The following is a 144,179-nucleotide window of genomic DNA, read 5'->3' on the forward strand; positions in this document are numbered from 1 at the left end:
AGTATTCCACAGAGCTCCCCACTGGGTTTATCCTGATATTCCTGCTAAGGTAAGAAAACTTCAAGGTTTAGAAATACGTCCTTAGGTTCACATCAGTACTGATCCCTGAACCGAATTCCTGGCGGTTATCTGCACTCCGGGTGACATCAGCTTGCTTTGAAAGGGGTAATGGAGAGCTTCAGCCTTAGCCTGGGCTCCGGGGGCCATCCGTCATCTTCTTAAAGGACAGCTCTGGAGCTTTAAGATCACGAGATTGATAACAAAGGTCCGTTTTCACAACTGGAGCCAGTTGGATTTTCTTACTGAATGTAGTGAAGCAACCCCAAGTGTCTCAGCTGCTTTCGGATAACAAGGTTAGCGCTAGGGGTGGAGGGGTCTGGACTGTGACCCCACCCCAACCCCCCACCACTGCATTGCTACCTCTTTCCAGAATGAAACCAATGGCATGCTATGTGTGTCACAGATCAATGACAGTCTGTAAACGTCAAGGAGCCTTGGAAGGCTGATGGAAAGCAGGCTTGCCTTTCTGTGAGATAACTGGTCAACAGGAGTCCTTGTATGCTAAACACAAGAAGCCTCAGCAGGGGAGAGTGGAGAAGCTGTTTCTGTGGTTAGAGAAAAGGCTCAGCAGGTAAAGTGCTGTCTTGCACTGTCAAGGACCTGACTATGATCCCCAGAACCTATGTTAAAAGAAAAAAAAAGGTGGGCCTTGCACTTCTATAAGCCCAGCATTAGGGGGGCAAGCAGACAGGCACCGCCTGGGTAGCCTACTTGTTGAGTTTCAGGCTCAAGACAGTGGCTGACAGCTTCCTCTGACCTCCACATGTACACACACACACACACACACACACACACACACACGCATATGTACCCCCGCTCACTCATGAGCCCGTTCACGCGTGTATATTTTTTTAGGTTGTTTCTGTAAGAGGGAATTGATAGGCCTAGGAGTTTTAATGCAAATTCACACAAGGGCCAGAGGTTATACGGGGCAGAAACTATCTCCTCAGCACACGTTCCAAGTTTTCCAGGATGGAGTCACCGGACAGCCTGCACAGATGGTTTTACAATTAGGGGCAAAGCTGAACTGTTTATTTTTTTAAGGCTCACTTATGCAATGGATTTTGGTTTTGAGTGTGGTAAGGGAGGGGGGTGTGAGAACTGCTTTAGGGCTCTCGTTTTGGGGCTGAGATCTGGATGGCGGTTTCCTTCTTCATGACCCCATGGCTGGGAGGCTTTGCCAGCTATCTGACAAAGCATCAGAACTCGGAGAGGCTGAGCGATGTGCTGGCTGTGGGGGCTGGACATGGAGCTGTTGACTGGAGCCATTGGACAGGAATGCTGAGGTCACCAGATGTGTAATTCCCGAGGCTCACTTGGAGGGCAATGGTCCTGGTTTCAGAGGCATTGTTTGGGGGTGAAACTGTTAGGTTCACCTTGCTTCTTGTTTGCTCCCCTCCCCCTGAGAGGCCCTCTTGTCATCATTAGCATCTGAGAGTCTTTCACTCCAGCTCTCTCCCGTTTTAGAAGGTCCCCTTGGGCATCCTGGCCTACCTGGTTCTGCGGCTCATTCTTGCTCCTCCAAGGAATGGCTAGCCAGCCTTGGGCTCCTTTCTCCTTGCAGGCATCTCTTCTAATTGTTTCAGTATGAACATGGGTCATCTCTGCAACCTTGCTGTGCCTCTGAGGAAGTAGACACTCGATTGAGTTGTGTAGGATGGCTCTGTTCCCTTCTCTAATGCACACGTTTCTTGACAGGAGGTCAAAGAAGGAGGTTACTAAAGGCAGTGTGAATTCTTTGTATGTTGAGACATCTTTGTTAGCTTGTTATTTATGTACACAGACCGCCGCCGCCACCACCACCGTGTTTACTGTGGCATACTAAAAAAAAAAAAAAAAATTCTTTTTTTCTGAGACACTGTTTTTCTGTGTGGTCCTGGCTATCCTGGAATTTGCTCTGTAAACTTGGCTGGCCTTGAACTTTGCCTGCCTCTGCCTCCTGAGTGCAGGAATTAAAGGCTTTTGCTACCACCACCTGGCTACTAAAACACCTTTTTAAAGTGTGTCTGTAGGGGGCTGGAGAGATGGTTTAGTGGATAAGAGGACTTGCTGCTCTGCCAGAGGACCCAAGCTGAGTTCCCAGCACCCGTGCTGTCTAGCTCACAACTGTGTGTAACCGCAGCTCTAGGGGATCTGATGCCCTCTTCTGGCTTCCTTGTGCTTCTGCGTACATGGACATATACACCTACATGTGACTAAAAATCTTTTTTTTTCTAAAGTGTGTTGTCCTTTCTGTTCACATATATTTCTCAAAAGAAAAAAATAAAAGCAAAACCTAAAACTGACTTCTGCAGATACAGTATGGTAAGACAAAAAACTTATTTAAGTGTTCTCTGAAGAGATTAAAATAATTTTCGTAAAGTGAGAATAATGAACCAAATCAAAGCCAGCCTGGCTAAATGCAGCTTGATGGCTGGACTTCACACACGGTGCTTCTGGATCAACACAGAAAGCTGCCCTTGCACATTCAGCGCGGCGCTCTTTACTTAGTTTCTCTCAGATGAGAGTGAGCAGACGTCAGTTATCAAGTTTCTAGACTGGAAAAATCCAAAAAGGCCACTGGACATAGACACACGGGACGTCATGCAGACAGTTCATAAAAATAACTTGCCCAACATTTTTGGAGCGTGATGCAAACTATTCTTGTGGCTGTGTCTGTTTCCTTTGCTTTACCCAGTAGCAAGTAAAAAGAAGCTAGCCACCCAGACTACACCAGCAGAGAGTAAGGCCACAATTAACATGACAGTTAATTATGCAGGGGAGACAGGCTACACGCATAAGGTCCAGGCAGGGGACCAGAATGCAGGGGGCAGGGTGCTCAAGACCCTAGCATAGGTGTTGAATATTTGAGTGGCAACGCAGCCCCCAGTCTATTCCACCTGTGTCCACAGCTGACAGAGTCCCGATTAAATGGCACCTGGAGACTCAGAAAGAACAACCGTGATTCACTCCAATAAGCACAAACAACAGATCAATCCATCCAGAAGTATTTATTAAATATCCATCATATCAGCATTCCAGGACACCCAAACATCTGGCTGCTGGGGCTGGGGAAAAGACTCAGTGAGTAAAGCACCCATGTAGGAGGCCAGACAGGCTGTGAGCTGTGATCCCAGCTCTGGGAGGTGGGGATGGGCAGACTCCCAGAGTCTGCTAGTGTGGCTGAATCACTGAGCCTCAGGTTCAGTGAGAGACCCTTCCTCAAGAAAAATAACACCTGATGCTGACCTCTGGCCTCCAAACAGTGCACACCCCTGCCACCCATGATGTGCACACAACAATCCATACTAAAAACGATGTTGTTCTCTTATGTTAAGGAATGAAGTTTGACAGCAGTGACATCTGAGAGTCAGTGACTGTGCAGAAGGGTGGGGTCAGCGGAGGGGTGGACTGCTTCTACTTGAGCAATCGGGGAAGCTATGGTCAGAGGAACACACTTGGGAAGGAGTCCTGCTTGATTTTTTAAAGTCACCTTTTAATTGAAGCCTAGCCCAACCAGCTGGGTGTGGTGGAGCATCACGTCTGTAATCCCAGCACTTGGGAGACAGAGGCAGGAGGATGGTGAGCTCCTGGTCAGTCTGGCCCGCATATCAAGCTGGCCTCAAAAGAAGCAAGCAGGCAAGCAAACACACAAAGAAGCTAAGAAACTAACACGCAAGAGTGCACAGGTCTCTGAATTGTGACACATGGAATATACTGGTTGTGTGACCAGCACCTACATAATGGGGTCCAGCCCTTCAGGGTGCTCCTGTCCCTTGTAGTCCTTTCCAACCACTCTTGAGGACAGAATGTTGTCAGGCAAATACAGGCAGGCTCTTCAGAAGACTACTTAGTCTCTGTAAAGATGTGGACACTGCCTGAAGAATGGGCCCAGGCTAGTTGGCTTCCAGTGCCGGGTAAAGGAAAGGCTTAGTCCGTGCTGTAGAGCATTGGATGCCAAGTAGTCAGATTCTAATCACAAGCTACCAAAGGGTTCCTGTCTGGGTTTCCATTTAGTCTTTCTTTCGTTTCTTCTCCTTCTCCTCTTCTTTCTAATCCCCTCTTCTCCTGCCTCCACTACCCTTTCTTTAGCAGTGTCTTGCCATGTGCCTGGCTTTGAGCTCACAATTCTCCAGCCTTAGTTGTCTGTGGCAGTTTGAGTGAGATGCCACTTGTAAGTAGCAGACATTTGAAAATGTGGTCTGGATTTGGTGGCATTTTGGGGAGGATTAAGAGGTGTGGCCTTCTTGGAGGAAACATGTCACTGGGGGTATGATTTGAGGTTTCAAAAGACGCTAGGCATTTGAATTAGCTCTTTGCTTCCTGCTTGTGGTTCAAGATGTGAGCTCTCAGTTGCTGCCCTGGACTTTCATGTCTGCCTGCTACCTGCTACCTCTGCTACCCCATCACGGACTCCAGCCCTCTGGAACCATAAGCCCCTCATACTTTTTATAGCTGCCTTGGCTATGATGTTTTATCAGCAATAAAGAAGTAACCATCCTGAATGCTGGGCTACAAGCACACATTAGCCCTGCGATAGTCCACCTGAGGAGTTTCGGGCCAAGGTTCCTGTGGAAGACTTTTTTGTTGATGGTTACTTTTACAGTTTGTTTTCTGTGTAAAACACGTTGGGGAAGAAAGGGTTTATTTGGCTTCCAGGTTACAGTCCATCATTGAGGGAGGTCAAGGCAGGAACTAAAGGCGAAAATCTGGAGGCAGAAATTTGAAGCAGGGGCCATGGAGGAATTCCTCCAGGTTCATATAGTCTACCTTTCTTATACAGCTCAGGCCCACCTGCCTAGCTGTGACACCGCCCACCTGAGGCCAGGCCCTCCTAAGTCAACTAGGAATCAAGACAATGCCCTACAGACACGCTCACGTGCTAATATGATGGGGGCAATCCCTCAGCTAAGGCTGCCTCTTTCCAGGTGTGTCAGGCTGACATCCAGGATGAGACATCAATTAGTCACTCGCTGTGATGGACAAGGTGAGAAGTGGGAACTGGGACAAGGGCTGGGACAGCTTCTCCAGAGTCCAGCATGAGATAATGCTGGCTTTCTTTGCAGCAGTGAAGACAGGAACCTGCCACCCACAGATGGTTGGGTCACTGTCGGCTAAGTCAAAACAGCTGTGGATCTTTACAGGGGGAAGAGTCAAGATTCCCTAAGCCTAACCAAGGGAAAACTGATCGTTTTCTTGAGTGCTTGGTATTGACTTTACTGAGGACTACAGGCTGAGTACTGTGTCTTCAGGAGAGTGCTGAAGATTTTCTCACACATTTGGAACAAAACCTAGAGTCATTCTGAGGGAAAGCCGAAGAAACTCCCCTTGGAGACAAAAAGAGCCTTTGTGAGAATGGCAGGTTGTTTGTCTTTTCATGTGGTTGTATGGGAGAATTAACATTTTGCTGGGGGAAATTTCACTCCAAGGAAAACTCTCGAAGCGATCCTATTAACAGGACATTATTGGGTGTTGGTCACCAGACAGTGTCTTCATTCCACCCTTAGATGGTTTTCATTAACTCAGGCTTCGGAGTCGGATGAGCTAATGCCTTGTATATTTACATCTGTGCGTCTACAAAAGGGACATGGCACTCTTAAAATGATATTTTACATTTATTCTTTGAGAGTTTCATATCCAATGCATTTCAGTTACATTTACTTCCTCCTGCAACTCCTCTTGGACAATGTCTTTTACCACTTGAGCTACATGTGAAGCCTTACTGAAGACACCTATTTCCATCTTTCCCTCCACACCAGCACATTAACAGGTGCCTTGAATTATACTATGAAGTCTAAGTGTGCACCACCCACGGAGGCTAGAAGAGAGGAGAGTATCAGGTCCCCTGGGACTGGGGCTGAGACTGGATGGAACCCAGCTCGTCAGTAAGAGCAGTCAGTGCTCTGAACCTCAAAGCCGTCTCTCCAAGTCCACTGCATCCACTGATCCAGCTGTTAACTGTCCATCTGCTAAATAGCTCCTTTTTCTTACAAGCTTGTTTGTCCCAGAGATTCCCGTGTGGCCGTTGAGATTTGTGGTCCTGGGGTTCTTGTCCTTATGAAGATCCTGAATGGGAAGTTGCTTGAGGCTGGTTTGTGTGTAGGTAAGCTGGGACTTGATGGAAGAAAAATTTTACCCGCTAAAAAGAAGAGGGATTCTGGGGAGATAAGAACCGGTCTAGGCTGGATTTCTTTAACCTTAGACCACCCAAGTGTGCAGGCACTACAGGCCAAAACCGGCGCTGCGCCTCCGCCCACCCAGCAGTCCAACTTCACGCGCTTCAGAGCTGAAGTTCCCTAACTTTTCCTCCAGAGGGGAGAGGAAGGGTGATATGAAGTTTAAAAGGGAAGTCCCGCCCCCTTCCCGGTTTCCAATTGGTCGAGACCGACCCCACCCTAGCCAGGCATCGGGCCCGATTGGCTGCCGAAACGACCGTGTTGAGCGAGGCCCCCGGGCCCCAGGTGGCAGGTGGGGCGGGCCCGGCGCGCTTCAGGGTGTCCGCTGCTCCGGCCGTAGCGCTCGCAACCAGCTGCCGGGTGGGGACCGGGACCCTTGAGAACCGCGGCCATGAAGAGCCTCAAGTCCCGGCTGTGGAGGCAGGACGCGCCCGGCCCCACATCGCCCTCATCGCCCACCGCGGTGGCCAGCACGGTGAGCAGCGCTTGCGGCGGGGACCCTGGGGACCCTTCCTGTTGCGTCCCTCACTGAGGATCTGAGCTTCTCGGAGGAGCCCCAGGTCTAATCCTCACTTTGGCCTTTGCGGGGTCCACCATTCCCATCTTCCCACAAGGGACCCCCCTCTCTGCCCTCCCGTGGTGTCCCCCAGTTCTTCGCGTGTCCCCATCGCGCTCTGTACACTCGGTGCCGGGGTCCAGGTGGCCCCGGTCTTCCAAACCCGGTGCCGCCCCGCGCGGACTCCGGACCCGCCTGGCTCCGCGGCTTCCAGCCCTGCCAGAGTTGGGAGAGACGTAGTGTGTCCTCCGCTGTCAGAGGGAAGTCTGGTTCTCAGCCAGGCTGGGAGAGAATAGGGATCTCAAACGCAGACAAAGCCCCGCTTGTGTGTTTAACCCTCGGGATGGCGAAGTCGGGAAGGTGATTGTCCTGTTGTTGGCAGAGTAAATCCCACCTGTGAGGCAGGTGGGTGCCGGATGTGGGTGCCGAACTGAAGCCTGGCCTCCGTGTGCGGCCGGAGAGAAGTGGAGCTAGCTGTGAGTTGGCAGAGAAAACAGCAATCTTGGGAAACATCCTGCCTGCAGATGTTGGAACTTGGATAATTTGGCAGGTTAGAATGGCCGGATCATCAAAATTCTGTCATTAAGGACGTTCTATTTAAAAAGTTTTACAGAGTCAGAGGAGGTGTAGTGTGCAAACTGCCTGCTTACCTGGTGGTCATAATTAAAATAGACCTCTATAATTTTATACAGAGTTCACCGAGGGGATTGTATGCTTTTTGTGAGAATACAAATTAATTTGTGGCCGGTTTCGAACTAATTCATATCAGTGTCTTCCTGAAGGGCTTCCTTTAGTAGTAGTTCAGTTGGTCTTAAAGGAAACAGGAGAAACGAGATTAAAAAAAAAATAGGAAAAATTATTTGGAGTCTGGGTGTGGTGCTGCCTGTCTGTAATTCCAGCTTGTGAATTTCAACTTGTGAGGCAGAGGCAGGAAAATCACGAGTTCAAGGCCAGTCTGGGCTAAACGGGGAGTTGGAGTCCAGCCTGGATTATGAGAACCTGACTCAAAAACAAACCAACAAAATGGGTAGGGTGGGGAGAGAAAGAAATAATTGATTCAGACGGCTTAGTCTTTGATGTTGGATGATATGTTTTGTAAACTCACAGGAAAATTCTTTTGTTTGTTTGACTTAAATACATTTGACAGAAAAAACCGTATTGGAGGTAACCATGGTTACAAATCAGCTTCTTCCCCGCTAGCAAAAGATCCTGTATTTCTCCCAAGTTGATTAGCACCAAGGATTTATGTTCCCACGTAGAGGTTATGTCCCTTTTCTTCACTCCCATTTTTCTAGACGCCTGGAGGTCGTAGCTGCTGCTGATGTCTCAGTATGCATGCTGGCTCAAACACTTGGACTGTGAGGCTCTCGAGTTTGCCTTTAGCATGCACTAAACTGAGCATTCTGCCGTTTCTTAGCATCATAAAAGTTAAATGCAGCCGGGCGGTGGTGGCGCACGCCTTTAATCCCAGCACTCGGGAGGCAGAGGCAGGCGGATCTCTGTGAGTTCGAGGCCAGCCTGGTCTACAAGAGCTAGGTCCAGGACAGGCTCTAAAAAAGCTGCAGAGAAACCTTGTCTTGAAAAACCAAAAAAAAAAAAAAAAAAAAAAAAAAAAAAAAAAAAAAAGTTAAATGCATGGTGCGAAAACTGTCCTCTCTGAAGCGGCACACACATCTCAGTTTGTTAAGGGACAGGATATATTGTGTGGGAGTTTTAAAATGAAAGAGTTGGATGTGGTGCCTGGTAGAAGCCTGCCAAAGCATCGGTAAGGACAGGCCTTAGAGCTTTTCAGTCTACACAACCCAGAATCTGCTTTGGTCATGTGTGTGCGTGTTGTTCCGACCGGGTCCCTCTCTTCAGCTCCGCTTTTGGCCATAAACCTTTTTGATAGATCCAGCACCTGATTTAATGCCTACCAGGACAAAAATATTTTCAAAAGATTGTCAGTCTCTCATCTTTGTCCTTCAGCCCCACCTTCCTCAGAATCCCCTGGGGTTATTATTTGCCTTCATGCTCCCCCAGAGAAAGCGCATCCCAGCAGGCACACGCGTGCATGCATGCACACACTTTATAGAAATAACAGCACAATGTGTCTGATAGATAAGATAGTGTCTCAGGGTACTTTAATTTTTTTAATCCCACATTATTTATTTGCGTGTGTGTTTGCTTGTGTATGGGCATGTGTGCCAGAGTGTGTGTGTAGAGGTCAAAGGACAACTATCAGGAGTCAGTTCTTTTCTTCCATGTGGGTCCTGGGGACTAAACTCAGGTCAGTCTTGGTGGCGCGTCCCTTTACCCACCAAGGGTCTCACAGACCCTCAGGATACTTTAGATCTGTATTTTCCTGGTGGGTAAACTTACCCCTGTTTTTGTGTCCTTCTGAGCCCTCTGCAGCCTTGCTAGGAACCGGTCGTCCGTTCTACCTTTCTGTGCATTGTTGATTTTTGTATGTACTTCCTGTCTAGGAAGCCCAGATTTTTCACACAAACTGCTCTTTACTATGATTTGATGGCTGTGCATTTCCTATGCAGAAAGTGGTTGTTTTCATACAATTTAACCTTTGCTGTTGTGGTTTTATGTTACACGTTGGTCTTCTCAAGGGGCAACAGAGCCCTCCCAAATTTGGTTTAGTGTGCATTTTTATTACTTAGTTTGGTTACATTTATCTCTTTAGGCAAGGTGTCACATATGCAGCCCTGGGACTCAACTAGGCAGACCAGGATGTCTGCACAGACCCACCTGCCTCTGTCTTTTCCGAATGCTGGGATTAGAGGCATGGGCCTCTCTTCCTGGCTCAGTTTCAATTTTAAACATTTATTCCCTGTAATGTAAGAGGGTGTACAGCTTGGCTTCCTTTTTCTCCCTCCTTTTCCAAGTTTCGAATATCCTAATGCAAGTCTTGAAATGTTCATTTAATTTTCATGGAAATGATCATAATTTACTCTGAACAACTTTGGTATGTTTATACCGTAGCTGTCTTTGCTTACGTCTTAGCTTGACCAGCTGAGCCACAGACTGAGGGTGTAGCCGTGTGAGTATTTTATGACGGCGTGTGCAGCACACTGTGCCGTCCCCTGCCAAGCTATGGTTGCATGTAGGAGAAGTAAGCTTCAACATTCTCCACGGCAGCAGCGTTAGTTAGAGCAAGGTCAAGGGCTTTAGAGTTCAGTGAATGAGGATGTGTTCATACACATACGAGTAAGTGCACTTCACAGTGGTCAATATTGCTAAATATATGATTTGATTTGTTTTATCTTGTCTTGTCTTATCTCCCTCCCCCTCCCCACATGAGACAGGGTTTCTCTGTTTAGTCCTGGCTGTCATGGAACTCACTCTGCAGACCAAGCTGGTCTTAAACTCAGGGATCTGCCTGTCTCTGCCTCCCAACTGCTGGCATTAAAGGCATTTGCCACTGCACTGGCTGGTGGTGTGTATCTGAAGGTTGATCTTCTCCTGTTCAGATTTGGAGATAGCTGCATTTATTAACCACAGACTTGGAAATGTTTGTGTTGTGTTCGCTTGTTTCGAGATGAGGTCTCATTTGCTATCCCAGGCTGACTGGTAACTTACTGTCTAGTCCAGGCTAGCCTTAAACTCATGGAGGTCCCCCTGCTTCAGCTTCCTAATGTTGAATTAACAGGTGTGAGCTGCCACACCTGACATACATTTATTCTTAATTGCTAAATTGGAGCTTCCGATTCCCAACGGGATCATTAAATGGCTGGATGTACTCCATCAGACCTATGTCAGTTATATGATGCGTGGTAATAGTAGGCTTACTCATTTTTGTGGAGTTCGGGTTAGGACATTTGAGCAATAAAACGAAGGGGCCTGTATTTCAAGATGGAGCAGAGGATGCTACAAACAAATATTGGAAGCAGTTCTTGTCAGGGCTCTTCCCTTTAAATGGCACCTATCCTGACTGTTGTAACTTATTAAGCTCCTTTAAAAAAAGTGTGTGTGTGTGTGTGTGTGTGTGTGTGTGTGTGTGTGTTGCCTGTAGAGGCCAGAATAGGGTGTCATCAGATCTGGAGTTATGAGCATCTGATATAGGTGCTGGATTCCGAACTTGGAACCCCTGCAAGAGCATCAAGCTGTCTTAATTGTTGAGCTGCAGCCTGGTTTATTAAGTCTTTGATTGTAATTGTCATTTTGCTGTCCTTTCTCTACTTGTTACATAGAGCAGTGGATTTTCTAAGTTAAGGAAACTCTTCTGAAACATCTTCCTGGTCTCTGTCCCTGATAAAAATATTGCTGTTTCTAAAGGATTAAGGTTTCAAGTAGAGCAGTTGGGGAAAAAAAAAAACCCACAAAACCCCAAACCCGCTTTTTGTTCCCACCAGGGATATTAGGCCCTACATATTAGAAAGCATAAAGGTTTAAACATGAGTTTGTTTAGGTTATGGTTCTGAGAACGAAGGCTTCAGGTTTTAGACTCCAGGATTTGTGTGTGTGCTAGGATGCTAAGTTATCACTGCAGTGACTTGGGGGTCATGTGAATAATTAAGAGCACAAATTGTTACACTTATCCTAAACTCGGGATAAGTTACTAAGCACAGTTTACTTGTTGTCATTGAAGAACCCAACCTTTAATTAAAAACATTTATCTTAATTAATGCTTTGTTTAGATAGCTTCTTATTGTTATCCTGTGTTATTTCCTTGTGGCCCAGGGAGGAAGGTTACAAACGAAGAGGGTTTTTGAAGTTATAACGATGGCTCAGTTGGGCAAATGCTTGCTTTACAGGCGCCCCAGCACCCAGGCGGGAGATGCTGGTGTGGTGCCATGTGCTTAGAACCCCGTGCAGGGAGTGGAGGCGGGAAGATCCTGGGCAGTGCTGACTTGCCCTGCTAGCCTACTTAGGAGCTCTAGGCCAGTGAGAGCCCCTGTCTGAGAACAAGGGGACTGTTGCTCCTGAGGAATGACATACCAGGCTGTCCTCTGACTTTCACACGTGATGCTGGGTGCACACATGTGCATGCACGCGCCCACAGAGTTCCCTTTTTGTACTTCAGCTTCAGCCTTAATGCCTCATCAGGCTCACCTGGAAATGGATATATATCTAAACTGCAAACTTACTGTCATTTCCCCACAGTGTTCAAGCTCTTTTATGTTATTTTAAGATTTGTTTTTAGTTATATGTGTGCCTGTGTGTGTTGCACATGTGAGGGCAGGTGCTCGCAGACGCCAGAAGAGGGCGTCAGACCCAATGGAACTGGAGTTATAGGAAGTTGTGAGCCACCTGACATGAATGTTGGGAACCAAATTTATATTCTCTGCCAGACCAGCAAGTGCTTTCAACCACTCTCTCCATCTATCAAGTGCTCTCTCTCCCTGTTTTTCTCTATATTATCATAATATATTATACATATATTATATTTACATATATAATGTTAATATATATATATACACATTTTGTAAAACTTTCATGCATGTATACAATGTATCTCAGTCACATCCACGCCCACTCATCCCTTCAACTCTGTCCACATCTTCCCAATATGTCTCCCTCCCCACTTCATGTCTTTTTCTCACATAGTCCAGACTTGAGTGATAGTTTAGGATTTTAATTACCTTATTATGCATAATAGACAACTCCCCATATCAGGTTAGAAACTGGAATAGTCAGCATATTTATTTTATTTTTAAATTTTTGCATGCTTGTGTGTTCATATATGTGAGGATGCATGTGTGAGTGTGTTAGTCATGTATGTGGAGGACAGAGGACAACATCAGATGTCATCTTTAGGAGCACATATTTGAGACAAGGACTCATATTAGCTGAAGCTCATCAGTTAAGCTAGCTCTGCTAGCCAGCAAGTCCCAGAAATCCTCCTGCCTCCAGTTTCCAGGACTGGGATTACAAGCACGTGCTATCCTGCCTTTCTGTATAGATTTGGGAGCTCAAATTTATGCCCTCAGGCTTGCAAGCTGAGCACCTAACCACTGATCCATCTCTCCAGCCTCACAGATGTCTTATCTAGTTTTGAAACTATGGAAAACATAAATTGGGCTCAATAATGGGAGACCTAGACAATTCCAAGGCAAGGGCAGCAAAGCCTGTAATCACTTTCCTTAGTGGATGGAAGAATGCTATCAAAGATTGGACTTTGAAACCACAGTCAAGAGGCCCTCCTCCCCAGCAGAGATGGGACCTTTTAAGCATCAATAAAGATAATGTCAGTGGATTGCACTCTAATTAGTCACCTTTGGAAGATGCGTGGGCACAGATGCATTCTTTTAAGTTCAGGGAAAATAAAGACTTCTTTCCCTGCGTGAATTGTATCTCAGCAAAACAGAATCTCTGAAAGAGAAATCTCTTACAATAGACGGAAACGGGCTGAACTAGTACATCACATGTTCTATTCTAGCTAATGAATGGGGTTCATACCTTAGGGTTTTACAGTCATGAATGAGTTACTGGATTTAGAGTCTGGACCAAGTGACCATTAGAGGCTGCCAGTATCTCAAGAAAGACATACATAATTTATTCCTAGTCCTTACCATGTTAGAGTTCTTATAAGAAGAGCCACACCCAAACACAGAAGCCTTTCACGTACATAGCCAGTGCTTTTAGAAATACAGGAGCGGAATGTGGGAAGTAGCCTCCCAAGTTCTGGTTGTGGGAAACTGTAAGATGAACCAGTTTCTTTAGAAGCGGGAAGAGATGGAGAAGGAACCTAGAGGTCCCAAGAGAGTTAAGGGTTTAGAAGCCCTTAACCAATCGAAATGGTGGACTCTTTTGAGCCCCTGGCTAAAAAGCTGTAAAATAATCAAGCTTCTGAGACAATCGTGGAAACGGGACCAGCAGTTATAAACTCGACATGGAGTCATCCAACAGACTTCACTGTGATGGTGGTGACGGGACTGTGTTTATGAAGACTATCTATCTCTCAGTGGACTATTTAGCAAAGCACCAACAGATGAACTGATAGGGAGCCTGCGGCTTGCTTCAGAATATCCTGTGGGGGGGGGAATGAGAGGGGATATAGTTGAAATAGGATTGGTCGTGAGTTCATAACTATAGCTGGGGACTCACAATGCATTTGCTTTAATGGGCTTATTGAATTTAGTCAATGCCCTAAGTGTTAGTTCTCAAAGAAACCCAGGAAAAGCCTCATTCAGTTCCTGTGGCTTCTCCCAGCACCCCCCACTCCACCCCCATCCTAAACCTCCTCCTCCTCCTCCCAGGGCCTGGGCTTCTGCGTCCCTTCCTCCAGCTTCTCTTTCCTGTAACTCAACCATTTTGGCTCTGTACTCTCTTGGCCTCTTGACCTCTTGGTCTGTTTGCCCCCATCTCTCCAGTCTTGATATGGCCTAGTTCAGTCCAGTGGCCATGTTCAATCTGTTTAATCTTTGGCTAAATTCTCCCTCATAGCTACAATAAACCTCATCTTTATGTTGGAGTGATCTCATCCTCATTTTTTCTTCACTAAGGTTTCTATAATAAAGATCTGGTCACAGCCTCTAAGGATTTGAAGGGAGTTAGACATAAAACCCTAACAAGCAGTAGTATGAACACAGAGCACCATGGTAGCAGTCTGTGTAAAGCCGGAGCTGAGGAGGCGGCTCGCCAGTAGGGGCCCTGCAAGCGTGAAGACTTGAGTATGATCTCCAAACCCTGGTGTTGTAGTTTATGCCTATAATTCCAGCACTAGGGAGGTGGAGTCCAGGGGAGCTCTGGGGCTAGCTGACCAGCCAGCACAGCCTGCTTGGTGAGTCCAAGGCCTCTGAGAGCTTCTAGCAACTAGGTGGAAGGCCCCTGAGGAAGGTCTGCTGAGGTTGTCATCTGTTTTACACACTCACGCACACGCACACACACACACACACACACTGCACATACACTATGCACAAGAGATCCATATAGATTGCTGTAGGAGCGTAGATGTGTAGGGTGGGGTCAGAAGAAAGATTGGAAGCTTAAAAATTAGAATAGTCTTCAAGGCAGAAGAACAGTGTGTGTGTGTGTGTGTGTGTGTGTGTGTGTGTGTGTATACATGTGTAATTAAACAGCCCACTGAGGGGCAGCAGGTTTGGGGACAAACTTTGGTCTTACAGTGTAGATGAAACAAACCATTAGCACTTAAGAATTTGGGAGACAGTAGGGTGGCTGGAAGCTGCAGCATGGGGCTCATAGGAGACTTTTTTCTTCCTTTAAAATTAGAATTACTCGGGGCTGGAGAGATGGCTCAGAGGTTAAGAGAATTGCCTGCTCTTCCAAAGGTCCTGAGTTCAATTCCAGGAAACCACATGGTGGCTCACAACCATCTGTAATGATATCTGATGCCGTCTTCTGGTGTGCAGGAAAACATGCTGTATATAACAAATAAATAAATATTTTTTTAAAAAAAATTAGAATTACTTGACAAATTTCAACTGTTGTTTGGAGAAGTGGCAGGGCCATGAAACCGTTATCCTCAGAAGTTCTCCTCACACTTGGAACTTGTCAGCTTATCTCTTTCTCTCTCCTTTCCTGACAGACCTAAGGGTGAGCAGATTTAAGTTCTTCCCAGCCATGCGGACCTTACAGAAGACTGGATTAACACGCTACACCATGGGTGCACTGTCTCTGCCTCTTCCCCACGCCTGGACATTACTTCTCCCTGTCAGAGTTAGGCAAGCATCTGCCCTGCCACCTAAGGGTGCTAGAGTTCCCCCAGGCCTGAACAGTCATAGGAGATAGGCCCAACGATTCCTCAGGACAGATGGCTGAAGTGTGTTTCTGAAATCATAAGCAGGAGGGTGGGATGGTTGACTCATGTTGCCTTACGCCCCCGCAATGGTAACACAATGAAAAGTTTCTTTAGCTGTATATAGCTAAACAATGTAGGTATCTCTTAGAGCTAAGAATATAGGAAAACAGTCAGCCAAACAACCTAACCCCAAACCAACCACCACAAATAAACTGGATAGTTTGTAATCACAACGAGTTTTGTTGATACTTAAATTCTGACATCGTGGGCATCTTCAAGTGATGGCATCTCCAACACAGTGTACCTACGAGGACCTATGTGTTCGAGTGACCAAAGACCCTGGCAAAGCGAGTGGGACGACAAGTGATTGTTTAATCCAGTCTGGCATGGCACAGACCTTTCAGAGAAAGCAAGCCTCAGACTACACCTGTCAGGGTAAAAGGTTGTGTGGTCTTAAACCTTTCAGGGCTGGGGATGCGACTCTCTGGCAGAGCTCTTGCCGAGCCTGTGTGAGGCCCTAGACTCTTCAACATCAGGAACCTTCTGTGTGGAAAGCAGACGTTCCTCCCTACAAAACTGTGCATGTTTATTGTAGAAAACAAAATACAGTTGAGGATAAACAGCCAAATAGGAGTCCATTCACAGCACCGTTAATAGTGGTTCTGACTGTTTGAAAGATGCCGAACCACCTTTTCGTTATCCAGTTAACGTAGAACCCCCTCGATCCTACAGTAATGACTTCTGAATCCTGTGTTATTCAAATTAACTTTGTACTTGAAAGCTGTACATGGGACTGGCAAATTGGCTAAGGGATAAAAATTCTTTCCCCTACGCTTGACAACCTGACTTCCATCCCCCACACCCACATAAGTAGAAGGAGAGATCTGGGTCTCCAGATTGTCCTCTGACCTTCACACATTAGCTGTAGTGTGCACACATGAACACATTTGCACACATACAAGGCAAACAGGTAGAATATTTTTAAAAAGCTGTTAGTAACTTGAAAGGACCTGAGCAAACATTAAGAGCCCTGTGACCGCTCGTGAATTGTTTGCACAGATATTGCTTATGAGTAAGGAATTTTAGCAATAGTCCCCGTAACTGATAATTACTGAATGTGTTGCCTGGCCTGTGTTCTAAGTGATCTGTGTTCAGTCCGTGCTCGCAGCAATACTCACAAATGGCCCTGTTGCCTTCATTTTAGATGGTGTTAAATAATTTACCTGCTCATGATTTATAGCTAGTAGCTAATAGCAAGCTTGGCAGCGTGGCTCAGAAACTCAGCCCCTTACCATTGCAAATGGATATAATTTAAAATTTAGTACTGGGTGTACTAAAATTTAGCACACACCTTTAACCCAGCCCTCGAAAGCAGGGGCAGGCCAATCTCTGTGAGTTCCAGACTAGCCTGGTCTACATAGTGAGTCTAGGACAGCCAGGGCTACACAGAAAGACCCTGTCTCAAAAAGGCAAGAACAAAACTTTAAAGCTAGGGAGTTGTACCATGAACTGTGTGGAAATGGGGAGAAGAGGGGCCATTTAAGGGCAAGGAAGGACTTCTTATGGGCTGTCTCAGAACCAGCTCGTGTTTGTCAGTGATCTACACTCCCACACCCTGCTGCTGCTGAAGAACTTAAGGGTCCCCGCCAACTTGATAGGAGAAACTTATTTTAAATTGTTTTCATTAATGGATGTACACGCCTGTTCTGTTGTTTGTGGCTCATTGATGTTTAGTACTCCTTTGTTTGAACTCTTCGACTTCCTTCTCTGAGGTCTCATTTGCATCAATGGTAAGGGTGTTGCATCTTTGTTTTTGCTGCTTGTACAGTCACAGTCTTGAGAGGGGCTCAAAGTCATGTCTCTCACTTCAGCTGGGCCTCTGTCCCCTTCCCTTCTGTTTCTTAGCATTTTTGTCTTGGGTATTTACTTTTGTGACAGTTGTTACATTAAGACTTGGCAAAGAGTATAACCTACGGTGTACCAGTCTCTAGTGTGTAACCCACGGTATACCAGTCTCTAGTGTGGAACCCACGGTATACCAGTCTCTAGTGTGTAACCCACGGTATACCAGTCTCTAGTGTGGAACCCACGGTATACCAGTCTCTAGTGTGGAACCCACGGTATACCAGTCTCTAGTGTGTAACCCACAGTATACCAGTCTCTAGTGTGTAACCCACGGTATACCATTCTCTAGTGTGTAACCCACGGTATACCAGTCTCTAGTGTGTAACCCACGGTATACCAGTCTCTAGTGTGGAACCCACGGTATACCAGTCTCTAGTGTGGAACCCACGGTATACCAGTCTCTAGTGTGTAGCCCGTAGTGTCCCAGACTCTAATGTGTCCCATTAGAGCTGCCATCTCCAGTTCCACACTGATATTATACTTTCACTATGCTCCATCTGTACTTATGCTTTTGCGTATATGTGTGTTCATCTGGCATATTATCCCAATTGATATTTAAGAAAGTATAAGTCATGAGGACCTAATCAAACTAAGATTGCCGGGCTTGTTTGGAAGGTTGTATGCATGTGCGGGTGTGTGTTTGAAAAAGGCACACAGTTTTTGGTTTGGGTTTTTTTTTTTTTTTTTGGAGATGATATATTTTGATTGTATTTATCAATTTTGTTAAGACTGACTCTTTCTAGCCAGGCATCCTTTTCATATACACGTGGTGGGTAGTCATCATTGTCTGAGTGGTTGGGTTAGAATCACTCAGGAGATTGGTGAGGCATTTCAGAGAGGAGTGGGGAAGACCGTGTGAGTGTGGATGACACCCTCCCATGGCTGGGGTCTGGACAGAGTAAAGGGGAAGCCAGCAGAGAATCCTCTGTGTGTACTGCTTCATTTCTGTCAGCTTGGCACAGGCTAAAGTCACCTAAGATGAGGGAACCTCAGTTGAGAAACACCTCCCTGAGAGTGGCCTGTGGGCAAGACTGGGGGGGGGGCATTTTCTTGATTAGTAATTCATGCAGGAGCACCCAGCCTACTGTGGGCAGGGCCACCCGCGGTGGTTTGGGCTTATATCTGGGGATCAGGGCAGTAAGTAACATTCCTCTGGGGTCCCTGCTTCAGCGTCTATCTTCAGGTTCCTCCACTAGGTTCCGGCCTGAGTTACTGGCCTGACTTCCTCCAGGATGGGTGTAATCTGGAAGTATAAACTGAATGAACCCTTTTCTTCCTGAAGTTGCCAATAGTCATGGAGTTCATCACTGCAGTAAAATCCAACTACGATGCTGTGCTTCCTGGTGGGGCCTCCTCGTCCTCCTTCCCCCACCCCTTCTCCACACATTCTAGGCAGATGCTCTAGCCACTGAGCTACAGTTAGCCCCTACAGGAATGCTTTGTAAACTAGTAAAAGTACATAATTCTTCCTTCTTTACTTGGTTTTCTCATTTGCAGCAGGCTCCTCAGTAGAGGGTGGGGTGTTTTGAAAGCGACTCTTTAGTGGGGGACCTCTAAGGGTGGCAGCTTACTGAGGTTAAGAGGGGTTGTAAAGAAATGCTGCTGCCTTATAGAGGGTTTTGACTGAGACTTTTCTAGGTAACCCTGGTTAAACTACATAGTGGAGGCTGGTTCTGAACTCTGATCCTTCTGTCCCCACCTCCCACGTGCTGGAATTATAGGCAGGGATCACCACTCCCAGCAAGATGTCTTATCACTATGATAGCTTTCAGAATTCATTTCTCTCTTTTTGAGAGATTTTTAGAAAAGATTTTAATTTTTATCAGTTCTAACTATGTGTGTCTATGGGTGTGTGCGTGTGAGCTTAGGTGGCTGAGGAGGCCAGAAGTACTGCGTACCTGGAGCTGGAGTTATTATGAGCCGCCATTGTGGGTGCTGGGTACTGCACTTGGTCCTTTGCAAGAGCAGGAAGTGCTTTTCAAAACGTTTAAAAAACTAACCAACCAACCAGCCAACCAGCTAATCAGCCTGCCAACCAACCAACCAACCAACCAACCAACCAACCAACCAACCAACCAACCAACTCACTGCAAAAGATAAACAATCATGGTAATGAATAAGTAGGTAAGGAGGGAAAGGAAGGCACTTTTCATTCTTAGCAAAGGTCTGTTGTGGGCCACAGAACGCCTGTCCACAGCTTCTGAGAGCCCTGGACAATGGGAAGTGGCGGCACACACACGGGTGCTCCAGGAGCGGGTGCTGAAGCCTGCGTGCCTTGAGCTCAGTCTTGTCACTCCTGGTAGTTGGTTTCATGACTTTTGACAAACGACTTAAATGTATTTGTTTCTGTATTTGGGAAATGGAGGCTAATGCCTGTGTTTTGCCAGGTAGTTGGGAGGATGAAGTGAGATAAGGTACTTGACCGTGTGCCGGCACCTGTCCTGTGGTTGCCTCCTTAAGAGACCTTGGCACAGTCATCAACTGCTCCAACTTGGCTCTGTTGCCTAGATGTCTAAAAGTCATCCGCATCTGCCTCTGGTAGCTGCCCTGAGGGTGAAGAATGCAGTCTCTGTTTATCAATGACAGAACAGTAATATTTCTTGAGCTCCTATGCTAAGCACTGGGACATGAGAGGCTCTCCGCTTTGTGGAGGAGCTCTGTCAGTATAAAGTAGCAAGTGTGATATGAAACTACCTGCTCAGGGAGTGTGCAGTACAGTGCAAGCTACTGGCCCAGTGGGGAGTGTGCGATACAGTGCAAGCTACTGGTCCAGGGTGGAGCTGAGGCATGGGGAGTGTGGAGTCAGCCAGTTGTCTATTTCGAAGTGAACTCTTCACTGACTCTCAATGCGCTTACAGTGCTATCAAAGCCACCTTTATCTACTTAGTTATATCCCTCTCTCCAGAAGGAAGCCACACACCCATCAAACAGTTCTTCCCACTTTCTCTTCCCCTGTCCCCTGACAACCACCCGTCTGCTGAGTGGGCTTTAAACTGAAGCTTAATGGAGGTGGGTGGAAGCCATCCAGGAAAGGGCAAAAACCATTTGGAGGGAGAGGCAGAGGCGTAGAGAAGAGACGTAGAGTAGAGGAGGAAACTGGTTCCTAGATCGGCGGCTCAGCATTGTTGAATCCTAGAATCATATCCAGGAGGGTGGGTGGGAAGGAGGCATGAAGAGGAAGTCATAGTGTCTTAAAAATGTCATCTTTAAGAGTGCTGCACTTGGGGCTGGAGAGATGGATCAGTTGTTGAGAGCACTGGCTGCTCTTCCTAAAGATCCGAGTTCAGTGCCCATCACTCACATGACACCTCACAAGTGTCTATAACTCCAAACCCAGGAGATCCAATGGCTTCGTCTGACGCCATGGGCATCTTTCCTGCTATGCATGTGGTGTTCAGGCAACCATTGCATTGCATACTGTAGGTGCATAGGTGGAAGTCCCATGTTGAAGTGTGGTTTCTGTGGAAGCTCCAGCGGGAACTGATTTGAAAAGGTCATCTTGAAGCAGTTCCTAGCTGCTGCAGTGGTGCAGGCTGGAGCTGCCAAGGGCCCAGGGCATGCAGTGCTGGAGAGACGGGTCCCCAGGACCCACACGAGTGACCATTCAAGAGACAGATCGTCAGAATCCCCCTCTCTCCTAGCCTGAGAGAATCCCACAAATCCCCGTGTTAAAGCTAGTCTGTGACTACCTGGTGATTATGCTCTTAGTGGGGTAGAGACCTCTGCTTCCATATCTCCAAGCATTAGCAGCCCGGGTGGTTGTTTAAATATTCTTATCTGTAGTCAGTTGGGATGAATGGCTCTGTGTGCTGTTGGAGTCTGGAAAATGCACAGCATTCTAGCAGATAGGTGGTTGAGTTCTCTCATTGTTTTGTGGTGGGAAATTGAAACACAATTCAAGAGACTAGCAGAGTGAACTAGGGTGAGGCTGGCCATTGGATTCAGAAGCTGATGTTTGACTGCATTTTCTCTTAAGATTATTTTTTTGTAGTGTGTGTGTGTGTGTGTGTGTGTGTGTGAACTTGAAGGAGGTAGCTCTCTCCTTCCACATAGGTTCAAGGGATTAAACTTAAGTCATCAGGCATGCACCAAGTGCCCTTACACGCTCAGCCATCTCACAGCCCTGGCTGTATTTTCTCTACATTTGACTATGTATACAAAATAGAGTTTATATGCTGACATCTTTCACTGAGCCAGTGGAAGGTAAGCTGTAGATTATATTTCATCTTAAATACTATATATAGCACATGCCACTGAAGAATAGGATGGCTTTAGTTAGAGAGATGGCTCATCAGCTAAGAGCGCTGTCTATGCTTCCAGTGGGCCTGGGTTCCATTCCCAGCATCCACATGGTAGGTAGTTCGGAGTGCTTGAAACTTCAGTTTCAGAGAATCTGATACCCTCTTCAGGCCTCTGTGAGCATTGCACACATGAAGTATGCAGGTGTACAGACAGACAGAACACCCATATACGTAAAACAAAAATCTTTCAGAAAAAATAGAACAGGGCATCCTAAATATCCCCAGTATAATGTGTTGTGTGGTATAAAGAAGAATGCAAAGACATAGTGAGTTTTGTTCTCTCAGGCTAACCTTTAGTCTGGCCGTGTTAAGACATTATGTGGGTGATTTCTGTCATACCTGTGAAACACTCCTGCTAATTAATAATATGTTTTTATATTGTTTTATATATATATGTATATATATACACGTATATATATGCATATATATATACATATATATATATATGTATATATAGCAATATAAATATCAGGATGGCCATTTAGACAGGAACCTGTGTCAGCCATCAGGTGAAAGGGTGGTGGTCCCCCAAGCTCCAGGGATTCTGTAGAGAGCAGTCAGGATTGCTGATGTGGACTGGTGAGAGGAGGGGGCTGGTGTCAAGCATGTGGCCTCAGGCTGTGTGTGAGCTTGGAACTGGTTTCTGTTGGGCTCCAGACCCCATTCCTGCTCACAGTGACTGACCTGAAACTTCAAACGCAATCCCCAGGAGACTGTTTTCTGAGAGCCACATAAATACCACACTCAGAGGCTCTGTTCCTTCACTCCATAAGTAAATGCTTCCTGGTGTGCGGGCTGACTGTGTTGTGTATGTCTCTGTGTGGTGCATGAGTACATTCTCGTGCATGTGCGTATGTGCATCCCAGTGATGTTGGGTGTCTTTCCGTGAGGTTACACACCTTGTGTTTTGGTTCAGGGTCCTCACTGAACTTGAACTCACTGATCCAAGCAGACTTCCTGCCCTCCCCCAGCACTGGGGTTAGAGATGGACATGGCACTACCTGGCTTTTTTGTTTTCAAGTTTCATTTACTTTTGTTCGTGTGTGTGTGTGTGTGTGTGTGTGTGTGTGTTGCCCAGGGGATATAAACAACAACAACAACAACAACAACAACAAAACCCTTCAGTGTATGTTTCTAAATAGTGTCTAAATCTTATTTTTTTTGAGTCTCTTTTTCTTTAAAATTAATCATTCAGGCTTACTTTTAAGGATATAATGTTACTTTTAAATAGCTACATAAACTACTAAAATATTTAGAATAGCTCACATAATTCTGGAAATTAGAGTATTGGATCTCATATTTTGACCATTAAAATACACTTTCTAGTTTATAATTTTAGCCAACGGCAGCTCATTTTTTGTTGATTTAAGTAGGATTTTTATAAAAATAAAATTTTTTGATATAAATTATTCTATTATTCTGCTCTTTTTATAATTCACTTCATATGTATGAATGTGTACCCCACGAGTGCCTGGGAGAGATAGGGTGATGGAATTTGAGCCCAGGTTCTCTGCAAAACCAACAAGTGCTCTCAATTGCTGAGCCATCTCCCAGCCCCCTACTTTGCTATTTTGGTTTGTTTGTGAAAAAGACCAGAGACACCAAGATGGCAGAAATTTGCCTTGAGTCCCAGAAGTGTGTCTGAGATTCTTGCATCTGGGACAAAGCACTTTACCTTGGTGAGCTGCACATGTTTATCTTGTGCCTGACCAGAAATTTTAAGGTCTACAGAAGAAGCTGTGCAACACTTGTGGAGAGATTTAGGCACTGGCCGCTCATCTGTCAACTATTTGTTTTTTGTCAGGTATGACTGAGGCCCCGATTAGCTCGGTTTTGGAAGTAGAAAACGATGCTCTCACATCCTGAGGTAAAGGGTGAAGTTCACTGCCTAGACCCACAAGGAAAAGGTCTTCCGGATTTCAGTTCAAATCATCTTTCGTGTAGGTTCCATGAGTTGAGATAGTGTAATTTTTGTTTCTCTGCAGAGTAGGTTTGAGTGGTCAGCCGAACAAAGCTCGCTTGATATGGAACAATCTTCACAAAGGTGACAAAGAGCACATTTTTCCCTCAGCTAACTTTCAGCACAGAATGGAGCACTGTGTTTGATGAAGGGTGTTATGCTTTGGACCGTCTGAGTGTCGCATTCCAGTGGTGTCATGCACAGTTGTCAATGTGCTCTTTCAACTGGTTGACACTGGTGGTCACAGTCCAGGCTCCATTACTGAGACTGAGTCATTGGAACAACTTGCAGATTCACCAGTGTTCAAGTTATAGTTACTTTGAGAATAGTAATTCCAGCCAAGCATGTTGGGTCCCCAGCACCCAGGTGAAAAAACTGAACAGTGTGTCTGGAACCGAGTTAGAGATGGCGGGATCCCTGAGGCTCACTGGCCAGCCAGCCTAGCCGAATCAATGCGCTTCGGGCTCAGCAAGGGACTTCCATCTCAAAAAATACAGATGGAGGGCTGTGGAGTAGAGACATCCAATGTACTGTAGTCTCCACCGGCATGTGCACGTATGCATAGGCACCCACACGTGCATACACCCACACTAAAGCCACATACACAGCATGCACACCACACAGCAACACACATGAAACAGTCAACAAAGTTAAGTTCCACTCGTACTTGGAGCTTCTTGTTTCTTTGTAAGACTGGGTTCTTATTGCCTACCCCAGTTCTCCCGTTCCTGGGGACTGTTACTCAGCCCCCTTGTAGACTGCCTGTCTCTGGATCTGGAGCCAGCACAGCTCGGTATTGGTAGAGTTTCTTTTCTTGTTTTGCTCACAGGCAACTCTGTCTAGTGGTGAAACTCCTCACAGTTCATGCTATTCCTGGTCTACTGTGTACTGTCTCCAGCAGCATCTATTTCCCACCCACTGTATGCCAGGTGTTTGTGATGGCTCGACTAGGAGTGGCCCCCATAAGCTCAGACATTTGAGTGTTAGGAAGTGGGGCTACTTGACAGGGATTAGGAGGTGTGGCCTTGCTGGAGAAATCCTGTCACTGGAGGTGGGCTTTAGGGTTTCAAATGCTCAAGCTGGGCCCAGTCTCTCTTTCTGTCTTCTTGCTGTCTGCTGATCCAGATATAGAGCTCTTGGTTCCTCCTCTAACACCGTGTGTAATCCCGGTGCTGGGGTACACACCTGTAACCCCAGCATCAGAAACTCTTAAATCATTCTTGTCTGCATAGTACCTTTAAGGCTGGCCCCGGGTTACATGCCGTAAAGAAAGAAACGAATGAATAAATAAATGCATGTATGTATGTTCCTGCTTGCCCCAGCATCCTTTTAAATTGGTGTCAATCTGTGCCTTTCCAGTTTTTAAAGCAGCCTTACGTTTTATTGTATTTGTTAAATGTTTGCAGTCTTAGGACTTAAAGGACCTCACTGTTTTCTAGAGCTGTGGCTCGGCGGCGACCTTTGTGCTTTCTGACTGTAGCCTCCAGGGTGTGATCCAGAGGTGATGGGCAGAATTCCAGACTTTCATCCCTAACGCCCAGGGCCTGGAGTGCACTGAGGAAATGTGCCGATGGCCTTGCAGGGTGTAGGACAACTCTTCTGCAGCCTGTGAGAAGGAAGTGAGTCCAGTGAGGCTCAGGTCTCAGCTCTACTCAGATGAAGGTTTATGGACTGGGCCGACAGACTCTGAGGCTGGTAGTTTCAAGCCTTGAAACTACAGACTTAAGCTCACGGCTCTGGGTGCTGGGTTCAAGGCTTACTGCTTCACGTGACAAATGCCAGCGGCTGACACTTGCAGACTCCTGAAATCGCTGTGTGCAGCAACTATCAACGGCAGTAGTCTGTGCCAGCTCGCATTTCGGCTCTTAGCTTTGGATGTTGGAACCCTTAGGGAACGCCCTCCCCCCCATCCCAGCTGCCAATGCAGAATCTTTGGCAGCTGCTTTGAACCTTCTAGTGGCTGCGGCCTACAGTTGCTCCTAGCCTCTGCCTCTGGCCGTCTTAACTCTGGGCACTGCCTTTTTGTGTTCTACGGACCTTATTGTATCTGCCATCTTTGCCCAGGCAGATCCCTGTCTCAGCCACTGTCACAGCTGCTCATCTGCATGGTGTTACTGACTAGGCAGGCACTATTGAGGACAACTATCACAAGCAGGCAAGGATAAACATTCCACAGAAACCTTTTTTGGGGTGGAATGTTGAAATATCTAGGGCCGCACAGGAGGGTGTCTCCCTGCTGACTCAAAAAAAAGTGAAATGGGAGGCGCAGCATGGGTGGGGCATGCAAATGACGTGCAAAGGGTACCAATCACTGGCCTCTTGCTGAGTAAGTCAGGAAATGCTCTCCCTCAGCCTGAGGGAGAATCCAGGGTTATCTGTAGTTCACCAAGGCTTGCTTTGCTTTGCCTGGTGTTACCTTTCCCAGGCTTCCGGGTGGTCTGGACTGGTTGTGACTTGGGTGTGGTCTCCTGGAGGAGGAGTCAAGACTTCATTTGCTGTGGTCCTCGCGGCAGGAATGTGGTGACAGCAGTGTCCTGATCAGCCAGGCCACCTTGAGGGTTTCCGGCTGACAGGTGAGAGGGAAGAGTGAGGCTGGTGCTCCCTAAAATCATGTTTGGCAATTTCACTCATTCACAGAAACCGAAAAAATAGAGGAGGAAAAAAAAAGCCATTGTAGGTGGCTCAGGTGGCTGAGAGAGTTTCCTAGATCACAGCTAGTAAAGAAGCAAAGACCTCAGTTCTGTAGCTGCAGGGACTCTGTTCTGCCAGCAACCAAGTGAGCCCCTGTGGATTCTTCTAGATAGGAGCTCTTCCTCACTGTGCCTTTTTAGCCTTAGGGAGATCAGACCTAAGATCAGTCCCACCCAGACTTCTGACCTATAGCACTGTGAACATACATATTTGTAGTGATTTGTTATTCAGCATGGAAATCAATATGGGGAGCTTTTATGCAAGTATATAGAGAGATCTATAAGGAAATAGAAATCTTTGAAGTGAGAAAACCGGGGTAGAAGGTACAGTCATAGCTCAGAGTCAGGAAAGTATTTTATGTAGGCAAAGGCCTGAACAGACCCAGAGATGATCAGACAGTGTGTGGTGGTATTAGAGAAATGTAAAGATTTTTCTACTTCTTTTTTTATAATGCATTTATAATTAAAATAGATTTCTATTTAGTGTAATAAACAATGGCAGGAATTTTATTTGGAGATTTATTACTAGGAAAATACATGTTCATAGGCACGAGAAACACTTGCTAGGGGTACATATGAAGACACTATGGATGACTTAATTTTGTTTAATTATCAATAAGATAACTGGTGTCAAAATCTGTAGGTAATAAAAACCTTCTAGAACATGGGTCAGTTCATTAGTCAATGAACAAGATATCATTAAACACATTTTAGTATATTTAGTATATTAAAAATTATTTTATGTGTATGTATGTGCCTGCATGCATATTGGTCCTTGTGACCCATGTCTGAAGGCAATTTTCACAAGTTGGTTCTCTCTTTCCACCATGTGGGTCCTGGAGATTGAACTCAGGCCCTCAGGCTTGGCTGCAAGTGTATTCCTCCACTGAGCCATCATCTCTCCAGCCCCTGCTGAGATGGCTTTTACTGTCCAACATTGGTAAGGGGGACACACAGGCCTGTACCTATTCTAAAAAGAGGCCATATAGGGGTATAAGTGGCAGCTGGAAAGGATCATTTCATGGCAGGGTTCAAGGATCTGTATTTTTGTCAGTGTAGCTTCAGGTCAGCTCCATTGATCATGACGCTTTCCTTGTGTGGAGTGGAAGGCTTGCTCTGCATCCATTGCCTTCTAGCTGCACTTCATGGGTGAGGCTGAGTCAGGAAGAGGAAGGAACTGCACTTAGGGCCTATTACTGACACTTCAGGGTGTGGTAGTTGTACGCCCAAGAAAACTCATTGTCTCATTTAAGCACTGAGGCTGCCCTGTATTTTTGTTTGGTTATATTGGCTCTAACCCTGGAGATATACTTTCTTGTGGTTGCTTCTAACTGCTTAGATTCGAGGATGTTCCTTGAGAGGACCATGCTTAGAGGAGGAAAGCTATTGTACTCTGAAGAGGGGAACCCTAATCTGTCCTCATTTTTGCCTGAAACTTACTAATTAAAACTAACACTCCTTGGGCAGGAAAGATGGCTTAGTGGTTAAGAGCACTTGCTGATCATCCAGAGAACTAGCGTTCATTTCTAGTTACCATACCACAACCCCCGTCACACCAGGGGATCAAATACCCTCTTCTGGTATCCCTAGGCACCATACACACACACACACACACACACACACACACACACACACACGGGGGGGGGGAGGGGGCTTAAATAAAGCAGTCTACAATTTGAGTTTGTATAATTCTTAAATTATGAGATTTAGGTAAATATTAGTGACAAGAATATTAGCTACCAGAGGGTTTTAAACAAGAAATGGTATGATTTGGGTTAGGTTTAAGAAAACATTTTACAAGGCTGGAGAGATGGCTTAGCTTTTGCTCTTGCAGAGGACTGGGTTCTATTCCTAGCACACACATGTGGTTTACAGAAATCCACAACCCTAGTTTCAGCAGATGCTTCATCTGTACCAGGCACACATAGGCACATACATGCAGGCAAAAATAATACATTAAAAATTTTATAAAAAGAAAAGAAAACATTTGACAGTATACAGAATTTACCTGTGGAGCCAAGGGAGAAGCAGGGTCGGGGAAATCAGTTAACCATTAGTGTAGTCCAGGGATCCAAAACTGGAAGATGATATGAGCCACTACCATCCTTACTGCCGTTTGATAATATGTTGGTTTTATTCTAGGTTATTTTTAAAATGTTCATCTGCATATTTTCATATATTTTCACTTGAAGTTATGAAAACTGTTGAGATGGTGATTAAAAATAATATACATATGAGTTTATTTCAAAACTCATATTTCCCACCATTGGTATGAAGTCTAAAGGAACAGCAACCATCTCTAATTTAATGCATGTTATATATTAATATAAATACATTACAGCACTGCTTTCCGAGTCTTTAGGACACTGAGCCCTTGTGGCTACCTAGTTATGGATCTTCTGGTTCAGAATGATAACAGTATAAAGATACACAACTGTCTAGAATTTAGATTTGTTCATTATTAAAAGTTTTCCTTAAACTTGAAATAAAAAAAAAGTCTGGGCATGACAGCTCATACTAATAATCACCTAGAGGCAGAGGCAGAGGCAGGAAGATGTTTGTGAGTTGGAGGACAGCCTGGTCTATGTAGTGAGTTCCAGGCATTAGTGAGACTCACACACACACACACACACACACACAAAATAAAACACTAAATAACAAAAAAATAACATGACGGATGGGAAAACTGTCCACACCTCTGGACAACACTGGAATGTTGGCCAGCGTGTGATAATGAGTGAGCTAAAACTCCTGTTACACCGAGCATCCGGTGCCCCACAGTCAGCCGTGATCACGGCACTTGGCACCACCACACAAAAGGTTGTCAATATCTTGTGCACTACAGTCATGATATTCGGATCAATATAAGTAACTGCAGTCTCACACTAAAAGAACAAAGACATTGAACTTGATAAGCTTCATAAGTTTTCAGGTGCAGAATATAATAAATCGAAAGTAGGTTGACTTTCTTGGCATTCTCTGCTCCTCAGATTATTTTATTCTATTTAAATAGTAAAATACAGGGTGGTTTGATAGAGTGAGAAGCTGACCAGGATGCTTTATCCCGGACTCAAGCTCTTCAGTTTTGTTCCCAGATTCCCATTCAGGATGTTGGTCACTTTCCACAACTGCGTCCTAAAACACGAAAAGGAAGGTTTCAGGTGTGAACCGCTCACTGCGTCCACTTACATGTTGGGGAATATGATTTTAAGCTGTGTGGGTTTTGTTTACACTGCATTTGTTTAACTCTGTGAAGCTGTGATTCTTTGCCTGTCTAACACACCTGACGGGCTAATAAAGAGCTGAACATCCAATAGTGAGGCAGGAGCAAGGATAGGTGGGGCTGGCAGGCAAACAGAATAAATAGAAGGAGAAACGAGGAGGAGGAAGAGCAGATAGAATGAGGAGAGGAGGATGTCAGGGGCAGCCACCCAGCCAGCCGTGGAGTAAGCGTGAAAGTAAGATACACAGAACTAAAAAAAGGGAAAAGCCCAGAGGCAAAAGGTAGTCGGGGATAATTTAAGAAAAGCTGTCAAGGGCTGGAGAGATGGCTCAGAGGTTAAGAGCATTGCCTGCTCTTCCAAAGGTCCTGAGTTCAATTCCCAGCAACCACATGGTGGCTCACAACCATCTGTAATGGGGTCTGGTGCCCTCTTCTGGCCTGCAGGCATACACACAGAATATTGTATACAAAATAAATAAATATTTTTTTTAAAAAAAGAAAAGCTGTCAAGAAACAAGCCAAGCTCCAAGGCCAGGCATTCATAACTAAGAATAAGCCTCTGTGTGTGATTTATTTGGGAGCTGGGTGGTGATGCTCCCCCTATCAAAAAAGCCAGAATGAGTAAACCATCACACTACACTAGCGCATCTCTGAGAAGTGTGAGGGAGTGTGTGCTGGCAGCTCCGAGCCGCCTGAGGGGACCAGGAGGCGCTACCCGACAGCTATATTTCTGTCCACTAAGCTCACTCCTTGTTTTATTGCTTGTTTTATTGAGGCAGGCGCTCTCTGTTGCACAGGTGCTCCTGGGCCTCGCCCTCTCGCCTAGGCTGGCCTTGCACTAGTGACGGGTCTGCCTCAGTCTCCTAAGTCATGGTGTCACAGGTGTGTGTCGTCGTGTCTATGCAGAGCTAAGCAGGACAGAGACAGGGTGAGGGTGTTCACAGTAAGAGTGGAGGACCACACGTGGCTTCAAGATGAGCAGGGAGCGTGACAGGGGCTGGTGACAGCCCTACATGGCCTCTTCCAAGCCGCCCAGCCTCAGTGCTCTGGCCTCCCTGTAGCTCCAGACTTAGGCTCAGTGCCATGGTGGCTCCTACCATTCGCTTCCTGCAAGATTGTCTGTGTGGCACTTTGTGTCTAAGATGAATCCTGTTTTTCTTATGTCAACTGAATAGTTATTTATTCCTTCCTGGTTAAGAAGTCTGGACAGAGCCTTGCTCCCTGTAGAAAATGTGGAAAACCCCGAGAACCCAAGGAAAGCAGACCTCTTGTCCCACGCCCACAGCTGTGAACTGGATGCTGAGGTCCTAACTGCCCTTCCAGTGTGCCAAGCTCTATGTTCCAGTTCCTAGTCCAGATGAAAGGAAACCGAAGCCGATTGAAAGGGAAGCAATTGGAGAAACTACTTAGTGAGTCTGTATTTTTAAGATCTGAATTTTGGAGAGATTTGGTTGATAAAAGAACAGCAACGAATCTGCTTCTAAGATGTTGAGAAAAATCAGTCCTGCTTATAGTTTTCAGTTTTCTCTGCTTCTTGTACATTTGAAAAAGTTTTAATATTTTTATTAGGTGACACCCAGTGATAGGCCTTTTGCCTCCTTAATAAATTCATCTTAGTCTTGTTTAATCAGAGACTAGTCCTGGCTGTGTTTTGAAGTGCAGCGTCTTGCTGAATTTGCTGTGTTAAACTTCACCTTATTAATATATAATGCGAACTGAATACCTGGCTGGCGGGTGGTACTTCTGTCTAGAGTCTCCCGGTGGAGAAGCAAGTCCCGCAGTGAGGTGGAATCAGGACCGTGGCAACAAGTTGAAGTCAGGCCTGACTGATGGCCCTGGTCCTGTGTCGGAAGTGTGGTCTCTCCTCCGTGTGGTCTCTCCTCCACCGTCCTTTCTCTGTCTCTACGTGGCTGGTGCCAGAGTCCCTGAAATTGTCCTGACTGTCCCTCTCTTCTTGTCCAGGTGCATTTAATTGTGCCCCTGCCCTTGGTCTTCATTTCTTGATTCAGTGATAATTCAGGAAGTCCACTGTCAATGTCAGGTCAGAGTCCATCTGTCTGCGTGGAGGCCGCTGACTTAGCTCTATCACAGAGGCGCTGGTTCAGGTTGGAATAACGCCGTGAAAAGTGATAGATTTCTTCCCGTCATTTGTTGGCTGCTTCCTCACACAGTTGTCAACAGCATGTGCTCCCGGGCGACAATTTAAGTGTCGCTGTGTTTCTTATATTACTGACACTTTTGCCAAGTCTTCAGGAGCCAGGGAGGTCTTAGTTAGAGGAATCAGTGCTAAGATTACATTATCTGTTTTTCCATGGGAGAGGCCCACACATTTACCACAGGCCAGTTCTTATGGCTGGACAAAATGATTCCCTGGGGAAGCTCAATTCTATCATAAATAAATATGAGCTATATTTAAAAATCTAATGTCCTTTATGTAAACAGAGGAAATTTCTTAGATAGTCTGTACATCACTGTGTAGCTTGTGGGAAAAAATAATTACTGTTTTGAAGTCATTAAATTTGCCAAAAATCTATCAGATAAAAATATGTTTTCCTAGCAACACTTTAATATAAGATCTATAAGCGAGGATTTTAGGTCTCCTTTCTCAAACACATTTTTTTGCATGTGCATATGGCATGAATGCATGTATGTGTCTGGGTACATGTGCATAGTGGGGTGCACATGTATGTGTATGCATGTGGAGAACCAAAGTTGACCGGGGTATGCTTTTTGATCACTCCCCACTTTATTTACTGAGTCAGGGTCTCTCCATGAACCTGGAAGATACCAATCCTAGTCAGCTTGTGTTGAGGCCAATCCCCTCCTGCCTCCCAAGTGCTGAAATTACAGGTAGAAGCCACACCTCTTGGGTTTTTAACTTGGGTTCTGAGGATTTGAACCCTGGTCCTCATTCTTGCATATCAAGTGCTTTTGTCCATCTCCCTTTCTCAGAAGTCGTACATAAACATTCAGAAGAAATGTTACCTGGGGCCACATTCTCCCATCTGCTTGGGATGTTTACTGTATAGAGAAAATGTTAAACATGCGGGAATTACACTTTGAGGCAGCCCTGGGTATGCCTCCCTTTAGTGCAGGCCACACATCTTTCCTGCAGCTCCGAAGCAGAGCATTCATTCAGCCAGGCTTCGATACCAGCACTGACCCACTGCAGAGCAGCTGTAAACCGCTGTTCTCAGCTGAATATTGATCACGAGATGCACATGTGTGTGCACCACTCGCAAAGGTAGCGTGGGGCTGTTAAAGGACATGTGTTTAGATTTCTGTGCTCTGATTCATCCCTGCAGGACGTAGAGGCTATGGGCCAACTGGACTTTAGCCTGAGTGCTATTTTCTACCAGCCTTCATGGGCACTGGCTAGCCTGAGAAGACATGCAAAGGGTAGCACTTGGAATTCTCTAGGTTCGGTGCTTGTGGATTTCAGTTTACTCAGCGATTCGACAAATATTTAAATTCCTAATATAGGTTGAGAAGTGCTAGGTTCTGGGGCCGAGGGTGGTGAGCAGAACGTGTCCCCTCGTAGTATGTTCGCTCCTGTTCTCCTAACTAACAAGGTGTCTGGTGTTAGCTCCATTTTACAGACAAGGACACTGGTGCCCCCAGGATTCAGTGATTTCAATAACAGAGGCTAAGCTGGTCCTGGTATTCGTGCTGCCAAATTTGTGTTGGAAAATAAGAATATTAACCAAAAAGTATCTATTGCACACATCCTGCCTGACTAAGTTATGAGCCTCGGTGATTGATGCAGATGTCCGTTAGTAGCTGGTCTCTTCTTGGCTGGGTCATTATGATTTCCTCTAAAGGAGAGAAGTCTCTCTTCGTGGTCACCAGAGGGAGCCAGAGAGATTGATATTTCAATAAAAGCTTTGATATTTTCCCATGTAGGTAGTATTTATCTATCAGCAATTCTGTTGAAGTCATATTAAGAATAATTACTTAAGTGAAATAGTTTCCATTTTGAGTTAAAGGTTTAACATGTATCTAGGTATTGGAAAGTCTGGAAAGGTCGGTAACAAAATATCACATGAATATGATCTTTAAGAAAGGATTTATTTTTAATTATGCATGTTATCTAAATGAGGGTGTGTACATGTGAGCATAGTACTCATAGAGGCAAGAGGCCTCAGGTCCCCCAGGATCTGGACTTGCAGGCAGCTGTGAGCTGCCTGATGTGGGTGCTGGGAGCTGAACTCAGCTTCTCTGTAAAAGCTTCCGTGTTCTTAACCACAGAGACAACTCTCCAGCCCCTAATATTATGCTTTTCATGGAAATTTTCTTTTTTCCCCTTTCCCTTTATTTTCTGATTTGGAATATATATATATATATATATATATATATATATATATATATATATATATATGCTAGTATTTTTTTTTCCTACTGTGAACACACTGCTGTATAACAAAATAACCTGTATATGTAGTTTAGAAAGGGAATTTGAAGGTTTCCAAATGATTTATGGGGTATTTAAAATACCTGACATGCATTACCCATTGTTTTGATTCATCATTAATTCACCTCAATTTTTTTTTCATTTTGAAAAGTTAATACTGAGGATGTCACTTGTATGAATTTGCAGATCCTAAAGCACTGTGGCATAAACTTCAGATTTATTGAGTAGAGAACAAAGGTATATTGTTTTAGATTCTTGGCTGTTGCATCTATAAGAACAATCAGAGTATAAAATAAGTCTCTGATGGGGCTGGAGAGATGACTCAGCAGTTAAGAGTGCCAGAGGTCCTGAGTTCAGTTCCCAGTAAACACACAGAGGGGCATAACCATCTATAGCAGGATCCGATGCCCTCTTCTGGAATAAAGGTGTACATGCAGATAGAGCAGTCATGCATAAAATAAATAAATACATCTTTAAAAAAATCTTGATGAATAATATGTTTATTCAACAGAATTCAGCCCTAGAACTGAGTTTTAGGTATAAACATTCTCTTGTATTTATCATTATTATGCATGCTAAATGCCATAAACACAAGTAACTACTTTATGTGTGTACCCATGGTGTGCTTGTATGTGCCTGGGGAGGAGGCACATGTGTGAATGGAGAGGCTAAAGACTGACTTGGGTGTCTTCCCCAGTCCCTCTTCATTTGCTGAGGCAAGGTCTTTTGCCAAAGCTTTCCCATCAGCTAGACTGGCTAGCCGGCTTGCCCTGGGATCTGTAGTCTCTAGGCAGGCCACTGACCCACCTGACTGGGTCCTGGCACGTATGTAGCAAGCGCTTTATACCCTGAGCCATCTCTCCAGCCCCCAAGTAGCCACTTTTATGGACCAATTAGTAAATCTTTACCCTTTTTTGAGCGCATGGCGTAGGATGAAGGAACTTCAGGGCTTGCCCTGGTTGGAGTTGTAACTGGCACTTGGCAGCTGTGCAGTGCTGAAAGTCACTGAGCTGCCGTGGGTTCTTTCCATGTGCGGAATGAGACGGTGATAAAATTGTCTTGGTTATAGTTGAGAACTATGTGAGCTGCTGCCTTGGTAAATTCAGATAGCTTTAGTTTCCTCTCCTGCCTCTGTGATAAAATACACTGACTAGAGCAGCTTGAGGGAGAAGAGGCTTACTTTTCACTCACAATCCATGGATACAGCCCTTCCTGGTGAGAGGGTCAAGACAGGCAGGCATCAGGAGCTGGAGGAGCTAGTTGTGTCACGTCTGCAGTCAGAAGAGAGGGAGGAGTGCCCGCATGCTTGCGCTCGGCCGCTTTCTCCATCCTTACCGGCTAGGATCCTGCCAGGGGAATGGCGCCACCCAAAGCTCCAGGTGGGTGTGGAGAAAGCCCATCACCAAGGGGCTGGGGGCTTTGAGGTTAGACATCAACAGCGGGAGTGTGTAAGGCTCTTCCAGTGATGAGGGCAGTAGTGGACAATAGTTGCTGGTCTCTCTGGATCACGGTTACTAACATTCTTGCTCTCTGCATTCAGAATGTGCCTATTCCTTCCTACAGGAAGCCCTTCAAGGCTTTCATTCACAAAAGTCTTGACGTTTAAACCTCATTAACGTTTTTATATCCAGGTGCTGGAGAGATGAAGCACTTGCTGCTCTTTCAGAGGATCGGAGTTCAGTTTCTGCCTCCTATGCTGGGTGGCTTGCAATCACCCATAACTCCAAATCCTCAATATCCCCTCTTCTGGCCTCTATGGGTATTGCACACATATGCACATACCTACTCATAAACATAGACACACACAGATGCACAAATTAAAAAAATCTCTATAGAATATCTTGTAGATAGATTTAGATCTCCTGGAGTCAAAAAGCAGGGAACTAAAAGACTGAGTGTAGCTGTAGCGAGTCTGCTCCCAGTCTCCTCCAACATGCTCTGGGCAGGGAGGGGGGGATACTCACTGTAAACATTCTTGTTGAGCAAGGGGTGATAGTACAGGGGCAGTGGTAGTACACGCCTTTAATCCCCAGGACTCTGGAGGCAGAGGCAGGCAGATCTCTGTGAGTTCAAGGCCATCCTGGTCTACAGAGTGAATTCCAGGACAACCAAGCTACACCCATACACACACACACAAAAAAAAAGGAAGGAAGAAAGAAAGAAAGAAGAGATGGGCAGCACTTGTCAACAGAGGTCGTGTTGGGCACAGGTTGTTGTGATGTGTTTTATTTAGGGCTGTCATCCTTGGCCACACCAGAGGATCGGGAGATATATCTGATATATCTTTCCTGGGCAATGAATTAAGGTTTGGGTTGATTTCTCAGGCTGCTTCCTGCTGGGGAACTCAGAGACCCCAGCAAGAGTAGCACCCCCTGCCTCCAGCCAGGGTTGTTTGGTGGCTACTATTCTCTTTTATCTATTTGGTTGCAGCCATATCTATGTGCCAGGAGCTACGTCTTCTAGAATTGAAACATATGTTTTTCTTTCTTTTTTTAAGATTTATTTATTTTATATGCATTGGTGTTTTGCCTGTATATATGTCTGTGTGAGGGGGTCAGATCCCCTGGAACTGGCATTGCAGAATGTTGTGAGCTGCCATGTGGCATGTAGGTACTGGGAATTAAGCCTGAGTCCTCTGGAAGAGTAGCTAGTGCTCTTAACCGCTGGATCTTTTCTTTCTCTCTCTCTCTCTCTTTTTTTGAGACAGGGTTTCTCTAGCTTTGGAGCCTGTCCTAGAACTACCTCTTGTAGACCAGGCTGGTCTCAAACTCACAGAGATCCGCCTGCCTCTTATTTGTTTTTATTACATTATTTAGAGTGTGTGTGTGTGTAGGTCAGAGGACAATCTTCAGGAGTTGGTTCTCTCTTTCTGCCCTGTGGATCCCAGGGATTGAACTTAGGTCGTAGGCATAGTGGCAAGCGGTCTTCATCCCCAGCCATCTCAAAGGCACCTTCTTGGTTTCTTCCCATTTGCATAAGTCCTCTTCTAAGCCATTTTTTTTTTCCACTGAGAGGGTATGCTGGAGCAATCTCAATTCAGAAATCTTGGTGTGATCAATCTGTGGGTCTGATTTGGTCTCAGCCTTGAGCCTGTGTTGTCTGGCTTTCCTGTGGAGTGGGTGATAGATCCTCATGAAGAGCTTGCACATGAATTGATATGATCCAAGCTAATCTAAATGCTGAAGACAATGCATTGGGTACCTAAACCAGGGATGCAAACTATGATCTACTGCCTACTTGATATGTACTCTGTTAGTAGAGCTCGGGAAGTAATGTACTGTATTAGTTACTGCGATAAAACACCATAAGCAACGCAGCTTAGAGGAAGAGTTTATTTGGGCTTATGGTTCCAGAGGGCTAAGTCCATTGTGGCAGAACAGAGTCATGGCAAGAAGCAGCAGGCATGATGGTAGGAGCAGGGAGCTGAGCGTTCCCATGGTGGACTGCAAGCGCAAAGCAGAAAGAGGGAACTGGAAACGGGCAAGGCTTTTAATCTCCAAGCCCACCTCTAGTGTGGTGCTCCTCCCAAACAGTGCATTAACTGGGAACCAAGTGTTCAAATACCCTAGACTACGGGGGACATCCAAATGGCTGCACATCAGTCTGTGGCTGTTTTCATTCCGTAATGGCAGAGCAGAGAAGCTGCAGCAGAGACTGTGCTGTCAACCACAGGACATTACTCAGCCTTTCAGCACAAAAGTGTGACAACCCTTTTATCCCCAAGTTGTTTTAGTCATGGTGTTTTATCATAGCAACAGTAACCCTGCCTAACATAGACACCTTCGAGTCTTGATTGGTCTCCCCTCCAATCTCTTTGTTTTGAACCAAGGGCCTCACACACCCTAATTAAGTACTCTGCTTTGCCTTCATCCTTCTTTCTGCATTTCGTTTTAGAGTATAGTCTAAGTAAGCTGCCGTGACTAGCCTTAAATTCACTCTAATTTACGCTGGCCTTGAACTTGTGATCCTCCTGGCTCAGCCTCCAAGGAGCTATGGTTACAGGCCTGTGCACCAGTCTGGCTGTTGTATATTTTTAATAAACTTTCTTGAAGGCCCAGACAGTGCTAATAAAGGAGCCCACGTCTGCCTTAGGGCTGGACAGTCTGGTATTTAAGCAGTAGCTTAGAATAGAATCGAGCTGGGAGGCCAGGAACTCTTGGCAGAGTGTTGCTTTCCTTTGATTCTAGTTCTTTAAAAAAGTTTTCTTCCAGATTTCGCGGCCACTTGAGATCCCAAAGAAGTCAAGCTTGTTATTTAAATCATCATCATTTTTACCTGTGACATTTTTTTGTCTGTATTTCTGTGTACATGTGCAAATGTGGGTAGGTGTGCATGTACACATGCGCCCCACATGCATGCCCATTGGTTTTGTGTGGGGGCCCAAGGTTGATGTCGAATGTCTTTCAGTTGCCCTCTGTGTAGGCTAGTTTTATGTCAACTTCTCAGAGAAGAGGGCATCACCATTGAGAAAATGCCTCCATAATATGATTGATTGGTAGGCAAGTCTGTCGGGGTATTATCTTGATTGATTATTGATGTGCCCAGGGGATGGTGCACCTCCCGGGCAGGTGGTCCTAGATGCTGTTAGAAAGCTGGCTGAGCAAGCCGCAAGGAGCAGGCCAGTAAGCAGTTCTCCTCCATGGCCTCTGCACCAGCTACCTCCCTCCTGCCGTGTTTGAGTTCCTGCATTGACTTTCCTCAGCGATGGACTGTGATGTGAAACTCTAAGCCGAAATAAACCCTTTCTCTCCAAGTTGCTTTTGGTCACAGTGTTTTGTCACAGCAGTAGAAATCTCAACTGGAATGCAGCCATCCACCTCATTGTTGGAGGCAGTCTCTCACTGAAGCTGGGGCTCCCTGATTGGCTGATTGGCCTGTGGTGCAGGACCTGAAGGAAGATCCTCATGATTGCATGCCAGCACTTACCCCACAGAGCCATCTCCTAGCCTGTCCTTGTCAGTAAATAGAGAAGTCAATCAAGTAGGGTGAAATCTCCTATGCCTTCATCAGGAAGAAGGTGGAGTACACGCTCCCTCCCCTCCGTTTGTCCATTGAGACCTAATACCACGCTTTCTGGGCATGCAGTGGTAGGGTAGATAGCGAGGCATAGGGCATCAGGTAGGCGAGCAGGGACAGGGAGAGACTCATGGAGAAGAAGATTCGGTCTAGGCCGGGCGGTGGTGGCGCACGCCTTTAATCCCAGCACTCGGGAGGCAGAGGCAGGCGGATCTCTGTGAGTTCGAGGCCAGCCTGGTCTACAAGAGCTAGGTCCAGGACAGGCTCTAAAAAAGCTGCAGAGAAACACTGTCTTGAAAAACCAAAAAAAAAAAAAAAAAAAAAAAAACCCAAAGAAGAGTCGGTCTGAGGCACAGAGGCTGGCTGTACAGCGTTTGTTTTCTTAGCTCATTCTTTTCCCTTCCTCTTCTGTTATATAAGAGGGGGTCTAAATGACCTCTGGACTAACCAGAACCCAGGAAATCTTTGTAACCACCCCAGCCCAGTGAGCTGCAGAGCAGGTCTTGGTGTGCAGCCTAATCTGTGAGGAATGTGGAAGCCTGGGAGCTTTGCTCTCCGGTTGCTTGGTTCTGAACAGGGCTGGAACCTGCCTTGGGTTTTATTAATGAGGTGTACTGGTAATGACAGGGTACTATAGAAGCCGGTTGGGCTGCATTTCAGGCTGACACTTGGAATTCATTGTTTAGCATGCTCATATATTTTCTACTAGGGAAGGTTTTATTTAGTTGTCTTTATAGTCCCCCCCACCCCCGAAAGGCTTTTATCTTGAGATTATGAGCTGCTGGTTTTAATTAAAAATATTTATTTCTTTATAGACAGGGTCTTACTATGTAGTTCAAGGGGCCCAGAACTCAGAGATTTGCTTTCTTCTGCCCCTGAGCTCTAGGACTTAAAGGCATGTGCCACCATGCTGCACATTTATTTGTATATTTGCATGGTGGAAGGAGAGGGCGTGCATGTCCCATGGTGCATGTGGAGGGCAGAGGATACCTTGCAGGATCCTGGGGAGCAATGTCACATTGCTGGGCTTGGCACTCTCTTTACCTGTTGAACCACCTCACTGGCCCAAACTTCTATTTTTTTTAAAGTATAGTTGAAAATTTTGCTTATATTTTTAGATTTGGAATGGGTGAGGTAGATTATGATATCTGGTGGTTTCTAGTAATTACTTGGCCTTATAAACATTTCAAATGGTTATTCGATATAAAATCTTGGAAGTGTAAAAAACTTTGGTGTGAGTATGTGTGTATAGTATATGCATACATGTACGGCATATGCACATGCTTGTGTATATATATGCATGATGTATATGTATGTGTGGGGTGTTTGTGCATATGTTGTGTGTGATGTTTATGCATGTGTGTGTGGTGTGTGTGCATGTGTGTGGTTTATGTGATGTGCATGTGTGTGTGGTGCATGTGCATGTGGTATATATGCATGTGTGCATGGTGTATGCACTGAACCTGAAGCTGGGATAGCAATAGCAAGCCTCACTTCGCACAGTGTTTGATTATAGGCACATAAGGCCACACCTTTCTTTTATGTGGTGCTGGAGATTCAAATTCAGGTTCTCACACCCTCAATATTACCCTCTAAGCTCCCTCCTCAGCCAGAGGTGGTTTCAACATGTCCACAAGAGTCTCCTGAAGGCAGTCACACGGGCCTCTGAGGAAGTTCCTTTGGAAACAAATGTGTTTATGCTGAAACTAGGAATTCATGTTTTTGGTCTGGGCCATTTGCCTTGCCCTCCGGCGTGTATCTCCCCTGGAATTCCTTCATCTTTCTTGGAATATACCAGGCTCCTTTCAGCAGCGGGTCCCTACTGGGATGGAAATCCTTGTGGCTGGTCCCCATCACTCAGAGCTGGCTCTTTGCTCTCCTGCAGGCCTCAGAGCAGCCTTTCCTGATTGCCATGCTTGGCTGCTCCCAGCTCATCCACCTCATCTTCCCCAGCTTCCTTGACAGCGCCTCTTTCCCCTGGTTTTCACGGTCTACTTAGAGGGAGGTGTGGGCTTAGCATTCCCAGGGCCACCCCACGAACAGTACGTATTTCAGGCAGGACATATTGCTTATGCAAATGTTAATGGTTTTCTTCTTTTGCTGTGAAGGATATCATATCTGAGTTGTTTATCATTATTATTATTGTTGTTGTTTTTTGAGACAGGATCTCACTATGTTGCCTGGCTAGCATGGAACTCACTATGTAGATCATTTGGGCCTCAAACTCACAAAGAGTTGTCTCGTTTTTCCTCCGGAGTGCTGGAATTATTAAAGACATGTGCCCTCATGAGGCTTAAAGTTATAAGAGATATTTGTATTTCTACATTGGGATTTTTTTTCATTTGCTCAGAGAAGAAGAAATAGTTTAGTTAGTAGAAAGAATACCAGCCAAGAAGTCTTAAAGGCATCTAAGTGTTCTGTAGCCTTAGACAGATGGCATCCTCTGGGAAGGACAGAGGGCCTGCAGGATGGTTGACAGTCTCCATGGAAACTGGGAAGAACAGGACTGGGAGAGCTTCCTGGAGGGTACACCCCAGGAGATGAGCCTGCTCTGTACATCTTTTTATTCTGAGTCTTTAGCTGTAGCCCTGGCAATTCTGTAGTAAATGAGTTAGTCTCTCCAAAGGGTGGCCACTTTTTGGGCTACTCTGGCAGATTAATCAAGTAGAAGAGGGGATTGTGGGAACATGATTGGTAGCCAGCCTGACAGGAAGACAGGCCACATCCTGGGGATGACAATTGGAATGCCTTAGTATGTTTTCCTGTGGCCATAGCAGAATCCCCGAGACATGGTGGTTTCTAAAAGAAGAGAAGTTTCTTTTGACTCAGCTCTAGAGGCTAGGGAGTTCAAGATCATAGAATTGGGATCTTTTTCCTGGGGAGGGCATCCTAACATGGAAGACGAGCAAGGCCCGGTGCCCTCACCTCTCAGCACTGCTGTTCTGATAACTAGCCCAGGCCTTCAAGAAAAGCTCAGTCCCTGTCAGCGACTGATCACCAGACACCCCGAAGACCAAATTCAGCGTGAACAGTTTAGTCTGTTTAAATCATAGCGTCTGTAATCTGGGGGCTGTGGGCTCTCTACCTGGAAGAGCAGGAACTACCTCCAAGTAAGAGTTCAGCTATGGGACACCCAGGTGTCACCTGTTTGGCATGTGGAAAACTCTGCCTGCATCTGGTCATAGAAGTGTTCTGTGGGGTTGACAGTCGTGGAGGAGGTGAGCTCTGCAGGTCTCGCAGAATGCGACTTTAGAGTGAGGGCCTTTTGTTTTCATGTGATTGTTAAAAGGGATCCTTGGTACTAAAATTGTCTTTTGTGAGCGTTCATGAGGATGCTGTGGCATGCATGGGGAGTGGGGCAGTCATACTGGGGAGCAAACTCAGGCTGCCAGCCTTGACAGATGGTCTCTTCACCAGCTGAGCCCTCTCATTGGCCCCAGTTTGCCCATATTTTAAGACCTTCCTATTTCTTTACATCTATAACTTTTTCCTTCAGGACTTTCTATCCTGAATACTAAGTGAATTTATACCAAGTGTTGAAATCACACAGATTTTTTTTTAAAAAAATATACACCATCACTCCTGATGGTGGGTATGCCAGTTAGTTCCTTTCTCTGTGACAAAGTGCCTGAGCTGTCAACTCGTAAATACACAATAACCAGCCACCTGAGGGTGGAGGGCTCCCCACAGGCCAAAGAATTTTCCAGCAACTGTTAGTCGTATATCCTGTAATTTAACTTAGTTGACACTATTTGCCTAGAGACAGTATCAGATCGTGTGGCTGAGACAATCGGCTTAGGTGTTTGGGCTCAGTTTTGGGGTTTTATGTCCATGGCTGGCCCTGCCACTTTCACGTGGTGATGAGGCAGGCATTGTATTGTCAGGAGGGAGTGCTAGAGGCGGGAGTCCAGAAATGAGAGGGGTGTGGGGGGAAAAGGGGGCTAGAGGACAGGATTATCAGTGCCTTTAAAGAGGCCACCCTCAGTGATCCATTCCCTCCATTTCCCTGTAGTCCACTGCTTCCAGAAAGCCCAGTATATTCATTAACGGACAAATCAGATCATGAAGCCAGAGCCCTTGGGATGCAGTCACCTCTCAAAGGTCTCACTCTAAGGGTTACTGTCCAAGCCTTCAATATATGAACTTTTGGGGACATTTCAGAACCAAACCATAGCAGGGAGATTATGGGTAATCTCCAGTTACATTTATAAATGTAAATGTAACCTAGGTTTTCTGGATTGAACATGTGTTTCTTTTGTTGCTGTTTTGTTTTTGAAACAGGGTCTGAGGGTCTCACTGTGTACTCTGATTATCCCAGAACTCACGCTATAGACCAGGCAGGTTTTAAACTCACAGAGATCTGTCTGCTTCTGCCTGTAAAGGTGTGCACTACCACACCTGGCCAAACACACAGTGCTCTAAATTTTTTTTAAAAATTTTATCCCGGGGCTGGAGAGATGGCTCAGAGGTTAAGAGCATTGCCTGCTCTTCCAAAGGTCCTGAGTTCAATTCCCAGCAACCACATGGTGGGTCACAACCATCTGTAATGATGTCCGGTGCCCTCTTCTGGTCTGCAGGTATACACACAAACAGAATATTGTATAAATAAATAAGTAAATAAATAAATATTAAAGAAATTATCCCATTTCTGAAAAAGTTATGAATTTACAATTGGTATGAATGGGGTGCCCATGTTAAGACCTGGGAGTTGTTTACTTTGTGTTGGTTTAGTCATGTCTCTGCTGCTGTAATAAAACACAAGGACCTAACATGACCTGTGAAGGAAGGGGTCATTGGGCTTCCAGCTCTGGAGGAAAAGTCCATAATGGCAGGGGGAACATGGCAGCCGGCAGCTGGAGCAGGAAGCTTAGGGATCACAGTTCCATCCATCCTCACTTAGAAAGCCGAGAGGGTGAACTGGAAGTGGGGCGGGGCTATACACTCTAAAAGCTTGCCCCCAGTGACTTGCTTCCTCCAGCAAGGAACCCGTTCTAAATGATCCATAACCTCCCCCAAACAGCACTGCCAATTGGGGACCAAGTTTTCAAATGCCTGAGGTTCTGGGACATTCCTCACTCGAGCCACTACAGGGTTTAACGTTATCATCCAACTAGACCCACCTAGTGAAATAGCTGTTCTGTGTTAGAATGTTGTATTTATCCTTTAGAGGCAGCTGTAATTTGACTTTACCATAGGTATTTTGGATAGCTGCATTTGGAGCTGATTATCTCCTTTTCAGACCAGTGTAGTGACTAACCATGGAACTGTCTTTGCTGGAGGATGGCTCATTTGGGAAAATTCTTGCCTTACATACACAAAGACCCATGTTTAACCCATGAGAAAATGCTGGGTGGTGTGGCGGACCCATAATCCCAACACTAGAGAGTCAGCCAGAGGAGGGTCCCTGGGGTCCCTGGCGTCCCTGGCCAGCCAGGCTACTAGGTAAGTGCTCCCGAGGGTGAACCCGGAGGTTGTCCTGCATCTTCCAGACAGAGTACATGTGCACCTGCATACATGCAAACACACACACAAACGCTTATGTACATACACATACACCTAAAATTAAAAAAGAAATGCATGTTATCCTTTGGGTAGACACTGGTGCTTCTCAGGAAAGTTGGGCTGCTTCCGTTCAGATGTGTCTTAGGGCTTGTGTTGCTGTGAGAGAGACCACGACCAAAAACAGCTTGGAGAGGAAAGTGTTTATTTCAGATTACAGTTCACATCACAGTCTGTCTCTGTGTCTTGTGTCCTTTCTTTAAAGCCACACAGCCTGTGACTAGTGGTTTCTAGTCCTGCCACCCCAGCACAGTGGTGCCATCTTGGAACCCAGGTGCCTTAACTTGGATTACTGCTGCTATGGTGAAACACCATGACCAAAAACAGCTGGGGAGGAAAGGGTTTGCTTCACTCACTGCTCCAGATAACAGTTCACCATCCAAAGCAGTGAGGGCAGGAACTCAAGCAGGGCAGGAACCCGGAGGCAGGAGCTGATGCAGAGGCCATGGAGGGGTGCTGCTCACTGGCTTGCTCCTCATGGCTTGCTCAGCCTGCTTTCTTAGAGAGCCCAGGTCCACCAGCCCAGGGGTGGCCCTACCCGCAGTGAGCTGTGCCCCCCCACACCAATCATCAACTGAGAAAATGCACCACGGCCTTGCCCACAGGCCAGTTTGGTAGACCGTTTTATCTATTGATGTGACGTCCTCCAAAATGACTCTATTTTGTGTCAAGTTGACCTAAAACTAGTCAGCACAGAAGACTTGCATTTACTCCTCCAGGGCTTTCCGTAAGTGTCTGGCTGCCACTTGCCAAGATACTCTGGGGTGTTCATAGCAGGTGGCTTTGTAAAGGACTGCACGGGGACAATGGGCTACTGCTGCTTTTGGTGACCACCGGGCCTCTCTGGTAACCGGGCGACGCAGTTTAAGATGTTCTCCATCCATGTGTAAGCAGTGCAGGAAGGGCCGAGGAGCACAAGCTAACTCAGCAGGCCTCCCCGCCATCCAGAGCACACACTCAGCTGCCATCAGCTGATGGCCACTCTCACCTGCCCTGGTGTTTTAAAAAGTTGTAAGTTTCTACTAATCTTTTTAATGCTATCATACAAAATCACATTTATTTTAGAAATTATTGCTGGGCTGAAAATCCTAGCATAATATGAAATCATTCCACTATCAAGTGTAGCATAGACTCATGTCGATGTTAAGTGTGCAGTTGAGTGTGTTCACAGTGTCCAGCAGCCGAGCTACAGAAGTTCCTCGGCCTACAGGGCTGATCAATCCTTCACCAGTCAATCCCCTCCCCTACTGCTGACTCTGACAACTGACTACCCATTCGGTTTATTTGTTTGTTTGTTTCTGTGAATTTAATTATTTCAGAGTCTATGAAGGTGGCCTTATACAGTGTGTGCGCGCGTGTGTGTGTGTGTGTGTGTGTGTGTGTGTGACAAAGAAGGGGAAACAGGAGGAGGAGACAAAGAGAAAGAGAGACAGAGAGAGAAAGAGGAGGAGCGGAGGAGACCAACTTATATCTTACTAGAACGGAGTTCCTCTGGGATGTGATTGCCTTCATTGTTAAGAACTGCGTAATATTCCGTTTCATTCATCAAGGATCGCCCGGGCTGCTTCTGCTCCTGGCTGCTGTGGAGGGCATGGGGATTCTTTCAAATGGATGCCCAGGACTAGAGCAGACTCATGCTCTCTTAACATCTTCCTCTTTTCTTTTTCTTTTTCTTTTTTTTTTTTTTTTGATGGTAGTTACCCTAATGAGTATAAGATCATGTCTTAGCCATCACTGCTGGGAAAACTGGTTATCCACTCACCAGAGAATGACGCTAACCTCTTATATTACATCCAGTTGAAAGAAACCAGCTGCCTTCACATGCTCACAGACCTTGACACCACACGCCTTATTACTGTAAAACCAGAAGAAACACAGGAGAAGCCTTCACCATGGCGTTGCCCCCTATGACGCCATAGCAAAAGCTATCCCAAAGAGTCTCCTCCAGTGTGAACACTTCCGCCCAGCAGAAGCAGCTGAGTGAAAAGGCGGGGTGCTTGTTAATTGTCTACCAGACAAAAGGCAACATGTAGACGATAAACGCAGTTTTAAATCTTTTGCTGTATTTTTATTTCATGTGCGTGTGTGTGCATGCCCCAGTGCACATGTGGAGGTCAGAGGACAACTTGCGGGAATCTGTTCTCTCCTCCTCCGTGTGGGTCCTGGGACTGAACTCAGATGCTCTGGGCTGCACCCGTCTTGTCCGTCTTGTCAGCCTGACAGCCTCCTTGATAGTGGAAGGCTGTCAGAGCTTACCAAATACTTTGATTAGTTGAGAAGCTGTCCTCTGTCCAGGTCACTTAGTGCATGCTGCTGTTTGATTTTCATTCCATGACCCCTCCTTGAATTCTAGTGACGGATTCTGTCAGTATTTTATTATAGTACTTCATTTTTTCAGATGTGCTATTGAATTTGGTTTACACTGATTATTTTGATTGTGTTCAAAGCATGTAATAGACATCTTATTGTATCTGAACATGGTATAATATGTGGTTTTTACAAATAGGGCTTGAAAATCATACACCAACATTATCATGCCCGCACCTCCCATTTTAAAATAATTGTTCAATGTCCTTAAGTGTGCAGTCAGTAGTCACAGTCCTAACACCTCCGTTTGCTCAGGGACTGATGCTCACTGCCTGCTGCTGGTGTGTTCATCTGTTAAGATCCTCATGTCCCTTTTAATTTACCTACTTCCATTTTATTTCTTGCTGTATTTTTTTTTAGATTTTTAAAAATTTTATGTGTATCAGTGTTTTGCCTGCATATATATGTGTGCCATGTGTGTAGAGTGCCCGTGGAGGCCAGAAGAGGGTCAGATCACCTAGAGGTGGAGCTACAGCTGTGTGCTGAGAATGGAACCTAGGTCCTCTGTAAGAGCAACAAGCGCTCTTAACCAGTGAGCCATCTCTCCAGCCCTTTCTTGCTGGTTTTTTCTTTTTTTAAAGAAACTATGATTGCCTCTATCTTTCTTTTTCTTTTTTAAAAATTTTTATTTCTGTACACTACATGGTACATCTATGGTTTATTATATTCCTCTCTCCCCTTGTATTTTTTGTAAAAGATTAGTTCCATAAGTTTGGGTAGACTTTTATTTTTAAATTTTTGCTTAGACTACGTCAAAGGTGATGGTATGCTTGGCTACCAGACGATGAAGTCACCTTTGTGTGACGTTAGCAGTCACTAAGGACCCTGACCCAGAGACCCTGACTGAGTAAAGATTGAAAGGGTTTTTTTTCCAGTAGCCTTATAGAGAGAATCGTAAGGGATCAGTTGGGAGAGGAATGTTGGCCTGGCGTGCAGTGAGTACCCTACAGCCTAGGCATGGCAGCACACACCTGGGATCCAGTACTGTAGCTGGCAGGTGGAGGCAGGAGGGTCAGAAGTTTAAAGTCATCCTCTGCTGTGTGGAGTTCCAGGCCAACCTGGCTGTGTGAGACCTGCCTCAAAAGAACAGAGCAGACAAAAGCAGAACAACTTTGTCACTGAGTTGGCTACCTGGGGTGAAGATGACAGAGGAAAGAAGGAAGAAAAGCTTGAGGGTTTTTTTTTGTTTTTTTTTTTTTTTTTACTTTTTTGTTCATTTTGAAAATAATTTTTTTGTTTTTAGTGACCCTGGCTAGGAACACTTGTAACTGACCAATCCCTTCCACTTTGGATATTTGGGTCCAGTCTCCTCACCAAGCTTTTGAAGTGTATCCAGTCTTTGGTTTTGCTGGAAGCTTTCTCTGCTGCTGTCTTTGAGGTCAGGGACCAGAGGCTCAGGCCTGAAGTGCTCCCCTGGTGCACACAACCGGTGGTGGCAGGCATGGTTCTGAGCTCAGGTTTGTCCAACCCTGAGGCTCCTTCCTCAACCACAGCTGACAGTGCTTCTGAGGGCCCAGAGAGGTCTGCCAAGTCTGACAGGGAGACCCGAGGGGCATGGCCTGGGAGGGGAGGGCCAGAAGAATCTTTTGTTAAGTGAAGGACCCACTCACAACTAGCTGAGCCACCCACAGCCCTCTGCCATGGGCAGTGCGGATCCTGCCTAGTTAATGGGGAGTGTGGGAGAGAGAGGACTCAGGGACTGGAATTTTCCCTACCCTGAGTAGGAACCCAGTGGCCCCAGTTTCATGGCTTCAGGATAGAAAACAAAGCCCTCTGCTGTGTAGTAGAGTTGGAGGGGTTGTGAGGAATGGGGAACGGATGGATGCCGGAGATGTCTGCAGTTTGAAGAAGGGTCCCTGGGACTTGCTAGAGGGGTGGGGTGGAGTGAGGGGGCATGCTCAGATACAGGGGTCTGTGAGACCTCTGGGGACATGATATTTTGAGAGTCATTCCGTGGGAGCTAGGGAATACCCTACCAGACCCAAGGGCCGCAGAGTCAGGGCTACTCTGGTTCTTAGGGGGCCTCTGTGGAGGGGGTGTGACTAGAGATGGGACGGGGCTTCTGGGGCAGCCGTCTGCACAAAGGGACACAGCCCATCTCCTGAACCGAGAGCCCCTAATATAACTTTGGAGAGTCCTTTCAGCCTCCCCGTGCTTGCTTTGTTACCCCAAAGGTGGGGGCCTGAGCTCTAGCCCAGATCTCCCCTGTAGGAGAGTGAGTAGGCTAGGCGGAGTCTCTGGGGCCACACAACCCCTTGGTATCTCCTGTGGTCTGGGAGGAAAGCACCTCATTGTTTTCAAAAGAATTCATCTGGGTGTGTGGCCATATATGCTTTATAATTAGAATATGGGCCTCATGGTTTATATTGCAACTGGAGGAAACCGGTTCCTTGTTGGAGTTTATGCAGCATTTTTAACAGGCAGCGTGATCTACGGTGGGACAGTCACCTCCTTCCCTAAGCCTTGCCTGGAATCTGTCACATTCCAACCAAGCAGTTTTCTTGAATGTGTCTTTTTAGAGAATATATAAATCATCCTCATGCTGTTGTGATATGTAGAACACAGTAAACACACACACACACACACACACACACACACACACAAAACCACCCTGGACTGGAGGATGGAGCAGCCTAGGTAATTAGGTAATATGGAATATGAGCACAGGGGGGCTGTTGCCTTTCTCTCCCCACATAGCTGTGTTTATAATGAAGCTCGGCTTCGGGATAGATTGGTTTCCTTCAGTTTTAATCAGTTTATTTTGCTGTGTTTTGCTTTTATCCACGAATCCAGATCATTTGACTTTCCACTGATATAGCGTGTACTCATCATAACAGGCAGGGCACTTAGTTTGGAAATGCAGAGCACTGAGTTAAATTTAAATTTTTAAATTAAAATTTATGACACAGACTTCACCATGATGTTGTCTTGGCAGTGCCCTTGTCCCTTCTTGTTTGACATGCGAGGAGACAGACTGGCAGCAGTTGTAAGCTGAAACCTGGTTGTATGCAGAGCAAGCCTGCTAGGGGTACTAACATTCAAAGTGGGGTGATTGTGCGTGTGTGTTTCCTTAAATGAAAGCATGACACATTTGCTTTAAATAGAATTGTATATCCTGTTTGTCTAGGCTAGTGAAACTCCGTGTTAGATGACCCTAAGAATGAAACCAGCTCTAAATACTGTTTCGTTGAACAACCAGATCTGTCTGTGCGCCTCCTGGTCACCTCGTCACACACTTGCACTCATTTGTACTGATGCGGTCAGCACGTTTCACAATGCGCTTGAGTCATTTCCCCAGGAGACCCGGGTTTGGTTACTCAGAGGGAAGGCATGCATTGACAACAAGTTCCTGGCCCTTTTCTATCACCCAGCTGTCAGGTCCTATGGAATCTAAAATAGAACTGTGCTGATGGTTCCAGGACACACACTGTTTACCGGTCACTCCGGAGGTGGCCAGTCGCATGCACAGCAGCGCCCGCCTGCTGTGTGAATGAAGCAGGATGTGGGGTGTCTTCCAATGGGGTCCCTGAAAGGGGACGACTTTGAAAGCCAGACGCTCACGAGAAAGGAAGAAAGAGGAGGAGTTACATACCTGACTCGGGCAGCAGCTCTGCCTTCAGTGCCTGGCAGCAAGGAGGAGAGGTTTTCAGCCTCATGAAGGTGGAGAAGGGGCCAGAAGATGAAGAAAATAAGTCTGGAGATTCAAGCTACATGCAGCCCAGCATATGAGGGGCCAAGTCCCTTGCGAGGAGTCTGCAGACGAGATTTGTAATTTAATGCAGGGTCGGTCACGTTCGCAACAAGAACCAGAAGCCTGGCTATGATGAACTGTTGGCTCTCTTGCGCTCCTAAGCACGCAGTAGGTACCTTGTGGAACAGATCCGCACACAGGCTTCCCGTGTGCTTTTAAAGTGTCCTGTCTTACTAACGACGGCCTCTGTGCTAATGGTTTTCCTTCTGGTTTGCCACTGTATCAACAGCAACTGACAAGAGCTTTGTTTTTCTGGGCTTAAACAGCACAAGCTAGAATGTTAGTAACTGGGAGGCAGAGCTGTTAACTGACAGAGCTGGGGCCAGAGTTGGGAGCGGCGCTTGATGAAGTTGGGCTTAGCACCACTCACTAGCATGAGACTTTAGTCACGTTGAGTTATCTCTCTTCTTCTGTTTGTGAAAGCCTTCCTTTGGATTCGCGGGCTGTGCAGAGCTGTTTTCTGCCCAGCAGTTTCCTTGGGGATCCGGGCTGTTTTAAGTCTAAGGATAAACTAATCAGTTTAGGGCAGGTATTTGTGTGCGGAGCATGACCTAATCCTCCGGGCATTTGACAGGCCAGTGTCTTTTCCTCTAAATCCACTGCTGCTCGCCTAACAGCAGCTGGAGCTAGGCTGCTTTGCTCTGAAGTGAGAGGGAGGGGGTACCTAAGCTGTAGTTTAGGTTTTGAGTCAGAGGGTAGACTTTATTCCCATGTTGGCAGTTTGGATTTTTGAAGTTAGAGGAGATGGATTGATTACTAAATTTAACATCAGTACATCGTTTTTGACGTCTTTAGGTGCCAGAACCAGGGTCTGTTAAAGTGAGTTAAAAATTTAAACGTCTGCATCTGTCTTCACGTTCAGCCTTTTCCCTTTCCCTTTCAAGTGCTTCCTGAGTCAGCTGGTAGGATTTACTATAAAAACTTAGGAAGTTGATTTGTTTTCTGGTTAAACATTTAGTGGGTTTTGTGGGCTAAGTATTGATTGACTTTGCCAATTATGTGACAATGCTTAGATCTTGTAGAGTTACAGAAACAACACTGAGTTAGCATGGATTTAGCAGCGAATTCATGTAATATTTATTGCATTTTTAAAAACTTTTGTTGTTTTTTTCGTTTGTTTGTTTTTGAGATAGGATTTCTCTATAGCTTTGGAGCCTGTCTTGAAACTAACTCTTGTAGACCAGGCTGGCCTTGAACTCACAGAGATCTTTTTGTCTCTGCCCCCTGAGTGCTGGGATTAAAGGCGTGCGCCACCACCTTCTGGCTTTTAAAAACTTTGTGTGTGAATGCATGAGAGTGTGCACATGCATAGCTCATGTGCAGAAGGCAGAGGACAACTTGGGGATGTCAGTCTTCTACCTCTACCATGTGGACGTGGGAAACAAACTCAGGTCGTCAGACTTGGTGGCAAGCACCTTGTGACTCATCTCTCCACCCTCAATGTGATATTTTAAAAGGTTAACTCTTATGTGCTTAAAAACATCTATCTTATCACCCAGTATTAACTCTTTCTTGGTCTCCTTTTTAAATGTTACACCATATCTACACTTTTAGATGTTCACATATATGTAAGCATATATGTTTATATTTTCTTTCTAAAAATGATTTTACTTTATGTACATTGGTGTTTTGCCTACATGTATGTCTGTGTGAGTGTCAGATCCTCTGGAACTGAACAGTTGTGAGCTGCCATCTGGGTGCTGGGAATTGAACCTGGATCCTCTGGAATCCAGGTTCTTAACCACTGACTCGTTTCTCTAGCCCCAGATGTTTATATTCTCATTCCATGTTTTGGCACATCTGTGTGCTGAGGAGAGATCTAAGTTATTTGCCTCATGGTGTGTTCTCTGATCAAAGGCGACATAACCTTGGTGTCACTGAAATATGTATTGTGTGCTACTTCCTCCTGGGTTTGAAATTACCTTCATCTTCCTTTTAAGTATATATGCGCTGAGTTTTTGCAAAAGTACAAAACCTGCTGGCAGTGGTGGTGCAAGCCTTGGGAGACTGAGGCAGGAGAATGGGCCCCAGTCTGAGGCCAGCATGGGTGCTATAGGGAGTACCTGTCTCTTTAAAACAAGAACAACAAAAGGTAGTGCTTTAGAGTCTTTATTCTTTAGTTTTTTTCCTGTATAAAAGTTTCTTTTTATCCTAATGTGTATGTTTTTATTCCTTATTCTATTCAATATTGTTTGTATTCTAACAATACAGTATTGTTTGTTTTCTAACAATGCCTTTGAAATAGGAGGCATTATATAGTGTCTTACAGTACACATGGCATTCCATTGCACCTAAGGGTGCTGGGAAATAGTAACCAGAGACAGCTGTGAAAGGGTGAGCCCTAGGGGAACAGGGTACAGTCAGAGCAAGACCCTGCTACAACATGCAAGTCATTTGATGCTGGCAGCACAAATCCTTTCTTCTGTTAAAAGCATCTCATAATTGTAGTTCTCTGGTTTTGAGGTGTTGTGCCTGACTTGGGGCGGGTGGTCAGTAATTATTAATTTCTTTTCTTTGCCCCAGAGATATTTATCAGGATATTGAACATGCAAAACATACATTTTCTTGTAAGTTTAAGGTAAATGGACTTCTCAGTGAATCACATATTTGGAAAGGCTTTATATGCCTTTAATCCCAGCACTCAGGAAGCAGAAACAGGTGGGTCCCTGCGAGTTCAAGGCCAGCCTGGTCTATATAGCAAGTTCTAGGCCAACCAGAGATACATAGAGAAACCCTGTCTCCAATAAGTTAGTAAGTAAGTAAATAAATGATCTGCTATTCTGGTGAAACACAGCAGAGAGAAAGGAATTTGGGGTACAGCTGGAAATGGAATGATGCACTGTGTAGGGCCTTCTCCCCCTTTCCCCTTCCTTCTTTGAGAGAGCTGACTAATGCGATATGACTAGCATGCTCCTTTATCCTTTTTGTTTGTTTGTTTTGTAGCAATCAGCAGAGTGGAATAAATATGATGACCGATTGATGAAGGCTGCTGAAAGGGGGGATGTGGAGAAAGTGTCCTCCATCCTTGCCAAAAAGGGCGTCCATCCAGGCAAGCTAGATGTGGAAGGCAGATCAGCGTGAGTATTGCCCTGTCCCTGGGGCCTGGGTAGAGCCTTGGGATCCAAATGCTCCTGTGAATTGTGGCTAATTCCCATTGTGATTTTACAAGCCAGAATAAGAACTGTCTACTATGAACTAGTTCTGATTGTCCTCCATTTAATACCTCCCAGTGTCCAGCTGCATAGGTGATATACAACCTGTGCTCTTTGGGGTATTTTCACCGACAGACTTTTCTTCAGTCCTTGTATTTGATCTTTGAAGCAGCCATGTAGAAGAAGCAGTTTGATGTCTGCAAAATGTCTCTAGCTTGTTCTGACCTCAGGAGTCCCTGAGCTGAAGGAGGGCCCCAGTGTTCTCCTGTATTCCTTTGCCGCACTCTATAAAGGACACTGTCCTTTCCTCCAAGCCTCAATCTGAGCTTTTAATTAGATCATTAGTTTCGACAAGACTGGGCAGAAAAGCAAGGATCTTTGGAATACCTAGTGTGCCTTGGATAGGCATTGTTAGGGAGCCTCCCCCTTCCTTTTTGGGTGAACTGACTCCCAGCTTGCTGTGTGCCTCTAAGCCAGAGTTCTCTCCCAGATCTGCACCATTTCCCTCTGGAGGAACAGAAGCAGCTGGGTTAAAGGGCAGATCCTGACTCTGTTAAGGCTCTAATTACAGCCTCTCTAGCCTTAGCTGGGAGCCCTTCCAGCACCATGGGTTAAAAGTCCCATTTCCTAAAAGCCCTGTCTCAGCCTTGCAGGGTTTTTTTCCTTTAGAAAACTTATAGTTGGAAGCCGATGTTAAATATAGAAGTGAATATTAGGAAGTTAGTCATTATTGTTTGATGTCGATTATGACTTTGGAATGTATAATATTTCAGTAGAGCAAAGTGTGACTACAAATTCAGAAGGTTTTAACAGCAATAAAGCTGGAAACTATTGGCTTCATAGTCAGTTTTATCCAGCAACCTTCTGGTTTGTTTGTTTGTTTTTCAGGGAGACAGGGTCTCTCTGTGTAGCCTTAGCTGACTTCACCAAGATGTAGACCAAGCTGGCCTCGAACTCACGGAGATCTGCCTGCCTCGGCCTCCTGAGTGCATTCTTTTTAATAACAGGAAATAAGTTACTGTTATTATTATTATTTTAAATTTATTTATTTATTATGTATACAACATTATGCCTCCATGTATGCCCGCACACCAAAGGAGGGCGCCAGATCTCATTACAGATGGTTGTAAGCCACTATGTGTTTGCTGGGAATTGAACTCAGGACCTCTGGAAGAACAGCCTGAGCCATCTCTCCAGCCCCTATTGTTACTATTATTTTTATTTTTTTCTATTTTGTTTTAATTCCATGCAATTTGATGTGGCTCATGACACAGATGGTAAAATGTAATCTCTACAAGTGAGTGTCTTTCTGCTTTCTTCCCCCAGTGCTAAGATGTTGAGCAGTGAAGCCCTTACTGCGACTGTTTCCTTCCAGGGTTTGGAATGGTTGCTAGAATATCTGCTGGGCTCTCTGGTCAGAGCTCAGTCCTGAGATTATCCGAATTGACCGAGCCATAGAGAATCGGGGTCAGGGGTGAACACTTGTGTCCTGTTAGTCTTCCAGGAAGGTCTTTGTAGGAAGGAGTCTTCTTCCTCGTACTCACATGGCAAATGTTTTCCTTTTTATTAATATGTATGAACTATATATTCTTTTTTAATGAAAGCATTTTATATTTAGTGTGTTACAGATGTACATTCTATATTATCTCTAGTGGCAAAACAATTTTAATTTTAAATTTTAAAAGATAATTTTATTTTGAAAACACTTTGTTTTGAAAATATTTGTGTGTATGTGTGTGTGTGTGTGTGTGTGTGTGTGTGTATGCACGCACACACGCACGTGTATGCCCTGGTGTATGTATGTGCACCACAGGAATGCAGGAGCCCACAGAAGTAGAAAAATGGGTTGTAATCCCTGGAATTGGAGGTACAGATAGCTGTGAGCCACGCTGTGTGTGCTGGGAAGTGAGCAGTGTCTTCTACAAGAGCAGCCAGTGTAATTAACTACAAAGCGATTGCTTTAGTCCCAAGGTTTTGAAATTCTACTAAGAAAAAAAAGCAACAAATATTTGAATTCGTTGTGGCTCCAGAAAGGAACTGGGGATGGCTGTGGTAGAAGAAACCAAGCTCAGTGGGCAAGAATATCCATGTCACTGGGGGGTGGGGGTGCATGCTTTCATTTCAGTACTTGGGAGGCAGGAGGATCTCTGTGAGTTTGAGGCCAGCCTGGTCTACAGAGTGAGTTCTAGGACAGCCAGAGCTGTTTCATAGAGAAACCCTGTCTCAAAAAACAAAACAAAACAAAACAAAAACGAGAAACAACAACAAAAATAAATATCCATGCCAAGCAGCATACAGCCTCCTGTAACTCCAGCTCCAGGGGATCCAGCACCCTCTTCTGGCCTCCAGATACCTTCAAGCACATGAACACACACACACATACAGACACACACAGACATATATACAGATACACACAGACATACACATGCTAACACACACAGACGCACATACGGGGACACACACACACACACATGGATGGATACACACACTACATATATTTAAAAAGAATAGGTTCTCGCTGTGTAGGGATTGTGCACGCCTTTAATCCCAGCACTCAGGAGGCAGAGGCAGGCGGATCTCTGTGAGTTTGAGGCCAGCCTGGTCTACAAGAGCTAGTTCCAGGACAGGCTCCAAAGCTATAGAGAAACCCTGTCTCGAAAACAAAAAGAAAAAGAAAAAAGGAGGAGGAGGAGAAGGGGAAGAGAAAGAGGAAGAGTAGGAGGAGGAGGAGAAGGAGGAGGAGGTTCTCTTAGTTGCAAAGGGATATTTATTTCTGTAAAGCGCTTTCTCATGCTTCACGTACAGGTCTGTGCATATGTTTCTATGGTCGACATGTCTTCTTTCTGAAGTACTCCTGCTAGTTATAGCTTGGGGCAGCGTAGGTAACGCCTCACGCCCTCTCACGCACTGTCTGTGTCAACTGTTTTGAAGACCGCAGTCTTCCAAAGTGTGGAGCCGAGGATGAAAAACGACCCTCAAACTGGCATTTCCTAAGACATAACCTTAGGAGGCTAAGGACCTTAGTGAGAAGGAGGCGCTACCACCTCCAAAGGGCCATACGGTGTGTTTCGGAGTCCAGTGGATTTCTTCTGGGTCTCAGGGAGATTGAATGATGCCCGCGGTCCAAGTGCATTTGTCCTATTAAAACGGATAAGGAATTTGTCTCATGACACCTCTCCTCTGTCTGATTTAAGCTGAAGGCACCCCTGCTGCCCTGAGGAAGGCTTGCTCTCTAGTTTGCGACTCACCTGTCAATAGTACTAGAGTCACACGGCAGGGACATGATATCTAGAAGGGAATTTGCAAGCTACTCTGGATTTTTTTCTCTCGGCATTTTCTTTAGCAGACATTTGAGAGTGTGACTTCTGACACGGGTGTCTGGGGATATAACAGAAGGTAAAACAAGATCACCTTTGCGTTTACTGGGTTTGCAGTTGAGTGAGCAGAGAACCGCAGACTGCGGAGAGAATCAATACTGGGCTTACGTGGGCTAAAAACGTTAATCTACAGAGTAGTGAAGACCGGTGGGGAACCAGGAGAGCTAAGGCTCCAGGCAGTGGGGAGCCGGAACTCCTGCTGAGAGGGAGCCCACCTGCGGGGCTTAGGATTCCACATTCTCCTCCTTCATCCTTCAGGGGAGGCGCTCCTTCCTATGTCTGCTTGGACTCAATGTCCTTTACCCCCAACACCAGTCTACTCACCAGTTTGGATTTGAATGTATTTTGGTGAGTTAGTAAAACACTAGATGAGGCAAGAAAGAATGGGGTATTTTGTCAGCTGTATCTTAAGTACTTAAATACTTAGAGTTAGCTTGTCTTTTTTATTTTTTGAAATTTTAGCCTTTATTTTTGATTTCTTGAGGTATAAATTACACATATAAAGGGAGACTCTCATTCAGTAGTGTACAATTTAATGGCTTTTCCAAACTGAACACACCCAGTCAGCACCTAGATTTTTTTAAACAGTATTTTCTCATTTTACATACCAATCCCAGTTCCCTCTCCCTCACCTCCTCCTACTCCCCCGACCTTCCACCCACCTCCCCTTTCCCCCATCCACTCCTCAGAGAGGGTAAGACTTATCATGTGAAGTCTGATTGTCATTATAGAACCTTCATCCAGCAACTGATGGAGGCAGATACAGAGATCCACAGCTAGCACTGGGCCGAGCTCCCAGAGTTCAGTCGAAGAGAGAGAAGAACAATAATATGAGCAAAGGGGTCAATACTATGATGGGGATACCCACTGAAACACCTGACCTGAGCTAATGGGAGCTCACTGACTCAGGACTGAAGGTGGGGGAACCTGCATAGGCCCAAACTAGGCTCTTTGAATGTGGGTGACAGTTGTATGGCTTGGGCAGTCTGTGGGGCCATTGGCAGTGGGACCAGGATTTATCCCTAGTGCTTGAACTGGCATTTTGGAGCCCATTCTTGTTGGAGGGATACCTTGCTCAGCCTAGATACAGCTGGGGGGAGGGAGAGCTGTGAGGGGCAGAGGGTGTTAGTCCTGCCTCAAAGTGATATAGCTTGTCTTTTTAACAAAAGGTTTTATTTTATGTGTATGCATGTACGTTACACACATGCAAATGGGAGCCCCTGTGGCCAGAAGGAGGAATGCCTGCAAGTACTCCTAACCGCTGAGCCCTCTAGCCCTGAGGTTAGCATCTTAACAGGCTTGACTTAGTTTGTTAGGGAGCTTGGTCAATGAGGCCTACTTGTGAGAAACTTCAGACACAGGGGCAGAATTCTGTGTTTCCGTTAGTCACTGTCAGAAGGAGAAAGCGTTGGTTAGGTTGTTAACTCTGAAGAGAGAGAACCTTTGATCTGCTTTGCTCTTAACCCTTTTCTGTACCTTTATTTTTTGGGCAGTTCTAATATACTTTAAATCAAACAAAATAATCTCATAAATAAATAAAAATGTTTTAGTATGGGTTCTGGGAAAATAGCTTAGAGAATGAATGCTTGCCACCCAAACACGAAGACCAGAGTTCTCATCTCTGAACTCGTGGAAATGCTGGGTGCATATGGCCGCCTGCCTATCATTTCCTGAGCTCTGGCTAAGAAAGTGGAGACAGGCGGTCCCTGGGCAGGCTGGCTGCTCAGACCAGCCTTCTCAGGAAATCCTGGGCTCAGATGGGAGACCCTGGCTCTGTAAGGCAGAGCCTGATCAAGGAAGACTCCTAAAGTCAGCCTTGGGCATCTGTGTGCCCATCTGTACGTGCACATGTGCACACACAGACACACATGCATACACATGTGCATGCATGCATCAGTCATACAAACATGCCAAAAGAAGGCAAAAGGAAAAATTCAAGTGTTTTATTCAATTTAAGCACCAGGGTTTTGATAGAAATAATAAATTACAGGGCTAATGATATTATATAATAACATTTTAAACAGCTCTTATTAAAGCTGTTGGATATTAAAATATTTCATGCCAAGGAGGTATTTCTAGAATGCCTTGGCTTGTTTTATGTATCAGATTTTTAAGCATTTCAGATTTGGGAACCAAAAAATTGTGGTATCTGTAAAGGCAGTCTCACAAAGCAAAGCCTTTGTAACAACTGTGCGTGTGTGTGTGTGTGTGTGTGTGTGTGTGTGTGCGCACGCGCATGTGTATGTATGTGTATATGTGTGTGTGTGTTAAATAAAGGATGATGTTGGTAGAATATTTTTGTTTTAATGTGCATGGGTATTTTGCCTGCATGTATGTCTGTGCACCTGATGCATACCTGGTACCCAAGGAGGCCAGAAGAGGGTGTTGGATCCCCTGGGACTGTAGTTACAGATGGTTGTGAGCTACTGTATGGGTGCTAGGAATTGAACCCAGGTCCTCTGGAAGAGCAGCCAGTGCCCTTAGCCACTGAGCCATCTTTAGCACCAGGAACTGTTGCCTTTGTTAGTTTCCATGGCATAACAGATGTTCTCGCCCATTTAGCTTCCATGTCGTGGCATCCAAAGGGAACCTAGAGTGTCTGAACGCCATCCTCACCCATGGAATTGATGTTGCGACCAGCGACAGTGCAGGTACGCTTCCTCCAGGAAGAGGCTGGGGCATTGCCCGAGTGACCCCTTCTTCTGCTTCTTCCTTCCTCCCTCTCTTCCCACCTCCCTCTGCCTTTGTCCCTTCTCCCTCTGCCCTTCCCTCCTCTCCTCCTTCTTTCTACCCCTCCGTCCCTCCCTCCCTCCTTCCATCCTTCCCTCCCTCCCTTCCCTCCCTCCCTCCCTCCCTCCCTTTCTTTACCTCTCTTACCCTTCTTCTCTCCTTGCCTTCCTCCTCCCCCACTTCCTTTTCTTTCTTGCTAAAGACTGAACCAGGCCTTTCATATGCTGGCCGTGCACTCTACCACCCAAAGTTATACCCCCAGCTATTCCTCACCTTCTAAACCAGACCTAACTATAGCTGAAGATGTGCAATCCTGAAGTTTCTGTTTACTTATTTGCTTACTATTTAGTTTTTAGGTTAATTTTACATGTATGTAGTGTATACCTGACTGTATGTATGTGCACCATGTGAGTGCGGTGTCAGTAGAGGCCAGAAGTGGGTGTAAGATTCCCCCATGGAGCTGGCTGTGAGCTGCCTGATGTGGGTGCTGGGAACTGAAACCGTGTCCTCTGTAAGAGCAGCATGGGTGGCATCTCTTCAGCTCCGAGTTTTTGAACTGAGAAACGTTTTACATGTGAGTGTCACAGTGGGAGAGGTCAGAAACCGGGACTTTAGGTCAGGGGGGTGGTAGACCTGCCATCCAGTGCTCGTCCTAAAATGCCCAAGTTTAGAGACTTCCCGGGGCTGTTTCATGTATATTCCTATCCTGTGCATGTCCTCTCTGGTGAGGTTGTTTGGCATTCGTTTGGATGTCTTCTGTGCTGGAGAAACAGCAGCCTCGGTGATGTAGATAACAGTAATGACAGCTGCAGTCTTTGGAACATCTGGGTGGCCGCTCTGCATTCTCTGAGTGCTCCACACATCACCCAGGTTAATCCATTTTGTTCTCACCTCAGCCAGCGAGAGTGGCTGGCTCACAGTCCAAGGCTCTCTGTGCTTTGTGTTAGAATCCGGCTGATGAGACCTGGGGAAATGTAGGGCTTTCCTAAGCTCACATAAAACTGTATGCAGATTGAAAGCCTATGTATTTGTCAGTCCAGGACAGTCAGAATGCAGTTTCTTTTCTAGCCACCGTGCTTGGCAAAGCAGGCTGCACATTGAGGTATTGTGATATTGGAAAAAACCAGAAAAGCATTACAGATCGGATATTGGCATAGCCTAGTCAAACCCTAAACCTTCCACCAGCTAAGTGAGACATATATGTGTGGAAATACAGTTAGGAGGGGCAGCAAGATAGCTCAGTGGACAAAGGTGCTTGCCACAAAGCTTGGTGACCTGAGTTTGATCCCCACATGGACCCACATGGTGGAAGGAGAGAAGTTGTCCTCTGACACCGCCACACTTGCTTTGCAACATGGGTACCTCCACTCACAGAGAGAGAGAGAGAGAGAGAGAGAGAGAGAGAGAGAGAGAGAGAGAGAGAGAGAGAGAGAGAGAGAGAGAGAGAGAACCCAGTGTTCTTTGCAGTGTCATCCTCTTTGAAACTCTGAGTCAATCTCTCACACTGAAGACCTCATCATCAGCCTCTCAGACTGAAGATCTGCCCCCCCCCCCAGCCTCTCACCCTAAGGCCTCCCCTGCAGCCTCTCTCACTGAAGACCTCCCCTCCCCAGCCTATTTGGCATTTCCTTTACAAGGCACACTTTGGGGCCCGCAAGATTGTAAAGCCCTTGTTTTAAGTCACTGTCCTGACTCCAAGTCACCAGACCCTCAGGAAGAAAGAACCGACTCCCTCAAGTTGCCCACACTCTCAGCATGGCACACGCACACCTTTCCTTGACTAAATATAAATAGACTTAATAACATTTTAATCTTCAATTTTAATTTTAATGTACATTTAGGGTCATTATATTTGAACTAGCTGTCTGGTTTTCAGAGACACAGCCTCAACACTGAGGTTTAGCTGACGAGGCTGACAATTGAGAGATAACCATCCTGGGAATTAATTTCTTAACATCCTCCATTCTCTGCTCATACTAGCTAGCCAGAAATGTTAGGTGACATCTAGGGATTTCTTTTCCCTTCTATAGCCTTACTTACTTTTAAAAATATTGATTTATTTCTATTTTATGTGGATTAACATTTTGCCTGCTTGTGTGTCTATGCACCATGTGCATGCAATACATGTGGTGGCCAGAAAGGGGCATCAGATTCCTTTGGGACTAGAGTGACAGATGGTTGGAGTCACCGTGTGGGTGCTGGGAACTGAACACAGGTCCTCTGCAAGAGCAGCCAATGCTCTTAACCACTGAGACATCTTCTGTCTGTCTGTCTGTCTGTCTGTCTGTCTGTCTGTCTCTTTCTCTCTCTCTCTCATGTGTGTGTATGTATATACATATATCTATATATACATATGTAAATATGTATCTCTTTCTCTATGTGCACACACACACATACACATACCCCTTCCCTGTGCTACTGTGTCTCAGGCACTGCTCAGTGCTGGAGGTTGGGTGGCACATGAGGACACATTTCCTACCCTTTAGGAACGTGCAGGATTCCATTTCCTTGCCGCCCTCAGAGTTGTGTGTGTCTGCACTGCAGTACTAAAGTGTCAGTCATCCTAGGACCTGAAAGGCTGTTTACAAATTGAATATCCTGTCAACCAATTGGGCAGAAAAATGTCGTATTTCTATTAAAATTCCTGTGTGAAGAAACTAATCCTTCACACAGACTTGAAACGTTTGCTTTTGCTTGTAGGGAGGAATGCTCTTCACCTGGCGGCTAAGTACGGACACGCGCTGTGCCTGCAAAAACTTCTCCAGGTAGACATGCCGGAAACACTTCAGTGGGGGACTGTGAAGCTTGAGTGTGCTCTTGGTGTCTTCAGAGTGTGAGATCCGAGTGGCAGGCTCACTGTTCGCTTCGCTGGCAGTTTTCCCGTCCTCTGTGGAGGAGTGTGAGCAATAAGGGACAACAATGTGAGGGAAGTGCATCGCATAACTCAGGGTATTAAAAATAAACAACAAAGGCCTGACCTTCCTGTTGATGTGAGCTGGAGACCAGCCTTTTCTGTTGCCTAGAATGGGGTATGAGATAGCATATAGCATAGGGTTTGTGTGTTCCTATGTCTCCACACCGATGACTGTATGACATGATATTAATGTCACGAGTCTTTCTCCGGCAACCACAGGATTGTGCTAGCTATTTGGCTGAATGAAGGTTTTGGCCAAAGCGTCCAGCCCTGTGTTGACACTTAGAACTGATTCGTTCTCCCGATTCAGTAGTTTGTGTTAACTCTTGCTAGAAGGAACAATGACATCTTTTCAATACTCCACGCTATTGTAATGGGCATATGTTTCCTGTTTGGTGAAACACTGTTTAGCTCGCAGTTATGTGGCATTTATTTTATTTGTTGCACGTCAAAATATTTAGTAGATTGTCTGAACGCCTTTACTTTCTTTGATAAGTGGAATATTTTAGATGAAATAACAGCTGTTCATTCAAGTGTGGCTCTTGAATTTTAAGACCACCTCCCCCCCATCATCACGTTGCTCTGTTTCAACAGTACAACTGTCCCACTGAGCATGTGGACCTGCAGGGAAGAACTGCCCTTCACGATGCAGGTGAGCAGACGTCTCTTCCGGGCACAGTGGTTCTGGAAAACATGGGATCCTTGAAGGCATTTTCAAGGGTTCATCATGAATTTCTTTGGATAATTTGTGGAGAAAAAGTATTAAAGAATTTGTATGCTTAAAATTGAAATTTATGTGCTGGTTGGTAGTGGTGTATGCCTTTAATCACAGCACCCAGGAGGCAGAGGCAGACGGGGCTCTGAGTTTGAGGCCAGCCTGATCTACAGAAGGAGTTCCAAGACAACCAGGACTGTTATATAGAGAAACCCTGTCTTGAAAAACAAAACAAAATTGAAATTTACAAATCGCATCTGTAGAAGAGGCTTCTACATTACAAATTGCATCTTCATTCAGAGGCTGGTGAGATGACTCAGAAATTATGAATGCTTGCTGTTCATGCAGAAGACCTGAGTTTGATTCCCAGCACTCATGTTGGGTAGCTTACAAATACCTGTAATAATAGTTCCCGGGGAATGGGATGTCTTCTGGCCTTTGTAGGCCACGCATGTGCACATCATTCCCGCCCCCTCCCCCCATGCAATACTTAAAATACTTAAAAGTAAAGTAAGAATAGAAGATTCATTCAGCCCAATATTTACAGATTTGGTAGATAGGAAAGATCTGAAGGAAAATAATAGAGATGTCTATTAGCCAGGAGTGTTGAGCACTGTGTGTGCATGGCGGGGAGAGAATTTGGGAGAAGTGGGAAAGTCCTTTTCTGTAAACCCCCTTCTTATTTGCAGCGGGAAGCCTGGACCTGTGCAGGCAGTTATAATTAGTCATAGCAGGTTGATCTCTGAACTTACGGGGGAGCCGTTGTTTATTTGGGAGTTTGGCACTAGATTTCATATCTATGTCATGTAAAATATTTTGAAGGGTATTTACTAGAAACCTCATATTTCAAGAATTGTACTCAGTGTCTAAGTTGTGTGCATTGTTATTTTGGTGTCATTAAAGTTAGAGTTGGAAGTTAATAACTTTTCATATAGAGAGAATTTTTGTATAGGATAAGGAGGCCTGTATTAAACTTTTAATTTCCTTCAGCTTTAAAAAAGATTTATTTTATAGTGTGTGTGTGTGTGTGTGTGTGTGTGTGTGTGTGTAGGTGAATGCCACATGTGTGCAGGTGCCCATGGAGGCCAGAAGAGGCCTCACACCCCCTGGGAATAGCAACAATTTTTGGTACTTTTATGGCATTCAATTTTTCATTCATCACCTTTTCCTCTCTTATTTGTTTACAGAATTGTATAGTTTGCAAACCAATATATAATTTAGCTATTATACAGAGATTCTCTTTGATCAGTTTTAAGATAGAAAATGGATGTCTGCCATGCTTAACCCAGAGTGAATGATGTAGAGCTTGGTAGCTTGAAGTGAAGGGTTTAGGTTGCCTCCCATGAACCCAGAAAAGCCCGAATGTCACCAGATGCTCACCTTTTGTCCCTGTCCCTTTGTTTCTCAAAGCCATGGCAGACTGTCCTTCTAGCATCCAGCTGCTCTGCGACCATGGGGCCTCCGTGAATGCCAAAGACATAGTAAGTTGGTTGCTTTGTTCGCATCTCAGTCCATACTTTGTATCACTCGCGTTCTGGAAGACTTGTTGCTTTACCGTCGGTTGTTTTCCTTGTTGTTAGGATGGGCGGACACCACTCGTTCTGGCGACACAGATGTGTAGGCCGACAATTTGTCAATTGCTGATAGATAGAGGGGCAGATATCAATTCCAGAGACAAGCAGAACAGGTAAGTCTTTTATGGTGGTTTCTGTAGCAGCTGGAGATCCGTGATACTTTTGCTATAACCTGGTCTGCCCACCCCACTTTCTGTCCTTGGGTGAATACTGAGGAAAAGCAGCAACTAGGGCCCACATTTAGGTCAGAAAAGTAGGGAAAGAGGAGTCCTACCCTGGCTGTTTAAAACTTTCTAAAGGTCTTTAGGGAAATAGGTACAAATAAAGACATTTTTAAAAAGTATCTACAGTGTTTCTTTACATGAGAGATTATCTTGAGATGAAAGCAGCTCTTGGCGATCCTGGATTTGACATTAGCCATTTTGGGTTTTTCTCGGGGTTTCTCCTTAGCAGGCTCACGACGTCGTCTCCAAGTCCGAGTTCGCTTTGTGCCTTAAATTCTTGTTCTGGCTTCCTTTCTGTTGCTATGATAGAGCTCTCTGAGCTACTTGGGGAGGAGGGATGGCTTTATTTTAGTTTACAGGACACAATCTGTCACGGGGGAATCCAAGCTGGGAACTCAAGCAGGAACTTGAAGCAGAGACCATGGGGGACCTTTGCTTGCCAGCTGACTCGCAGGCGTGTGCTCAGTTAGTTTTCATATACAGGCCAAACCACTTGCCTAGGGATGGTGCTGCCCACAGTGGGCTGGGCTCTTGATTAATAATCAAGAGAATCCCCCACAGAGATGCCTGCAGGCCAATCTGGTCTTGGTAATTCCTCAACTGAGGCTTCTCTTCTCAAATTACTGTAGGCTGGCTCAGTTATCAATCAAAGCTAACCAGGACAGGGTCCCTTCATTGATACTGCTGTATTTAATGCTATTTCAGTTGATATGGTCTAGTCATTTCTATCCATAATTGTCTTCTTTCTTGATCAATTATGTCACATGCTTGCTTATACTAGAATTATAATTTTAGTCACTAAGTCTCTGTTGACAAATAACGAAAATATTCCCTCAACTAGTTTATTTATTATAATATTTTATAATCAAAATTTCTGAGTTTTTATAATTACTAACAAATGTCCTTTTACTTAATTTTTTTCTTCTAAACATGTGTCCTATTGTTTGTAACTCATTGGAAGTAGATGGGTATAATAAAATTTAGGTGTCCAAGTTTTACCTTGAATTTTATTATTCAGATATTTCTTTTTGAGATATTTCCTAAAATTCTCCTGGTGTAGATTCCTTACATGTGGTACTGCGGTCTCCAAAGGCGTCTTCATACAAGCATATGTTGTGTATTGATCACATTCTGCCATGGCTCCCTGCTCCCCCCATCAGTGAGTCCCCTTTATTTTCACAAATTTCAAAGAAGGACATTCTTAAGTCACCAGTGTGATCGAGAAAGTGACATTTCTGCAGATATTACACTCTGATTCCAAGAATGACTAAGGAGATTGGTTTTAAAGTTAAATTTAGGATTCCAGAAGGGCAACCACACTGACTCCATTATAATGCTGGTATTCTTATCTGTCTTATATCTCTCAAAACACTTTGCTTTTGTTGTAAATTCACCCCAAAGTGAGGCAAGGTGCTGGGTGTTTGTATAGGGTTGGTAGTGGATGGCTTTAGGAATATGTTTTTGACACTATTTAAGTTTTTCCTTTTTTATCTTTAGCATATTTTTTAATCTAAGAAAACTATTAATTTCTTATGTATAGACATTTATGATAGCAACCGTGGAGGGGGTGTGGCTATAGAAGAGAGCTTGTGTAGAAAAACATTATAGGTATAGGATTAGTTGCTTTAGTAGATGTAGGCTAAGTCACATTAGTAGATATAGGATCAGTTATTTTAGTAGCTACAGGATCAGTTGTTTTATTAGCTAGAGGATGGATGAGTCATCTTATTGGATGTAGGGTCAGTCAATATTTCAAGAGTCAGTTCCCTCAGTGTTAAGCATAGATTTGACAAGATGGTGTCTAGGATCCTACTGCTTCTCCCCGAGAACTTAGTTAATTCGTGACTGTTCCTTGTGGGTACAGCCTGTGATGTTCATGTGCTGATGGTGGAGAAGGAGGTCTGTGATCAGTGGGGTGTGCTTCTGGAAGGCCTGCATGTGAGGAAGCAATGATCTTCCATCCTAGCATCTTTGTCTTATTTATTTACTTACTTAAGACTGGGTCTCACTACAGGAAAACCCTGTCTCGAAAAACCAAAAAAAAAAAAAAAAAAAAAAAAGAAAGAAAGAAAGACTGGGTCTCATGTATCCCAGGCTGGCCTCACACTTGTCATGGCGCTGAGGATGACCTTGGTCTTTTGGTCCTCAGCACCTCTCCTGGGTGCTGGGATTGCAGACATATACAACCCTGCCTACAGGTACTGGGGATCAAACTCAGGGCCTTGTGCATGCTAGGCAAGCACCCTACCTGTGTCCCCACCAGGGCTCCCTTAAACAAGACATCAAGAACAGAATCTGCTTTCCTCCGCTGGGGGTAGAATTTGTAGGGGAGTTTGTGTGACATGGGTCCCTTCACCAGAAGCATGCAAACATTTGGGTTTTGAACAGATTGAGCCACAGCTGTAGTTTGGGAAGATTTTTGCAGTCATTATTTATAGGACATTGAAGAACTGGAATAAACTAGGTTAATTTAGTGGCTGGCATGGTTAAAGTGTATTAGGTGATGGAAGGGCAGGTGTGGCGTGCATGCTTGTAAGCCCAGCACTGGGGTGGAGGCAGCAGGATCAGATCCTTCTCCACTACACAGTTCGAGGCTGACAAACAGTAACAAAAAGAGGTTAGAATTTTTTTCTACTACTAAACACAAAGCGACAGGATTTTTGTTTTAGAAATGTGATGAGTCAAAATACAAAAAGATAAAATATCTGAGTCCATATGAGATATAACTTCTTGAGGTTGGATCTGCCCTTTTTCCTAGCAGGGTACTTCTGGAATATTCTATGTAATTACCACAAGGTTTTGACTTTCCTATCTGCTTTCAGGACGGCTCTCATGCTGGGTTGTGAATATGGCTGCAGAGATGCTGTAGAAGTCCTGGTTAAAAATGGTGCTGATGTGACATTGCTGGATGCCCTTGGCCATGACAGTTCTTACTATGCGAGAATTGGTGACAATCTGGACATCCTGAACCTACTGAAGACGGCATCAGAAAACACCAACAAAGGTGCAGGCAGGTTTCTATAAGGGACATTGTTCTTAAATATTTTGAAGTTTTACTTTTAAATATGTGTATCTGGGTACTGGTTTGTGCATGTGAGTGTAGGTACCTGTGGAGGCCAGAAGAGGGTGCCAGATCCCCCAAGAGCCAGAGCAGTTGTGAGCTGTCATTTGGGGATTGGGAGCTGCCCTCCTGTTTCAAGGCAGCTGGGCCACACTATGATCTGATTCCTCGGCCTGCCCTGATCGCTGTGGATTGACTCATGCTGAGGGAGAAAAGGCAATAGGAGTATCCTACTAATATCTTAATGGATGCATAAAAACTGCCCATGCTAATGTTTTTATAAGGACTCGGAGTGAGGTGATCAACTTTTTTTTTTTGTTTTGTTTTTTGTTTTTGTTTTTTTTGTTTTTTCGAGACAGGGCTTCTCTGCGGCTTTGGAGCCTGTCCTGGAACTAGCTAGCTCTTGTAGACCAGGCTGGTCTCGAACTCACAGAGATCTGCCTGCCTCTGCCTCCCGAGTGCTGGGATTAAAGGCGTGCGCCACCACCGCCCGGCCTAGGTGATCAACTTTTATACTTACCAAGGTTTTTATTTTTATTTCCTTGCTTTGGGATATGTAGCCCTGGCCACTGTGGGACTTATGTAGACTAGGCTGCCCCCATAGAGATCCTAAGGTTGTTTTGTTTTTTTAACTTCTTCAAAATTATGTGCATATATTTATACCTGGGGGGGGGGGGAAATATGTACACTAGGGCTGTTAACCACGGAGGCCAGATGAGGGTGTCAGATCCGCTGGGCCTGGAGTTACAGGCAGTTGTGGGCTACCAGTGTGGGTGCTGCAATCGGAGCTTGGGTCCTCCACAAGAGCAGTAAGTGCTCTTAGCTACTGACCCACTTTTATAACCCTAGCTTGTAAAAAACATTGCTTTAAAGAAAGTGTCAGTGTATTTAAAATATTCATCTGGCACGTGCCAAACACCTGTGCCAAGTATGTGTCTGTTTCTTAGGGAAAAGTTAGAACCTGCAGAACAACCCAGCTGTGGCGCCTCCGTGAACATTTCCGTGCTTATCCCTTCCCGTCTGTTCCTTAGCTGTACAGTGGCATGTAGCCACCTGAGCTCTGACTGGACCTAAGCTTTCCTGTGTAATGCATGTGGAAGGCTGTTCCTGCCTAAATATTTTTGTAGTGTAATTTTTATTGATGCACAAAATCCATTTATTTAAATTTAGCTTAACAAAACAACTTTTGATAGGTGGTGCTTAAGTTATTTAGATTTTTACTAGTGTGTTTATAAATATTTTTACATATTTTCTAATCGTCCAGATCAGTCCCTGGAGGACTGGAGAGATGGCTCAGCGCTTAAGAGCACTTGCTGCTCTTCCATATGACCTGAGTTCAGTTCCCGGCACCCAAGTTGGATGGCTCACAGCTGTAACTCCAGCTCCAGGGGGTCTGATGGCCTAAGTGGGCACTGTAGGCACGTGCCCCTCCCCACATGCTCACATAGAAAAAAATAAAATAAATCTTAATAAAGATCACTGTAGGCACGTGCCCCTCCCCACATACTCACATATAAAAAAATAAAATAAATCTTAATAAAGGTCATTCCCTATATTTTGAATTGTTGAATTGCAAGATATGCAAATTTATTTAAAATTTTGCATATATTGGTAGTTACCTTTCTATTTATCTGACTATCATCCTTTTAAACAAATCTTTGCTAATTTGGTAGGCAAAACAGACTGTTTCACTATTGCGTTAAACATAAGTTTTGGGAATAAATTAAAAAGCAAGTGTTAAAGGAAGATTAAAGCTCTAAAAGAAAACTGGATGTTGTCTCAGTGGAGCAGTTGGGGATTGCCTGTCTGCCTAAGTGACCCTGTGACCCTGGTGGAGCAGTTGGGGATTGCCTGTCTGCCTAAGTGACCCTGTGACCCTGTGACCCTGGTGGAGCAGTTGGGGATTGACTTCTAAGTTATGCGCTGCTGTCTCATGCGTTTTCTCTTTAAATCCTTAGGGAGAGAACTTTGGAGGAAAGGAGCATCTTTGCAACAGGTGTGCCTTTATTTTAATTTTTTAAAACTGTTTTACTGTACCCTTTAGCTAATGTCTTCCTTAAGACTGGTTAGTGGGTCCATGTGGGGTCTGGGGTTTAACCGTATATCATCTGCCTCAGTTTGTCAATGCCCACGGAGTAGGTCCTAGGGCATGAGGTCCTGTTATAAGTACTGTGTCACTCAGCTCGAGACAAGGGACTTTAATTGCAGTGAAGGTTTCCAGTAGGCTGTCACATCCTAAATGGGGTCTCCAACATCCTTACTGAGATTCTTCAGGGATTTTGGCTTTAGCCACAGAGCTGATTGTACTGTTTTAGATGATTCTTCCAGTGGAATAAGAAATGAAGGAAAAAGTGGATTTGTTTTGGGGTTTGGAGGCAGGTGTCCTGCTGTGTAGCCCAGGCTGTCCTTGGTCATGCCGGTCTCCTGTTTTAGCCTCCCCTGAACGCTGGAATAACAGGCATGTACCAACACACCCTGCTGAAAACAGTTCAAAATTGACTAAATGTTGTGATGTCAATGCCACTATGAAAGGTTTTATTTCTTTTTAATGTCTTTTCCGTATGCTTGGCTAATTAAAAATAAAAAGCACGATGCACAACACTTTACTTGGTACTAATTTTAACAACTCTCACGTGACCCCCGCTTGTGTCCCAGTTTGAGTGAAAGTCTTAACACAGTCTTCTCATCTCTCCAAGTTAGAGTGGGGTTTGGTTCAGGACACCCCCGGCTCCAAAGCTAGTGCTGGCGGCAGCTCCCCCTCCTGTTGGCTGCTCCCTTCCAGGCCTCCCACTTTGCTCAGTGGGGACATCTGGCCACTTCCAGACTCTGAGGAGGAAGGAACCAGGTACTTTGCCAGCATCCTCCATGCTCACTGCATCATCCTCTGCCTCTCCCAAGGCCTACTGCAGCTGCAGCGTGGCTTCCATCCTCTCCATCAGAGTGCATGCACACTCATGCATGGGTTTTGTCTGTTGGTAGTGTCTGTCTTCTTCCCTGATCCCCAGAGAAGCTGAAGAGTGGCATTCTGAGATGCACATCTATTTAATCAAGAGCATTGATTATTAGTTTGGAAATGAAACTTTGTCCTTGATGTAGGAGTTATCCAAGTGAATGCAAGGAGTCAATATTTTGCTAGAAACAGTAAGACAAATGTCTCCAAATCCCATGCTTTCTTAATTTATTGAATGTATCTATAGAAATCAGTCTTGCTGGGAGACATGTGTCTAGTGCCAGAGAACCCAAATGTAGTGGTCAAAGACAGACTGGCTAGCTTGAATACCTACAGGGTACCAGTTGCCATTCTGAGCCCTGAGGAATGTGTGGTGTGTTGAGTCCCTACCCTCGTGGAGTACTCTGGTTAGGAACAGAGGTGCAGTGAGCAGAGGAAGAAGACATGGCATCGTGGCAGATCAGTGAGGAAAAACTTCAAGGAGGGATAAAGATACGAAGATCCTGAGCTGTGAGAGAAGCCTCGCAGGGGGGAGGTCCCAAGCCCGCCTCTTGTAGAGGTGTGCGTCTAAGGCCAGTGCGACTACAGTGGTGTGCTCAGGCGTGAAGAGGCCAGATGCCAGATTAAGAAGGCTTTGTACAGTCTGGGACTTCATATGTATCTTATCAGAGGACTTCTGACCAGCAGAAGGCAGGATGGAAGTCATCAGTCAGTGTGCCGTGCTACCCCAGGGAGCCAGAGGTGCTTGGAAGGGCCTGAGCCTTAACGGTTGGAGTTGATGTAGTTTGTGTGAGCCTGGCAAGGTGAGAGCAGAGGATGTGAGGATGACGACGGGGAAAGGAGGAAGAGGTGGTCGGATGGAGGGAATGGAGAGACGTTAGGTGCCAGGAAAATAGTGCAGACCAAATTATGGCTACAGTGCCCCTGTGATGGAACCCCACCTTCTGATTCTCCATCCAGACCTGTAGTCAAGTGATGCTTTAAAACTCGATTAACCAAAACTCAAACCAACAATATAACATACAAAATCAAACCAAACAAAAACACCTTGGAGAATTGAACTAGTAGCATTAGAAAGCAGCCCAAGAGCAGAGAAATGGCTCTCTGGATCAGCTGTTGTACCTGCAGATGGAGGTGGGTGAGCAGCAAGAGGGATTATTTGTCCTTTTGTCAACTGCTGTGCTGTGTTGTGTTAAAGCAAATCTCTAAGCTGGAATAGAGTTTCAAAGCAGCAGGTGTAGAAAAGCAGACGCATCCCCAGCGCAGTTCTGTGGGCTCTTTGTGCAGATCAGCTGCACCGTTGCCTGCTTCTACCTTCACTGGCTTCTTGAGGTTTTGTTCCAGCCACGCTCAGGAAGAAGCCCACGCTTGTCTTTCAAACAGCACGATTTCCTCTCCTTCCACCTGACGTTTTTAAATGGGTCTCTTCCACTACGTGGTGGGTGGCGATTAGAGAATGTTTTGTTTTGTGTCTCTTACATATTTTCCATTTGAAACGTTTGTATCTTTAGTTAAGACGCATCCTTAGTAGAAGTTTAAAATTCTAATTTACTTAATGCCTGTATCTCTGGAGAGGGTTTCATCTGTGGAAACACTGCCACCTTGTGTTGTGGATGGGGAAATGTAACATTGGATGACCTGAAAGCCACCCTTTCATAGGGATCACACATCAGATGTTTACATTATGATTCTCACAGTAGCAAAATTACAGTTATAAAGTATCAGCAAAAATAATTTTCTGGCTGGGGTCACCACAACCTGAGGAAGTATCTGTATCAAAGGCTCGCAGCATCAGGAAAGTGAGGACCACCTGCTAGGACAAAATGTACTTTTTTGTATTTCATACATCCTAACCTGTGGTTTCTTGATGTCTCCCCAAAGCGGAGTTTGTCACACACTCAAGATGAAGGAAACGTGAAGTCAAATCAGCGGGAGCATCGCAGCTTTCAGGTAAGAAGGGGAAAGCAAGTGTATGCTATCTGCCCTACACAGCACTGAAGGGCCCACGAGAGGGCTCAGCACATACGGGAGCTTGCTGCCAAGTGTGGTGACCTGGGTTCAATCCCTGGGTCCCGAGTAGTGGAAGGAGAAATGCCCACTTTTAGCAAGTGACCTCCATGTATGTGCCTTGGTGTTCTCTCTCCTTTTCTCACTCTCTCCCCCTCGCCTCCCCCCCACATTAAATACATCAAATCAGATAAATAAATGTAATTCAAGAAGGAAAACAATTTGAATATTGTGTGTAGTGGGAAGAAGAGAATAAACAAGATAATGGTGAGGTGGGTGGGGCATTAGGAAAACTCGTTGTGGTCTGTGGCCGGTTTCTCACCAGTCCCTTCCTTAGGAACCGACTTTTCTCACAAATGTTACATAATTAAAACCTATACCATTGAAAACAAATATGTATAATTTAATATATCATCATATAAGCCATACATTTATGTTCATTTTAGAAAATTATGGTATACAAGTGAGAGCCACTAATGTCAAGAAAATAAAGCCTGCACTTGAAGTAGTATTTATTTTGATTAAGAAAAAAATAATTCCACTCAACTAACTTTCACTTTATGCTGGTTAAAGTTATCCGGAGGAATTATTACTTTCTAGTACATAAAAAGAACCATAACTAGTTTCTGGATTGTACCACTGTTGAACTAAATTGAACAGCTGCTTTTGGTTTTGTTTGGATTTTTTACCTTGTTGTATAGCATTAGGAAAGCAGGCTACAGCTGGATGTGGTGGCTTGTGCCTGTATTCCCAGCATTTGGGAAGCTGGGCACAAAGATTGTCATGAGTCCAAGGCCAGCCTAAACTATAGAGGAAGACCCTGCCTCTCCCCCCCCCCCAAAAAAAAAGGGGCTTTGGGAGCCGGTAGAGAGATAGCTCGATGGTTAAGAGCACAGACTGCTTTTGCAGGGAACCTGAGTTCAGTTCCCCGCACCCATGAAAGGTGACTCACAACCTCCTGTATATCTCCAGCTCTTGGGGACCCAGCACCCTCTTCTGGTCTCTGGAAGGATTGCATTTGTGGCGTGGGGGGGGGCATGTGTGCACTCTTGCATACACACACAAAACTAAAAACTTAAAATGTGTGAACTGAGCCCTTATATAGGAAATTATAATGTTTTGTCAGAGTCATCATATAAGTATCAGTTTGGGGAAAGAACTGGAATATTCTTATAAGTTTGTGAATTCTTAAGCAGAAGCTTAAAGTACACAACCTTCTGCTACTTTGTTTCCATTAGGTTGCTTCTAGGTTTCACTTATCACAGTGGAAATTCTATGCTCTTGTTTGGCTTTTGCTTTCCGGCTATTATAGCACTGATATATATTCCTGTTGGGTTTTAGATTTCTCAGTTGTGAGAGTTGTTGGAACTATAGTATTGAGAGTCAGGGATGTGGCTTGTGGAGGGCATGTGCAGGGCCTGGGCTTGGAACCCAGCAAGCCAGCAAAGCAAAATGCACAGAAAACTTAAAACAAAAACAAAAGATTCTTTTATTTTGTGTGTGTGTGCGTGCGTGTGTATGTGTGTGTATGCATGTGAAGTGGATGTCCACAGAAGATCTCCTTGGATCTAGAGTTGCAGGTTATGTCTACCCAGCATGGGTGCTGGGAACCTAATTCAAGTCCTCTGCAAGAACAGAAAACACTTAACTGGTGAGCCATCTCTTCAGCCCCCATGCAAAAAAGTATCATTTATACTTGAAACTGCTTTCTCCGTGCACATCTGTATGTGATAGCGGTGTGCCTTCAAAGTCTTCCTGTGGCATTGCTCTGTTATGTTGATCTATTATGTTTTTATTATTAAAGGATCTCGAGATTGAAAATGAAGATTTGAGAGAGAGGTTGAGGAAAATTCAGCAAGAGCAAAGAATACTCCTGGATAAAGTCAATGGCTTACAGTTACAGCTGAATGAGGTAAATAGTCTGAATTTCAAACGAAAACCCAAAGCTGTTGTATCAGCTGTAGCAATCATCCACAGTCAGTCTTGCCTGGGACCTGTCTCTTCAAGTCAGGGTGCTGACGGAGGTGAAATTCATTGGTGGTACTTGCTGGGTGTCGTAATCTTATTGGGGTGAAACCCTTCACTTCAGACATTTAGTGTTATACATGTGAAGTGGCATCAGACAGTTGACAGACTGACAGTGGGCTGTTAGGTGAGAAGACAGATCACCATGGGCTGCTGCACCTGAGGGGCCTTCTTGTGAGAGATCATGCTTCATTATGTTTTGAGAGAAAGCCAGATGGGCTGAGGAGGTAGCTCAGGGTATTGTTCCAAGCAGGATCCCAGAAGCAGTGGTATACATGTTGGTGCATCCTCTGGGGTGTACAGAGTTGGATGTGTAGGCTAGAGAGGTAGCACAGTGGTTAGAGCATGTACTGCTCTCGCAGAGGACCTGGGTTCAGTGCTCAGCACCCACGCCCAGCCGCTCACAACCTCCTGTAGCCCCAGCTCGAGGGGACCCAACACCTTCTTCTGGCCTCCACAGGCACCTGCACTCATGTGCACATATGCGCACATAAAACACATAACATACACGTAATTAAAAGTGAAATAAAATCCTTTTTCAAATGGATGTATGAGAAATTTCAAAAGTAAGAAATAACTATACGTCATTATTTTTAGGAGGGAAGGAGGAAATACCTGTAGTCCTGTTGAGCTGAGTCTCACTTTGAGTGCCTGTCGTTCCAAGATGAGTTGTCATGGGGAAGTCTCAGGGACGTGTCTGTTCATGAGGAAGAGGCATGCCACGGTGGTCCTCTCGGTGCTAGATTTTAGATGTCCTTAGCTGGTAGGCCCAGTGGCATCGTCTCGCTCTGAGGTCACTTTTTCACACTCAGTGTACAACTCCTGCGTTCTCCACTCATTCTTGAATTGAGGAAAAGCCAAAGTGTCTGATAACCTAAGAGAGCCTCAGCCCCAGGATGTGGATACCAAGAAGATATTGGAGAAACACAGAAGCAATGGATTGTGCAGAGAAAGGAAATCCAAAAATAAATCTCCAGACTGCCCACTGTTAGTATTATCCATAAGATAAAAGGATGTTTTATCTATGAGTTAAAAATAGGATGTTTTAAAGAAGGAACATTCTGATTCCAAAAATAAAATTGGAAAAATGTCCCATAGTCTAGCGAAGGGTAAGGACTTGACGGGTATGAAAATTTGGAGTTGGGAGAACAGATAAGAACCTCAGCCTCTGAGTTAATAGGTAACCCAGAAAGAGGAGAGAGCGATGGAAATCTCAAGGACTGAGGATTGTTGACAGAGGAGGAAGAAGAGCGTGTGAGTTGGGGAGACTCTTGACTCAAGAATCAAAACATTTTTGTAGTTAGTGAGTAGCATGAACAACAGCTCACAGGACAGACGTGGTACCCAGAGACATAGCTCCTCACATCCTGTCCCCAATCTTCAAGGCATGCACCACTCATCCTCAAGGTGTTTTCTAGGCTCATGTTCTTTAAGGAAAATGTTCAAGAATTAAAATGCATTTCTTCTTCTTAACCTTAGGAAGTAATGGTGGCCGATGATCTGGAGAGTGAGGTAGGATGCTACATTTTATTTTAAAGCCTACAGATGGCCTGTAAACGGGGGTGGGGTGGGAGGATGGCACTAAAGTGGAGATTCAGGCCCCGATCAAGGTGGACATGAACACTCTATTTCTGAACTCTATGTAGTATAGACATTACATATAGAACTCAACATAGTATAGACTTTATAGTAGATGTTACACATAAACCTCTACATAATATGGACTTTATGTATAGACGTTGTATAAGAACTTTACATATAGACATGACATATAGACATTTTCCATATAGATTTTACATATAGACCTTTTCATAAGTAGACTGCACATACTGAATTCAAAGTGTAGCCTTTGGGTCTGGCTAATAGGATAGCATAAGTTTTCATCTGTATGTTTTTACATCATCTTAATTACTAAAGTAAAAGTTTCGAAGGTAAAACAGAAACTGTGTATGGCTGGAAGACTGTTTTGAATGTAGTTTTCATGAAACTTGTTAAGGAAACAAACAAATTTAATTATAAAGAAGATGTCTGAAAATACTGATTTAAAACAATGAAATTTCAAATGCTCTAACAATATTGCTTATAGAGAGATAAATTTTATTAGTACATTTCTATAAATTTAGAAGTTCTGGTAATAATTAAAGTCTGCCAGATTGGAGACTCTCTCCAGCCAGTCCCCGGCATAATTCCAGTTCACGTTTTCAAAGTAAATGTTTACCCTGTCTCAAACAGAGGGCCAGTTTATTTTTCCTTCCCATTTCAGAGAGAAAAACTGAAGTCGCTTTTGGCAGCTAAAGACAAGCAACATGAAGAAAGCTTAAGAACCATTGAGGCTCTGAAAAACAGATTTAAATACTTTGAGGTACAGACAGATTAAATTATGTCCTCTATTCTTCTTCTTTACAGCGGGTAGTGGGAAGGGGCCTGGTGTCAGAACTGAACTTGAATTATGAATCCACTCTTTATTTAAAGTCCTTGAGTTTGTGGCCACTCTGGCAGAGCTGGGTGGCTTTCCTTAGCTGCGTAGATTTTGTAGGCTCGGTGAGAACATTTTAGTGAATGACATGTAGGTAACATTTAGTTGCTTCCTAGGCTCTCGTCCCTAACCTTCTCCAGTGTTTATTTGTACCTTTTCAAAGCCTTATGTATTGTTTTAGCCTGTGGCCTTACCGTGGTGTCACTATAAAGATGGGAGGATGCCGTGTAAGTGAGCCGTGACGCCACGGCTCCCAGGAAGGGCTCTGTGGGGCAGGCTTTTCTCGCTGCAGTCGAGCATGGCGATGCTCCGACTGCTGTAATCGTCTCTGTTTTGATCTGGGTTGGCATGGACAGATGTGCACATGTGGAAGGTCAGTGCACTGCACAGATAATATTGGAATACTTCAGTAAATTTTAAAAGTTAGGACAAACATCGTGGTTTTAGATTTATGGATGCCATCGAAGGTTATTTAGAAACACGGCTCTGTAAGCTTAAGAGCAAGCTGGTGACATTGTCTTCTGTTTTTCCTCACACTCGTGGATGTCACTTCAAAGCTGGTTTTGAAATCAAGCAGTAGGCCGTGTTTTCAAAGCTCTGGCTGTAGGTGGGGAGCTGCTCTGTGCAACATGCCTGCATTGACACACATGTAATCCCATGTGAAGGCTTTATTTTTGTCTGTACTCAGAGGGTTTTGGACAGAGATTTTCCCAGAAAGGGGCTCACCTATGGGAAATGGCAGAGCCAGGGCTTGAACCAGGCATTGTCGAACTGCTCTGCTGTGCTCTTCTCTGCCTTAGGGTGCTCATGAGTTCATCACAGCCTGACACCTGAAATCTGCATGCTGCTTAGTTTTCAATTCAGTATCAGGAGGCAGATTCAGCCTGTCTTAGAAAGTCACATTTTTCCGTTGCTTTCGACAAATGCATCAAGTTTAGAACTTTCAATAAGGCCATGCTAACCTAGAAAATAATTCATTTATTTTTCTTATCTCAAAGCCAGAATGTGTTTTTTTATGAAAATTATGCTTTATGTGTATGGATGTTTTGCCTGCATGTATGCCTGTGTGCCACATACCAGCGGCCCACGGAGCAGAAGAGAGCATTGGATTTCCTGGGACTGGAGTTACACACAGTTGTGAGCTGCCATGTGGGTGCTGGGAATCAAAGCTGGACCTTCTGGAAGAGCAATGAATGCTCTTTACTGCTGTATTTATTTACCTTTTAAAATAAAAATTATAGTTAAACTAAAATATATTATAAGATAGTTTAGTCTTAGTGTTAATGAGCACACGGCCAAGGTTTTTTTTTTTTCTTTGCATGATTTGTGTGTTATTTCCTCTTTCAGTGGGTGTGATCATGTTATATGCCCTGATTAGTCACTTTCCCATCAGGACAACGGGGACATTTTCCTGAGTCAGTGCATATTCATTGTGATGAATTTTTATACAGGCATTTTTTTTAAGCAAAAGGAAAATTCCAGGGCCTACTTACATGTCCTTATGAAATGAGTCATTTAATTCGGACTCACCATTTACAGAAAACCCTCCATGTCCATGCTCCTGAGCTCTGTGTCCGCAGATGAAAGGACAGTCAATAAAACACTAACGGGGAATCTCCCTACTGAACACATAGAGCTGCATAGCTTCTTGTTATTTTCCTAAAGTAATTCCATATACCAGCTGCTTCCATGGCGTTTACCTTCTGATGGACATTGCAAATAGTCTAGCAGTTAGTTAAAGCATGTGGGAGGATGTACATAGTCCAAGCCACGCTCTGCGCTCTGCCATGTGAGGGGTCTGTAAATCTTGATATCTCTGGACACACAGGCCTGACTTGTGTGTCCACAATATTTCTAACAATTGCACATCAAAATTATTTGTAGGTATTTATCTTGTTTATCATTGGGAGAAACCTGAGTACTTTAGAATAAGGCTAGTTTTATGCTTTAATTGAGAAATTAAGAAAAGATAAGGAAGCCAAGTTAAGTCTTTTGAACTCCTGTATGTATTGTGTGCCCCCCCCCATATACATGTAAGTCCATGTAGTGAATGATCATAGGCTCTAATATTAAATGCCGTGTAGCATGAACAGCTTACCTACCCTTCCATGTGCTTCACCCTGCATTTGGGCACTAACATTGGAGGTGAGTTAGTTTAGTTGTGAAATGCTGGGCTGTAGGTGACACTAACTTAGGTGTCAAATACTGGGCTGTGTTTGCCGTGCCCCCTAAGCTGAAGGTTGGCATTGAGCTGTTGGTGCTGACACACCCTGACCCTGGGAGAAAATCATTTTCACCTCTGCACTAGCCTGTGGACATCCTCACTTGGGAAAAGGGATGACCTAAGTGTTTTAGCCCAGGGCGTCTGAAGCGTCTCCCTGCCTTTCCCTCACTGATGGCATCCCACCCTGTGTAGGCCTTTGCCCCGGTTTATCCTGACAGTAGTAGTAGTCTGCAGCTCTGAAAAGAAGGGGTTCTCATACCCCAGAGTCAGCAATGGGTCCTTGCTGTGACTGTGGCCACTTTCTTCCCTCCCAGGCACAGTGATAGCAAATGGGAGGCTCCAAGGTTTTCAGTTCATCTGCAGCTCATTCCTCCTGTGTTCAAAGCAGTGCAGTTTCTCCTTGGAGCTCTTGGCTGATTTTGTTAATGTGCTTGCTCCCTCTGACCCCATCCGTTGCTTAGCACGCTGTCCTTTGTAGGCTCCAGGGGAGCAAGGCATGTCCAAGGTTGTTTTCAAGAATGGATTTGAATGGAACAGAGCATTTGACAAATTGGGGCCATGTACACCTAAAATATTTTAATTCACACTTCTGATTTCAGAGTGATCATTCAGTACCGGGAAGTTACTCCAGTAACCGTAAGTATTAACATGTGGACATACTGGGACGACTGTGCCTGTAGGCTGTACCCCCTATACACGGTGCTGCAAACAGGGACGATTGTGCCTGTGGGCTGTACCTCCTATACACGGTCTTGCAAACAGGGACCACTGTGCCTGTAGGCTGTACCCCCTATACACGGTGCCGCTGCTGCCCAGTGTCAGCTCCTGTCTCCGTGTTACACCCCACCAGATGGAAGGGTTGGCTCAGGTGGCACTTGGCCTCTAAGGTGAAATGTGGCAGACACAGAGGCCCTGTGTGTAGTGCCCAGGAGGCCAGAAGAGGGCTTGGAGCACCTGGAGATGAAGCTATAGATGGTTGTGAGCCGCCGTGAGTGTACTGGGAATCGAACCTGGATCCTCAGGAAAAGCAGCCAGTTCTTTAAACCACTAAACTACCATCTCAAACTCAGGATTTATTATTATTTTTTAATGGAAAGAAACAAATGTTTTCTGATGGGGAAAAATTGATTTCAGTGCAAGTAAGTATTTCACATGTTCATAGGCAATTGCTTATTTATTATTTTAGAATTACCCATATTTCATCTTCTCTTTTTATTCTCTAGTTTGATATAGTTTCTCTAGAAAACCTATCTTTTTGCTTCTCTAGCTAAGACCAACAGTAATGTTAACCTATAAATTTGACTGATTATACATTTTATAGTAATCCTGTAGCCTATTTAACCTAACAGTATTGTGGATTTCTTCTTTTAAAGTGTTTATTTTATTTTAGAATACGTGTCTCCGTGTGGATAAGTAAGTCCACAGAAGCCAAACAAAGGAGTGTCAGATCCCCCGGTTCTGGAGTTTCAGGCGGTGTGAGTGCTGGGGACTGAACTCATGTCCTCTGGAAGAGCAGCAAATGCTCTTGCCCACTGAGCCATCTCTCCAGAAAGTCTTACGTATTTCCGAAAACCACCCTTAGGACGTACTGTTGAGCTCACTGTAGATGCTTTCTTTCCTTTTGCTGACAGAAATAATACAGGAAAAATATGGCTACTTCAGAAAAGAATAGTTTTATATTGTACTGCTTTTGTATTGATTATATAGTAAAAGGCAAGAAATTATACCGATTTTAGCCCACACTAAGCCAACTTTGTCATGAATATTTAAAATATCATTTATTGCTTTAATTAGGAAAAGAAGACATGCTTCAGAAACAAGGTCAAATGTACCCGACAGACTCTCAGGTGAGACTTTGTTATTCAGCCTAAAAAAACCTATCTAAAGGGCTCTAGATATGGTGGTGTTTGCTCTTGTAGCCAAATCTCTGGGAGTTTGAGGTCAACCTGGTCTACATAGCAAGTTCCAGGCCAGCCTGGAACATAGTGAGACAACTGTCTAAAAAGAAAAAGAAAAGCAAAACAAAAACCTCATTTTTAAAAAGAAAACGTCTGGGTTTGTCTAAAATGAAGAAACCTTACAGGGTGGTGGTGGCACACATCTTTAATCCCAGCACTCGGGATGCAGAGGCAGGCAGATCTCTGTGAGTTCGAGGCCAGCCTGGTCTACAAGAGTTAGTTCCAGGACAGGAATCAAAAGCTACAGAGAAACCCTGTCTCGAAAATCCAAAAAGAAAAAAATGAAAAAAGAAGAAACCTCTGTATATCTACTAAGTATGTTAGCACTGAATAAGGTTTTCATGACAAGTTTGTCTTGCTCTTTTGAGTTTAATGAAAGTACACACTGACTGCTGTTTCTGGGGCCCTAGAGAGTCTGTGGTGACAGCGGCTGACGAGGTTGAACTTCCCGTCCTGTCCTCTGATCTTCAGCCTTCGTCAGGAGTGTTAGCTCCTCTGTGTGCCATGTAGGAGGGCAGTGGTGCGAATCATTCAAAAGGAGTTGGGCATTGACATGTATTTTTTCTTCGCAATTAAATAGTTATCCTTTGTTTCAAAACTGACTTCAAAATACAGAAAGTTTCCAAGAGGTAGAATATTGACTGATTGTTTACCTACTCATCTGGCGTGTGTGAAGCCCTGGGTCCCATCCCAGTACTGCAGAAGCCTTGTGTGCCGGTGCTTATCTGTGGCTCTGCACTTGGGAGGGGGAGGCAGGAGGAGCAGAAGTCAAAGGTCAGATGCAGAGGTTTTTCTGAGGCTAGCCTCGGCTCCTGAAACCGTCTCAAGAAAAGAATAATAATTAAAGAGTGAGTGATGGATATCCCTGAGTCTTCAGTGAGGGGAGTAGCTAGAGTCCTCCATGTTTGGGAGGACTAGAGAAATATTTGATTGTAATAATGTATAAATAGCATGGAAGTTTGACTCTGTATATATAACTTCTCGGCAAAGTATACTAGTGTTAGTCCAAAGATAACTGAGGGGTTGGAAGCTAGTCTAGAGACAGGCCAAGCCCAGGAAAGTGTTTTATGTTGGCAATTTCTTTCTCTTGAAAAAGAACAAGGCAGTTTTAATTTACCCAAATAGCTTAAAAAAAAACATTCTGCCCGTTGAAATAATAGGATGTCCTCATGGCCCATGGCATTTATTGATGAGTTAGTACTTATATAAAGATCATTGTTGCTACATAAGGAAAGTAAAAATATTGAGTCCCCCATGATTATTTGCCCTGATAGTTGAACTATCTCTCTCACAAGTTCAATTGTGCTTCTTTTTTGCCAGCATTAATTAATCAAGGGAACAAGGTATTATCAATCAAATTTATATTAAGAATATGTGCTAGAATTTCTATTTATCTTCCTGCTAGAAGGAAAAGGCATGTCTTTTTTTTTTTTTTTTTTTTTGAGTTGATTGACGTTTCCCTGATAATTCTCAAACAAGATGGGCTTATTTTGGTAGAATTTTTAAAATGTAAAGAGCATTATATTGGAGTTAACAGTGAGAGTGCTCAGATGTCACATATATTTTATTAGAAATTTAATAACATGCGTGGATCAGCCTGGTGGCTTAGCTGGTAAAGACACCTACCTACAAGCCTGCTGACCTAAGTTCGAACCTTGGGGCCCACGTCGTGGGAGGGGAGAAGCGACTCTCACAGTTTGCCCTCTTATCTCCATATATGTGTACCTCACAAAACAAGTAAACAAACAAACAAATAAAAGGAGGTTTAATAATATAGTTCTATGAAATTATTTACATATTCAAGATTTGGTCCTTACTTGGGGGTTCTGACGGCTCGTTTTAGGAAGCCTAGACAAATAACATAATGGAATAATAAGCATGTCTTGCTAGAACTGGTTTTCTTATGTAATAGAGGCACGCTGAATTGAGAAAGGGCCCCAGGGGCCCCAGCTATTTTCTTTAGAAATTGACCTAAAAACTCTCACGATGTTTTAAGCATGTTGAGGAAATTCTACCCAGAGCTGTGTTTCTTGTTATAAAATTGATCCTTTATTTTTTCCCACACCCATCTCTCCCATCTCACTGTCTGAAAGCCCTTTGACTGCTGCTGATGTAGATGACAGAGGTCTCTCGGTGTCTTCTGTAGGCCCTGTAGTTGATGTCTGCTTTTCTTCTGCAGTGCGCGTCCCCGGGCGGAGCCGCCCATCTGCAAAGCAGGTCTATGCTAAGACCTCTGGAGCTCTCTTCACCCAGTCAGACCGCATACTCGGAAAATGAGATTTTAAAGAAGGAATTAGAAGCGATGAGAACTTTCTGTGACTCGGCCAAGCAAGACCGACTGAAGCTGCAAAACGAGCTGGCTCACAAGGTGGCAGAGTGCAAAGCCCTGGCTCTGGAGTGTGAGCGCATCAAGGAGGACTCAGATGAGCAGATCAAGCAGTTGGAAGATGCCCTCAAGGACGTGCAGAAGAGGATGTACGAGTCCGAGGGGAAGGTCAAGCAGATGCAGACCCACTTCCTGGCCCTGAAGGAGCACCTGACCAACGAAGCAGCCACAGGGAGCCACCGCATCACCGAGGAACTGAAGGAGCAGCTGAAAGACATGAAAGCCAAGTATGAAGGTGTTTCCGCGGAGGTGGGAAAGCTGAGGAACCAAATCAAACAGAGTGAGATGTTGGTGGAAGAGTTCAAGAGAGACGAAGGCAGGTTGGTGGAAGACAATAAGAGGCTGCAGAAGGAATGCAGCGCGTGTGAGGTGGAGAGGGAGAAGAAAGGAAGACGGCTCGCCGAGGTGGAGGGCCAGCTGAAGGAGCTGCTGGAAAAGCTGGCCCTCTCCGTCCCCGCGGAGAAATTTGAGAGCATGAAGAGCTCGCTGTCCAGTGAAGTCAACGAGAAAGCGAAAAGGCTCGCGGAGGTGGGCCGGGACTATGAGGACTCTCTGGGGGAAGTTCGACAGCTGAAGAGGGAGCTGGAGAGCGCCAGGGCCAAGCTGGCCCAGCACATCAGACCGGAGGAGCATGAGCAGCTCAGGAGCAAGTTGGAGCAGAAGTCGGGAGAGCTGGGGAAGAAGGTCACAGAGCTAACCCTCAAAAACCAGATGCTACAGAAAGAAGTGGAGAGAGTCCACATGGACAACAAGCGTCTCAGCCAGCAGGTGCACAGCCTCACGGTGGAGATGGAGACGTGCTACGTGCCTCTGAAGGCGAGTGAGGAGATGAAGAAGGCCCACAACGTGAGCGTGGAGGAACTGAACAAGAAGCTTTCGGATGTAACGCAGAGGTACACAGAGAAGAAGCTAGAAGCAGAGAGGCTGCTGGTGGAGAGAGACAGGCTGACTAAGAATGTCAGCCGCCTGGAAGCTGGGTCTGTAGCTCCCGAAAAACATGAAAAGGAGCTAATGGGTCTGAAGTCCAATATTGCCGAGCTCAGAGAGCAGCTGTCTGAACTTAATAAAAAATGTGCAGAGGATCAGGAGAAAATGCGTGCACTCTCATCCGAAAACACTAGCTTGAAAAAGACTCTGAGTAGCCAGTATGTGCCCTCCAAAACCCATGAGGAGGTGAAGGCCTCACTGAGCAGCTCACTGGAGAAAACCAACAGAGCGTTGCTTGATGCCAAGAAAAGGTTTGACGACATGAGCCAGGAGTTTTCAAAACTAAGAGATGAGAATGAGGTATTGAGAAGGAACCTGGAGAACGTTCAGAATCAAATGAAAGCCGACTACGTGAGCCTGGACGAGCACTCAAGAAAGCTGAGCACCGCGAGTCAGAGCCTGAAGGAGGCGCAGGACACGAACACTGCCATCCTGGCCGACTACCGCCGAGGTCAGGAGGAGATCCTCACGCTGCACGCTGAGATTAAGGCCCAGAAAAAGGAGCTCGACACCATCCAGGAATGCATCAAGCTGAAATACACTCCCCTTGCCCGCTTGGAAGAATGTGAGCGCAAGTTCAAGGCCACGGAGAAAGGACTGAGGGAGCAGTTATCAGAGCAGACACACAAGTCGCGCCTCAAGGAGGAAGAGGTCAAGAAAGGCAATCAAGAGAATGAGCGGCTGAGGCTGGAGCTTGCTGCCCTTCAGAAGGAGTTGAAGGGGAGGAACGCTCTGGTGGAAGAGGCCAGGGAAGCGGAAAGAGCGCTAAGCGGGAAAACAGAAGAACTCAACAAACAGCTGAAGGACCTGTCCCAGAAGTACACCGATGTGAAGAACGAGAAAGAGAAGCTGGCAGAAGAAAAGGCCAAGCAAGCCTCCGAGGTCCTCGCAGCCCAAAACCTTCTGCAAAAGCAGCCCGTCCCACTGGAGCAGGTGGAGGCTCTAAAAACATCTCTCAACAACACAATCGAGCACTTACGGGAGGAACTGAGGAGCAAGCAGAAGTGTCTGGAGAAAGAGCAGCAGACAGTGAGCAAGCTGCAGCAGCTGCTGGAGAATCAGAAGAACTCCTCGGTGCCCCTGGCGGATCATCTGCAGATAAAGGAAGCCTTTGAGAAAGAGGTCGGAATCATGAAAGCCAGCCTGAGAGAAAAGGAGGAGGAAAGCCAGAACAAAACCAAGGAAGTCTCCAAACTCCAGACAGAGGTTCAGAACACCAAGCAGGCGCTGAAGAATTTAGAGACCAGAGAGGTCGTTGATATGTCAAAATACAAAGCCACGAAGAACGATTTGGAGACCCAGATCTCCAACTTAAATGACAAACTGGCCAGCCTGAACAGGAAGTATGACCAAGTGTGTGAGGAGAAGTTCGCTGCCAAAGACGCGAAGGAGCTGCTTCATCTCAGCATCGAGCAGGAGATCAAGGACCAGACGGAGCGGTGTGACAAGTCCCTGACAACCATCATGGAGCTGCAGCAGAGGATACAGGAGTCCGCCCAGCAGATCGAAGCGAAGGATAACAAGGTAGGCATGGTGCGGCCGGTGGAGCGGAAACCCACATGACAGGTGTGACTCCGTAGCATGTTGTCCCGCAGACAGGTGTGTAAAACCGTTCCTGACACACCACCCTTCCAATTGACTATGGGTGTGTCAAAAAACCTCTAAATTGAAAAAGCACAAAAATCAAAGGCTTTCTTCTTTCTGTTCCTTTGGCTGAAAATTAAGGGAAAAGGGGAGAATAAGGTTCGCTTCCTTGTAGCGATGAATCAGGATCTGGTGGGCGTCTTCCTTGAGAAGTCAAAGTCACTGGGAACATCCAGACACCATCTCCCTACTCACCCGTACCAGTGCACCGAGCCCACGTCACCGTTTTACAGACCCGGGATGGCCTGGGATGTTTTGTCCTTTTGTGTTGTGCTGTGTCCTGTGCACCCTTTCTCGCTCCGTCTCTACACTCAAGTCCACAGTGGCCAGTCTCACCTGTGGTTGGCAGTTCCTCCAAAATCTCAGGCTTTATTTTAGCTTCGCCATTCATTAAATTAAAACATTTTAAGAGCAGGATTCATAATTTATCCTTCCCTCTTGGTTTTCTTCCTTATGGTCCAATTTTACAGAATAGCTACATAATAATATTTTTGAAGCTGGTAGATGTCTAGTTTGCACCATGGAGATGAACTATGAAGACTGATTGCAGCTTAATGCATTCACTAAGTAATTACGAAATGGCCTCTACCCTCTGGAGAAATACGGAGTGAGTAAAAGCAGGCTCAGATCCAGCTCTCCTCGGCAGCACGTCTGCCTGTAAGATCCAGCATTTAAATCCACTCAGCTTATGTGCAAAGTCGTTAGGAGGCAGCAGCACATCATTGTGATAGCTAATGCCTGCATCTACTTCCACACACTGCTAGTTAGTAAACAGTGCCACTCCCGGGACCGCGGAGCCGGCTTAGCAGCTAAGAGCACTTGCTGGCTGCTCTTCCAGAAGACTTAGCAGCAATGTTGGGCAGCTTACAACCCCCTGAAATTCCTGCTCTGGGGGAGCATGATGCCATCTGCTGGCCTCAGTGGGCACTGCATACACACACACACAAAATCTTCTAAAAAACTGAATAAATAATACAACCTTCAATGGGAAGAAAAAGTTAATTTGCGTGTACATGAGCCAAGCTCTTTTACTTCCCATGCTCCATCTAATAAAACCCCTTTCCAGTATTCACACCGCACCTGGAGGATAGTTCAGATGCCTCAGAGGACCCTTCCTACTCATAGAACACCAAGCTCATGACCCAGCCCTAGCATGTGTGTGATGTTTATTCTCAGTTTGGCGTTGTCTTTGGAAGAGATTTCCCGAGGGACTTCAGGCCCAGAAATTGTAAGAATAGTTAGCACGCCGTGGGTACTGTTGGTAGAGTCTCGGCAGCATCCCACCTGCTGCTTACAACTTGCCTCAAGTGGGGAGTGTTTGCTGTGCAGAGGTGTTCATCAGAAATGATGGCACGTGGTTTCCTACAACCTCCCTCTGTCTCTCAAAAGATCACTGAACTGCTGAATGACGTAGAAAGACTGAAGCAGGCACTCAACGGCCTTTCCCAGCTCACCTACACCAGTGGCAGCCCCAGCAAGCGGCAGAGCCAGCTGGTGGACACGCTGCAACACCGAGTGAGAGACCTGCAGCAGCAGCTGGCTGTGAGTATCCAGGGCACGAGGGGCGGGACCGGCTGAGTGAGTGTGAGTATGTGTGTGTGTGTGTGTGTGTGCGCGCGCTCTCACAAAGCTTCCATGCAGCTGATTACACACTCGTGTGTAATCTTTGCTTAATGTCACCATTGTTTGTGGTATGATAGTGTCATTTATTTGATGCCTACTGTATGCCAGTACAATAAGCATTCCGTCATTTTCTCTCTAAGCTGTGCCTCTACCCCATTCCACAAAGCAGGGTGGTTTAATGAGACTTCCTTGACTCATGACTCTGTGTCACAGTGTGGGAGAAGCTGTCACACAGGAGAACAAGAGTGAGAGGGGGCAAAGGCCCCTCATAAGGACTCTGGCAGGAAGAAGCCTGTGATAATGACACCAGTAATGTGGGCACTGGAGACTGGGCGCTGTTCCTGCCGCCTGAGGTCTGGAGCACCTTCCAGCAGCTCTTTCCCTGGCAGGGAAGGCTAGCAGGCAATTGGGAATTGGCTCCAAAGAGGAAGGAAGAACTTGGCATGAGTCCGTAAAGCATTTTGATGGGTGAAAGGAAGACAGAGGAATCTTCCAGGCCACGAAAATAGTGTGGGAAGACCCACTGAGGCGGAATCTGGCCACCATGACCAGGGAGAGACGAAAGGCAGACCTAGTGGGGTGTGGCAGTAAGCCAACATCCTAGAGACAGAGGATGGGGGTGGCTCAGCAGTAACAACACACGGTGCACAAGCCTGACAACCCGGGGACGCACATAAAGGTGGGAGGAGAGAACCGCTCCTCAGGCCCGCCCTCTGCCTCCATGTGTGCCCACGTTCTCATTCATATTCTCCCTCTCCTCCTCCCACACTAAAACAACAATAATAACAACAACGCCAACACAGTTTTTTAAAAAAAAGGCCTGAGCTTGAGCGATGGCTCAAGCGTTAGAAAGTTAGAAGCATACACTGCTCTTGCGGAGGACTCAAGTTATGTTCCCTGCACCCACGCTGAGCACAGCAGCTCACAACACATAACTCCAGCTACAGGGGATCTGATGCCTCAGCCTCTGTGGGCTCTGCACTCATACACACACACTTGCACACACGTACACACTTAAAATAATAAAAATAAATATTTTAAAAAAGACTTGGCTTTTGCTATTTGAGACTGAGTTGTGGGGACTCGGAAGACCAAACCGATGGGTTTGGATTCTCTCTCATATGTAAGGAGGCAAGCCCTGAGGTCTTTGAGCCAACACTGATGAAAAGGAAGAGCTAGCTCAACCCTGGAAGCATGACAAAGGGAACACGGGAAACAAGAGGGGAAGCTTTTGTAGTGGCCTGAAGGATAAGTTGCCAAGTTCATAGCAGTAGAGGTAAACTGAGGCAGCAGTCCCCTGTGACTTAGGATAATTGGTATTGCTTTCCCAGTAAAGTCCTGTGCATTATGGGAAAATCTTACAGTAGCTCCATCATGGTAATTCAGCATCTGTGGTTTGTTCTAAGAGTGGCAGGAGCCCTTTAATAATCTGCCAGTCTGCAGCAGGAGGTCTTGGCGCAGCATTGCCACAAGCCTCCTGGTCTTGCAGATGTGGGTGCTGATGTTGTCATCTGTCTCCCTTCCCGTGGTTCTAGGATGCTGACAGACAGCACCAGGAAGTCATCGCTATCTATCGGACACACCTTCTCAGTGCGGCACAGGTAAGCACTGCTGTGTCTTTGGAAAGACTATTCATCTTAGAGAAAAATAAAATACTGTTTTTATTTTTTGGATAATCTTACATGAATGTAATTGACATTTGAAGTTGCTCTAGCCCATATGCTTATTTAAAAATAATTGTGTTTCTTTTAATCATGGCTTGCATATCTCCCAGAACAATTTACAAAGCTGTACAGCAACACAACATCTTAAATTTAGTGTTGTGTCCATCTGCTTGTCACTCATACTCCAGACAGTGTGGCAGCACACGGTGGCAGCTCACGCTAGCAGTGTCTCTAGCTGGGATAATGCCTGACATCGCACGTGGCTGTCAGCAGGCAGAGGGAGAGTCGAGGGGACTGCATATGTTTCCTGGTGGCTTCGGGGGTTCTTTGAAGTACAGAAAGCTTAGTCTGAAAAGGACAAAGGGGGTATGCTTTGAATTGTTGTAACTAAGGAAAACTGATCTGTTCTGAGACACTTGCTAGTGATCTACGGAGCTGTAAACTTAGAGAAGGAGAAGGCGGTGAATCCTCTTGTCTAGTGGTGGCCTGAGAAAGCCTTCAAAAAACTCACGCTAAGAAAATGTTTAGGGTGTGAGAGAGGGGTTGTTACTGCTCTGTGGCAGCCGTGTGAACAGCGTCTCCCGGGTTCTCAGAATAAATTGTTCAGGAAAATGAACGGAGAGAGACAAACGTTGGAATGACAGGCAAGCGATAATAGGAATTATTTGGGTTTGGAAATTGTTAGGCCACACTGTTCTGGGAAAAAAAAAAAAAGAAGAAGGGAGGGTGAAAGATGGGTGCTGAGAGCAAATTTCAAAGAAACATGATTTTTTTTTCAAAGAAAACTTAAATAGTAAATATACTTTCTGACATGGAATTCTACTTGTTCTGTAAGGACAACGGGCACTGAGAGGGAGGGATGATGGTATGTGAAGGGTGCTTCCCTGCTCCTGTTTGGGTGGGAAGGACATTTGCTGAGATCAGTGGGCAATAGAGTAGCACATTTACGAGGGGAATTAGAGAAGCGCCGGGCTGGCTGGAGAGATGGCTTAGTGGGTAAATGCTGGCCAAGCATGGGGACCTGGGTTCAGATCACAGAACCCGTGTAAAGAGACAAACATGGCTACTACCTGAGTGCCTAGAACCCCAACTCCCAGGGTAGTGGAGACAGGAGGACCGCTGGGGCTGCCACCAGCCTAGCTCCTGGGTCAGAGAGAGGCCCTGTCTCAGGAGAATAAGGCAGTGCTAGATAGAGCAGGATACCCACCCAATATCCTTTCCACGAGTGTGTGTGTGTGTGTGTGTGTGTGTGCACGCTCGCACGCACATACACACACACACACACACAGAGAGAGAGAGAGACTCGATATTAGAAAGGATGAGAAACATTCTGGTCTTGGCCAGAGGGGGCAGAGCAAAAAAAAAACCTGACAACTTGACAGACATTTCTCTGAAATCTAAGGTTGTCTTCTGCTGAGTCCTAATGAGGCAGCAGCAGCAGTTGGCATCTGAAGTCACCTTGCCGTCTGGCATCGTACAGTTAACTATGGATCCAGTTTACTCAACTGTGGCTAGCGTTTGAAATTTAAAAACAGATTTGGGAGGCATGACTTTTTATATTCATGGACACATCCTTCCAAAATCTATTCAGATGCTCCAATAATAAATTAATAAAAAAGAAGCAAGTAGAAACATGTAAGCCTACCACAGACTTGCATCTGTTTCACCCTGCTTCTTTAAAACGTGTGTGTGCTTGCACATGTGTGAGTGTGCAGGTGCACATGGAGGCCAGAATAGGACACCGAGTGCCTTTATTCCTCTGCACTCTGCCTTGTTGCCAGGGCAGGGTCTCTCACGGAACCTGAAGCGAGGCTGGCCAACCAGAGAGCTCCACCCTGAAATGCAGCCTTGCCCAGGGTTTTTTTTTTTTTTGGTTTTTCGAGACAGGGTTTCCCTGTAGTTTCTAGAGCCTGTCCTGGAACTAGCTCTTGTAGACCAGGCTGGCCTCGAACTCAGAGATCCGCCTGCCTCTGCCTCCCGAGTGCTGGGATTAAAGGCATGCACCACCACCGCCCGGCTTGCCCAGGGTTTTTATGTGGTGGCTGGGGATTCGAACCCAGAACCTCACGTTTGCACAGCAGCCATTCCTCCACACTGGGCCTTCTCCCCAACCCCTGGTTTAATGGCTTTCTCTAAAATATAAACAGCTAACACGCTCAACTTTGCAACAGGGGAGACGCCAATGTGTAAGAGGTACCTTTAGCTTTAGTGTGGGCCAAGTGTTTATAGAATGTGGTCTTTTATGTTCTGTTGGGTGGAAGTGTAAATTGTTCTTTCTAGTAAGGAAAATTTTAAAGTACTTTGAAAAAAAAACAAATATTGGGCTGTTTTGTTGTGGTGGTTATTGTGGTTTGATTTTTTTTGAGTCAGGTCTCATATAGCCCAGACTGCCCTTAAATTCCTGATCCTCTTGCTGCCACTTCCTGCGTGCTGGCCTTATAGCTGTTTACTGTGCACCACTGCTAAACCTGCCTTTTGAGCCAGTTATTTCTTCTCCAAGTGTCTGGCTATAAAGATTGTGTGTGTGTGTGTGTGTGTGTGTGTGTGTGTGTGTCTTAAATCTCTGAAATTAGGAAAGAGGCAAAGAAATTTAAAGTCTGTATATTGGGATATTGCATAAAAAATTAACAGCTAGCTGGCCTTGGAGAAAGATTGCTGTGACACTGGGTGCAAAGGCAGCTGCAGAGATATGTCATCTTGCTTATGCAAAAATTATAAGCATGGGAATTATTTTTTTTTCAGTTCTATTCTCCTTAAAGGGGCAGAGCAGAGAGATGGCTGAGTGGGCAAGGCACTGTTCCACAAGCTTGAGGACCACAGTTCAGATACTCAGCTATGCAGAAATACTGAGTTGGTATGTCAGCAAGATCTAAACCCAGCTGGCAGGAAACAGAGACAGGAGCCCTGGGGCAAGCTGGCTAGAAAGACTCATCATCCAAATGGCAAACTCTGGTTTCAAGTGACAGCCTCTGCCTCTGTATAGAAGGCATGTATACACGTGCTTGTAGCTTACTGTTTCTAATGTATGCAGCCCTACACAGCAGAGACCATTGCTGTCCATTGGGTTTTGCTCATAAGTGTTAAGAGCAAGAGCCCCTTCTTGGGACCCGACACCTTTATTTCCGTGGCCCAGTTCCTGTGGGGTGCTCTTACCTTGGTGAGGGGTTCACCCGTGAAACAGCCAGATGTGCTCTAGGATAAAGGCTTCCCCTCTTTATCAGTTCAGTAAAGATGACACGCGGTGTTTCTTCCCCTCTTCCTTCTCTCCAGGGTCACATGGATGAAGACGTACAGGCGGCCTTATTGCAGATCATACAGATGCGACAGGGCCTTGTGTGCTAGAGTCAACTGATGCGGAGCCTGTCCTGCTGGTGCTATGCATTCTGGGTGCAACTCCATGGCTCTTCTGGGCCTGACTCTGATAGTATCAGTAAAATAAAAATATATTTTGTTCTCTTGTTGAATTTTATTTTATTTTTATGAGACAAACATGTCATTGAGTTTTTCAGTTGGTTCAAACCTTAGATCTTGTGTATGTTCATTTCACACAGTGGCAAATGGCATGCACTATGTCTTTTCTATTCATACTTTTTAAAACTATATCTTAAAAATGGTGAGCCCCTAATGAAATGTGAACCATTTGAGTGGGGCCATATGAAAAGGGGCTGAAGTAAGCACTTAAAGATTGATTTTGGAGAAATGAATTCAGCTGTTAGCCATTTGTAAGTGCATCAAAAGATCTTCCAGGAACTGAGGAGATGGCTTAGCCAGTAAAAGGCTTTTCAGGCAACCATGAGAATCTGAGTTCGATCCCCAGGATCCAGTTTCCCACACCCAGGTGCAGCGGGGCGCACCTGTCATCCCAGCACTGAGGAGGCAGAGAGAGCAGAACCTCTGAGCCTCTGAGCACGCCCAATCAAAGTAGCCAGATGCAATTCACAGAGACCCTGTCTCAAACAATAAGATGGAAAGTAATTGGTGAAGACGCCAGATATCGGCCTCTGGCCTCCACATGCGCACACGTGCGCGTGCGCGCACGCACGCGTACGTACTCATACTCACAAGCACATCATTTATTTTCTCATGTGATGTTTAAGCTTTACAAACTTTGTAGGAGTGGCTATGGACTAGCCGAGGTGCGTCTTTATTGAGCAGCATGATGAGTCCCTTCGACTTTGTTTCTCTTCTTACACTAATACCTTTTAAAGTATCCCTTCATAAATGTTTGCGGCGCTAAGTTCCACTTAGATCAAGAAGAGGCAGGCACGGAATATTTGAGGAATTTATCAGAAGATTGCCTCCTGGTCTCCGTGGCAGAGCGTTAGCCTTTTGTTCCTTGTGCTTGACATTTCTTGCCGTGGTCTTTCAAATGAGAACAAAGAGAAGTGGTGCGCGGAATTTTTCAGTGTCAAAAATTTGACTTTCTTTGCAATTGCTTTGCCATTTGTGACTGCTGTAATCAAGCACTCGTAATGCATGCACCCTCCAAATGTTTCAGTATTTATAGGAACGTTATCAGAATGGGATTAATAACGTGAAACAAGTTTCTTGCAAAATTAGCATTAGAGAATTGATTTGGGGAAACAGCGTCAAGTTTTAGACAACAGTGCCACAATGCAGTGAGCTGCCAGAATAAAGACAGCAAAAAGATAATGGAATTGGACATGTTTATGGTGAATTCTCTAACCAGCTATTTTACTAACTGTATCTTAGGAGAACTTATATGTCTTTGTTTTGATTACTGTTTTGTTTACTGTTCACGCTAAAAGCACTAATTTGACATTTACCAAGTAATTGCACAAATGGACCATTTCAGCTAAGCTCTTGTGTGTGTTTGTGCGAGTGCACACGCGCGTGTGCGTGTGGTTCGTATATGTATGTTCACGTGTGTACGGCTGTGTGTGTGTACATGCACAGGTATATGCATACACAGAGGCCCTAAGTTGATGTTGTCTGTCTCTCCACAGCTTACCACTTACTGAATCAGGGGTTCTCACTGACCCCAGAGCTCGCCGGTAGGCTAGATTAGTGAGCCAGCTTGGCCTGGGGATCCCTCTTTTCTCTGGCTCCCTGGTGCTGGGATTACAGGTGGCCACCAGGCCTGTCTGGCTGGCTTTTATAAGTCAGCTCTGGGGACCCAAACTCTACTCTTGAGATGCACATGGCAAGCACTGTGTTCACTGAGCCATCTCCCCAGCTCCTGAGTTTCCTTCCATTGCAAATTGTGACTTAATCCTTGAGGATTCTGAACCAAGTTTTTAAAAATCCTATCTTTAATGAATACAGTTGGAAAAATTGCCACTCACATCAAGGATATGCCATTGTATTTCTTTTTTAAAAAGCATTTCTTCAAAATAGACAAGGTTACATAAGGGCACATCCATGCAAGTACATAATGAATTTTAAGAATACTCACCTTGTACCCCAATACCCCACCTCATCAGTCCCCCTTGTTCTCCTGAATAGTGTGACTTCTGTTTTCATGTAGTCTGTATTCATATGGTTTTATGTCTCTGTAAAACTTGGGAGCCACAAATGAGAGGAAAGCATGTGTGTTTGTCTTTCTGAGACTGACCTAATTCGCTTACCGTGGCCATCTTCAGTTGAATGTATTTCCCTGCAAATGGCACAACTTTCTTCTTTCTAAGTCAGCGTTTTCCACATTTCTTCAGTGTGTAAACAATGAAAAGTCAGAACTGTTTTATTTTTAACTCTCGAGGTAGATACAGAAAGTTTACACGAATGACAGCTGGTTCCTTGGTTGTTATATTTAGTACTGTCTTTAGTCATGGATTCTGTTTTCAGAGTTTTTGGCCACTGATCGAAATCTAACCGAGTGATGTTCTGAACTGAATACCTATGTTCAGATCTGTGTTTTCCTTAGTAGTTGAGGGAGTAGCCTTGTGCATATTTTACTTCATGTTTTAAGTTTTGTTCTTCTAAATCTTGTGTATGTGTGTATGTGCACATGAGTGCAGGTGCCCATAGAGGCCAGAAGGGGGCATCAGATCCCCCTGGAGCTGGAGCTACAGATGGTTCTTAGCATCCTGACACAGATTCTGGGGACCAGCTTGAGTACCCTGCCAGAGCCGCATGTGCTCTCGCCCACTGAGCCTTCTTCCCAGCCCTGCATAACTGTTTTCTTTAGAATTGATCAGAGTATCCTTATAGAAGACTAGAAAACTAAGGAGTCTGTTTCTTATTTCTGGAGAATTTAGAGTGAAAGCTGCCAGAGTCTAAATATGGAAGATGATAGTCATTTTGGCGGACTGTCCGGAACCCTCTTAAGCCAGCCCTATTGTCACCCGCTCACCTGTTGAGGTGCCAGGCTGAGCTTGCATTTAAAGCATTGATGACTAAAGCCTTTCCATAAGAGACCATGAGAGATGCTTGTCTTTGTCATTTTATGTTCAGAAAGACTGTGACCTGAAGTGGCCAGTTGTCACCTCAAGATCCGCAAGTTCTCTGGGAGGGTCACTGAATTCTAACAGGGGTCTGATCCTTTATTCTTCAATCCTTAGGGGGTTTTTGGTTTTGTTTTAGTTTTTGTCATTCCTGCATCATCTCGTAAGCACATTCTTTTTTTTTTTTTCCTACAGCCAGTATCATTATCTATTAAAACTGGGGCAACGAGGGGCTGGAGAAATGGCTTGGTGGTTAAGAGCACTTACTTGCTGTTCTTGCAGAGGACCTTGGTTTGCTTTCCAGAACATTTTCCATATGAGGCAGCTCACATCTGCCTGTAACTTCAGGTCTTGGGTGTCCAGTGTTCTCTTTTGGTCTCTGCAGGCTCCAGGCATGCACATGGTATACATACATATGTAAAGATACACGTATACCAAAATGATTTAAACATTGGGCTGGCAAGACGGCTCAGTAGGTGATGGCATTTAACACCAAACCTGACAACCTAAGTTTGGTCCCTGGAACCCACTTTGTGGAAGGAACTGACTCCCTCAGGCTGTCCTCTGACCTCCATGCACTTGTAGAAATTGGGTGCGTACCCTACACGCCATATTCCAACCCCCCAAATTATTACCTATTAAAATTAATTCATGCAGTGGCTAGTCACTAGGTACACCTTTCTTATTCTAATATCCCAAGTGAAGTTAGTGTAGTTTTTGTTATGAATTGGATCTTAACTGTCTCCCCAAACCCATGTGTTAAAGGTTGGTTACCAGCCTGTCATGCTATGGGGTTGGGTGGGTGTAGAGGAAACTGTAGCAGGCCCTAGAGAAAGATGGTAAGGCATCAGATAGGACCCATAGAATCATCTCTCTGACCCCGGTACTCACCTTTGCCTTAAGTGAGTATACAGATTTAAAAATGAAAAGATGAAGCCAGGACAGTGACTGTTCTCCCACAAGTCTCCCTGGGCAGTGGGAAGGCTGTGGTTAGCATAATTAGGCATGTGGCCTCCCTTATGTATTAGAGGGCATTCTCATTATTTATGCCTGCTTGAACAAACATCACCAATGAATGGATCCAACCAAAAGAAGATAACAAAAATGTCATATGTAAATGAAAAAGAGGCTTTTTGAGGGCCGCTTCCCTAGCTATATAGACACATGATTTGGTCACATATATGTATACATATTTATATGCATATATGAATTTATATTCGATGAAATAGAGGAGGAGGCATCAGAAAAACAATGTCCCCATAATTATTTGCTATCGAATTGTCTTATTTAATAGGCACAAGTCTTATTTATTTTATGCAGGTTTGCAGATTTATTTTTTATGATAGCAGACCTGGGAATATCCTGAATTCTAGAAAGAGTTTAGAGAGGTTATTGCCTTCTTAATAATTTAGAGCGTCTATTGCTGTGCCAAGTCAGAAGATTAACATTTAATAGAAAAAATTATATATCTATAATTCAGTCACGGCTATTAGATCAGATGGATTTTACATTAAGTGAAAAAGATGTTGAGCATTTAAGGGCCATTAAACTACAGGACTCTTTTATTAGGTTTTAAGGCCTCCGAGCCAGGGTCCTGCTGTGGGGAGTATTTATTTTACATATACAGAATGCATTAAGGATGGGGAAAGGGCACACATTTTCAAAGAAAACAGGCCATGAAAAATTGTGATTTTCCACATTGTGAGCAGCTGCCGTGTGGAGTCTGTCTTACTTTATAATAATTCGTTTTATGCATCATTAAGTAGCTTTCTCGGAGATGAGGAGCATAGGGTGAAGGCCATTTCCCAATGGTACCCGCAGGAAGGCCGAGTGACAGCGTCTCCTCTGTCGGGGTAGGACTTTAAAAAAAATCCTATTTCCAAATCCTGAGAGGAAACTGAAGGTTACAGTGGGAACACCTTTCCAGAAGCCCTGTCAGGACCCTAGAGACAGGAGCAAGGCTAGCAAATGTCCCCCCTCCCTCTTTCCCTCCCTCCCTCCCTCTTGTATGCTTGTGTACGGATGTGTGGGTGTATTCCCCTCCACCGGCATGTGTGGAGGCCAGAGCTTGGCTGCCGATCCCTCCTCCATTGCCCTTAACCTTATTTTTTTGAATCAAGTTCTCACAACTGAATCTGGAGCTCCCTGGTTTTTTGGCTAGCCTGTCTGACCAGCGGGCCCTGAAGATCTGGGGCTGCCAGCATGTGCCACCAGGCCTGATTGTTTATGTGGGTGCTGATATTAGAACTCACGTCCTTGTGCTTGGGAGAAGCACTTTGCCAATGCCGCCATGTCCCCTAATGGTGTTTCTAAACCTTTTTCTCATGGCGCCTCCATTGTCAGTGAGGGACTAGAATTTGGCCCATGAGAGGCATTGCATGCTAGTGAGGAGAAAGTCTAAACCATCATTTTTATTACATACATGCTGAGAACACATTTCACATTACAGGAACAAAAGCATAAGATATATCTGACATGCGTCTCTTACTCCTTACACCGTCTCTACCTCCCCCAAACTGGGCACCAGGCTCACATCAGAGACTCTGAGATGAGGCGGGAATGAAGTTGGTCTCATCAGTAACCTTTTCTCCTCTACCGTGTCCAAATAAATTTTGCACCTTTTTTTTTTCCTTCTCCCTCTTGCTTGCTATTCTGAGCTTTTTTTAATTGCCTGAAGTGGGACCTTATGGGCTGTTTAGGCATTTTCCTCAGGATTTAAAAATGAAGCCAATTCATATTCTCAGTCTTCTTGCTAAAAATCTGTTAAACCACAATAAGAAGGACTGCTACTTTAAAAAAAAAAATACTCTTTGTCATTGCCACAATCATTGGTTCCTTGGAGCTGCAAAACCTCCTTTATGCACAATCAAAAAGGTGAGCCGGGCAAGCGGGGAGTGCCGAGCTAGCCCAGGGGAGTGGCTCAAGGGCTGAAGACCCCCTGCTCCGTCAGAAACTGAGACACTCTCTCACAGTTCCTCACACCCACCCCGCTTTTTCTAAGTAAATTGTTCCAGTTGGCCCTAATCCCTGAGCAGTTCAGCTCCTTTAAAACCATCTTTATTCATTCACACCAATTGACACTTAAAAAAAAAAATCCCCAGCGACTATTCATCGGCGTCTAAATATATCCGTCAGAGCCGAATGTGTTTAAGGGGATTTACCATCTGCTTATTCAAAATACTATTTGTTGTCAATATTTTTGGTGTACCGGCGTCAGGCTTGTTATTATAATATGCATAGCCACTTTACAGCAGCAGAGCCCCAAATCCATCGCGGCAGCGTTGGAAGGACCTGAAGGAGGGCTTTTCTGCAGCTCCGCTCCACTGTCTGACATGGCTGCTGCTGGCTGTGAGCACCGGGAAGAATGCCTTAATAAGCTCCTGCTCTCCTTCCAGGCCCTTTTGGGCAATCACACCCTCCGCGTTCTCTCAGTAGCGAGCAGTTACCAGGACAACAGAGACTTTGAGGAAGGTTTAATTGTGACTTGATGTCGAACCAGAATAAAGCTCTAGTGTCTTTTTGTGTGTATTCTAGGTCCCCAAACAAATGCCAGCGTGCCTGTTTTATTAGGCTAAAGAGGCTTGCAATTTTTTTTCTTTGCAATGTGAGAGAGGAAAAGGCGGGGGGGGGGGGGGGGGGAGAAGTCCATACTGTAAAGGGTAGGGAAGCAAGCAATGACTTCGAACCAGAAAACACTTGGTTAAACACATCCTGTCTTGCTTGCTTTTCTGGAACTGACCTCAGTTTGAACTTCCTTGTATCACACAGGAGGATGAGAACCCGTGTCTGCCTGCACCACATGCAGCCTCCATTAAGAACAGAAACACTTGTTCCTAGCCTCTGGTCTTGTGGGTCCAGCACAGTAATTGGCATCTTCTCAAGCTGGAGTACCTACTTCTGAGAGCACATGGATGGCACAGCTTGCCAAAGTGCTTCCACTGGCCTTGCTGGAAAGAAGGCCCAGCAGCCAAGTGCACTTGTTGCTCTTCCAAAGGATGTCAGTTCAGGTCCCAGTACCCATGTTTGTGGCTCACAACTCAATGTAAGTAGCAGCAGGGGTCTGGTGCCCTCTACTGGCTTCTGTGGGCACCTGCATGCATGTGACAAACAGGCACATAAATAAAAATAAATATTTAAAAAGCAGGTAGACAGTGCTATAACTCTATTGTCCTGCTCTGTCACCTGGGTACCCTGTCCCTTTAAGAGACAAACCTTGCCTGCCCCCAATCTCCCCCTGATCTCGCATCTCCTCTCCATCTCTTTTCTCTTTGTGTCTCCTCTCCTGAAGATGTAGCCTCTGCCTCTCCCTTCCCCCCTCCTCCTTCCCTCTTTTCTCTCTGTTTCCCTTTCTCCCCCCCCAAATAACCCTTTACCCTTATACTCTTCCTAGTACCCACTAAATAAACTCTACACCCAAGCTCTCTCTGCATGGCGCATCTGTGTGTTTCCCATCCACTGCAGTCCCCCACACCAGCAGGGAACCTGCCAGGGTTGTACCGCCATAAATCATGATAGGCAGTACCTTTGAAACAACATGCACGGTTGCGCATTCGTGGGTTCTGAGGATTGAACTGGGGTCCCTGTGCAGTGTCCTGTGCTTGAGTGTGCTATTTGAGGAGGAGGTGTCTACAGCATGAGTCTGCTTGGGTTCACAAGGAAACACCATTCTGTTTCTCACTTCACTGCAGGCCCACAGATACTTCAAACAAGCAAATTCCCAATGTCCAATGTCTTGGATATTTTTTAAACCTTCTTTTCTACTTTTTTCATTACCAGAACCCTCCACCTTCTGTCCTCATTTGGGTTTAAAAACATTTTTTACTCGGCCAAACTTAAGGCCGGTTCCAGAAGCTTCTCCGGACCCCTCCCTGTGCATGTCCTGATAAATTCCATTTTAACCAAGAGTGCCGCGAGGTCAGTCTGGAAGGAACCTCTCACCCCAGATATCTGCTCAGATCCCTCCTCTTCATTTCCAGGTGAGGTCTGATAATTCAAGAAGAAGCTGGTTTAACCTAGTGGATCCTGATGTCTCCTCTTAGGAATTCTTGGTTAGTTACCTGACTCGCACCCTTATTCTTGGCTATAAATTTCCACGGGCTCAGACTATTCAGGTTGAACCCCATCTCCTTCCAGACCCAGTGGCTCTTTCTGCACAGAACCTTCCCCTGCTTGTACGAGTATCATTGACACCTCTTCCTTTAGTGTGCTCAGGCGGTACCTTAAATGCCCCAGTTTTTGTACCACAATGCCAACATCCTAAATGCCATGCACTCTAGTTTCCCTCTACTCAGAGATAGTAATCTCTGAGGCAGGAATTTTCTATTTTCTGAGGCAGGAATTAAAATGCACTGTGTCCAAATTAATCCATATAGCTCTAAACTATCACCAACGTTAACAATCGTAAACAAAATTTTCTTTTAAACATGTCTAGCTATCATGGAGACTGAAAATGTCAAAAGGTTGTTTTCCTTCAGCTTCTTGCTTCTGGTGCAGTTGTGTGATGCCAGGCCAGTCCATTCTGTCCTCCGTTTCTAAGTACTGACAATGGGACTAAGTGGCAGTAAAAAACTGAGGCAGCGCTGGGGAGGTGGCTCTGCCGGTGAAGTGCTGGCTACACAAGTGTGTGGACCTTTGTTCGGATCCTTAGCACTCACATAAAGCCGGGTGCTGTGGGATGCCTAACAATTGCAGTGTTCCTATGGGGAGATGGGAGGCAGGGATGGGAAAATCCCTGGGCGCTCCCAGGCCAGCTAGCCTGCTGTGCACATGCAAACAACAGCAAAATAGATGTGCAGAGATATGCGCTGCAAAGGCTGTATGTACAGGATCATAAACACACACACACACACACACACACACACACACAGATGCAGAGAAGCAGCAGAGACAAGAATCCAGTTTTCTGACAGGAGGGACGGTTGGGGTCACACTGAAGTTCTGTTTCTGGTGCAGAGATGGAGGTGGCTCAAAGAGCATCTCACACGTGATGAGCATCATCCGGAAGCTCGTTTCTGTTTCTCTGGCCCAAGCTTGGTTCTTCCCCTTCTCTGTGCTTCTGGGATCAGCCAGGATCAGTTCCATTGCAGCTAATGGAGAATTTAGCTATTTCCCTGGATTCAAAGAGATGAGATATTCCGTCTCTCTAAGTTTGTCATTGTGGACAAGAAGAGAGAGATGAGGAGGTTGTCTTGACCTCTGCATCTAATTTAAGAGCCATCTGCAAAAGACTACCAACTTTTTGTTACACAGTTGCAATCTTTTCCTGATTTTATTTTTTTTTTAATTTTTTTCTTTCACTCAGAGGTTTAAAAATAGTTCAGTCAAATCTGTCTGTCTTTCATTGTATCTGACATTGGTGTCATGTCTTCAATACTCCATGTGTTTATTACACATCTTATCTGTGTGTGGGGGGGTGTGTTCATGCACACAGTGCATGGTCATATGTGTGTGCACATGTGTAGAGGCCAGAGGTTGACACTGGGTGTCTGCCTTGATTTCTGCCCTAGTTTGCCCGCTGTTGCTTTGATAAAACACTGATCAAAAGCAACTTGGGGAGGAAAGGGTTTACTTAGCTTACGTGTCCCAGTCACTGTTGGTCTCTGTGGGAAGTCCTGCAGGAGCTCAAGCAGTACCTGAGGCAGGTACAGGAAGGAGCACTGCTTGCTTGCCCTCCCATTGGTCGCTCAGCCACCTTCTGTCCACAACCAAAGCCCACCTGCCGGGATAGCACGACCCTAGTGGACTGGGCCGGTCCACATTAACCATCAATCAAGAAAATACCCCATAGACGTGTCCACAGGTGGCCTGAGAGAGGCAATTCCCCAGTTCAAGTTCCCTCTTCCCAGGTGTGTAAGGTTGACAGCTGAAGCTAACTATGATGCACTCCATATTCTCAGAGGCACAGCTGCTCCCGGCACTGGGCACTTCCGGATTAAGGTGGTTTAGCTTCCTGGCTTTCCCCAACAGACCTTGTCTCTGCCTCCCAAGTTCTGGAAGTGGAGGGGCTGCCACACCAGTCCAGCCTTTTTACACAGGTTCTAGAGAACCAAGTCCAATCCTTATACTTCTTCAGAAAGTGTTTTATCTCCTGAGCTGTCTCCACAGCCCCTGTAGCTACAGTTACCCATCTCCACAACACCTGTAGCTACAGTTACCCGTCTCCACAACCCCTGTAACTACAGTTTACCTGTCTCCACAGCCCCTGTAGCTACAATTTATCTGTCTCCAAAGCCCCTGTAGCTACAGTTACCCATCTCCACAGCACCTGTAGCTACAGTTACCCGTCTCCACAGCACCTGTAACTACAGTTTACCTGTCTCCAAAGCCCCTGTAGCTACAGTTTCCCTACTACTTATATATTACTGTTGATATTTAAACCATTATTGGAAATTTGTTTCATAGTCCAGTATCTAAAATTCTATACAATCTGGTTAATCTGACATTTAAAGAAATTCGACTCAATCATCTTCACGTTATTTACTGCCTTACAGCACCTGGAGCAGTGAGCAGATTAGATTCCCTCTGATGTCTGGGGCTGGTTTGTTTGTTTGTTTGTTTGCTTCCTTCATTATTTTCTAGGGGTCTTTTTATTTCCATTTCAGAACCTATTGTTTTCTCTCAGATATTTCTGCAATTGTGTGTGAAAACAGGAAATGAAACCTTGAACTGGCGATAGGAATTTAGAGGAACCTGTGACTTGAGAATTGTCCTTAAGGAAACCTGGGGGGTTTGTTGCTTGTTTGTTTTTGTTTTTGTTTTTTATTGTTGTTCTTGTTTTTGAGATAAGGTCTCATGGATCCGAGGTTGGCCTGTACTTCACTATGTGCCCAAGGATAACCAGGAACTTCTGGTCCCCCTGCTTCTACTCAGAATGCTAGGGTTGTAAGTGTGACCCCCCCCCCCCCACACACACATACTCTGCTTGTGAGGTTCTCGGGGTGGAACTCACACACGAGGCACACATGAGGCAAGCCCAACTCCCACAGAACTCTGTTTTCCCCCACAAATGGTTTTCAACGCCATCTCTGGATTCTGGTGCATTGTCTCCAAGAACCCATCGGCTGAGCTGGGACCATCTAGTGACATCATGATGCTGGCTGTCACTGAGCTATAGAGAGGTGTGCTCCTCACGGGCGCTGATCCTACCTGATTGTCGTATGGATAACTATGGCCACATCGAGCAGATAGATGATCTGCATGACTCAGGACTGTCCCACAGGGTAATTAAGAGAATGATAAACGGTCAGTTATTCACTCTTAAAACTCTCTGGCAAAGGAGCAGAATGGATTTAGAAGTAGAACTTTTCTATAGCACACCAGAGCATTGTGGCTTGTTGGCAGGCCATGGAGGAACAAGCTGGAAGATGCCCACCACTGACGTGGTTAGGTGTGTTTGAGGGAAGCCTGTGGAAGCTGGTGTGTGGACTCAGCTGTGGTGCGGGTGCAGCATGGCTTCCCCCACTGTTCCCAGTCATCATTGCATCCTCCGGGTTCTCCTGCATCCTTGGTTTGCCCATCTTATTCCCACCAGTTGGAAGATTGTCTGTTCCTTTCATTTCTACTGTAATTCCCTCAGCCCAGAAGGAACAACTTAGATTGGACTTCTGGAAGCCTCCCAGGAAGTCCCTTGTGAGAGAATTTTCCCTTTTATTCTGAACTCCATGACTACGGAGTGTATTAGTTTCCTATGATCAGGCTTACTACGTTACCCTGAACTTGGTGACCTGAAATAACAGAATTTTATTCTCTCACAGTTCTGTCTGGAAGTCAAAAATGAGAAACCAGTATCCTAGGTCAAAATCAAAATGTCCATAAGGTTGCAGCTTCCTCCAGTGGCCCTAGAGGAGTGACACCCAATCCTTGCTTCTCTCAGTTTCTGGAAGCTACCAGCCTTCCTTGGCTTGTGGCTTTGTCTTTCAATCTCTGTTTTGATGGTCACACTCAATACTTGATCTTGGGTTGAAAAATCAGCCTTGAACTTCCCGAGGACCCCAGAGAAACATGACGCTGTCAGGGTGTTTGTCTTGCCTTGAGCAACCTTTAATCCAGAAGGCAACATCTTTAGAGCGGTGGGGACTTGACATAGGTTTGCATTTCCCTGGGAATGCTGACCTCTGGCCTCAGACCACCCTTTCTCTCAGATGTAGCAAGGACTCTCTACCTTCCTTTACTCAGAGAAGCTGAGACCCGGGGTGGAAAGACAAAAGCAGGGGAATTTCCAAAGAGAAAATCTTTCTGAGAACCTTCTAGAATAGCACTGGATAATAGAAGAAATAACTGCATTGTGAGGAGGAATTCACTTTTGAAACATGTGAGAGGTGTATTTTCTGGTTCAGTGGGCTCACCTGGAATCTCACGGAGGTTCCCCGATTTTTGTGATGCAAAGGATTGAAACCCAAGGCCTTGCTGGGCTTTGTGCAGCAAGTTCCTTCCTCCTAGCCAGGCTTGGTAGCACAGGTTCATATTCCTGGCTATTAGAGGCCTAAGTAGGAAGACTGAAGACTGAGGCTTCCTTGGGCTACACAATGAGTTTGAGACCAGGCTGAACAACTTGGCAAGACCCTGTCTCAGAATAAAACTAATGGGGCCCTGGATGAAGCTCAGTGGTAGACCCCTTTCCTGTTCAGGCAAGGCCTTTTAGCTCAGTCCCCTCACAGCGTGCCGTCTGAGTGTGAGTGTGGATCAGATAATATCAATGGGCTTGACATTAGCCCAAAAGCCAGGAAGCACCTTCCCCCCAGCCCAGGACATAGTTAATGATGGGAATTTATAAAGCTTTGTGAAAGGCAAGGTGTCAGCAAGATTTCGCTCTGTCTCCCAGGTAGCCTGGTTATTGGCGTGACCTTGAATAGCTAACTTAACCCAGTGTCTGGGCCTGAATAAAAAGAGAGATGCTTTAATATCACAAAACATGCCTTAGATCACCCGTGTTATGAGACTCTAATCTTGCTGTGATTATCCATTCGCCACAATATTGAACTAATAATCTTCTCATCCTTTCCTCTGAATTACGAGTCGCTGTTTCTGCCACCAAGCTTGGCTGAGATGTACATGGGCTCACATGCGTCTTGAACCCTCGAGCATCTGCAGAGGGGGAACTGCAGCGTCCAGCAGCTCTGGAGGTCAGAGCCCTGCGCTGCCTCCGTAACAGTGCTGGGAAGAGGCGCGTCACGCAAGGGGAGACTAAAAGGCACAGAGGGTCAAATGCAAGCCAGAAGCAGGCTTCTGAGCAAAGGGTCCCGCTTCATTCCAAGGGGCCCACCTCCCTTCTGCCTGCTGCCCTACTCCGCTCCCAGAGTTTATTTAGTAGTGGGAACTAAGAATTTCAGATCCATAAATATTTATGAAAGAAGAGAAGTATTTGTTGAAAATGATTATTAACCAGCTAATGGGATAACTGGAGAGACACAAGACTGGCTCTAAGATCCATGCAGCCAAGCCTTAGGCGTAGGTCAGTACACCGCCCCCAGCTATTACTGGATGCCACAATCAGGGAAGGCTTGCCATCCTGGTGACTCTGGGCTCTGTGGCTGAGGCACTAGCTTTAAAGGAGTCCAGCCAGTGGGTACTGGAGGTTATCAGCAGGGTCCCATAAGATGGAAACTCCCAATTAGAGACGTCAACTCAAGTCTGGGAAGCCAAAACTAAATAAACACACTTATCTTTGAAAGCCTTTCTTATATAAACAGTTGTGAAATGTGGGCTGTGTTATTGAGAACTAGACTTAGCAACTGGAGCAGCCAGGTAGCTGGCGCACGTTCGGAGAGTCCCGCTGCAGGGTTTTTAAGTTATCTCCAAGTTCTGAGGGCTGTGTTGCCATTTGGGGAGCTGTCAGCCCTAGTTTAAATGTGGGGAGAATGGTTGCAGGTGTCTCAGGGAGAAGGGTTCTGGGACAGTACCATGGGCTCATCGCCGTGTCTTTGTCCTCTCTGGGAAGAGCAGCAGTGACCATGATGGAGGCCATGTTCTCCATCCCTTCCCTCCCTCGGGGTCACCTGCCTTTTCCCTCCTCGGCACGTCCCCTGATCTTGATGCAGAAGCATGAACTAAGGGTCAGTAGAAGGTCACTAGACGGTCGTGGCAGTCACACCTGTGCCGTCTCTAGATTTGCAAGAAGAGATGGTACTTGTTATGGGATTTTCCTCAACCAGCAATGCCACTTCTGTCCACATTTACATTTCAAAACACATAAAAACAAAAACAAAACTCCACCCTTATCACCCCCACACAATAAGAAAGAGATTTAGTCTTACCCTCAAGGGAGACAACCCAACGTCTCCTAGAAGCTGTGGCTGGGTTCTCTGGGACTGACCAGCCCTTCTCCAGTTCTTCAAATCCTTTCTCAGAATTCTATGTTCTGGCCTAGAGACTTGATTGTAAAGTCAGCGATAATAAGAGGGGGGACATAATGACAGGGACAACAGGAAAATTAACTGATATTCATGACGATGATGAGCAGCCAGTCCAGTTGTAATGCTTACAAGTGAACTCAAGGCTACACTTTTACAGCCGTTCTCATCCACTCTGGTTAGGACTCACTTTGCCTTCAGCCACAACTGGATTCTCTAACCAGAAAAATGACCCTGGTCTTTATTGAAGAGGAAGGTTAGCCCCTAAAGTCCTTTCCCATATAGAATTGCCGTATCAGCGGTGTGTTCGGCTTGTTTGGTATCGGTTTGGGAAAGTGGACTAGACAAGACTAATGGACCGTTCTAGAGGAACGGCTCACCCATCTATGAAACTGTCCAAGTCTGAAAACACACAGCTCCTCGTCACGAAGGCATCCAGGCTGAACCATTGCCAGGCAGACACCTCTCCTCCTGAGCCACACACCATGGCGGAGATGCTGGGTGGGATTCATCCACTGGTGTCTGTCTCTGCTCCACCAGGAGGCTCACCAGACTGCCTGTTGTAATCAGGGATCTGCCACCACCATTCTCTCCTCCATGTTCCCGCATTGTCTTTCCCCTGACCCCACGGCCTTTGCACTGATGACCAAGTTCTCTAATGTATAGAATAAAAATTCTGAACACCGCCTGCCTCTTTGAGTTTGTGCTCTGCCTTGCCCAGCCTTCGTGTATCTACACAAGGTCATCAGCCATATTGAATGCTGTCCCCTCAAACTCTGTCGCAGTCTCCCCCTTTCTCAAGCCTTTATGCCTTTTCACACGTCCCCTGGCTCACCCCTTTAAGAATCTGCTTTCTTCAGAGCTCTCCCACTACAAATGGAACCGTCTCTTCAGGCACTCACAGGCTGCCTCTGCTGATTATTCTCTGCGCTAAGCCAGAGGAGGGAAATTAACAAGTGCTACACAAGGGTCTATTGCAGTGGCCACGGTGTGGTTGGGTGCAGATGGGGGTGTTGGCAAAGAACCATGGGAGCTCAGGCCTTTGGCCTTGGCTTGCTCATAGATTAGCGAACACAGAGCACACTGGGATTGTCCCAGTGACTCCAAGCACTGCTTCTCTCTAACAGGAGCAAAGAGCTAGTGAAAACCAGCCTCAGATCTGTTGGAGGACTCTCCTTAGGAAGCAGCCATGCATCTCTCTGCAGCCTTCAAGGCCTCTGCATCGCAAGCAGCCCCAGTAAAGAGGGTTCACAGAGATGTGATTTCTGCACTTGCCTCTTAAGGAGTAGGGAATACATTTTCATGGGCCACAGTGGTACCGCCTCTTCTTGAATCTCGCAGTATCTGGTGACTTCCTGCCAGGTGTTTCCTCAGAGCACAGCTCCTTCTACGAAGCCTTTTCCTGATTCTGACCTGAACCCTGTCTTTCTGAGGCTTTTCTTCCAATTAGTCCTGAGGTTTTATCAGCTCCTCTCCCCCTTCTGTTCCCTCCTTCCCGTTTCTCTGTTTCTCTTCCCTTCCTCCATCCCTTTCTCTCTCTCCTCCTCTCCTCCCCTCCCTTTCCTCCTTTTTATTCAGACAGTCTCATTCCATTCTGAATTCTTGCTAGGCATATTCCAGACAAAGCCCCTCGCTCTGTGTTGGTTAAGGAGCTCTGCCATGGCGAAGTGTCCAGTCTTAGATGGTTGGGAAGGAGCTGCATGGGGAACTTTATCCCTAACGCCCTTGAGTTTCTGCATCCTGATTTAAGCCTGTCTTCTCCCAAGTCTTCCCAGCTTTGGAAGGGTTATGTTAATGTCACAGATATTGCAAGTGGGCAGGAGGTGGCAGGAGAGAGCCATGGTGGCCTCAGCAGGACTGTGAAGACTTGGAGTCACAGGAACCAGGTGGTAGGGATAACAGGGAGTACAGATCTCACCCTTGGTGTGAGCAGTAGGGTGAAAAGGGAGGGGGCAGACACCCCAACAAGGCTACCAGAAAGGAGTTTGCAGGTGCGACGAAAAGGTGGGGAAAGGGGAAAGCTGCATGAGGTGTCTGGGGAAGATTCATGAGCCCCACAGAGCAATGTAGCCCCAGATTTAACTACCACCAAAGCCAGACCCAGGTCCTGAGACACTCTAGGGGCAGTGGAAAGACAACGAGTAGAACGAACAGCCACGGGGCCTAGGGTGATGGAATACTATGCCCTGGTCATGGAGGGTATTTGTGCATGTGTATGCATGTGTACATGTGTGTGCACGTGCACATGCATGTGAGTGTGCATGTCTGTGCATGTGTACACATGTGTACATGCATGTGGAGGCCAGGAGAATCAAGAGGTCAATGGGGCAGGGTCTCTCACTGAGCCTGGAGCTTGCTGATTTGGTTGGCTGGCCAGGGAGCTACAGTGAAGCTGCTTGCAGTCACCTCCCCAGCGTTGAGATTTCAGGCGAAGCTGCCCTGGCGTCTGTGTGCTGAGTCCTTGGGCCTGTGCAACACATATTTTGCCACCTTTATCTCTTAATGACAAAGAGTTATTTTAAATTTTAAGCTGAAAATTATACTGCTGATCCCAATTATACAGTAAGAAAATCTGCAGGATATGTGTGTATGTTTATGTGTATGTATGAATGAATGAATATTCAGACCATACATTCTATACGGAGAGGAAAAGAAAATGATCAAAAATTAACAGTGCTTATGTTTTCTAAATCTGGTCCCCAGAGCTTGTGCTAATTGCATAATTAGAAAATGCAGTAGCTATTTCTAGGGTTTCAGCTTCTATGGAATAGGTCACAATGAACAGAAGGCTAAGGTCCTTGCTTAATGCCCAGAAATCTGAACAGACTTAAAGGAAGGTGTCCATTACCCAAGCGGCCTGGGAATTCCATGGCCACTGAGTCATTTATCTAACACTGACCATGGTCTGGCCCCCTGCTGGTGTTGATGGATACAATGATGACCTCCCTGTTGGGCTCTGTTCATTCTACCACCCGTCAGCCACCAGAGACTGCTGTAAGTCATCTGCCCAGGACACAGGGCATCAATAGCAGGTGCCACTGGAGGACCAGTGCTGGGCTTCCAGAGCCGGGGAATGGGTCTTAGGGGAGGCAGTTTGGGGAGGTGGTGCACCTTCTGGTGATAGAGCTTAGTGAACAATAATCAGGCTGTTGTGGGGAGGGCATCACCTTTGGAGGAGATTAACATGCTTCTTTTGGGACCCTGGTTTGTTCTACCACAGGGCTGATACAAGAAAGAACCAGCCCAGCCCCTAAATCTTACCGGCGTCCTGCTTCTCCTTGTGACCTCTTCTACGTAAGGCCAGTTCTCTCCATTTCTCTGCCCTGGTGCGACACAGCCAGGAAGCCCTGAGCAGGATGCCAACACCATGCTGATTGAAGACCTCAGCCTCCAGATCATAAGCTTTAAAAACTCCATTCTCTTGCGAGTAGCCTAGACCTCATCATTCTGTTGCCACAGCACAGAATGAAACCATACAATTTGTACAAGGAAACAGGAAGTCCTCTCTTCTCAGCATCCGGTGGGGAGGCCTGCCAGAGACTGCTTAGCCTGTTGGGCTTGTCTGATAGAGAGTCCCTCGAGGATGGACCTAGGGAGCAGTGGCTGTGTGCTGGGGAACCCTGGTGTTTGGGCAGGCTCAGCTCCTCTTCCTGGAATGAAGAAGTCCTCCATTCCACACAACACTGAGCAGAGCTGACCTTTATAACCCAGAGCAGAAGCATGGGCAGTCCTCAGATGGTTTGTCCTGTGTTTTTGTAGACATGCCACACTGAAAAACAGACAAGTGCCCAGAACTAGTGACCACTGGGTCTTACCAGCGCAATTCAGCCCTGGTCCTTCATTTGAACTTGCTGAGATTGACTCGAATTGTGTTACCCCCCACCCACCCAACCTGCTGTTCCTCACAGCTTTGTGCCATTTATTCCTTCCACAAACTTGTTATCATTATCTTCATCCCAAAGCCCTAGAAGCCAGCTTCCCAGCAGTGCCCAGGCTGGCTTAGATCTGTAGGACGGTGGTCCTTTCAAACAGGTATGAATGTCCCCGCAGTTACAATCAGCCCACATCCCCTTTCTTAGCCCTGTGGGGCTCTATCCCTCTCCCAGTCTTCTCCCTCTGCCCACACAGACCTGACGCATGAGCAAGCCTTCCAGACTGCCCCTCCTGTCATCTGCCTCCAGGCCCTGTTGCCTCTCGCCCCTTCCCTCTTGCTTGGTGCTCAGTCATTCTTCCACGCAGACTAACACCATCTTCTAACTGGTCTTTTAGCTTCTACTTTCTCTCTTCTCTGCTCCATCCTTCATCCTCTAACCAGCGCAGTCTTTTAAATGGGCATAGGGCTGAGGCGGCACTCAGCAATAGAGAGGGACACACTACTGATTCACGCTAAGCGAGAGAAGCTGCAGGCACAAGAGCAGCTACTGCAGGGTTCCATTTATTTGAATTGTCTTGAAATGGCAGCTACGAAGAGACAGGCAGCAGATTGGTGGCTGCCTCGGGCTGGGGTTAGGATGGTGATTGAGTACAAGCGCACACGGGGGACTCTTTGGGGGTGACAGAAATATTCTAAAATTGGATTATCGTGATCATTGCACAAGTCTGCAGATTTATTAAAAATTACTGAATTGTGCTTTAAAAAGAATGTGTCACATCTGCATGGGCAGAGTATTCTAGTGTATTCTCCAAGGCTCCAGCGTATTCTACTGTTTGGTGCATGAGGTCATCATGGGCAGATTTATGGATTGAGACTAGTGTACTAATTCTTGGCTGGAGGGAAGAATTTTTTCAACCAGAGCTGCTAAGTATTTGCTGCGAACAAGATCTGACTGTGTCACCGTCTCAGTAGCCTTCCTGAGACGTGTGCCTAGGAGACAGCACCTAGGGACTTACTGCAGCACTCAGTGCTGTCTGAGCCTTCTCGGGTGCTCTTCCCAGTTGCGTGTGGTGTCCCCAGTTTGCCAAGAACATGTCACACCGCCACTTACCCTCCATCTCCGCTTCATGTCCTGGCCAGAATTCCATCCCTTCTGCTCTGGATTAGGAGCTTTTGAGGGAGAGAGTGCTTTGCTTATCTTCATTCCCAGGACTCACAACAGTGCCAAGACACATTCATTCATTCATTCATTCATTCATTCATTCATTCATCCATTCATCCTCCAATCATTTGTTTAGACCAATGATTCTTAAGTCTTGCCATCACTGACATGCTGGGCTAAGTCAGTCTCTCCTGTGTTGGTGGGGTCTCTGTTTAACATGGTGGAAAGCAATGTAGGATATCTAGTTTCTAGCCACTGGGCACCAACAGTGCCCCCTGTGCTTTTGTTGTGATAGTCCAAAGAGGTCTCCAGACGTTGTCCAAAGTCCCTTGGCAAGGTGTATAGTAGGGAGGGAGGGTGTAACATCATCCCGTGTTGACAGTTTGCTGGTGCCAGGCCTTTTCTGTACTGAGCTCTGCGCAGATCTTCACTGGGGCTCTTCAGGAAACCTGTTGGGACTGAGAAAAAAGCCCCGGAGTGGCTCCTAGTTACCGTTGAAGAGCTTGTCAGCCCAGGAACCCACGACCTTGCTGGCAGCCTCTGTTTCTGGTTGTTGGGCCCCTAAGCTAGTGTTGACACCTTCTTAACTCTGCCTGTCTTCACCTTTTGTGCTCTGAGCCATTCGCTTGACAAGGGGGACAGGAGTCAGACAGGTGGGAGGCGCAAGGCTCTGCTTTTTCTGCCACGGTCGAACAGTGCCCACTCTGCCCCACCACAGGCTCGCTCTTTCCTCCTTCTTGGCTTTGTGTGCAGCCTCGTTAACAAAACCCTCTCTATTGTTCTCAGGGTCTTGAAATCCACAGCACATTGTGGGGTTTGGCCTCCCCACCTCTTGTCTTACAGACTGGGGGTGGAGAACTTTGTTCTCTGTCTCCTATGGCTGCATCTCTGGCCCTTTGTCCTTTAAAAAGCCTGGCTCCCCTGAAGCATCACGGGAAAACACAGGATTTCTGTAATTGCTTCTATAAAATGACTTATTTCTGTCTTCTCATAATTGGAAGATGTCACCCATCCTTCTGGAACTCTCTTCCTTTTCTAAAGTTCCCAGCTCTGCTTCTCTTGAACCTCCTTCTAGAGTCTATAAATAGCAGTTGTGTTAGCATTAAATATTTGCGTACCAGCGAGGCAGATTCAAACACAGACTGTCTGGCTCCCCAGCCTGGGGGAATTGCATGGCTATTTGTTGTGAGAATTTCCTTGCGGGGGGGGGGGGTGGTGGTGGTGCGGGGTGGGAGGAGACTAGGCAACATATATCTACTTCCCCTCTTCAAAAGGCCCTGATGACAGGTAAGAGTCGACCGAAGTTCACTCTGAGGAACCAATGAGTTTATTAGCATTAACAGCTAATCAGTGGGTGAGGGGTCATGAGTAGCAGGGATGGCCTTAAAGCTGCCACACTGGGAAGTCTGCACCCAGTAGGCTTGATAACTCCTGCAAGGTGGCATAGATAGAGCTTGTCCCTAGTTCTTCCCAGCCTGTACACTTCTAGCCCCTTCCTGGGGTCATGCGCAGTTAGGGAAGAACCGCATATAACTGTTAGAAGAAGGGCTAGATCCTCTCAGCCCCTCCTTCTGTGAGGGAAGGTCAGCCATTGACAAGCCCAGCTCCGATGATCTTCTGCAAGCGGGCACAGCTGAGCTCATGAAGGTGGTGGCATTTTGGCTTGGAGTGTTTTCCTGTACAATAGTCTACTGCTGTGTCTCAGGGTTTCCAGAATTTGCTTTCAAGGTGATCACGTCTTTGTTTGAATCGCACCAGATATAGATCCCAAGAGAAGACTGAGCACAAGAAGGGCTGGGGTGGAGAGATGGCTCAATCAACACAGTGATTGCTATGCAAGCGTGGGACCTGAGTCTGATCCCAGAGCCTACGTAAGTCAAAGATGATACTGATGTCAGTAACCCCTAAAGTGGAGATAAGGGACCTCTGGGGACTCACTGTCCAAGTAGCCTCGCTTCCTGGGTAAACTCCAGGCCAATGAGAGATCCTGTATAAAACAATAAGGAGTATGGGTTCTGATGAATGATAACTGAGGTTGACCTCTGGCCCCCTCTCTCTTGCTCTCTCTCTCTCTGTCTTTCACACACGCGTGCATACACACGCACACACACCCCTTCATGCATATGAACATGCACACACATGCAAAAGAAGGTGTGAGGGGAATTGATCTTGATCTTCGAAAACAATGAATGAAGTGAGCCAAGATAGAAGGGAAGCTCGCACGCAGTGCGTGTTACCCTGCAGGCCGCTGAGAACAACCACAGCTTAACCCGCGGGGAACCCAGGGAGACCCCTCAGAGCACACCTCATTGTCCCCCAGCAAAAGGAAAGGAAATGATTACCGGGTTCCCAACTCTGGATGGCTGTGGGAAGCTTCCAGGCTGTCCTACTTAGACTCGCTGTGTGGTCTCAGGTGTTTACAGTAGATAGCAGAGGAATGTGGTGGACCCTGGCCTGGTCTGCGTGTGTATTCTGAGCTGGTCGTATTCAGGGCCAGCTCTGAAGGGCCTCTTGTGCGCCTGTGCTCCTGGTGCTACTATCTTTGGACCCCATTGCATCTCTTCCTCGTCCTCTGCTAACTCCTGTCTCCTGTCCCCTGTGCTTGCTCCTCAGGTGGCTTCCCAACGGCATTTTTCAACAGGCATCCTGCCCACTAAATTCTAGCACAGGGTCAGCTTCAGTGATGCCCATCCCTGTTCCCCCCTCTTTGCTGTGACCGCAGCCCTTCCCAAACACAGCTGGTGGGTGTATCTGAACCTCTATAAACCAGTCGGGCTTCTTGACTTGCTTTGACCAAAGCAACGTAATGTCCTGGCTTCTGAGTCCTAGTCTTAGTGTGTTTCATCCTCCCCCACCCCCCGGGATGCAAACAAACTCCTCCAGCTGTCTCTCTAGAGAGAAGCTGTGTTGGGAAACTGAGGCACCCAGCCAATAGCTAGCACCATCTGAGGTCTGCTCAGCTATTCCCAGTGAGCCATCCTAATAGTAATCTATCTATTTATTTGTGTGTGGATGTGTGTGGATGCTACAGTTTGACATTGGGCGTCTCCCTCAGTTGCCTCCCACTTGTATTTTTGAGAAAGGACCCTTTATGTCACCAGTTCATCTGGCCAACCAGCAAGTTCTAAGAACCTGTCTCTCCCCACCCCCTTGCCATCCTAGGGTGCTCGAGGTTACAGACATGTGCCACTATGTCTGGAAGTCCTTGGGTCCAGACTTGGGTCCTCTTGCTCCTTCAGCAAGTTCTTTATGGACTGAGTCATCTCCCCAGCCTTGTGAATTATGACCCATAGGGTTGTAACTAATACAGGATGGCTGTTTGACGCTCCAGTATCTTTGGAGCATTTGGGATTCAGTGATAACTAACACAGCATAGCTGCACAATGAAGGGTCCAACGGCTCGTGATCTCAGAGGGTGGCTGCACACATACTGCCAAACCTCAGGGATGCCTTCCTTCTGTGCAGCTCTTCCCACACCAACTGAATGGGGGTGGGTTCTGTTCTCTTGTCACTGGGACCATCGACATTCTTTCCATCTCCTCTTTTGGAACAGGGAGGTGCCAGTGCTGTTATCTCTTAAGCTCCCTGTGTTGAGAGAAGCAACTTGCAGCCAAAAGAGCAAATGGAGCCCACCCTTCCCCAGAAACATCCATTGCCTGCCGCTGCTCCAGGCAGCATCCCAGCGCATAATTCCCTTCTGTGGGAGCTGGCTCGGAGTGCATCCATCTTCACAGGCTCATTATTCATCTGATTATTCTCATGCTGGCCCAGTGGAGACTCAGAGTCATCAATAAATCACCACATTGCTGAGGATTATGCTAAATGACCTGGGCAGAGTACTGGATGTGCCAGTCGCTATGACCACAAGGCCAGAGCCACTCATAGATGATGCTCCCCTGGAGATGGAGAATATGCTCCCTGGACAACGGTCCACCACACTCTTGCCCTCATTTGCTGTACTGTGATCATGACCCATGTGTAGGAGGAGGCTGCTTGTTTGTCCCAGAACCGAAATAATCACACAGAAACTGTACATCCATAGGAACAGTACATCCTTGGATTGTCAGATACTTGAGTTCAGTCCTTGGTAGCTATGTGCTATTTGGGCTTTTGGCCTCTCTGAGGCTTCTCATCTGTGAAATGGTCAGAAATTTTTGTTGTGGGAACTAAAAGAGAGTAAATGGAGGCCTATATACTGTTAAGCCCCTTTGTATGTGTGTGTTGGGGGTGGACCACAATGGCCATTCTTTTAGAGTGGCTGGATCATGTCTAGGGCACAATGGGGAGAGTGGGCATGACTGCTGCATGCTATAACACATCTGAGCCTAGCTTAGTTCCCTTGCATTTCAGATAGGCTCAGTAATAAATATCTGGCCCCTCAGTTTCACGACAGGATTGTAAGGCTGGGATCAAAGCACAGAGCCCGTTGGCAAAGATCCCACAGTGCACTGGTTACTGAATTGCCCCTTCTCCAAGCTCATGCTTTTCTTTGGCTTGTGTTATTTGCTAATACCCCTGTTTCTTTGGTTTCCAGTATCACTGAGAGAGTTCCCTGTTGTGCAACACTACTTTAACTATGTAAAGGTGTGTTGCATTTGTTTATGCTGCATTTGCTTAACTACGTGGAGATGAGTTGCATTTGTTTCACCTTGCCTGCCTAAGGCATCTGACCGGTCTAATGAAAAGCTGAACTGCCAATAGCTAGGCAGAGGAGGGATAGGTGGGGCTGGTAACCAGACAGAGTAAGTAGGAGAAGGAGTCTAGGAGAGAGAGAAAGAGAGAGAGAGAGAGAGAGAGAGAGAGAGAGAGAGAGAGAGAGAGAGAGAGAGAGAGAGAGAACACAAGGGAGATGCCAGCCAGGCAGCCATCAGCCAGCCAGATGTGGAGGAAGCAGAAAAGTAGGACATGCAGAAAGAAAGGAAGGTAAAAAGCCTGAGGCAAAACATAAATAAAGAGAAACAGGTTAATATAAGTTATAAGAGCTGGTGGGACAAGCGTAAACTAAGGCCGAGCATTCATAACTAACAATAAGTCTCCATGTCATGATTTGCGGGCTGGCAATCCAAGAAAGCCTACTACACTTCCCTAGGACTTCCTTAAGTAAGCAAGGAATTTGGGTCAGGGGTTATGAGGGTTTTTTTTTTTTAAACAGAAAGAAATATCATCATTGAATATTCACTATATCACAGGCCTTCCAGTGTATTCCTCATTCACCAACCCCTTCTAGGTGGGCTTCACTTGGCCCTGTTTTTACAGGGTAGGGAACAGGACCACCATGAGACCAGGCATATCCGTGTAAGTCACAGAGCGGAAGGTTAAGCTGTCCTCTGTCCTCTCACTTCACACTGAAAACCTGAGACTTTGTTTGGCACTATAAATGTCTATCATATTGCCCCAGTTTTGATCCTTTTACCATGTCCTGTTTGGGGCTTTTCTTATCATAATGAAGACTCCCGTTACTTAAACTCATTTGTGGATTCCAGAATCGTGTGACATTGTTGCTGGTCCAGGTAATGAGTGGAGATTAAATATAAAATGAAATAATGAAAAGATGAGCTGATTCATGAAGTGGATGAGTTAGAGATTTTTATCCAGCGAGAGTTTAATGGATAATGTACTTATGTGCCTCTGAACCAAAGACCCTTTCCAGGAGATCCAGGACCTTTTAACGGCATGCTTGAGAGCACGTGACTTCACGACACTGGGCAGATGGTTCACTTCAGGAAGAAGGTGGCCGAATCATTGGACTCGAGGAGTACAGTGAGTAGCGCTCTTCGACTTCACTCAAATTCTGAATATAGTGATAAGTAAAAAAAAAAATCTGTCACACACAACAAAGATAGCTTACTTATTAACGCTGTTTGTGATGTTTGGGCTTTCTTCTCCCGAATCTCAGATGTTCGTGGATAGCACCATTGAGGAATATTAGTTGAAGATGTGTTACATTTGTTTACACTGTGGAACATTTGTTTAATGATACAAAGATGTGTTGCATTCTTTTATGTTGCCTTCGTTTAACTGTGTTACTTTGCCTGTCTTAAACACGGGATTGGTCTAATAAACAGCTGAATGGCCAATAGCAAGGCAGGGGAAAGGACAGGTGGGGCTGGCAGGCAGAGAGAATAAACAGGAGGAGAGATCTGGGAAGAGAAGATGGAGAAGTGAGAAAAGGAGAAGGAGAGAAGGCCATCAGGGGCAGCTACACAACTACACAGCAAGCCATGGAGTAAGAAGGAAAGAAAGGTATAGCATAGAGAAAGATAAAAGTCCCAAGGCAAAAGGTAAATGGGATAATTTAAGAAAAGCTGACAAGAAACAAGCCAAGCTAAGGCTGGGAATTCATAAGAAAGAATAAGTCTCCGTGTGATTAATTTGGGAGCTGGGTGTTGGGCCCCCAAAGAGCCAACGAGTAAAATCAACAACTACATAGCATAGAGCTAGAACCACTGGCTTGAAGCCGACACTCTTGGACGAGCCTAACGGGTGTTTCCTTAAGGCCACATGTTCTGGGGAGAGCAGAACGGCATATGACCAGTTTCTTTCTCCAATCTGAGTGAGACTGGAAGTGTTACAAAGAATGGTGTCTCCTCTTCAAAGAATGACATGCACGGCAGGGGACAGACTAATGACATCAAGGTTTAAGAAAGCTATAGGAGGGCAGGAGAGATGGCTCAGTGGTTAAGAGCATTGCCTGCTCTTCCAAAGGTCCTGAGTTCAATTCCCGGCAACCACATGGTGGCTCACAACCATCTGTAATGAGGTCTGGTGCCCTCTCTGGCCTGCAGACATACACACAGACAGAATATTGTATATATAATAAATAAATATTTTTTTAAAAAAAGAAAGCTATAGGACTACCTAAAGTATATAAAATTTTCTAGAAATACTTTTAATTGTTGAAGAGGAATATAGTTCCAAATGACATGCTTAGGTTGAAAGAACAGGGATCAAATAATATAAGAAAGAGGAAGAAATGAAATCAGCTTTGCTTCAGCCAGACATCCTTGTAAATGAAACAGAAAATGAAGACCAGCTAGGAGGAAAGACCCCACTTTGGAGCACTTCTTGGAAATTGTCGTGAAAAAAAAAAAGTTGATTCTGAATTTTGTGCCAGAAGAGGGGGAAAAAAGAAAAGAAAAGAAACAAAAGTTGGGGTCCAAGCTGGCTCATATCTCAAGAGTAGAGTCGGTTCATTGACTTTGGCAAAGATCACCAAGGCCACTTGTAGCATAGCTTTTGTGTTAAAGAGCTGACTTTGCTGAATGCTACCTGAGTATAAAAGCAAATGCCATGTGGGACTAGGTGATTTGGATTAACCCCCCTCCTTAAAACAATAAGAAAACCAGACAAAATATGTATTAAAAGTCAGATTGAAGATCACAGTGGGTTGATGGGACGTGGCACAGCAGAAGTCCAGACGGGGAATGCAATGGTTCATATTGATTGCCAACTGGTAAACTGCAGAATCACCTAGGAAAGGAGGGTCTGGGCATGCCCAGGAGGAATTGGCAAGACTGGGTTAGCCGCTGGGCATGCCTGTCTTGATCAGGTTAATTGAGACAGGAAGACACACCTGAAATGTGAGCGGTACCATTTCATGAGTGAGCTCCTGGTTTAAGAACAAGAAGAAAGGGAACTGGAGAGTGTGCTTTCTTCCCTCTCTGTTTCCTGATTGCTTCTGCCGTGTGGCCAGCAGCCTCACTCCTGCCAGCAGGACTTCCCATCAGGATGGGCTGCACCTGCAAACTGATCCAAAGCAATCTGTCCCGTAAAGTGCTTTATTTGAGGTGATTACACCAATAGGAAAAATAAGTAAGATAGGTGAATTCAGAATTAGGACCTTTTAAGATGTGTTTGCTGATGTAGGAGTGTTTCTATCTATCTGCTGTTTCATTGGTTAATTAATAAAGAAACTGCTTGGCCTGATAGGTTAGAACATAGGTGGGTGGAGTAGACAGAACAGGATGCTGGGAGTGAGGCAGATGCCTTGGGCAATTGCCCTGCCTCTCTTCTCTTGAGACAGCCATGATGGAGCCAGACGCCAGGTCAGACATGCTGAATCTTTCCTGGTAAGACACCACTTGTGGTGCTACACAGATTATTAGAAATGGGTTAAGCAAGATGTGAGAATTAGAAAATAAGAGGCTGAAACTAATGGGCCAGGCAGTGTTTAAATGAATACAGTTTGTGTGTTGTTATTTCGGGGCATAAGCTAGCCAGGCGGCCAAGAGCCGGGTGGGATGAAAAGCAGGCCTGCTCGCCTCGTCACTACAGTTTGCTGACCAAAAATTTAATTAAATGAAAATAAAACATCTAAAGCCAGTGTTTACACAGGTTTACATAGTTCTATGTAACCTATACATCAAAGGAGAAATTCCAAGAAAAATCAAGAAACTATTTGGGACTGCAAGCTAGGACTACATCTAATGTGAGAAACTTGACTAAAGTGGTATTTAGAGACAGAGACTTTAAATGTGTCTACTAGAAATGACAAGAGCTTCAAAGTCACCTTTAAACTCTAAAAATAGCACAAAGAGAAAGAGCAAAGCACATCTAGACTATGTATAACAGCATGAAGATGAAAGTGGAAATCCACATGGAAGAGACGTGATGATAAAGATGAACTCATAAGGCCATCCTTGAAAGGATGGACAAAATTGATAAACCCCTACCTAGCGAGACTGAGCAGGCAGGTGATCAGGACCAGAAATAAACAAAGGCTACTGCTGTAGATACTACAGGCCTTAAGATGATAGAAGAAATGGGGTATAATTAATAACTTTATAGCAACAAACTCACAGGCATTGAAACCATCAAACATTCAAGCTGGCAACAATGAAGCAGAAACTCAGAACAACCCATCTATTAAATAAATTTCATTTGTTCTTTTGTTTTAACTGTGTGTGTATATATACATGTGTGTGTATGCATGTATGTGCGTGTACATGTAAGTATGTGCTTATGCAGGCCAGAGATAGAGGTTAGTGCGCCTTCCTCTAGCCTTCAGTCCTAGTTTGCTTTCTGCTGCTTGATAAAACAGTGACCAAGAGCAATGTAAGAGAAAGCAGTTATTTCAACTTACAACTTACAGTCCACCATTCGTGGGAGGTCAGAGAAAGGATTCAAGGCAGGAACCTGGAGGCAGGAACTGGAGCGGAGACCATGGAGGAATGCTGCTTATTGGTTTGCTCAGCTTGCTTTCTTAGATAGCCTAGGTCCTCCTGTCCAGAGATGGCACCATGGACAGTGGTCTGGGACCCCTTACATCAATTAGCAATTAAGAAAATGCCCCACAGGCACGCCCACGGGCCAATCTGATGGAGGCAATTCTTCAGCTGAGGGTCCTACTTCCTAGGTGCATCAAGTTGACAATTAAGATTAGCCAGCACACCTGCCACTTTTTAAGATATGGTCTCTTCCGCAGTGGAACTAACACTGTCTAGACTGACTGATCTCGGGGATCTGCCTAGCTCTGCCCTGCCCCATCCCTACTGCTAGGGCTCACGCCTGGCTTTTATATGAAACCTCGGGCTCTAAACTCAAATCCTCACCTTGTACAGCAAGCGCTTTACCAACTGAGCCATCTCCTCAGACCCTCATTTGTTATATTCAAAGAAAATTTCCACAGAGGAAACTCCAAGATCAAATAGCTTTATGGGGTAAAGTCTACTAAAAAAATCCCAAGGATGGAATAAAGTGACACCCATGGTATTTGTTACTCTTCTTCTTATTGGGACCAAATACAAGAGCAACTTAAAGGAGACGGTGTATTCTGGCTCGTGGTTCTGGTGACATAGTGGACTCTGTCTGCAGTGGAAGTATGGCGTATCTGGTGACTGTGTCTGCAGTCAGGAAGCAGAGAGTGGTGACAGCCAGTGTTCAGCTCACTTTCTCCTATCCTCTCTGAATAGTCCTGGACTCAAGCCCACCAATGGTGAAACTCATGTTTAGGATGGGCCCTCACTGCTCAGTGCTCTTTTCTGGAAGTATCCATCAGGGCGTGTCCAGTGGTGTAGCTCCTAGGAGGTTCTAAATTCTGACAAGTTGTCAATGAAGATTAACCATTGCACCAATCTTACACAAAATCCTTTAGAAAATGTAGAATCTGGGAACTTTATATAACAATTAGAGCCTTGCTCAACCAGAGGCCAACCCTACTGCCCCAACTCCAGGTATGCTGCCCACCTGCGAACCTCCCCAACTCTCTTGGTGTCCTCCCACCCAACACTATTACCAATCTCTCTACCCCTCCTCATTGCTGTGTCCCAGCCCCCAACTTGGGTAGAGACCCCCCTTCTCAAACAGTAGAGCTGGCCCTGGCTGTAAGAGTGAGGGGACCTGGATCTGAGGGCCCTGCTCCTTGCTCCTTGCTCCTTGCTCCTTGCTGTGGGCTGCATTGGGTGAGGCCATGCTGGAGAGCTCGTCCTGGTAGTGATGATGAGGGAAAGGTAGTGGGCTGACCAACCTAGCTGCCATGGAGGCCCAGAACCAGGGCTATGAGTTGGCCCACCCCAACAGCAAAATCTATGAAATGCTGGCACATGTGAAGGGGACAAACCTACAGATACAAACAACAGGATCTCTGTGATACAGGACAACAAGAAGCTATCCAAGAGGAGCCCCAGTGAGAGTTCATTATCGGTGGCCTAGGAGACACCAGAGGCCTGACTGACTCATAGTAATGAACACTTGTAAGTAAAGATGAATGAAGTAAATTGTGTGATTCAACCAGTCACACTACAGCTTCCACAATAAGATCCTCCTCCTCCTCCTCCTTCTCCTCCTTCTCCTCTTCTTCCTCCTCATTCTTTTTGTTTTGTTTCTTTATTTTGTTTTGGTTTTGATTTTCTTATGGTTTTGTTTGTGGGGAGGAGGTTGCAAGGGCAGAGGGAAAATACTAGGAGATAGGGAGATGAGTGGGATCAGAATGTGTAATGTGAACTCCACGAAGAACCAATAAAAGTTAAAAAGAAACTAGCATAGCTCTAATGCAAAAAATCGACAAGAAAGAAAGCACTTCATAAACAAAATAGACCAAACGAGAGCTTCAGCATTCACCTGTAATCTCAGGGATCAAGAGGTTCAGCCTGGGTTGGGTAACAAACTGGAAGCTGGCCTAGGCTACAAAGCAAGATACTGTCAAAACAAAACAATTGGCCAAACAAACAAACACCAATATTCTTCCTGGACATAGATAAAAAAATCTCTAAAGCAATTTTGACAAATTAAACCCAATAATATAATAAAGGAGAAAATACCCTGACCACATAGGATTTATGCAGGATTAATATAATATTTGAGACTCAAGCAATGTACTTTGTCATATTAACAAAATAAGAGCACAATGTCTAATTTCAATAGGTACACTGCACTAGAAAAAAAGCTTGAAATTAGTGAATGATAGAGTTTTTGTAAACTAGAAAAAGAACCTTCCCTCATTGTGGTAGGCCATTTGTAGAAACCCATTCAGGTCAGTTACTGTTCCACTTCAAACTAGAGATCCTAGGTATTGCAATAAGGTAAGGGGGAAAAAACCTATATATAGATTGTTAAAAGAAGTATTCTGTCCTTCTTTGTGAGTGACATGATCATTTACACAGAACATTTCAGAGAATCTCCAACAGAACTACTAGAATTAAGAAAACTGAATTTACCAGTTAGGTGTGATGGTGCAAGTGTATAAGCCCAGCACTCAGGAGGCTGAGGTGGGATGATCAAGAGTTCAAGTCCAGCTTCTGCTACATCACCAGTTCAAGGCCATCCTGGGCTTTATGAGACACTGTCTTGTAAAACAAAATGATGAATTTAGCAAAACTCAAGATATAAATATAATATATAGATTGATTGTAAATTTACATATTTGAATCAGATAATTAGAAAATGAAATTAAAAGATTCATTTTATACAATGTCGGAAAACTTGGGGACTTAGACTAAATGTAGTAAAAGACATACACAGAACATTGTTGACAGAAAGTAAAGGTAAATACGTACACTTTTTCAAGCTTTCTTAGGCTTTATGTGAATGTACATTACCGAACGTTGGGCACCATTATGTAAATGGAGACTGAGCTTTGTTTCCCAGCTACCCAGACCCAGATAATCACACGGAAGTTATATTAATTACAACACTGTTTGGCTGATGGCTCGGGTGTATTTCTATCTAACTCTTACATCTTAAATTAACAGATTTCTATTATTTTACATTTTACCAAGAAGCTTGTGGTTTGTTACCTCTTGCTTCTTGGGCAACATGGTGTCTCTGATTCCACCTTCTTTTCTCTATCTCTGCTTGGATTTCCTGTCTTGATATATTCTGCCCTGCAATAGGCCAAAGCCTATTTGGTTTTTATTAACCAATGGTAATAAAACATATTCACAGCATACAGAGGGGCATCCCACATCATGGATCATGTTTGCATATTATAAACTCAATATTGTCACATGTCAGTTTTTTCCAAGTCGGGTTGATGGATCCTATGAATCAACAAAAATCCCAGCAGACTTTTAAAAACTAGAAATTCTAAGCTGACTTGTTAAAAAAAAAATCAGAAAGAACAAATATAATTTTGAGGAAAAAAAAGAAAAAGGGAAAAAGTAGAGGTCTGTTGTTGTGATAAAACATCAAGGGCAAAAGCAACTCAGGGAGGAACTGGTTTATTCCAGCTCACTGTTCTCAGGTTACACTCTATCACTAAGGGAACTCAGCACAGGAACTCAGAACAGGAACTCAGAGCAGGAACCTTGAGGCAGAAACTGAAACAGAGGCCATGGAGGAGTGCCGCTTACTGGCTTGCTCCTCATGGCTTGCCTAGCCTGCTTTTTTATATCACCCAGGACTACCTGCCCAGGGGTGATACCATCCAGAATGGGCTGAGCCTTCCCACATCAAATATTAACCAAGAAGATGCTTCACAGACTTGCCTACAACTTAATCTTATAGGGAGGGTTCTCAGTCAGGATCCCTCTACCCTGATAGGTTTGTGTTAAGTTGACAGAAACCAACCAGAACAAGGTCTTAGACGATCTGACTTCAAGGGTCACTGCAGAGTTCCAGTGAAGGGGATAGTGAGGTGGGTGGGTGAGAACAGAAGAGAATTCAGAAATGAACCTACACGAGTGATTGGGTTTTTGTCAAATCAACCAAGAGAATTCAGTAGAGATAGCATAGTCTTTGAACTAAATACTTCATATGAAAGTGGCTTCTTATATTCAAAATATGTTCAGTGGTATTAAAATATGTAATGACATCTTCAAGTCAGTGAGGAAAAATAAGCCAAACAAGCACCTAATGGAAAAAATGAGCAGACTATACACTTAAAAGAAGACTAATAAATAATTGCACATGTGTTCAAGCTCATTGTCAGGGGAAAGCAAAATTAAATACAAATGAGTGTTCCCTACACATCCATCAGAATGCCTGAAATGCCAAGACGGATAACACCAGCTCTAAAGATGGAAATGTAAAAATGATAAAACCACCACGTCTGATTTTTGTCTCCTAAACTGCAAGACATTCCATGACTCAGCAGTTCTCCTCATCCATGCATTCGACAGAAATATGCAGGTGCACCAAGAGACAGATGCAGGAATGCTTACAGCAACATTATTCAAACAGTCCCAGTGGACAGCCCAAATGTTCATCAACAGCAGAATGCAAAAAAATTAAGTGTAAGCTAGTCATACAAAGACATTCTCAGCGGAGAAAATGAGTAAGCCACAGCTTCTCATAACAATGTAGATGAAGCTTGCAAACATAATGGTGAGTAAACAAAGCTAGACATAAAATAAAACAAACCAATTTCACTTGGTTCGAAGACAGTAGACACAACTAAACTGCTGTGTTTACGGATGTGTGTCTAGTTGATAACAACACTGTAGAGAAAAGGAAGAGGGTGGTAACTGAGAAAATCCCTGTAGTTGAGTTCTATCGGGAAGTAGAGCCTGGCGGATGAAGGAACAAGTAGAGGAATGAGACCTGCAGTCATGGGGGAAGCTGGGTAAGGGTTTCAAAATATAAAGAAAAGCTTTGGAGGAACATCTGCAAGACTGTTAGGATGGAGTGGACCCTTCAGAGCCTCCTGGGAGGTCTGGCACCCAGATGCTGAAGCTGCTGTATAGAACTGTGGAGAGGTGCATGCAAAGTGTGTTAGTTAACTTTGCTGTGCTGTGATGAAACTTCATGACCAAGGCAACTTACAGAAGAAAGATTTTATTTGGTCTTATGGTTCCATAAGGTTAGAGTCCATTACAACGGAATGGAGTCAGCAGGTGACAAGCATGGTGTCTCTAGCAGAAGCTGATGTCTCCCATGAACACAAGCAGGGAGAACCTGCCTCTAAGTGACACCCTTCCTCCAACAAGCCCACACCTCTTAAACCTATCCAAACAGCACTACCAAACAGGCATTCAAATGCCTCCAACTATGGGGGTATTTTTTTTTTTTTATCCAAACCTCCATGTGGGAGGCAGGAAGTCAGTAGAAGGGTGTGACTCTACATAGGTACCACAAGTGACTTGTGAGCTCCGGTCACTGTTGGTTTAGTGTGGAGTGTATTAGAAGGAAGAACTGGGTGTAAAACACAGGAGGACAAGGACCTGTTCCCCAACCCAGGGAATTGGTCTACAGTGTCTGTGTTGTAGGACATTTTCTGGGGAGACATGTTTATCAGTTTCAGATAGGACACCAATGGCAGACCAAGGAAATCATCCTATCTAAGTCTACCATAGTAGGCCAATGAGTTTCTCTTACTACTCAGAGAAGTACTGAAAGAGATGATTTACCACAGTCTGGGTAAGCTGTATCCCTGGAAAGCTGACCCTCGCATGAATGATGACTCACGAAAGCTGTATCCAGCCACAGTCTCTTCTCCCCACCATTATTACTACTTATGTGGCCTTGGGGCCTTAGCTTGTAAATCTTGTTTGCTTCAGGAACCTTCTGGGCGCTTTCGGTTGTGTCTCCTTTGTGAGCATTAAAAGTCTTCCTCTTTCCTCCAGGTGAGAATAATCTAATTGACAGGAAATTGTTATAAAACACTGCATACCTTTCTCTGGCTCCTGAATTCCTCCCCATATGATCTTCCTGAGCCTGGGCATATGAATACAGCAGATGTCTGATTATTTTCCACCACCTATGCCAAAACATTGTGTCCTATGCCACAGCATGGGCTTGACCATTTATGAATCTTAGCAGCCACGCCCCCAACAACAAAGTTTTCCTCCATGATAGACTAAAGGCAACAGCAACAGAAATCTATAGATTACTCTTATTATAGATTACAGTGGAAATGCTTAGAAGGCAATTTGACAGGCAAATCACACCCACCCATTTAACAAAACACCAGTATCGCTTCTCTGCTGGGGCCTAGGACCTCAAAGTCATAGGCTTCTCTCCTAGCTGAGTGCTAGAAACGAGTTACTGTCCATGGAATGGGCCTTAGATACAATCAGAGAGTAGCTGGTTCTACCTGTACCAGTCACACCACTATGTCACCAGAGGACACACTGTACCTGGCACACTGGTGCTGTAGCACGCAAGAGTCCATGATGGAGCAGGACTATCAGTGGCAGCTTCGCCCTAGCAGCATGCATATTTGTGTCTAAACACCATGCGTGACAACCAAACGGGAGGGAGCTTCCAGCGGAGTCCCAGGCTGATTTCTCCATGTCCTAGAGCCAATGTGTGCAGTGTCTTTAGCAATAGAGTCTCACCATCTAGTTCTGTCATCAGCTAACAGCAGTGACAACAGATTTACATATGGGACCCTAGACAAAAGCTCAGAGAGAAGTAGGCCATCCTGGCACTGGGGTTTTTACCCAACAACCTTATGGATCCTGGGAGTGTTCTTTCCCTTCACTTGGGGTGCCTCATTTAAATTCTGTAATTGTTATTTTTACTATCCTTCCAGATGTTTTTCTACATCTGTAAGATACCCAAGGGTCAGCATTATATAATGAAAACTTTTTACAGAGGAACGACAGGGTCTCTGAAAGCCCACTGCCATTCATTCTAAGTGCCTGTTAGCCTTGGGTAGAATACTAAAATAGAAACATTAGCAAGGTCCAGCACAGCATGCAACAATTCTATCAGATATACCGATTGCTTCATCAAAAAAGCAATGTTGGGTACAGAGGTGTTGAAATGTCTCTTATAGGCTCATATATTGAAATCCTTGGTCCCCAACTGTTGGCACAGTTTTTGAAAGGATGTGGAACCTTTAGGAAGTGGAACCCCTGGAGAAAGTGGGTGACCAGCGATGGGCCTTGAACCTTTATATCTTGGCACCACTTCCTGTCTGCTCTCTGCTTCCTGTGTGCAGGGTAATCAGCTGCCGCAAGCCGCTGCCTCCGCCACACTTTCCCCCACCAAGATGCACTGTATCGTCTAAACTGCAAGCCAAAAATAAACCCTTCTCTCCCGAAGCTCTTGTCCATGTCAGGGACTGGCTGTTCTTGTGCTGTCTTGGGTCATGCCTCCTTTGTCTCTAGGAGGGATGGGTAGCTATATGACTCAGTTTCTCTGCTCCCTGCACTCAGGCTGATCCCGTCCACACCATGCCACATGGCCTCCTGAGCCAGGCTGTGAGCAGCTCTGTGGCTGTTTATCTGAAAGTTATCCTAACTCAAGCAGTTAAGATGCATAGTGAGCTCTGATCATCATGGTGTCCTGGACTGGGCCATCATTTAAGCCCTGACTGTGTGTGGAATCATGGATTTTTCCCTTCCTTGGTGTCAAAGGCTGTATCTAGGACACCTTCTGTCTTACTCCCTCCTTCTTCACTGTCTCATTCCTCCCAGGGGATTCAAGCTTTGGGATCCCAGGAAGGACTTCGTGGTACAGTTCTGTCTTCTGACCTGCCCTCTCCTCTGCAACCGCTCATCTGTAAAGCTGCAAGTCAGCCCCTCCAACTCATCTGCCATCTTCCATCTGCTCTGCCAAGTCAGAGGCTAACGAAGAAGAAGTAACTGTATGCACTTCCCCATTGGACGCCCTCCCCAACACAGGGAAGCTTTTTCTGGGCAGTCAACTCAGCCTCTGCTTCATGCCCACGGCAAAGGTTGGGCAACAGCTGCCAGCCTCATGATGTAGCTCCACATACTTACTTACTATCAGGGATGGCAATATAGTCTATGTCTATCAGCCACTTCAGGCTCACCCATACTTGTGAGGTGGACCACAGTGAGGAGGCTCTCCATCCATCACCACAGTGAGGAGGCTGTTCATCTATCACCATAGTGAGGAGGCTGTCCATCCATCACCACAGTGAGGAGGCTGATCATCCCATCACCATAGTGAGGAGGCTGTCCATCCATCACCATAGTGAGGAGGCTGATCATCCCATCACCACAGTGAGGAGGCTCTCCATCCCAGACCACATGCAGGAAGTAGTAATCTTCTGTTTTCTTTCTATTGCTATGATTGAAACACCAGGACCAGAAGTAACTTGGGGAGAAAGGATTTATTTCTGTGTATACTTCCAGGTCACAGTCCAACATCAAAGGAAGTAAGGGCATGAACTCAAGGCAGGAATTCCGGAGGAGGCCATGGAGGAATGCTGCCTACTGGCTTCCCCCTCATGGACTGCTCACAAGTTCAGGGGTAGCACCATCCATATTGGGCTGGATCCCCCTGCCATGTCAATAATTAATCAAGAAAATGCCAGAAAGTCTTGCCTATAGGGAATCTGATAGAGGTGTTTTCTCAATTGAGGTTCTTCTCCTCAGATAGCTTCATCTTGTGTCAAGTTGGCCAAACCCAACCAGGCCAGTATGTCAGGATTAGCCCTGCACTCTGCAGGTGCTCCACTCTTGGAGACAGCAGCCTTGGTTGCATGCCTTGCCACCCATTACAGGTACCGAGCAGCCTCTCCTCTCAGTTCATCTTTGGTTCTGTCTGTCCCGGTTCAGGTGCCAGTTCTGTTGTGTGGTTTCCAAGGGAGACATGGACAAACATCTATTCACCCGAGATGGGGCACCAACAGCAGATCAAAGAGCTGCTGCAACCCATTTCTAGATCTATGAGCCAACACATTTACTGAGGTTACTTATAGGAACAGGGTGAGGGCTAACCCAGAGGAACATGGGTGAGTCAAATACAGCTGCATCATGGGAAAGCCTATCCCAGCATGGGCGATGGCTCCAAAAAGCATCATCCTTGAGGCTTTCTTAACAACTTGCAGCCAAGATGCCTGGTCAGAGGCCTCTCCTCGACTGCATATAAATCCTCGGGGAAAGGCCTTGTAAATCTTGTAAGTTTCTGGTGCTTCTGAGCCTGGTAAGTTTCATTTATTATTCTCACGTGCCCACCCTCTTCCACCTGGAAGGGGCCATTTCCGTTCAGAGAAGTAGCTACACACACACACACACACACACACACACACACACAGAGAGAGAGAGAGGGAGAGAGAGAGAGAGAGAGAGAGAGAGAGAGAGAGAGAGAGAGAGAGAGAGAGAGAGCAGCTGTTTTACTTCTGCTTTCCAAAGATTGCTCAAGGAAGGGAAAACAGACAGCAATGATGGGATAAGAGAAGGAAAGCCTCCCTGAGTTATTATCCAGGTAATTCGGGGATTCTCAAATTTTAAGGACAACTTAGAGGGTTGAGTCCAAAGCCTCAGTAGGCAGGAGGGATAGACATGTGGGGAAGACGATGCTACCAACACGCCTGAGTTATCCAGAGATTCAAGATAGTTACTAACAGTTCCTTCCTGCATAGTGGCTACATGGATATTCACTCTGTAGCTGCCTGTCTTTATTCTGTGAATCGGGCATATGTAATATTATACAATGCAGCATACCAACCACTATATGGCCATGGTATGATGTAATATTTCAAGGTCACACTTTAAAAACCAAATAAACATAAAATCCAAAAGCACATGTGTGTAACATAACTTTTCCTCCCTCTGCCTTTATCCTCTTGTTGAGGGACAGAGAGAGGGTTGGTGTATGTGTGACTGTGCGTGCACACGTGGAGGCCAGAGGTAGATGCCTGGTGTCCTCCTGTATTTCTACCTTAGGTTTGGATGCAGGGTCTCTCACTGACCCAGAAGCTCACCAGTTCAGTGAAGCTGGTTGGCCAGTGAACTCAAGGGTCCTGTCTCTCTGGAAGTCTCCAGCTCCGGAGTGAAGGCCACACTCAGCTTTTCACATGAATTCTGGGGATTTGAACTTGGGTCCTGATGTTTTTGCAGCAAGCGCGTTACCCTCTGATCCATCTGCCTAGCACTTTGACTTTATATTCTATTTTGAGAAAAGCAACCAGGCCAGTCTATGCTGATTCCTTCTAGAAAGGAGATGACAGCAAAGGGACCATGAGAAGTCCCCCCCCACCCCCCGCACCGCCCATTTTTACATTTTAAAACATAAGCTCTTTAGGCAACAGAAAATTGTACAAGAGCTATAGTGTGTATGTAAATGTTAACAGTGGAATTGGATGAAGGAAAACCCCGATACAAACATCACTTGGGTAAATCAAACACTATTAACTTACCTAGGGTAAACAGAAGAAGCTACGAAGTGAGGACCGGAACAGACAGGAGCATCATTATCTGAGTGAGACAGGCAATGGAACACCTCACACCTGTGTATGCCAAGGGTCTCCTCAGACCTTTGTGAGCCGCTGCACTGAAGCCTCCAGCCCTGCCAGCTCAGATGCTGCAGGTGAATACAGATAGTCTTGTTCTGGACTGAGTGTCGTTAATTCGTCAAGGCAGGTCCTTCCAGGTTTAAACTCTGAGCAGTTCTGCAGTGGGGCAGTGAGATGATGTGCCCAGGGCTCCTCCCCTGAGCCAGGTAGCCCTCATCAGTCTGAGGACCAAGATGAAAAACCACCGGGCTGCACTGTGGTCCAGTCCATTTACTGCAGAACAGGGCTCTTCCAACACCGTTGTCCCGGCCCTCCAAGCCAGATAGGCCTGGTTTCCACACCTGGCCCAGCCCAGCACAGCCACGGGCTAGAACAAAGTTAGTCACCCAGCTATCTCTAGAATCACTCCAACAGGCACGTAGACAGGGAAGAGAATTCCACCGTAGGGTGGAAGTAATTGCAACAGAAATCAGTTACTCATCAGCAAACACAAGGAAGCACAAGGCTTGTGCCAAGTTAGCCCTTATCTCCCTTGTTCCCACAAAGGGCTCGCCACGCCCCAGAGAGGCTGGGCATCAGCACGTCCTTCTAAGAGGCCAGAGCCCTGTCCTAGAGAGACCTCCCTTCTGGGCTCCTGCTGTCCAACAGCGGCTAGTCTTGCCAGCACCCCATAACTCTATCCTGTAAACCTCTCCTCTCCACTTCCCAGAATCCTTAATTGGCTCATACAAGCAGGCTGATGTCCTCTCTAAGATGTCAGGGTCCAGTTCTGTGAGGTTCTCCTTCAAGGTCCTGGGTTCTAGCAACTTCCACTTGTTCCCTTTGTGTCCCCAAGCCCCAAGGAGGAAATGACCCTGCTGAGGACGTATGGGTCAAGTCTGGGAGTAACTGTGCCTGTTTTTCCTGGCAAAGCTTTAAGTTGCAAGAGCCAGAGAAAGGTTTGGTGACGTATCTGTGCAGGTTGAGTCCCCTTTGCCTTTCTCAGGTGACCTTGTGTAACCACAGGATGACTGCAGGGGGCTCAGAGCGCGTGGAAGGAACAGAGGTTTGGGGGATCATTGTTAGAGGCCATATGAGGCAAGGGGTATCTCTGTGACAACCCCCTGTCTTGATGGTACTCAGGGCTCAGTAGCTCTTCCCAGTGCCTGGAAGCCATGGTTCTTTATATATTCTTCAGTGCTCAAATATCATCCTAGGGAAGCGGAGGGTTCAGTCCCCCCCAAAAAAACCAAAAGGAAGCTTCTTCGTACTGCTTTCTCTGCAGGAGAGTATAGTGATATTTTATGTTTTAGTAATTAAGGTTTGCCTGAATATCAGAAGGGCGAAGCTAAGCCACTAGAGGTCAGGCAGTGGAGGCACACACCTTTAATCTCAGGATTTAATCCCAGAAAGAGGCAGGTGGATCTCTGTGAGTTCAAGGTCACCCTCAGCTATACAAGATCAATGCTGAAACAAATCCAGGTGGTGGTGCCTCACCTTTAATCCTAGTACTAGGGTGTCATGCACCTTTAATCCTAGCACTAGATTAGAGGTAATTTAAAATGGGAGGAGAAGCTTAGTCGGCTTTGGCTGTGGTCGCCTGGCCTTGGTAAGACTTCTCTAGTGACTTGGCTGCTTTGGTTTTCTGGTTTTTGGCTTGAACCCCATTATCTGTCTCTGTTTTTTTATTATTTGCGCTACACTGGGACCCTAAAGAAGGTCAATGCATTTGAAGATGTTAATGGAGGCATTTTGTTGTTGTTGTTGTTGTTGTTTTGACATGGGGGGTCTCATGCAACCTGTGTTGGCTTCGAGTCATCATATGTCCATATACCCAGAAGCCCTTCTTACACTTACTTTTTATTTTGAAACAGAGCCTCACTAATTTTCCTAAGCTGGCTTGAATTGATGATCCTGCTGTCTCAGCCTCCCAAATATCTCGAACGACAGCCTTTGCCACTAGGCCCTGCTGTTGTCTGTGTTTTGGAAACAGGAAGAAGCTGCATTCAGAGACCACTCCTGATTCTTCTGCCTCTACCACCCAAGGACTGGAATTGCAGGCTGGAAACAGTCTTCACGTATGTGACCTTGTTGTACACTGGGACTCACAACCACTTTCAACATGAACTTTTCTTTTCAAAACAAACTTTGGCAAGTTTTAGTGATATGGTGTGGCAGTAATTCTCAAGAACAAAATGTTCACGTATAACAGTGTCCAGGAATCTATCAGGCAGAAAGAGCAGAGGCGGCTGGACAGCTGTGACTCAAGGTTACTGTGGATGCTGACTGTGGATACAGGGTTTGAAGAACTGAGAAAACATCACTTATATTTTGTCTAGAATTATAGAAGCTCCCCCTTCCCACCCTCAACCCCTGCCCAACAAAGCTATCAAGGCTGAAAAATAGAGAGTCCAAAGAGCAAAGCTGATGTGTGGGACGGGGATACACAGGCAGGAGGCAAAGCCATGAAAATGAAGGTCACTAGTCTCATGGCAGGTGGAGCACTGTCTCAAGGCAAGTGGAGCACCAGTCTCAAGGCAGGTGGAGCACCAGTCTCAAGGCAGGTGGAGCGTTGGAGGGAGGAGCTGGGCAAAAATACCCGTGTAACCTGATGTCTAAGAAACCTCCACAAGCAGCCTGGGGGAAGACGTGGCATTAGCAAAAACGTATCCAATATAAAGAGTAGGCTGAGGGCTCACTTTTTACACTACCCAAAGGTGAAGCTATTTAGATGTCAGGTCTAAGTTCGAAAGGTGAAACTGTAAAACTGAACAGGTGAAATCGTTGAAAAATACTGTCGCCATTTGGAAATGGCCAACCGCTCATGGTCCTCAAAAACTTTATCCTCAGGGAGAAAAACAAATGGACACATTTGATGGCAAAAACATGAAGGATTTTGTCGCATGGTCTTCAAGGATGACGTGAAGGCAGTAACAGATTGAGATAAAATGTCGGGAAATATTGAGATAATTGAGGCTGCTGACCGTGAACTCAAACTAGAGATTAGTGTTCCGTGTGCGGGGAAACTAGAGATTAGTGTTATGTGTGCGGGGAAACTAGAGATTAGTGTTATGTGTGCGGGGAGAGCCTTTGTTCTAATGAGGTTTACAAGAATCCCAGAGTCTGTAAGTCTGTAGCTTGCTTTCAAATGTGTTGACATCATGAATTTACACACTTTTGCAACAATATGAATATACTTCACACTACTGAGTGGCACATTTAAAGAGGGTGAGCATGGTAAATTTTATGTTCCTATTTTTATGTTTCTACCCAGACAAGAAAACAAAGCCCAGATAGTTGACCAGTCAGTGCGTAGCGTTATAACCAATTAAGGGCCGGATTACCTCTGTCTTTTATCTATCTATGGTGGGACATATGGAGAGATGACTGCCAAGTCTATTATGCGATAATATGCATTCAACTTTTACGTGGTTTGAAATCCTTTGAAACTAAATTTTGAAGATGATGGCATTAAAGTAACGTACAGAATATATAAGGGACTCTAAAAACTGATAACAAAAAAGATGAAGACTGGTATAAAAACAGGCAAATGATATGAGCAGGCAATTCACCGAAGTGGGAGTGTGGATAGGGCACACACAGAGATGCTTCACTTTACTAAAAATTGTAGGAAGGGAAAACTAAAGCCAAAATGAGAGGCCCATATCACCCAGCAGGGTGACACACTTTGGGAAGCTTCATTTGCCAGGTTTGGGTGATGCCAAGGAGCCAGTATGCATGGTTGACAGTCCATTGTCACAGAAAGCAATGGGGCTGTCAAGTATAATGGAGTATCCAGCTCACTAGGGCCTAGCCTACCTCTCTTGACTAGCAAAGAGTCTCAGAGAGACACATGTACTAAGGTGACCATTATAACATCACTTGGTGTTCTGGTTAGTTTTCTTATCAACTTCATACAATCCCAGGTCCCTGGAAAGAGAGAACCTCAATTGAGGAATTGCGCAGATTAGTTTGGACTGTCGCCATGTCTGTGAGATTGACTTGCCTGATGATTGATGTGTGTGTGCGGGCAGAGGCAGCCGTCCAGCACGGGCAGCGCCATCCCTAGGCAGATGGGCCTGGGCTCTATGAGAGTAATGCAGACAGCGTGATGGTAAGCAGCATTCCTCCATGGTTTCGGGTCCAGGCTCCTGCCCTGCTTCCCTCGGTGACTGACATGGAAGTAGCTGAAAGAAACCCTTTCTTCCCCACGTTGCTTCTGGTCATGGTGTTTATCACACCAAGAGAAACCACAGTGAAACAGTCACTGTAGGGAGGATGAGAGGCCATTGGCCTGCTTTCAGAAACAGGCAAACGAGGTGGATACCTGCCCACCAGGATGCACATCCTACCCAACAGCCTGGTTAGAATAGGAATGCAGAACTTCAGCAAGAATCTAATTGGAGGGACATGAAACATCAGAATGAGAGGAATACAATGGGAGATTGCAGACTAAGAGGGTTAGAATTCCTTGAGTTGAGGAAAATAAATGCAATTAAATTTGCAAATATAATTGGTTGCATGTTTGAATCTTTGACTAGAGATTAACCTCTGTCGTGTTGTTCCCTGGGAATCAAATTAAAGCTAATGCTTAATCCTCAGGATGGGATCCTATTATTGGATCCTATCCTATATATATATAATATACATATATGATATATATATATATATCCTATATATCCTATATATTGGCGGCCTAGGATGGGTCTAAAGGTTTGCATGGTCTAGTAGAGCCAGACAGCCCATGACTCAGCACTTGAGACAGCTATGCCGTGTATTTTGAATAAAAGGGTTTCCAGTAAACACGGACAATTATGTTTCTTTTCTTTTCTATTTTATTGTCGTATTTAAATTCCCATGTATCTCAGCTGGCCTCAAATTCACTTTGTAGTCAAGGGTGGCTCTGGGTTCCTGATCTTCCTGCCTCTACTCTCGAATGCTAGGGTTATAGGTGTATGCACCTTGCCCCATTTTATGTGATGCTGAGGATGGAACTTGGGGCTTCATGGATACTAGGCAAGTGTCTGACCCACTAAGCATAGCTCCAGCTTCTAGGCCAGTGATTCTCAACCTTCCTAACGCTGTGACCCTTTAATACAGTTCCTCATGTTGTGGGGACCCCCAACCAGAAAGTTATTTTCATTGCTACATCATTACTGTAATTTTGCTAGTGTTATGAATTATAATATAAATATCTGTGTTTTCCAGTGTCTTAGGTGCCATCCCTGGGCTGGTGGTTTTAGGGCTCTATAAGAAAGTAGGCTGAGCAGGCCATGGCCTCTGCATCAGTTCCCGCCTCCAGGTTCCTGCCCTGTTTGAGTTCTGGTCCTGACTTTTTTCTATGAGGAACAGTGATGTGGGAGTGTGAGCCAAATGAATCCTTTCCTCCTCAAGCTGCTTCGGTCATGGTGTTCCGCCACAGCAAGAGTAAGACTGCTGGAGTTGATCTAACATATTAAACATAATCCCTCCAATTAAAAATCTTAACATATCAGTTCTTTTTATTGATTGTTCCTTATCTGGCTGAGAGCCTCAACTGCTAGTGTTTCTGTTGTAAAGTGAGGACCCAGAGAGGTTTTTCTCTGGAATGTCAAGGTGGGGTGGTGGTGGTGGGTATGGGATGCTAAATTTATGCTGGGACAGAAGTTTGGCAAAGGACCACTCTAGCAGCAGTGTGGTGTGCCTTCGAGGAGACCTCCCAACACCTCTGAGGTCAGGACCAAAGAGGAAGACCTGATTCAGGCTGAGCGGCCACTCTGGGTCGGGGGCCTGAGCAGCCTTAAATGCGACATCCTTTATCTCCTGCTTCTTTTAAAGAAGGGACCATCCCTGACTCAGTTTATAGAAAAGAACACAGCGCTACCGGGGGATTGCAACAGTTTTGCCAGGATCACACAGCACAAGGCTATGTGGCCAGGTGACGGACAGGCTAGGACCCCAACCCTGGTCACTGCCACTCTGTTTTCATCCCTCACAAACAAAAATGGAAAAAACTCTGGTTCTGGAAGAACTCTAGCCAGTTTGAATTTATCTTAAAACCTACTCCGTCTTCCTTATGATGCACTGACACAGACAGGGAAAACAAAACCAAAACCGAAAAACAAACCCAAACTCTATCATTCCAAACCAAGCCTGTAAATATTGGGTCACTTAGATTGTCATTCTGCTTGTGGACTTTGTTAACATCAGCTTTGAATCCCTGAAAAGAAGAAAATCCAAATCCCTTGCAGCCACTGGAGGGCGGGAGGTTCTGTGCTAGAGGACTTGCAGGCTGGAGGTGCAGCCTGGCTTCCCAGCCTTTAAGAGGCTGTGCCTTTTGAGCTTGGCTGCTTCTAAGCCTTCATAATTTCTGGTCTGCAGGAAGGAAGAAGGCATGCGCAGCCGACCCTGGCTGAGGAGACTGCATATTTAAACCCACAATCACCTAGAACACCAAGGAGGGAGTTGGAGTAGCCTAACAAATGAGTCTCCTGAAACAAAATGTCAGGCAGTCTATTCTTCCTCTCCTTGGCTTCTCTTTCTCGATCGCCCGGCATCCGCCCACACACACTTCAATGCTGGCTTATTTAAACTTCAGGAGAGTTGCCAGGCAGGCGGGAAGAAGTTAAATTAGATGGATTTCAAAGCTTTGGTTTTCAGACACTAATAAATTAGGCGGATGACAAGACGTTGGTGAGAACCGGTGAGGGGCCAGCTGGAGAGCCATTCCTTGTGCCTGAGTCAGCCTTGACCTTGGCCGGGCTGGAAATCCTGCTAGGTGGGGAGGGAACTGCAAGGGCAGTGGGGGCGCATGGGCTGTAGTCTGAGTCGGGCCCTATCTGGGGATGGGAAGGAGGAATCAGATCCAGAAGTGGATTCTGTGTAATTAGGGCCGACGGAACGGTGAGGCTGCCAGAGAGAAAGCTGGTTACAGACAGCCCAGTTATGCAGGCGTGTTCCCGAAAACCCTGGTGGGCCCTATTAGGAGATAACAAGTCTGCAAGAGCTGTTAGTCTGTGGCTCATTTGGCTTGGCCTGGCGAGCAGCTGGATGATTGCTCGGTGCTCCTCGCTGCTTTTCCTCCCTAACAGGAAACCACTTGCGTGGTGTGGTTTTGGTGTTTTATAGGAAGGTGGTCAAGTCTCATAAAGAAAGTTCTAAATTGTAACGTTCTAAATTAAGACTAAATTTTTGTGGTGAGTTCTTTCTACCTTTTTATCTCTAGTCTGTTTATTTGTATATCCATCTACCTACTTATCATTTATCATTTATTTACTTGTCTATCTATTCTGGTGCCTACCATCAAATTATGCAATAAACACTTCTGATACTTTGTGTGTGTGCATGTGGACCTATAGGTAAATGTGTGTGTATGTGTGTACAATGCATACATATGTTCATGTATGTGGAGGCTGGAGGTCAGTCTTGGGTATTGTTTCTCACAACAGCCATCTGTCTTGCTTTTTGAGACAGGATCTCTTACTGAGACATGGGACTGGCCCCTAACCCTAAATGTCCTCTGTTGCCACTTCCTTAGTGCACATGCCACTATGCTTGACTCTTTTTTTTTAAATTTGTTTTTGTTCTTCAAGACAGGTTTTCTCTGTGTAGCCCTGGTTGTCCTGGAACTCACTTTGTAGACCAGGCTGGCCTTGAACTCACAGAGATCCGGCTGCCTCTGCCTCCTGGGTGCTAGCATTACAGACATGTGCTACCATTGCCAGGCTATATGCCTGACTTTTCTAGGTGGGTGATGGGGATCAAACTCTGGTCCACATTTGCTTTCAAGGCAAGTACTTTATAGACTAAGCTCTCCCTCTGGCCCCTCAACAAGCACTTCGTACTCTCCTTATAAGGTGCAGGTCACAGGAAACCTAAGACAAGCTTCCTTCCCTTATGACCTCAGGGACCGGCCACTGAATCACCACCCGAACTCATTAAAAGTAAACCCCATTTCCCAGAAGTTCTGATTTAGTAGCTATTATTCACTAAGCGCTGACTTACTCGTTGCTAAGCTAAGTATGTAATATCTTGTCATCTTTATGGTACTCACTCTAATAGGAATGCCCATTCCCTTTATTTTACAAGAGAGGCTCATAAAAACGGAATCCTTCCCCACCTCTACTGGCTTTAGCAATAGGATTCTAATGCAGATTCATCTAGACTCAAAGCTGGCCCCCTTCCAACATCTGCCCTTTCCACAGTCCATGACTCCACTCTAGTCCCGATGCCATCCCATCTCCTGGCAACACACCTAGCTAGTCTTGATGCCACATGCTCTAGCGTCCTAACCAAACTACATCTCAGGAGGAGCTTGGAATCCCTTGCTTGGCCTCAGAGTCTCCAAAATTTGGCTTCCATTTGTTTGCTCAACCTTTCTCATCCACTTCCTACATGCAAGGCCACGGGGCCATCTGGTGGGCTCTCTGTCTTTGGAATGGCAAGCAGTTACCATGAAGGGAGTTTCTCTGCCTCTGCAATGGTTGGTTGTAATGTCAACTTGCCACAAATTAGAGTCACTTGGGTAGGGAGCCTCATTTGAAGACTTGCTCCAGATGCCTTGATTGATGTGGGAACACCCTTCTCGAGTGTGATGGCCCAGATAAGAGGGGACCCAGGCTGATTATTCAGCTTTCACTTGCTTAACCGTCTTTTCTCTCGCTGCCAGTTGATTGCTGCTGCGGCTGTGGCTGCTTGGTGCAGCTCTGAGTGGCTGCTGGCAGCGCTTTATCTGCTACCTCCTAGCCCTGATCTCAGAACCAGTCTTTTCAGCCTTCCATCATGACCCAGGGTGGAAGATGCACCAAGAAACTTTCAGGTGCAGCCCCAGATTGGAATGACTAAGGCGCCCATCAAGATGAACTGAACAGCTACCAGATTCTCAGCCTCTCGGGTGTGAGATAACCTGTTACTGTTTTAACATAAGCTGAATGAATACATTCTACACACACACACACACACACACACACACATACATATACACACACACATACACACATACATATACAAACACATACACACATACATATACACACACATACACACATACATATACATACACACATACACACATATACACATACACACACACACCCCCACACACACACACACAAAAAAACAGTTCTGTTCCTCCAGAGAACCCTGACTAATACTTCTACTTCCAAATGCTTGCCCATCCACCCACTCTGGATTCTATTCCCTTGTCTCCAAGGACTTCCTGCTGCCCTCCCACACTGCCCGCAGTCATCCGTTTGTTTTGCATTATTACCCTCCTTCTCTTCCTTCTCTTTCTAATGCATCTCTTAGGCAGGCAAAGTGCTCTGGCTTAGAAACCCCTCTTTGAGCCAGGCGGTGGTGGCACACGCCTTTAATTCCAGCACTCAGGAGGCAGAGGCAGACGATGGCAGAGTTAGAGGCCAGCCTGGTTTATGCAGCCAGTTCTAGGACGTCCAGGGCTACAAACCCCTCCTCAAGGCCATCTTTTTGCTCTAGGTGTAACATCATTTCTCTATCCCTCGACCAGAACTTCTCAAAGACTTTCTTCCAATGGCCAGCTCCTGCTCTACCATCTAAATGCCCCCGTCATTTACAGAAAGTGCTCACATCAAGGTCCCAGATGCTTTCATACTGACCTTACAGGGCTTCCCTACTCTCACCCTAAATTTTCTGCAATGATTGACATTGCTGGCTACTCCTTTATTGGATAGAGATGGTCCCCAAGGTACAAAGGCTCAGCTCGTAACAGTACAAAAGCAATATGCATTCAATAGAAAATATACTTCAAATTTTACATTTTGATTATACACTATGGTACTCTGTGTGTGTGTGTGTGTGTGTGTGTGTGTGTGTGTACGTGTTCATGTGCCCAACTGTACACTAACGGACATGTTCTGAAGATATTTAATGTAGTCTGGACTGAGCTACAATGCCTGGTTGATGATTGTATTAAAAGCTATTTTCAACTTATAATGGACTTACCACCATATTCAACTCCCTGCCAAGAAACATGCACCAGCCCAGAGGCTGGGTGAAGCTTCTAGGTCTCTCACCATTGCATACAGCAGAATACCAGTTTGTAAGACAGAGAACTCCTGATGGACCCACCTGAGCTCTGCGGAGCCCTGGAAGCTGGTCCACTAGGTTCCTCTCCCCGGAACCCTTCTCGTTGCCCTCCTTCTCTTCTTTGGCCTCTGACCTTGTCATAAATGAAACTGCTATCCCTCTGGCTTCTGGCTCATGTGAGGACCAGTTGCCTATGAACGAATCTACCCTAGGTTTCCTGGGCAGAACAAGATAGACAGGAAAGAGCTGGGTGCATGTAAAGACATGGGGAAGATGGAAATGCAGAGGAGCCAGCACATCTGGCCTTGCTGATGTGCCTCGTAGAGCCCTGGAGAGTGGAAACAGTGAGGCTGGGAGGAGGCTATGCAGGACTTCTGGCTCCAGGTCCGCATTATCACTGCCACAATCAATACCGACAGCCTAACAGGGCCCGGCACCAACCTCGTGACACTCGCAATCTAGGGGTCCCTGATGATTCTCATCGAAGCCGTTGCAGAAGACCACAATCTCATTCCTGACCCAACTCGCTGGTTATCAAAGTCGACTTAGTGGGGCCTTCTGAAGGATGTTCCTGCTGGGATGGAGCCGCCTACAGCATAGCTGTAGGAGGGCAGGGGAACAGGCCCCACCTCCCTAGTGGAACTGGGGAGCCACAGCTTCCTTCCTCATACTCCAGCTTTCCATCTCCCTGGGAGGTGGAGCCCTCACTGCTGCAGGACCTCAGAGCTTGATCCCTAACACAAGGTGAAGGGTTGGTCAGATGCTGAGCGTGCAGGTTCAAGATGGTGGCTCCAGTCTTGGAAAGTAGGAAAGTCTCCAGTCAGGCTACCTTTGCCTTCCTGACTGAGTTATCCCCATTTTTGGCTACCACAGTATGCATGTCTAGTCTGGTATCCAGTCCACCAGCTCTGGCTCAACCTGATATTCACTCTTAACTGATTTTTTTTTCTCAGTGGTGGGCAGAAGCAACTCCCATTCTGACCCCATGTCAAGGGTGTCCAGCCAGATAGGGCTGCTTCCCAAATCCCCACATCTGAGCACATCCAAGGACTGAGAAGCTGCTGGGGGCAGCCTTGTAATTCTGTCTGAGGTTTGCACCCCAGCCTCAAGCCTTACCTGGTGACAAGATGCATCCCTTGGAGAAAGCCTTCCAGTCCCCAGAGACCCAGAAAATTTAGTCTCCAAGGCCTTGTGTTCTTGTCCCTCCAAAAGCCAGCACACCATTCTTGTGTCCCTTCTGAGGACCGTGCCACCAGCCAGTAGGCTAGGGGAAGCTTCTTGACCTCTCTCACTACTGCGGACAGCAGAGAATCGGTTTGTAAGCCAGAGAATTCCTAATGGGCCTGCCTGAGCCCTGTGGAGCCCTGCAAGCTGGACCACTAGGTTCCTCCCCTGGAACCTTTCTCTCCTCCTCTTCCCAACCTCTCCCTTCCCTTCTTTGGCATC

General features: G+C 45.6%; 1 protein-coding gene across 4 annotated transcripts; it reads left to right on the plus strand.

Moving 5' to 3' along the window:
* The first annotated feature begins 6,496 nt into the window (after positions 1 to 6,496).
* Uaca (uveal autoantigen with coiled-coil domains and ankyrin repeats) lies at positions 6,497 to 93,801 on the plus strand. Of its 4 annotated transcripts, none has more exons than XM_038323654.1 (19): positions 6,497 to 6,690; positions 53,590 to 53,723; positions 59,738 to 59,826; positions 62,606 to 62,670; positions 63,414 to 63,471; positions 64,945 to 65,015; positions 65,115 to 65,221; positions 68,155 to 68,342; positions 70,352 to 70,389; positions 73,225 to 73,293; positions 75,155 to 75,262; positions 76,855 to 76,887; positions 77,639 to 77,737; positions 80,675 to 80,711; positions 81,870 to 81,922; positions 84,213 to 86,930; positions 88,440 to 88,592; positions 90,209 to 90,274; positions 93,608 to 93,801. In XM_038323654.1, the coding sequence occupies exons 1-19, from the start codon at positions 6,607 to 6,609 to the stop codon at positions 93,677 to 93,679; spliced, it is 4,242 nt and encodes a 1,413-aa protein (XP_038179582.1). In that variant the 5' UTR covers positions 6,497 to 6,606; the 3' UTR covers positions 93,680 to 93,801. The 4 variants fall into 4 exon arrangements, with proteins under 4 accessions (XP_038179582.1, XP_038179583.1, XP_038179584.1 ...); XM_038323655.1 differs by having other exon boundaries at positions 68,155 to 68,336; XM_038323656.1 differs by lacking the exon at positions 6,497 to 6,690 and adding an exon at positions 50,653 to 50,754.
* Positions 93,802 to 144,179: the final 50,378 nt, after the last annotated feature.

Source organism: Arvicola amphibius, chromosome 3, assembly GCF_903992535.2.
Source record: "Arvicola amphibius chromosome 3, mArvAmp1.2, whole genome shotgun sequence".
NCBI classification, from domain to species: Eukaryota; Metazoa; Chordata; class Mammalia; order Rodentia; family Cricetidae; genus Arvicola; species Arvicola amphibius.

What these genes read in the sequence shown, in the direction of transcription:
- Uaca (XM_038323654.1), top strand. Translation starts at nt 6,607, where the DNA reads ATGAAGAGCCTCAAGTCCCGGCTGTGGAGGCAGGACGCGCCCGGCCCC. An exon ending in CCACCGCGGTGGCCAGCACG is followed by an intron (nt 6,691 to 53,589) that starts GTGAGCAGCGCT and finishes TTTGTTTTGTAG; the next exon opens with CAATCAGCAGAGTGGAATAA. An exon ending in GCCTGCAAAAACTTCTCCAG is followed by an intron (nt 62,671 to 63,413) that starts GTAGACATGCCG and finishes CTGTTTCAACAG; the next exon opens with TACAACTGTCCCACTGAGCA.